We start from the raw sequence: 144,179 nt of genomic DNA, 5'->3' as shown, positions 1-144,179 counted from the left end.
TCCAGTTCCTCGTTGTTAGGGGATCTGTTATATTACCTATTTTTTTATTTTTATTTTTATTAATTACACTTTATTCACTTTGTATCCCCCCATAAGCCCCTCCCTTCTCCCTTCCCGATCCTACTCTCACACCCCCTTCTTCACACATGCCCTTCCCCAAGTCCACTGATAAGGGAGGTCCTCCTCTCCTTCTTTCTGATCTTAGTCTATCAGATCTCATCATGAGTGGCTGCATTGTCATCTTCTGTGGCCTGGTTAGGCTGCTCCCCCCCTCAGGGGGAGGTGATCAAAGAGCAGGCCAATGAGATTATGTCAGAGGCAGTCCCTCTTCCCATTACTATGTAATCCACATGGACACTAACCTGCCGTGGGCTACATTTGTGCAGGGGTTCTAGGTTATCTCCATGAATGGTACTTGGTTGGAGTATGAGTCTTTGGGAAGACCCCTGTGTTCAAATTTCTGGTTCTGTTGCTCTCCTTGTGGAGTTCCTGTCCTCTCCAGACCTTACTATTTCCCACTTCTTACATAAGATTCCATGCCACTGCCCAACAGTTGGTCATAAGTCTCAGCATCTGCTTTGATAGTCTGCAGGGCAGAGCCTTTCGTGGTGGGTTTCTAGCTTGTTTCCTGTTTTCTTCTTCTTTTGATGTCCTTCCTCTTTGCCTTTTGGGATGGGGATTGAGCATTTTAGTCAGGGTCCTCTCTCTTGATTGGTTTCCTTAGATGTACAGATTTTAGTAGGTTTATCCTATATTATATGTCTATATGAGTGAGTATATACCATGTATGTCTTTCTGCTTCTGGGATAGCTCACTCAGGATGATCCTTTCCACCATTTACCTGCAAATTTCATGATTTCCTTATTTTTCATTGCTGAGTAATAGTCCATTGTGTAGGTGTACCACAATTTCTGCATCCATTCTTCAGTTGAGGGGCATCTGGGCTGTTTCCAGCTTCTGGCTATTACAAATAAAGCTGCTACAAACACGGTTGAGCAAATGTCCTTATTGTGTACTTGAGCCTGTCTTGGATATATGCCTAGGAGTGGTATGACTGGATCTTGAGGAAGCAAATAGATCCATACTTATCACCCTGCACAAAACTAAAGTCCAAGTGGATCAAGACCTCAACATAAAACCAGACACATTAAATTGGTTAGAAGAAAAAGTGGGAAAGATCCTAGAACTTATTGGTACAGGAGACACCTTCCTGAACAGAACACCAACAACACAGGCTCTAAGAGCAACAATCAATAAACGGGACCTCATGAAACTGAAAAGCTTCTGTAAAGCAAAGGACACTGTCATCAAAACAAAACGATTGCCTACAGATTGGGAAAGAATCTTCACCAACCCTTTATCTGACAGAGGGCTAATATCCAGTATATATAAAGAACTAAAGAAGCTGAAAAGCAGCAAACCAAGTAATCCAATTAAAAAATCGAGTACAGAGCTAAACAGAATTCTCGATAGAGGAATATATAGAATGGCAGAGAAACACTTAAAGAAATGCTCAACGTCATTAGCCACCAGGGAGATGCAAATCAAAACGACCCTGAGATTTCACCTTACACCCATCAGAATGGCCAAGATGAAAAACTCAAGTGACAACACATGCTGGAGAGGCTGTGGAGAAAGGGGAACTTTCCTCCACTGCTGGTGGGAATGTAAACTTGTACGACCACTCTGAAAATCAATTTGGTGCTTTCTCAGACAACTAGATTACCTGTTTTTAATAGCAACATTCTCACTTTTAGTACCCCTCTTCTGTCTTAGTTCACAGCTACCACACATTGGATAATAGATAAATAACAAAGTTTCTCTCAGTTCTGGAGACTGGGGAGTTCAAGGTGAAGGTGCTGAGAGATTTTGGTGGGTGTACAGGCAGGCATCACTTCCTGGTTCACAGAAGTGACTTTTTACTGGGTCCTCTGTCCTGCTGTAGTGGAAGGGGAGGAAGTTCTCCAGTCTTTTAAAAATTTCAAATTTTTGATTGGCATGTACTAATTGCACATAATAATCAGATTCAGTGTGATATTTCAATACATGCTTACACTAGGTACTGATTAAATTCAGCCTTTTTTATCCGCTTCCCCTCTCTCAACCTCTAGTAATCACTATTCTACATTCAGATTTATTTTTAGCCTTCACATGAGAGAACACATGCACTATTTATCTTGGTGTGTCTAGATTATTTCACTTAATAGGATGTCTACCACTTCCATACATTTTGCTGTAAATTACAGGGCTTTATTCTTCATGGATGAATAATATTCCTCCCTGTGTATGTATGTGTACGTCCACGTGCATATGTGTATGAAATTTCCCTTGTTAGTTCATCCATGGACTTGCACTTATGTTAATTCCATATCTTACCTCCTGTTAATAGTGCCACATTAACTATGGAAATGTTGGTGTCTCCTTGGTAACTGCCTTTGATATCCACAAACTGTGGCGAGCACATTATCATGTAATAGCTACTGTGAATTTTGGGAGGAGCCTCCATATTGATCATTATAATGGTTGTACTTACTTGCATTCATGCTAATGATAGGAGAGGCTGAGTGGTCTTTTTCATAGGGACATGTAACCCCTTCGTAAGGGCTTTTATGGCCTGACCACCTCTCAGAGGACCCAGCCACCAATACAGTTACTCCATGGGCTAGGATGTCAACTTAGGGTATGAGGAGGGACAAATAGTCAATATGTAGCATACACTGTGGGTCTCATTATGCAAGGTCGAAGACTCTTCCAGGAGATAGCAGAGGAACATCCTTCATCCTTTAAGCAACTCACTTACCTAGTAGTAAGCTTCCTTCCTATGGATGAAATGATGCTCTGTGGGCTCTAGCTATGCACACAATGATAGGAGAAGGGCCAGGAAGCTTGAAGGGGTCAAGCAATATGACATGTTCCCTAAAAACTTGGCTGGAGGGGGTAAAGTCAAGGCTCTACTTAAATAGAATTTTTGAAGCTATGTGACCTTCGGAAAGACAGTCTGGTTGTCTGAGAGTGCTTGACCCTGAGTTCTGGCAGAAGCTTGCTGGAGAAAGAACCAGAAAATTCTGATAAGGCAGAGGGCCTAAGGATGGGACAGAAGCCCCTGACTGAGGAATAACATAACATATACTGAGACCATCGTGGAAGAAGGCCAGGCTACTTAATTCTCTGCTTCATGTGGAACCCCCCCCCGGATTAATACTATCCCCAGAAGTCGTGACATGGGGATTGTATCTATCTCAATCTCTTGTTCCCTGAGAAGCATTTGAGTGAGAGAAACTTGTGTGGTCAGTGATCTTAGAAAGTTTTGGTAGGAGGTGAGGATGGAGGGAAGACAGAAAGGTGGGACATTCTGTCAAGCTAGTAACCATTTTGGATGAATTACAGTGCAATGTAGCCAGACTTTTGGCTATTTATTAGGTTTGATTATTATTTATTATCTTTTCAACGTCTCTATGCCACCCTTATCGCTTCCAAATTCCCAACACTAGATAGGGGAGAAAGAAGGATAGAGGGGCAAACAGGGTATCAATATCGTTAGATTGCTTCCTGCTGATTAGAGGCATATGGTTAGTTCCTTGGGGGCAAGTTTGCTCTCTGTTGTCGGGATATCTCCAAGCAGCAACCAGGAACCCAGCAACCAACACCAACGGCAGCAGGAGCAACCAGCACCATGCAGCAGTGGCAGGAATGGCAGCAGGGGGAGCAGCAGCCACTGCTTCTCTTGAGGCTCTACCACCTGTATACCCTCTGAAGAGTCCCTCAAATTCCAAATGGAACCTACCCTCAGTTGGCAAGATCAGGCTCCTGCTAGAACACAAGGCAAATCCTCGTCAGCTGCTGTAGACAATACGAAGCAGTTCCACATCCCATACCTGGGATTAAAACAAAAACACGTTCACATAACATTTCTATGTTAAAAGAAAAAGAAAAAAACAAAAAAAACAAAAAACAAAATTCTCACTATAATCCAACAGTAAGGACTGAAAGAATGGTTACAGAATTCATGACTTACAGTTATCTCACTCATGGGACAAGGAGACTGAGGGGTGCTACTGAGTTCCCCACGTGTCTAGCCTCCCAGATGGGTAGGCACACAGGTTTTTGGCCACAGAAGTCCTGAGGAATATAGTTACAGGCTTTGCCATCTTTGAATTTAGACCCTGTGCTCTGGCAAGGAGTGGCAGGTGTGTGTAGTCTTGCTCCAAAACCCTTTGGTGTACTTCTAAGTCTTGTCCATTTGCTATTTATTCACCTCTGCCTTAGGCTGTTGATTCCATGTCAATGACACTTCCATTAACTTCTCTCCATGACATTCAAAGTTCTTTGTTGCAAGGTAGTGAAACATGGGGGTTGACATGCCAAACCCAATATGGACTTTGTTGGAAGCATGGTGTTCTTACTACTGGCCTGTATGACTGGAGGAAGGTCCTCTACTTCATTCCCATGTGCCTCCATTAACACATCTGAAATAGAGACACTAAAGAGCCCAGTGTTGTAAGAGTGCAATGAAATTAATGAGAAATACTTCAACCGGTGCTGAGTGCTTGGCAGTTATGAGATAAGTGGTAGCTTACATTGTTCTTCCTGGTTTGGGTTGTGTTCCTACTAGGGGACTTCCTAGGCAGTTCTCATCAGCAAGGCTCACCTGCAGCCAGCCATGGCAGCCTCCATGTTTTGATACATTCATATATTCTAATTGCTTCCCTGAGTTCCAGTGAATTTTTCATCCCCAGAGGCTTTCAGCCACATGGGCTGCATAAGAGCTCCTGCCCCTTAGCGTATGGACATGCCATAGGCCCTGTGGAAGGTTCTTGCCCACACATTCATCCTCTTTTCCGTCTTCAGTCATTTCCCCAGGCAAGTCTTCCTTCCCTGAGCTTCCAGTTTGAGCTTTTGTTCTGTCAATTCCCCTCATACACACCCCATACACTCCCTCCCTCTCCTCCGACACCACCTCTAGGCACTTCTAGGAATCCTCCTATGGTTAGTTAGCTAACTGGACATATGATTTCCATTTGTTTAATTGTAAACTGGGAACTGAGTTTGTCTTACCATTTGTGACTGATACAGTGAATTGTCTTATGTGACATGTGGACTGAGTTGGTGAACCCAGCAAGCCTTGGGGGCTGAATCAAGTGGTCATTTCTGGAGTCAATGGAGTAAGTAAGTGTTTCGTGTTTTGTTGGCTGCACTCAGCACAGACAGTGCGGTTAATAGTCAAGGACAGTGGCTGCTTGACCATGCAGGAGTCTTAGCCAGTACAGAGCCTACATCAGCAGCCCAATCCCACAATGTGGTCTGAAGGAATCAGTTGTACAGTACAGCTGAAGATTCTGTAATTTATACCTTTTGACTCCGATAGCTTAAGTGGATGGCACTCTTCACAGCTAGCTGGCCACTGACTCTTTTTGTTATTTTGTCTTTTTTTTTTTTCCAGAGCTGAGGACTGAACCCAAGGCCTTGCACATGCTAGGCAAGCACTCTACCACTGAGCTAAATCCCCAACCCTGGCCACTGAGTCTCACACTGACTGCCCCTGCCTCCCTCGGAAGGAAGTTCGTGCCTAGTACATGGTTGGTACTCAATACAAATAAGAAAATGATATAAAGGATCAAAGTGGTATTTGCCTACAAAATGAAGATTGTCCTCTAGCCACTTTTCAGAACGTTCAAGGCCTCCATGTAAGTCCTCTGGTCCTTTAGCTCTGCTCCGCTCTAACCATAACCCTTGACAGGTGTTGGTATTTACCTGAATGACAACTTGCTTTATTTATTCAAGTTAAGGTGTGGGGTTCCTTGGCCTTTTCAGACCTGAATTAGCTGCAGGCATGCCTGTCCTCACTTTGAGAAATGTAAAGTAGAATCTCCCATTCAGATGTGACTGATTCCCAGGATTGCCCGGTATTGCTAACAAGGCTCCCCACTTCTCCCTCCTCACTACCCCAGTAGCTGACTTCATCAGCATGATGGTTCATTCATGCATCAACGTGACTAGAGGTGAGACTTGTGATTTCTGAGCATGTCTGTAAGGATGCTGCTGTGGGAAAAGAATCGATGGACTGAGTATAACAGTGGGTCCTCCCTAAAGTGGGTGGGCACCATTTCATTCACTGAGGGCTTGAAGAATACAAACAAACAAACAAACAAACAAAAAAACAGGTGAATGGTGGATTTGAACTCCCTCTGCCTGACTGTTGAGATGGTTCTTGCCATCAATGTTCCTGGTTCTTGGGGGAGCCTACACATATACTGAAGCCTGTAGCACCTTCCCTCCAACTCTTAGGCCTTTGAACTACCACCACTGATTTTCTTGAGTCTTCAGCTTGCAAATGGTAGAATATCTCAACCCATATAATCCCATGGGCCAATACTTTATCAGAAAGATTTTTATAATCTATCAATCATCTATCTATGTACTTATTTATTATCACTCTACCTACTGCTTGCAAATCTGTCTATCTATCTATCTATCTATCTATCTATCTATCTATCATTTATTTTACATTATTTATCTTCCTATCAGTCTGTCTGTTATCTATCTCTTATTAGATTTGTTTCTCTGGAAACACCCAACTAACACAATCCAGAAAAGAATATGGTCAACTAGATATCAAGCCTCCATCTGGACCTCTGAATGGCCAAATATCTTGCCCATCTCTGCCATAAGAGGGGCCTGGCTGGGAATTTCCATAAAGCTGTCCGTGGATGTTAGCTTTCAGAGCTATACACAGCCATCAAACTCTAAGAGTGCCAATGCCGGCACTCTCCACCTGAGGCCCACTTGTGTGGGAAGCCAGCACTGGGATGAAATCCACTCAAGAAGATGCAGATGCTGTCTTGGCCTTGAGTTGTACTACTTTCCCTGGGCACATTCACATTATTGTGTACTGTGTGTCGCTTGGCAAGGCCCATCAAATAAATGCCCTTGGGGAAATACCTTGATTGACACAAGCAAAAGGATCCTCCCCCCATTTATAAAATAGAACAGATTGTCCTGTCGTACCCCAGGGAGGTATACAGCAGACTGTGCTATGTCAGAAGATGACAGGTGTACTGGTTGGCATTGCTCAGCTTTGGCAAGGCACCCTGGTACACACAGGAAAATGAAGCAGACTCAGTTTCCTTCCTTCCTTCCTTCTTTCCTTCCTTCCTTCCTTCTTTTTTTTCTTCATATGTGTGAATGTGTTATGATTTATGTGTAGGTGCCTGTATGCATGCACAAAGGCTGGAGAAGGGCATCAAGAATTTTCCTCTCTAACACTCTGCCTCACGCTTTTGATGCGGGGTCTCTTTGAACCTCCTGTTTTTCTGTTACTTTCACACCCAGCATGCCCCAGTGATCCTCTTGTCTCTGCCTTCCAACTTGCTGGGGTCCCAGGGGTGCATGAGATAACATTTGGCTTATTATCTGGGTCCTGGGATCAGAACTCAGGTCTTCAATGTGGTGCAGCAAGAGCTCCTGCTAACTAATGACCTGTCTCTCCAGCCCCAGAGTTGTCGCTCTAATACTTTTTAGTGTTCAGTCCATTAATTAGATCAGGGTTATATGAGAAGTTATGCAAGCTTTGTGATGCCTATCATTGTCTTCAAGGAATGTCAAGGGTAATATTAGAAAACCAGACTCCAGGTATATCTTAGGTTTTGGATCCAAGACCAAAGTGGAGTGGGAATGCTGTTTACCATGTGTTGAGGTGGTAGGTTAAGTTCTGTCCTGTTTTTGTTTGTTTGTTTGTTTTTAACTTGACACAAGCTAAGGTTATCTAGGAAGAGAAACCTCAGTTGAGAAAATTCCTTAACAAAATTGTTTCTTGGCCAATCTATAGGGTATTTTCTTGGTTAATGATTGATGTGAGAAGGGTCAACTCACGGTGGGTGATTTCACCCCTGGCCAGGTGGTTCTGAGATAGATGAAAAAGCAGGATGAGCAATCCAGGGGGAAACATGCCAGTGAGCAGCACTCCTTTATGGCCTCTGCATTGTTTTCTGCCTGAAGGCTCCTGCCCCAACTTTGCTAAGCAATGGAGTATATGAGTTGTAAGATGAAATAAACTCCCCCACCCCCAGTTTTTTTTTTTTTTTTTTTTTTTTTTTTTTTTTTTTTTTTTTTGCTCATGGTGTTTATCACAGCAATAGAAATTCTATCTAAGGCAGGTTCTATTAGAGAAACTCATTTGGGGCTCATTATGGTGGTTGGAGAAGGGCACACCCTCTGGAAATGCCAAGAGAAATGATTCATAGGGCACTGTACCCAGCATTTTCCATCTATTTGACAAAGGCTTGCAGGGCTTCAGAAATCTTAGTATGTAATCAGGAAGGCTGGGTCAGCCCCAGCCTCTGATGGATGGTGAGCTCTCCTTCCAGGCCCAGTCCTGACTCATTCTGTAGACAGTAGAGTCACCAGCTCACTAAAGTACTCTCAGCCTTTTCCTACAGCCTTTGCAGGCACAAAGTCCTCTCAGAGCATGTATCTGGGCACCTGGTAAGGATGGCCTGCTGCTCCATTCTGGCCTCAAGATGCCACTAGCCCTTTCTGTTCAGGTCTCAGAGCTCTTGATACATCTACTAGATAGTCTTTCTGGAGCATGGGCCAGGGCTGGGCCCCTCCCCAGATTTCTTTTATCTTTCCAAGGACAGAGTAAGCTGGCTCCAGTCCTCAGCCCCAGGCTGTCTTTCTGCTCCTACTGAATGCTTCTGAATCCTGATGATGCCTGACTGCCATTTTGTTGTCACCTCAATTCTGTGACCTATCAGAATTTTTCTCATGGGGGTGGGAGTTGCTACTTTGGGTACAAGTCTTAATCAGCCTGGTCTCACCTTCCTAGGGGCCCTTGGCCACCTGTGCCCTCTCCAACACTGAACCATTTGGACTGCAGCAATGGAGAATTCTGAAGACCTGGCTTACAGGTGGTTCCAGAAGCTGGCCCCACCAGTCCATGTGACTGCCATAGTCCTTTCTTGTGAGGAAGCTCTTGTGTAATGAGTATGTTGGGAGACCTGTTCGTGGCCCATTTAGGACATGTCACATCAGCTGGAGACTGCTCTGAATCTTGTGAATCATCAAAGCAGACATTATTGTTTAAATTGCTCCCTTCCTCCCTACCTTTCTTCTTTCCTTCCTTCCTTAAGATAGGGTCTCACTATGTAGTCCTGGCTAGCCTGGAACATAGAGAGATATGCTTGCCTCTGTCTCCCAAGTGTTAGGATTACAGGTGTGTGTGTCACTAAAACTTTCTGAGTTTTTAAAATTGTACTTTGGCCAGCAATGTTGGATTAATGGGGTTTGAGTTCTCAATGAATAGTGTTCTGGGCTTTGTACACAGAACTCAGTGGCCTTACCTGGTCCTATGATACCTACTTTCCTTCCCTATGGTACCATTTCTGAGGTTAAGGTGCCACCATTTATATTTGATGAATTATTTTAATATGTTAGTCCACGTGTCTCCTCTTCCTTCTTTCCTCCTCTTCTTTGTTCCCTCCTCCTCTTCCCCATAATTCCTGCTCCTCTTCCTTCCTCCTTCCTACCCTTTCCCTTTTCCTTCTCTTCCTTACCCTTTCATTTTTACCTCCTCCTTCTCTTCCTTTCTCTCTTCCTCTTCCTTTTTAAGGGAGTCAATGACACCTTATGACTGAGGAAATCAGGCTTAACTACCAAGGGAACAATTGAATATTTAAATGGCTTTCATTTCTAATATTTTGGTCCCTCCCAAGCTCCCTGATGTAGGGTCATGGAAGTCCTCCTTTTAAAGGAAGACATCTCATTTCTGGACCCTTACTTTCCTTACTAGAGGGTAGCATTGTTTTTGCCAGGAGCACCACATTTCTTTTGTGTTAAGATTCCTTTATACATTAGATGCTCAGTAAATCTGTGATTAATGGATTCATAATGAGGTGTGAATGCCCCTGACCTAAATAGGGGCGTGGCTGGGTTTAGCAGACATTTTTAGAGTACCTGCCCCTGACCCAGATTGTTGAATATAGGCAGCCAACCATGGGACAGAGTATCATAACCCTAAAAGAAATTTATGAGTTGCTCAATGCATGTGAATGGATTTGGTGCTCAGATTTAGGGGAAGAAGCCACTCAGGAAACTTCTGCCACAAGATAATAGAGACATAAGAGGATGGGTGTAACTATGTCCCTTGAGAACTACAACTGGGATTGGCGCACTGTCCTACTTACTTTTCTTCATGGGCCAAAAGAGATTGAATATTTAATTCCAAAATAAAAGGGTCGGGAAATGGACTTTGCCTCTTAAGGGGGAGAGCTATGAAGTCTTATTTCAAAGACTATGGCTAAAGGAAGGAGTGAAGCCTGGGGGCCGATAACGAAATCTGTCTGTATTCACCTGCTTTTTGTTGTTATAATGGCCTACTAAGACAGGCCAGCTTTACAAACAAAGAAGGTTTACTTATCTCAGAGTTCTGGAAGTTCAAGGGCACAGTACTAGCATCAGATTGGCTGTGGTGAAGATCTTATGGTATCATGGTGGGAGTAGGTAAGGGAGGAGAAGACCACTTTGGTTTTTTTTTTTGTTTTGTTTTGTTTTGTTTTGTTTTTGTTTTTGTTTTTTTAAGACAGGGTCTCTCCACAGAGCCCCAGCTGTCCTACTACTCACTAAGTGGACCAGGCTGGCCTTGAACTCAAGAGATCTGCCTGCCTCTGCCTCCCAGAGTGCTGGGATTAAAGGCCTGTGACACCTCACCCAGCAAAAAGCCTAAAACAGAAAGCCATAGAACCATTCAGAGGTTGCTAGACTTCTAGCACTCACCCTTGTGAGAGAGCTCAAGGGTCCCAGGAAAGCCACCTTAGCCCCTTTGAAAACCAGTGCATCCAATGACTTTAGCACTTCCCACTTGGGTCCACCTCTTAATGGTTCCATCACCCCCACATTGCTACAGAGGAGACAATGATTCTAACACTTGAAACCTTGTGGGTATCTAAAAATGTGTACAGAACATGGAGCTCTTCCATGAAGCAATGCTTTTATTTACTATTGCCTAGCTCACTGTCCCAAGAATGAACCTGAGAATGGTGCTAGCACCAAGGGAAGGGGAACACAACATATGTGGCTCAGTTCCCCTGTACAGTGTTTGTTACTGGGGCAGCCTTAGAATTAGAACCCCAGCTCCCAGGCCCAGGACAATTCCAATGCATCCGGTTGCCTTGCCTCTACAAGTTCATCACACGCTGAGGCAGCTTGTCAAATGCAGACAAGTCCTGTGGCTATTTTTTTTTCCTGCTGACTTTTCACCAGGGGTATGCCAGCCAAACAGAGCTGGTGTCACGGGCTTGACGGGTGTCAAACCTTGTGAGTGAAGAACGTCCCCGTTATCCTGTCTCCCGCATCCCCCAAACACTTATCTCATTATTGAAGCAGGGGGAGCAGGGGAGCTAGGAGGGGAGGCGTGCATCTCACGAGTGTTTATTCTCTTCAGGAGCGAGGCTTTCTCCTAATTAGTAGGTGATTCTGCGAGATGGAGCCCAGGTGGGGAATGAACATGGGGTCTGGAGTGGTGCTCCAGCCGTCCCTGATTACCCAAATCCCCAGCTGGGGTGAGGACCCCTCATGTGGGGTGGGAAAGCGGGGGAATATTAGTTTCCGATACAACGAGAGACAAGAGAATAATTCTACGAGGCCGTGTAGAACAAGCAGAGAGAGAAAAGCTCTTTGAGTGCAACAAGGAGCGGGGTTTTAAAATTTCATTTGCACAGCGGCAGGTCTTGCCAATTGGATCTTTTCCAGAAAGCAATCTGCTAAGTCTGACAGTCGGAAGAAATGCCGGGCTGCTGAGCGAGGAGAGGCTGGGTTTTTTTTTAAGGGTTTATTTTTCATCCAGGTCCTTTGTGAGCAATGGCTTTTTTTTTTTTTATTCCATTTTAAAAGAAAAAGACACGCAGCGATCCTCTTTGTGAGGCGGGAAAGGGCTTCCCTGACCATCTGGGCCTCAGAGGGACTCGGGAAGAGGCGGCCTTTTGTGTTGGGGCATTCAATGCCCGTGCGACCGCCGTTTATCTTTGCTGCCACTCACACCAGGCTGGCCTCGCTGCCGGCTGGCCCGGGGCACATGAAGCAGCTTGGAGCAGTCCTCTAGGTCCTTATCTGTGTCACGGACAGGAGGTCGGGGGCTGGGGAGGGGGAGCTCTCTGGGCCCACCCAGAGGTCCATTGTGTTGGCTGCTCAGAGTGACAGATCAGCTAGGCAGACAACTCTGCCCAGCCCTATTCTTCAGAGCACAGCGGCTAGCTCTCTCTCTCTCTCTCTCTCTCTCTCTCTCTCAACTTGAATCCATTCCTCTTCTGCCAGTAGAACTAGAGGCTTTAGGGTAAATATGAATTCCGGGCCAAGGCCAGCTATTAGGAGAGCATTTTTACACATGTACACACAAACAAACACACTCCTACCCCTGCCTGTCAGCCAGACTCCAAAGCCTGAGCAAGCTTTTTATAGAAATGCTGAGGTGACGAGGCTGGCTTGCAGTGGTGGGGTCCTTGCCCAAACAAGCACTAGGGTTGATATTTTTGGCTTCAGAACATTGCACTCTGGCAATTCTGGCCAAGGGAACAGGCCAAGGTCATTGCTCTAGCCCCCAAGAGCACAGAAGGATGTTCTGTGGGCAGGGAGGGTATGTTAGCCATAAAGGGGGCTGGGAGCTACTTAGAGGTTCATTTGGAGGCTTGCTTTTACAGACTAAGGTACACACTGTCACATATGTCATTTCGTCTTCTCAACAAGCCTGAGATAGAGGCAGGATGTGCATCCATCCCATTTCCTTGATGGGTAAACTGAGGCAGAGAGGAGTCTTGCCAGTCTGATTGTTCCCATAGGAAAACCTGAAGCAAGAGTGAAGTACACTTTATTTCTACTCCAGTCCACAGAATTTCAGGCACATGTCCTTGTTCAGAGCTATTTATGAGGTCAAAATGTGACTGCTTAAAACAAAAATGACCAATGGGTGGAGGTCACCACACCTTGTTGAGATGGTTTAAACTGCTTTTGTACCCTGGTAATGATGGCCCATTGGGCCTTCACAGGTGCATGCGGTCAAGCTGGGTGGAGAACACTGCTGCTAGCATTGGACTATATATAGAGAGAAACAATTGGCCGGTGGGGGGGGGGAAGACTTCACCTTTTCTTTTTGAGTGGGATAATGCTATAGCAGTAAGAGGTAACGATGGGATAGTGGGAGAGTAGAGGGGCAGTCAACACCAGAACCCTGCCCGGACTCTTGGTTTTGTGAGCATGGGTCTTAGAAGACCTAGCCATCCAATCCAGTCGCTATGAGAGACACAGCACACAGCCCTCTGTCCAAAGCTTTTGGCTCTGGACAGGTAGCCAACTGGTGGCTGTCCTACACACCGAAGAATCAAGCACTCTGAGTCAGCAGTGGTCTGGAGCCTAGTTCAGGAAGGGCTTTTGGGACTGGGGTTTGCATCACTAGTCCTACCGGTGTCTGTAGTGTTGAAATGCTTCTCCATCATTGCCCCCAGTACCTATGTCCTCCAACTGGTCTGCCTGAAACAACTAGAAAACTGAAAGTCCCCACTCCTATAGAATGGCCACAGTCCAGGCTGTCCCCGTTGTTAAATATTTTGAATGTCACCACTGTGGAGTCCCGTGGCTCTCTCCCACAACCAGTGTGGGCTTTTGTTCCCACCCATCCAAGGCCTCTGAGCTCAGAAATGCCAACCTCTCAGCGAATTCGGGTTAAGCCGGCCTGGCTGCGTTCTGTGAGCTGCGCGCCACTGGGAGGATAATAGCATCTCCCAGGATGTTAGGAAAGCAGCCCCTGTTGATTTTCCAGCCCTTGAATAGCAGCTTCGTGGCAAACGTTTCTGATTTGTGCCGCGGCTCTCCCCTAGCCCCGGCCCCCGAGAGGCCGGTGTAATGCTTCTTTTCATGTGGCAGGATCGGATATGACCAGCGTGGGTTCTGTCAGATATTACAAGTGGTTATTACCCAGGCAGCCCAGCTGCCGTGCGGGGCTCGGCCCTCGCTTGGGGTCTGTCGAGGCGCGGCTGTCTGAATTTCTTCATCTCCAAGATCTGAATCCAATCTAGTCGCTGGGAGCCTGTTTGTGTAGCAGTGGGGAGGGGGGAGGTGAGAGAGATGGGGTGGCCCACGTGAGGTCGCTCATCCAGGAGGCTTTGCTCGTTAATGAAATCTATGATGTGTTGTCTGGGAGAGTCCCCCTCCCCTTGGCTGACCCTGAACAGCTGATGGGGACATAGGAGGGTGTCGGGATGCCAAATGGTGACAGTTTGGATCTGCACCAACAGGGACAGGGTGTTTTCCACCCTGATTGCCTCCGGTTCAAATGAGAATGGGCTTATTTGAGTCAGGTGGATCTGCGGAACAAAGAGAGAGAGAGAAACACAGAGAGAGAACCTTCATAGCAGCACGTGTGTGTGTGTGTGTGTGTGTGTGTGTGTGTGTGTGTGTGTTTGTTGGACCATCATCTGTGAATCCACAGTTATAGAATTCACAGAGCTGCGTGGGTTTTAAAGCTTTATTTGAATCCAGATGCTCTCTAGACAGGCCAATTATTTCTTCCCTGGGGAATGCAGGCCCAGGGCACTGTGCCCCACCCCTCCTAAGGGGGTGTGTGGAGTGGAGCTTTGTAGGGTGAAGGGTAGAGAAGAGTATTTCTCTGGCTTGTTGCTCGTCATCCTGTGTGTGTGTCGGGGGCAGTGGGGAGTGTCCCTTATACAGTGGCATGTTGAAGCCTAGGATAGGAATGTATGGTTTTTCTATTTTCTGGGTGAGAAAGAACTAGGGAGGGCATTTCAAAATATAAGGTTCCCCACTGTCTTGCTGTCTCAAAGCTTCTTCAGGGGCAGGTGGCATGCTTTGAAGAAAGGATTTGGTAGGATATGGCCCTCCCTTGTTGCCACACCTTTTTGTGTCATCCTTTAAGACCCTCACAAGAATGTGAGGGGGCAGCAAGTGGGCTGCGGTGGGGGTGGGGGCTGGCGGCGGGAAGGCTTTCTCAACAAGGTGCATCTTAGGGCTTGGATTTATTTCAAGTGAGAATAGGTGGCTTTCCCCCTGGCTTAGCACCAGCACCATACAAACATCAAACAGTGTGCTGATAAGTTGATCAATTCCAATAAACATCAAACCAAGGTGGCCACATCCTGAACACAGTGTCACTGGCCTTGGAGGCAACTAGAGGCAACTAGACCAGGAAGGGTGAGGGGACATGGAGGAAGGTTTTGGGGGGTGCCCTTTCTTTGTGCTGGGGTGTGGAGGAGATGGTTGTTCTCCAGTCTTGGGTCCTAGTATAGCCTGATCTGTCCTATAGCAGTGCAAAGCATTTGGGTGGGAAGGGAGGTGAAGGGGGATTTGTTTACTTTCTGCATGCTGCGAGTCTTAGGGCTTCAGGAAAATTCAGATGAGCAAGTGCCCCACCCCATGCTGTTAGGATGCCTTTGCTGGCTACAATTCACTGCTTTTCTTCCAGCCTCATTTTTCATTCATTCATCTGGGATTAATCACACCCTGTGACCAATACAGAAGGGGAAGAACAGGGCACCGTCCTTGCCTCCAAGGACATAGAGGAAATGGGGGCATATGCTAAGGGTAGTGAGAGCCCATTCACAAAGCTGGCTCTAAGTGGCCTGGTCAGCTGAGGGAAAGGACGCTCTCCGATGGGGGATGGGAGGTGCAAGTGGATGGGGGAGGTGCATCAGAAGCCGACTTTGGCACTAGGCCTTGAAGAATAAGGATTTCACAGTGGAAAATGACATTCCAGGCGTTAAGCATGAAGGAACCGTTCCGCAATGAAGAAGGGAGAGCTGCTCTAATTATAACTGACACGCTGATTTAAACATTTATTCACTCCAGCCACACAAATACACACGTGCACATACACTCGCAGCACAAACAGCAGGGAGGGGGTGTTCCGGGGGCCCCCACTTTGAGTTACAGCTGCAGTCAGTCTATTGGAGAAGACCTTTTTTTTTTTTTTTTCTGACTGAGTATAACATCCGATGTGACACAGTTGTCTACCATACCACACATTCCAATGATCTGTGTGATCTGTGGCCAAGGACTGGTAACTATGCCTCTTGCCTTGTTCCAAGCTGGGGTCCCAGGAAGAAAGCACTGGTTGGAAATTGGCAAGAGGAAGAGTATAGAATTCCCTACTATGAGGTGACTGCATGAGGATGGATGGATAGATTGCTCCAAAAGGTTGCAGAGCAGAGTACCCCTGCTGAGTTGTTCTAGGATTGAAGGACCCTTATATTCCAGCACTGATTCTGTGCTATAAGCTTACTGTCAGTGGGTATGGATGTGATCAGGTGAAAGCAACTACCCTTTGCAATCCCAAGAAGGAGCTCAGCTGAGCATCTTCAGCACTTGCCACCAGCAGCTAGGAAATGGCAATGGGGGTCTGGGAGGTGCTGCAGAGGGTCTACTGTGGTGTGGTTGCTAAGAATCTGCTTCTTGGGGCTGGAGAGATGGCTCAGTGGTTCGAAGTGCCTGTTGCTCTTCTGGAGGACTCAAGTTTAATTCCAAACAACCAACATTGGCTGGCTCACAAGTGCCTATAACTCTAGCTCCAGGGGGATTCAATGCATGGACACCTGTACACACAAACACATACCAACACACACATACACACAATTTAAAAAGAAATCTTAAAAAAACAAACAAACTAGCTGCTTTAAAAGAACTTAAAAAGAACCAGCTGCTTTAGGTCAAGGTCTCTGGACAGAAAAGGGAGCACCCATACTGGTTTTCTAGGTTTCAGCAAATGGGACATGATGGCACATGGCACTGCCTTGGGTCTGTGAAGTATTTCTGTCTCTCTTGAGTAATTCCCAATGATACACAGACAGGTATCAGTGTTCATTGTATCCCTGACTGCTTTTTCTTTCTTTCTTCAAACTCAGGGACTTGTACATATTAGGGAAGCACAGCACTCTACCATTGAGCTATATCCCCAGACCTTGGGCTTTTGTTTTATTTTATATTTTGAAACAGAGTCTCTTTACAAAGCCCAGAATGGCCTTGAACTCATGATCCTCCTGTCTCTACTTCTTGAGTACTGCGATTACAGATGTGTGCAATCATACCCAGCTGTCCTTGGATTTGAATCAATTTTTTCATATTCTGCATTGATTGTTCTGACTGAGTCTAGGCAGAGAAAAGGCACTGGACATACCACACACTCAGTTCTTCTTCTGAATTCTTTAAGATAGGCTGGTTAGGAATTACCACCCTCATTTTATACTTATGAAAACTGGAGATGAAAGGCATTAAATGACTTACATATGGTACACAGGTAACTCTGTGGGGAACCTGAACCCTACAAACAACAAAATCCTTTTATTAAAATTACATAAAATAATAATCAACCCTTAGGCTACAAGATAATAGTTCCCAACTTGTTAGATAAGATTATTGTTTCTGGATTCCTATCTGAGCGAATGATAGATACACCCATAGCTTTTTTTTCATGGGTTAGAGTTAGAGGGTTTTTTGTTTTGTTTTGTTCTGTTTTCAGCTTGACACAGGCTAGGGTCAACTGGGAAGAAGGAACATCAATTGAGAAAATGCCTACCTCCATCAGATTGGCCTACAGGTACATCTGTGGGGGCATTTTCTTAGTTGCCATGCAAGGGCACAGTTCTCTGTGGGTGCTATCATTCCTGGACAGGTGGTCCTGGGTTGTATAAGAAAGCAGCGTCAGAAAGTCAAGGGGAACAAACCAGTAAGCAGTTTTCCTCTCTGGTCTCTGCTTCAGTTCCTGTCTCCAAGTTCCTACTTCTTCCCCTTCCTTCTTATGGTCAGTGTTTTGTCACAGCAACAGAAAAAGAACTGGGGCACCAGGCACCTGCCCCCCCAACACACACACACACACACACACACACACACACACACACACACACACAGAGTGTCAGATAACTTTATTACCCTGTCCATGCTGGACTTGACTACAAGACACTATTTAGCCAATGGAATGTATATGTGATGCAAACAGAGTCTTTCTATGTGCTGCTTTGTATGATCTGACTGGACCTTTTATGCTCCAGCAATTGCCCTGTGCAGCACTTGCTTTGCATAGTTGTCTGGATGAGATGAGTTTCATGGATCTGAACCAAATTTACAGTCTAGCGCTGAATCCAGCTGAGCTTGGCTGAAATCAGCTAAATTGCAGCTGACCTGCCGATCTGTGAGTGAGAAAGCCAAATGTTTTATGTTGGGGGCTACTGAGAGTTGAAAGTTTGTTTATTACTCAGGAGTATCACAGTGAGAACTGACTAATACATTAACCCTGTTTGTCCTCTAGAATAGAATTTTAAAATATACTTGTTCTCATGTACAAGTCCCAGAGACCCTGCCTGAACCTGTCTGGGCTTTGGCCCAGGCAGCAGTATTATTTCCACTCCCCAGAGGATTGTAGGGTCTAGCAAGTGTTGAGAACTCTGAGTTAAAACATGCCTATAAGTATTAATCAGGGTGAAGCCTTCACAAAATTATAAACTCTTTAATACACACCAGTGCCCATTCCTTTTTTCTTTAGACTCTTTTTTTCTCCCCATTGTCCTTTATACCTCCGTGTGAATTCAGATAAAGGAGTTTCATCCCCTGGGGTTATCTGCAATTCAAACATCATCTCTACACTGTGGAATAAAAAGCCTTATCCCATTAAAAGATTTGTGGGGGGAAACTGGCAGCAGAACTTTTTGTTGGAGTGGGGGCAGACAAGTTATTTCATAGTCCACCCAAATCAGGGAGCCAGATTTACTGGAAGCATGGTAAGGCATGGGATGGAATGAGGTGGGAGAGCTGAGGGCTTCGAGGGACACAGAAGGTTGGATTCTTCATGAGCCATACAATGCACAGAACTGGGTAGGATCTAGCTGTGGTGGTGTGGGAGTCCTGTGTGTATATTCTCTGAGTATTCCATGGGAATATTACTGCTCTGGGCAATTGCAAGGTGCCTGCTATCCCATATCCACAGACCATCTGGTGGGTCACAAAACCAGTCCACAGCAAACTGAGGAACCCCCTCCCCTCACCACTCTCTGGCCCGAAGTCTTCTTCTAGCTGTTCCTCTTGACTCCCCCTCCCCCCGTGGTTCCTTGGGACCCAGTCAACCATCCTTTTATCCTCTAACCCCAATTACTCTGTCAGGCAACAGAGTATCAGAGATTCTCTACAACTGAGCCGGAACCTTTACCTCACAAAACCCCCTTTTCATTCTGGCTTTAGGGAGGACAGCATGGGCCTGGCAGCTCTCCATTTTTCATCCTTACACACAGAAGGCCTATTTCATGTTGTTTGGTGGGATATCATGCCTCAGTGGTGACTCCACTAAGTACTTCCAAAGGGAGCCTAAGTGAGTCTCTTGTCCTTCTCTAAATAAAGAAGGGTGAAAACCTAAGGCATACTACTACTACTATTACCTTGATTCCCCACGGTTCAAATGTCACAGGAGATAGCCCAATGTTCACAGTATTTAGGAATGCAGTCTCCAGTGCTGATTCTGCTATGTATCATATGTTTTCTTTTTCTCGGGATAAATGCCTATGGTGGCACTTTGGAATGGTGCTGTGATGTGCCTACCAGTCCTTTGTAGTGTAGGACAAGCTGACACAGGCCCTGAATGTGGTGCCAGGCCTTCAACAGGTAGCATTTTCAGGGACTGACTCTGAGATAGAAACTCTAAAACCCTTTCTGGAACAGCTCTTATCTAATGACCATTACTCGATGGCCATTTCAGCCCAATGGGCATCAACTCTGAAAGGTCTAAAATGACCCTTCTGACTCAGAGCCCAGCCCTTTGATTGAAATGCCTCCCCCTGAAACTCCTTTCCTAGCAGCATCTGAGATCCTCCTTTTGGTGACTTTAAAATAAACTCACACCTTCCTTGCTTTCTCTTTATTGCCTATCTTGTTCCAAGGGGGATATTGTCTATTCTCAGCTAAAGGAGGTCACTGTGTCCTTGACAGCCAGGGATTTGTCACTGAGCTCCAATGCACTCCAATCCTGCTTGACATTTGAGACAACAGTTCATGGAACTGTGGCCACAAGGTTCACTGGAACCAGCAGGAAATGGCCCTAATTTTTAGCAATCATCACTTCATGTGGTTCAATTCTGTTGCTTGTCATTAGAAGGATAGCCTGGGTAATGCTGAAGAAAATTAATTCTCTCTCTCTCTCTCTCTCTCTCTCTCTCTCTCTCTCTCTCTCTCTCTTTCTCTGTGTGTGTGTATGTGTGCACATGCAGGTGTGTGTCAGGTATGTACATACATGAGTGGAGGGAAGCTATATGATGACCTTGAGTCTCATTCTGCAGTTTTCAACCTTGGTTTTCATTGTTGTTGTTACTGGCCTGGTGCTCCCTGATGTGGGTAAGCTATCTGGCCAGCAAAGCCTGGGGCTTTACCTTTCTCTTCCCCAGCTCTAACATTACAGGTATATGTCGCTATGCCACCTGTCTCCTCTCCAGCTCTAAGAGTGGAAGTGTGTGACATCACACCTGGCCTTTTAAAAAAAAATATGGGTTAAATTAAGGATTTCGTGCTTATAAGGCAAGCATTTTACAGCCTGAGCTATCTCCCTAGTCCTGAGGAGAATTAATTCTTCTTAATGGGAGGTCTCAAAAATGACTAAATAACACATTTGAAACCACCTGACAATAAAGGCAATAATCGCTACAGCAAAAACAATTGGGTATCATTTATTTTAAATTTACTGTCTACCTTCTTTTGTCATTGAACTTAGAGTATGGGTTATTGGTAAATGGAAAAATTTCCTGATTTGAGCTTTGCTTCTTATCTCATCATCTGTAAGAAGAGCATAGTGATGGTCAGAAGCATGATGCAGGTTGGAGTACCAAGAAGGAGCAAAAGAGACTGTGGGGGGGGGAGGGTTGCCAAATTCTATTAATTTTAAGACCCCCATAGATGCTTGCTAATCTATCTATCTATCTATCTATCTATCTATCTATCTATCTATCTCTATCTATCTATTCACTTTGCATCCTGATATTAGCCCCCTCTTTCTTCTCTTCCTGGTACCATCATCCCTCTCTCTTCCCCCATCTCCACTCTCCTATTCATCAGAAATGGGAATCCTTCCCCACCCCACCAACCCACCTGAGTGTATCAAGTAGCATGGACTGATTTGTGGGTTTCATTCTTCCCTATATCTAGTAATAGCATCTGGATTATCACTGAAGAAACAAGCTTCCATCCATTTCAGGCCATGAAGTATTTGAGTAGATGACTATACAACTTATATCTGGGGAGAACACAAGGTTTCAACCATCAGTAGAGACTAAGCCCAGTGATTTGTTCACAGGTCTAGCACAAGACACAAACCTGGCTAGTGGGCACCAATTCCAGGCTGGTGACTGGAACTACTTGGGCAAGGAAGCTTTTGTAAATGTGTGTGTTTGGGTGTTTGTTTTTTTTTTTTTTTTTTTTTTTTTTGAGATAGGATTTCTCTGTGTAGCCTTGGCCATCCTGGAACTTACCTCTGTAGACCAGGCTGGCCTCACACTCACAGAGATCTGCCTGTATCTGTCTCCCCAGTGTAGAAGGTCTTTTTCTGTACTATCTCAAGGACAGAGTGCTGAGCTCTCACTGGGGCTACCACTTCAGAGGAGCCTTCCTGACAATGGAGTCAACACAGAAAAGGCAAGCCAGTAAGTGGAAGAAAGACAAGAGAAAGGAGGAATATTAATGAGACCATATCTGTACCTAGACTCAACTATTCCTGTAATCTACTATCTTTGAGCTTTTAAGCCATATGAACCAACCATCTCTCCCTTTTGAGGTAGTCTGAGTTAGGGTTTTGTGACTCAGAAGCTTTTTTATCATCTGGTGTGTGATGTAGAGTGGTTAGCCTCTCCAGGAAAGGGCATGTGAGGAGATGGTAATGGATTAACCCGAGCTTCTTGAATTAGATATCCCAGGAGGTTGATGCTGAGTGAATGACTGACTGAGAAGGCCTTGAGAGTCTGGGCTAGTCCTCTGGGCTAGCCTGTTACCTTGGTGCCCTCAGTGAATCATAACTCTTAGAACTCCTTATGGACTTCCTTAAGACCATGATTGTGCAGGTTCATGTGTGTGCCTGTCACAGGAACTACAAGGAGTGTTGTGTATCTAGAACACACTAGGGTTTCCTTCTCTTCTAGTGCTGCTCCATTTTGGTATATAGTAGCCATGTTGTTTATGAGGCTAAGATAACCATGTGTGTGTGTGTGGGGGGGCTCACATAGACAAGAACCTCAACCCCTACATTCAGAGCCAGTGTTACCATGAGCGAGGCCACCATGGTTGTCATAGCCACAGTCAGGCCTCCACATGACTTCAGTTGTGTGTGACCTCAGCTATCAAGCCAGTCCATACCATCCCTGAGAGAAATGGCCTGTAAACATTGCATGGTTTGTTCGGTGACAAGAGCTAACTAGGTGTTACCAAGAGGGTGAATGAGGACAATTGACCTACTAGTTCCACTGGGCTTGTTGACCTGCCTCACCCAAAAAGGCTAATGGTCAGTAGAAGGGATTCTGAATTGTATATTCAGTAAAGTGCGCTTGGGCTGTATCAGTTGCTATGTTTGCAGAGAAAGTTCAAGAAGACTGGTGAGACTCCACAGAAGTCAGCATTGTCCTTCAGGATTTTGTTTCTCTGCTTTTCAGGACTCAACAGCTTGTGGCCATCCAGGGAGGAAGTGAAATGTGGTGGTCCTTCATCATAGACACAAGCAGAGGGTGTAATGGAAGTTTTGGTTTCTTTAAAAACTCAGTTATGTATGTAAATATGTTTTTGTTCAAATCCCAAGTGTGTAATATTAGTTTGGGCTTTAGTATGTCCACAGCTGATAATTGTCTCGTGAGGGACATGGTCATTGCCAGCTGGTAATGGCCTGCCTCATGTGGCACAGAGAGGGGTGTGGTCTAGGGCTCTGAGGATATAAATATGAGAGCCTAGGGGCATGCAGTGAAGATGTGTGGAGGGTTGGCAGTTTGGAGAGACGGATGGTGTGGTGGCTTGGAGAGAAACGTTTCAACACAGTGGCTTGGAGGAGACTGCTTGCTGCTTTTGCTGTGATGGAAAATTGGTATAGTCCTAAAAGAACCCATAGACCCAAGTAGCTGGGAGAAGTAAAGAGGTCTGTACCTCCTCTTCCCACTAACCTTCTCTCTCCTGCCTAGGGTTGGGGGATTGGATGAGAGAGGCTTTAAGAAACCCCAATAAAATAGAGCTTAAAAATGAGCTCTACAAAGAGGTGGGAGGGAGCCATAGGAAAAACATGGATTCTAGACAGGATCCTTCTCAAAGGCCAAGTAGGAGAGACTGGATTTAAAGAGATTTTCAGTCTTTTAAAATCGTTTTCCCATTTTGCAGGTGAATTCTAAATGAACGAATAACCAAGAAGAGCCCACAAAGCGGGCTGGAAGGCCTCTGCCTGGATGCTTTTGAGAATGGAACCATGTCTTCTGGGTTTTTTATGTGTGCTAACGAGAGATTTTCACAAAGTTATTAACGAGGTAGTTGACTAGTGGGAGGGTGCGTGCCGGATGACAGCTGTCAAAGGCTGGATCTCCTCTTCTGCTTTACTGAGGTAGGGTCATTTTTGTTCCTGCTCCTACAGTTCATACTGCAGGCTAGCTGGCCCTCGGACTCGCAGCAGATTTTCCAGTCTGCACCTCCTGCCTTGTTGTAGGACTTTTGGGTTACAGTTGTGCTCCTCCACACTTGGTTTTAAATGACAAAAACATGGGTTCTCGGATGGTTCTAGGGATCAAACAGGTTGCCAGGCTTGTGTGTTGCAAGGACTTATGCCCACCAAGCCATCTTGCTAACCCAGAGCTTTCAGTGTTTATTGGGTGCCAACATTGTGCTGGGTGCTCCCTCCCATTCCTTCCTCATTTTGATTCGTATCAGCAAAGACCATAATAATCACATGAGTACTTGGGTTGGGTCTCTGCAGAAACATATTCTGAGTCAAGGCCTGAACACACACAGTAAATGAAAGTGTTGGCCTCAGAAAGTGCCAGTAAGAAAGTGGTGGCGGAAAAAGTGGAGAAGGGAGAGGAGGCAGGTCATTTTTGTAGACAACTGGGACTTACTCTTACTGGGACATGATAGGAAAGAAGAGGGAAGAAGCATCAGGGTTTCCTACCCCTGTTTTAAAGGAGGCCGAGCTGTCTAGAATGCTCCTTAGACTCTGAACTCTTTCCTCCTTCACCTCTTTTCTAACCCAGGGAAAGTAGAGGTTGCTTTCACAGCTGGAGAGAGCCTGAGGGTTTCTAGCAGGTTCTTCCAGTAAGAAGTTGGCAGCTTACAAAGGAACAGCCAGCAAGCACAAGTGTATGCAGCCAGCAATGGCGGCCTCTGCTACAGTAAGCACTTGGTGGGGGTCATCTCAATGGTAAGTGGTAGAGCTGCAGTTTGAACCCAGTGGCTTGCCTCTAAGTGTGTGCCTTTGACCCTGGTGCTCCTCTACATCACTGCTGGTGGAAAAGAGCAGACAGACAGAGCTCCTTTTCTGATGACCCATTTAAAATTGTGTTAACATAATTATTCATTCAAACACGGACAAAGCCACAGCTTGCATACCTTGAAAGGACAGAAGCCCAGAGTCTGTAAAATAAATACATCCTGACATGACCTGGGAAGCTGCTTTAGAAGAATACTCCCTGCAGATGCTGCCTGCTGCTTGTAAGCTGGCACTGCTGCCCTGGCTCTGCCCCGGCTTGGTACTGCTGTCCTGGCTGTGCCCTGGCTCAGTTGGACAGCATCCCCCAGGACAGACCCATCTGAGGGGAATGAGACCAGAGGTTCAGGGCAGTTTCTCACCTTGCCAAGTATGGTAAGTAGCTCCATGGTAGAAGCCTTTAGTGGGCTGCAGTGGTGAGTTCTTCTCTGGCTTGAGAGATGGTCAGCCACTGTGTAAGGAGAGCAGGGGAAAGGGACTTTGTGTTTTGCTAGAAACCCTGAGGACCTCTGGGAAGGTGAGCTGTGTGGAGGCAAAGATTAATCTGGTTTCCTTGAGAGAGTCTTTTCATCTGGCCCTCAGGCTATCATGATACTAAAACTGCCTTCAAGTGTTCAGCCCCTCGTGGTCTGTGGTGGAGAGCTTGAGTGAGGCACTAGGACTCATGAGCAGCCACAGAACTTCAATGTGGGCAAGACTGCTGGAAAACTGAAGCCTGGCCTTTATTCCCTCAGTTGGAAACTGAGGCTCTATTGTCTAGTGTACACAATATTGGAAATTCCAAATTGATATATAGCTCAGGTGATACAGTGCTTGCCTAGCATGCAGGAAGTCTTGGGTTTGATTGCCAGTGCCACAGAAACCAGGCATGGTTGTACATGCCTGTGATTCCAGCACTTAGGAGGTGGAGGCAAAAGGATCAGAAGTTCAAGGTTATCCTTGGCTACATATGAGGTTTGAGGCTGGCCTGGGTTACATGAGACCTCATCTCAATGAACACTTCTAGATAATTCTATGTAAACTTGACACAAAGTAGAGTGAGTTATTTTGGAAGAGGGAACCTCAGCTGAGGAAATAACCTCAGTAGATTGGCCTGTAGAGAAGACTATGGTGAATGATGTGGATTAGTGGTTGATATGGGAGGGCCCAACCCACTGTGGGTGGCTCCATCCCAGGGGTGGTGGTGTGGGTTCTATTAAAATGGGGCTGAGTAAGCCATGAGGAGCAAGCCAGTAAGCAGCATGCCTCCACCTCCATGGCCTCTGCATCAGCTCCTGCCTCCAGGTTCCTGCCCTGACTTCTTTTGATGATGATCTCTGATGTGGAAATAAACCTTTTCCTTCTCAAGCTGCTTGGGTCAGTGTTTTATCACAGCAATAGAAACCCTAACATAAAACTAGTGACACGTGGGCTGGTCGAGCAGAAACTGTGGTAGCTTCTCTCTCCTCTTCACTACTGTCAGCTTGGTCTCTCCTTCCTTCTCTGTCTCCCTGCTTTTTTTCTTTCCACCTTCCCTTTCCTTCCTTTTCCTTTTTCTCTCCTTCCTCCTTTTTTGCCTATCCTCCCCCCCCCACCCCTGTCCTGAGTGGAAGCCACCAGTTTCCTCACTACTGCATTTTGAGTAGGGAGGAGCAATGTCACCCAGGGCTCTGGCAACATGTGTTCTTTGAAGCAAGCTCATCAATGTGATGAAGAAATAGAAATAGAGAGCAGATCTAATCTATTGGCCTGTTTTTCTAATTACCAGATTGATTTACCAGAGAAATCTCCCCAGGAATTTGACTTCTTGGCAAGGTCTTTGCAAGCTCTAAATTTGTTCTCTAAAACAAGCCCCCATGAAATCCATACAGATTTGGGGGAACTGGGGTCCTCTAATCAGGGCCCAGAGCTTATTTGTTTTCTAATGGAATCTGAATAGAATTTAACGCACAGCCATTCCGCGCGGAGCGCATTCATAATTTTAATTAACAAATTAGGATCTATTTTGCTCCCCTTTGAACGGCAGTCATGTGGGCCTGCTTCCTTTTCGGCCAATTTAGTCAACTCGGATGATTTTAATTACAACAGTCACGAGCACCAGAAATTCCTGCGTCTGACAGATTCGCGACCTGGTCCATTGACTCTCATTTAAAAGCAAGTTCCCTATGAACAGAGATCTCCAAGGGGGCTGGTGGGTGTCGGGAGAGGGGGCTGGGCTCTATGCCCTGGGGCACAGACAGAGAAGAGCCTCATTTTCCATTCTGAGACCCATTAGTCATGATTAGGAGGTGGCCAGTTCTGCCTGGCCCCGCCTTCGCAGTGTGAAGAAGCAGCAGAATTGAGTTTTCGTTGCATGGACGTGGAGCCAAGCAGTCCCTCTCCTTGGAAATTTGGCCTGGCTCCCATGCTTCTCAGACACTGACATGCCCAGAAATCCCCAGGGGTCTTGTTAACAGGCACATTCGAATTTAGTATGCTTCTGAGTTGAGGGTGAGGCCTGAGGTTCCTGCTTGCAACCAGCATGCCAGTGCTGTCTGTCTTCAGATCACACTTTGAGTAGCAAGGATTTATCTGGTTTATGTATTTCCAAAAGGTTTCAGAACCTAAAGGGAGCCTAGTTACTTGAAACACTCTCCCATGGTCAGTGGCAGCAGGGGATGGAGACCCTGCTCCATGGTACTGCTTATAATCCAAAGAACTTGTTCCTTTGATTCTATAGGGACTGTTGCTGCAGAAAAGAATTTCCGGACGAGCTAGTACACAGCAGAGTTGCCATTTATTTGGAGTTTAAATTTCTTTCTTTGTGTGCACCCAAGTACTATGTATGGCACATATGTGGTGGTCAGAGGATGGCTTGCAAGACTCAGTTCTTTCCTTCCAACCACGTAGGTCCCACGGAGTGAACTTAGGTCATTAAGTTTGGCTGCAAGCACCCTTCTGTGTAGTTCACAAGTCCAATGCACTAGCCCACTCCTAGGTTGCTTAGCCACCTGTGATTTCATCACTGGTCGCTGCCACCAGGGGCCTGGGATAAAAGGACCCCTGCCTCTTACTTCTATCTCCCTCTCTTCTCTCTTGCACTCTCCCTGCCTCATTTTCTCTCCACCCCCACAGAATAAAACTCTTTCCTATAAGGTCAGTTGTATGCATAGCATTTTAAAATAATCCCTAACACCTTTACCTGCCAGGCCATCTTGCCAGCTCAACTGAGAGGTTTTTATACGGATTTTAAGCACCAGAGATAGGAGAATGAGAAACAATAGGAAGAAAGTAAGAGACAGCTGTGCAAGAGTCTGAGAGTTTCAAAAACACAATTATGGGTCTTCATAGTAGCTAGATAGAATGTACTGATGGTTTCAGAACCTTGGCTTTCACTGTGGCACCTGAGGTGCTGAAGGAGAGGCCTAATAAATTCTCCTTTCCTACCTAAGGGATGCATCTGAGCTTGTGAGGCCTCTGCACCTTGGCTGACCAATACACAAGCCTAGGCACAAAAGGCCCATTAGAGCGTGTGTAGAGCTGGGACTCCAGGTGAAGTCAGGGACTTGGGAGAGTGAAGGTTGATGGTATCAGCAAACTGAATTGGAGCCTGAGTCCATTCTAGAACCTTCTGTTCTTAGTCTTCTCTTTACTAGCACAGTGCATGCTGAATTAGCAAAGCTGAGAGATCCCAAGCACACACTCTTCCCTGGAGATTGCTATTAAAAAAAATACTGGTCCCAACCCCCCCCCCCCCCACCTGCTGTGCAGATGTCTGGGAAATTTATGATGTGTCAACGGTTTAGCCCCAGCATATAGCTGTCTGATGGCTTACAATTAGAAGAGCTGAGCCCAGTCCCCTTCTATCACATATTCATGGCATTTATGTGGTGTCAGCAAAGTGAGCATGTGCACGTTTAGGGCAAGAAATTTAGAAGTATGATGTCATCACCCCAAGAGAAATGGCCAGGAGAATACAAAAGAATAACAGCAGTCCAGATGAAGTGACAATCCCAAGTTTACATCTCTGTGGATTCAAACAAGCTTATGGATCATAAGCATTTTTATAATGTTTTAAGAGACTAGTTTTTTTTTTTTTTTTTTTTTTTAACATGATATGTTTGGTGACCTCAAGGACTGTTGGTGAATTTGGGGATGTGAGAATAGTATGGTGGCTATATTAAGCAGAGAGATTTTTATCTTTCCAGACTTATATTGAAATACTTATAGAGGAAGTCAGTTGATGCCTGGGTTTTGCTTCAGAATTGTATAGGAGCAGAAGTCAGTGAGCGTTTGAAAGATTGGTCATCACTGACAATCGTTAAGAGTTCTGTAATGGGTTCATGGGAGTTTGCATTTGGTTGGAGCACATCCCCAAAGTTTCCCATGTTGGAAGCTTGATCCCCAGTGTAGCAATATGGGAGGCAATGGAGCTTTTAAGAGGTAAGACTTAGTAGAAAGTAAGTAGGTCATAGGGGATAAGACGTTGCTCCCAAAAGAAAAGAGTAATTCTCAGGGATCCTAGTCAGTTTTCTGGAGAAGGTTGAAAGACAAGCCCTATATCTTTTTAAATTCCTACCTCATTATTCAATATGTTTTTAATATAACTCTCTTATGAGGCTGTCTGTCACTAGGTAATGGACAGGGTCCAGAAGGTGCTGATTTCGTGTTTGTTGACCTCCATCACTGTGACTTTAATAAATCTCTCTTCATTAAAGGTTACCCAGCCTCCAGCAGTTTGTTATACCAGGAGAAGAAATGGATATGCCATCTCATATCCCCTTCACATTAGGTTGAGAAAGAAGGAAAAAAAAATGACAAGAGCAAGAAGAGCCCATCTGACCATATCTTTGCAATGCATTCTGTAGGAAATGAATATAAATTCATTGTTTTCTTTTGGTTGTTGTTCTTGTTTTTGAGATGGGTCATGATACATAGCCCAAGCTGTTTTTAAACTCAAAATCCTTCTACCTTAGCCTCCCATGTTCTATGATTGTAGGCATATATCATCACAACCAGCCTTGTGTTGCTGTTTCTTCTTATTCCCTGGAAGGAAGGTATAGGGAGCACCCCCCCCCCCCCAATCTCACAAGAAAGTTACAAGAATTTGCAACATGTGTACAAGACTAAGAGATCATTTCCTGTGGTTAAATAAGCAGTAAGCAATTGTTGTGAGAAAGGAGACTCTATAGTGGAGCTACCTTCAAGTTGGGTAGAGTATTCCAAGGATGAAGTCTTCATGAGCCATTACACATGCTCGGGTGGGCTTTTAGGTGATTCAGTTGCCTGGTTCATTGGAACTCCTATAAGTAACTCCCTGTCCATGTTTCCATAGGTAACCTCAATAAACTCATTGGCTTAGTAAGCTAAACATGTGTCAAATTATCTTTTTGGTCATCTTGCGATCTTATCTATCTGGTTGAAATAGACACTTGTTTCTATGTCCCCATGAAAAATCATTGCAACACCCAGTGAGATTTTCATTTGGAAGAGCGTATGAGAGTTTGCTACTTCAGTCTTTCTAGGGAGAAAACTTTAAATTATTTCTTATGTCCTTATGACTTATGTCTTCTCTCTGTATCTGTCTCTATCTGTCTGGTTTAGTAAGGTCTTGGGGAACACTGTACTGAATTGTTTGATCCCTATCCTCACCCATAGTGGGCATACCAGCTACTGCAAGCAGACTGGGATCCTGATTTTGAGAGTGTTCCTGATGAGATTCTGAGTTGAGAAAGTGGGCTGGACTATGTCCATCAGAACCAAAGCTGACTAAGGTGAAAAGTATTTTGCTTCTAAATGAGTTTGTACAAAGAATGGTGGAGATGGGGATAATCATGTGACCAGGTGAAGTAGAACTGGTTGAGGTAGGAGATGGATGGCAGGTGTCAGTAATAATTGCTCAGGATCACGAAGGTTCTTAACAGTGTTGAGAGCAAAAACAAACCTTGTTATGCTTTAGTTTATAATAGTTAAATAAATCCCATAGCTGGTCTACTACTTTATAGGACAGATATCTTGAAGTAGGTGTCAATATCATTCCCATTTTTCAGCTGAGAAAGCTTTGCCTTAAAGAATTTAATTAAGAGTGAGCAAGATGGTTCAGCAGAGAAAAGACGCTTGGTGACCTAATTTTGCCTTCTGGGACCCATATGGTGAAAAGAGAGAATGGACTTTTGAAAGTTGTCCTTGAACCTACACATGGATGCTATGATTCTCTCACCCCCACATATACACACACTAAAACAAACAAAGAAATGTAAAAAAAAAATAAAAGAGAGAGAGAGGTAGAGAGAGAGAGAGAGAGAGAGTTTAATCAGTGTGTCCTATTTTGCTCCACTCCTGGTAAGGGATGACACCAAGGCCTAGGCAATGTCAGGACTTCCGTAAGACTCTGGCTGAATGCATAAGAATTGTAAGATGGAATTGGGTGAATAAAAGGAACAGAAAATAATGAATAATCTCTTTGCATGTCGTTGTCCTTGGACTTGTTAGGATTGTAGATTGCATTCTATTAATTTAGGAGCATTTACAATCCCATGAAGTCAAGTACTAGAGGTTGCAAGGATTTCTATGTGAACCTGCTGAGCCTCAAATCGTGGCAACCTTCACTTCAAATTCGCCTTACTCAATTTCTCTTGTGCCAAGGATTATTTTGGAAGTTGGGGACTTTCTCTGAGGTGTGTTGACAAAGACTTTTGCTTAGGCCTTTTGCTCTGTCCACTGATGCTTGGAATCAGATTAGCTTGACTCCCTTAAAAGGTTGTTTAGTTTTAGCCATGAATGCTAGGCCAAAATTGACCTATAAACAGTTCTAGATGGAGAGATGCGAAACTAACTGAGAAGCAATAAAAAGTTAAAAAACAACAAACAATTCCACCTATTTATGTTTATGTTACCAGGGGACAAACAAACAAACAATGCGGGACCAGGTGCATGATGTGACATTCACCAAGATTACACAAAATGTTAAAAACACAAACAAACAAACAAACACAAAAATTCCACATATAAGTATATGCTGTCAGGGGATATTCAGAATAGCAGACTGACTTATAATGCCCTCAAACTTGGAGAACTCCAAATACCAAATGACATGTAGACACAGAAACAAACTGGAATATTACACAGCAACAAGCAGGGAAGAATATAACTGAATTTCTTGGAAAAATGTTTAAAAAGGAAACTGGAGATGGAAGAAAACATGATATTTTCCATTTATGTGAGGTTCTCATAAAATACAAAATTTATCTACAGTGATAAGAATCTAAGCTATGGTTCCCTTTAGGGACTAACTGATTGGGAATGAGCACAAGGGAGGTTTTTTAACTGCTGGTCTTAATTCTTACATTCCCAGAATACTTTAGTTTTATCTTTTTTTGTTGGGGGGGGGAGAGGGGGAGAATATTTCAGTTCCTTCTCCAACAGCTCAAGCCTTTGCACTCAAACAAAAGCATCCATCCATTTGAGATCATTTAAGCAGAAAGAGGTGTATTAAAGTATATTACATGGCTAATGAACCCTAGGGAGGGCCAAACATCTGGTATTGGTTGCTTCAGAGTCAGGGCAGTGTAGCCGGGATAATAGCAGGGAACAAACTGGAACCTTCTGAGTCTCCTCCTCCTCTTCTTCCTCCTCCTCTTTCTCTTCAGCTTTTTAAGACCTGGTTTCTCTGTGTAGCCCTGGCTGTCCTGAACACACTTTGTAGACTAGGCTGGCCTTGAACTCAGAGATGCACCTGCCCCTGCCTCCCTGATTGCTGGGATTACAGGCGTGCATTACCACCATCTGGCTTCTGTTCCCACGCCCCTCTTTTTAGAAGACTTCTGTCTCTTGTGGGTCTGGAGCTGCACAAAGTTCAGAGCCCAATCCAGATCTTACAGTGTGATAGATTGCTGAAACTAAGGTCATGTGCCCAACCTCTTATTACAGAGGATCCTGGGAACTGAAATCTGTAGATTTCAGGCTCTGGAATAAAGGAAGGCAAGCTGAAAGTCTGTCTGAACCACTATGCCCCACTTTTGCTTCTGATTTTCAATGGAATTTGGGTAGTGGACATCAGGGAAGTGGTACTTTAAAAGTCTTTGTCCCTGAAGAAGTATCTGGATACCTGTCCTCCAACCCCCAGAGGACAACAAAGCATTTATATCAAAAATGTCATTGTTCTTTTGAAAGCTCTTAACTAGGCACAAGGGAAGAAACAGTCAGTCGCTGCTACTGGGAATAAACACTCAGTCATCCTCAAACAGGAAACAGAGGGTTGCCGTGAGCTTGTCTTCTGCACAAGCACACAGGCCCCACTGCGTGGTACACTACACATGCCTGACACCAACAGAAGCAGTGGAAGCTGTGCAGACATTACAGGAGAGAGCTGGGAGCTGCTGGCTAGATGCCAGAAGCAAACAGTCACACTGTGTGTCCATGACAGCTAAGTTCACAAATGCCAGTCTCAAATCTGAGTTCCAAACACCCTTCCATTGCTTGACTTACCTGAGAAGCAAAGGGTCTGAAAATAGAACTCAGTGGTAGAGTGCTTACCTCACAATGCTCAGGATCTGGTTCAGGCCCCAGTACTGGACAAAGCTCCGTGTACTCCCTCACTGGGTGTCAAGTAAGTGTTAAAGCTACAGAAGTTCCCTTGCATCTTCCTCACCTTCATCTGCATACCTGTTTGGTGAGTCTTTTCCTTTTATTTTCTTTAAAAATTCCATTTATTGTCATTGTGGGAGGATGGGTGATGTGTGTGGGTATGAAGGTGGAGGTCAGGTACAACTTTGTGGCTTTGTAGCATTTGCCTCCATCTGCTCAGCCATCTTACAGGCCCATTTGAGGGGTTGAGATTTTTTTTTAACATTTAGCCTGAAGAACTCTCTCCCATGCCCTGAGGCTGCCCTCAGCTGGCCCATGGTTTCAGAGGAGCCTAAAAATCACTGATTCCAAAAACACAGTAGAACCATCAGCTAAATTTCACTCACAAGAGAGAAATAAGAGTAACTCCCAGGATACCTCAGGGGATTTCTACAAATGTGTTCTGCTGTTTCCTGAAAAGTCCGGAGTGTTTGTGACTTAGAAACTATATTAGATAATTGTAGCTGACTTTTCACTAATGCAGCAAGGTGGCTATATTTTTTTCTTTGTTGTTTTCATGCTTCTTTGGGGTTGGACAGTACTTGTGTGGGAGAAGTGTTGGGCCATGACTTGTAGAATAGGAACTGAATTGGGGGCGGAGGACCTCCTGGGACCAAGAGAGGAATCCCCATTCACATCTAAGTGGAGGCTTGGTTTGAAGGAGAGAACATTGTGGGAAAGGCCAGCCAGGTGGCAAAGACTAGAGATTGTGTGGTTGAACACCGCAGGAAACACGGTGACCTCATCAAGTAACTGTAAAGAAAAACGCTTTGGAGGTCTTCAAGGATACAGGTGATGTAAAAATAAAGGAAGCATGGTACTCTACTTCAGGGAAGTCATGGAGTAGAGAACTTGTATGTTAGTGAGGTTCCTATTGCTGTGATAAAATACTAACCAAAACCAATTTGGGGAGGTAAAGGTTTATGTCAGCTTACAGTCCATCCATCATGAAAGGAAGTTAAAGCAAAACTCAAGGTAGGAATGTGGAAGTAGGAACTGAATCAGAGGACATGGAGAAATGCTACATTATAGGCTTGCTCTCAATGACTTTCTGAGCTTGCTTTCCTGTATAACCCATGACCACTTGCCCAGGGCTGGCATGACCTTTAGTGGGCTGGGCCCCACACATCAATCATTAATAAAAAAAAAATTGTTAACAGGTCAATCTGATAGAGGTATTTTCTTAGGTATTTTATGAAACACCCTCATAAAAGCTACACGGCTTGCAGTTACAGGGTAGGGTCCATCCTACGTGTGGGCAGAAGTTTGAGGAAGCTCGTCGCACTGCATCTCACATCAAGGCAAGCGTGATGAGTGTTTGCGACTCCCTTGTTTCCTCCCTTCTATGTGCTGCAGGACCCCGGCTCAGAAAATGGTGCTGCCCTTATTTAATATGGGTCTTCCTACCTCAATTAATCTAATCTAGATAATCCTTCACAAGCATGCCCGGAGGCTCTTGCTTCCAGGTGACTTTGGATTCTGTCAAGTTGAAAATCAATCAATATACTCTTAGAGAGATATGAGGTTTTTTTTTTTTTTTTTTTTTTTTTTTTGTTGTTGTAAGAAACTGAACAACAAACTAAAATCTGGCTAAAATAATGAAAACACCAAGGAAGAAGTTTGATTACTTGGTTGGCTAATACAGCTCTTTAGTCAAGTCATAAAAAAAAAAATAGAAGAATTTTCTACCTTTCCATATCTTACCTGGTGTGGTAGTTTGAATGAGAAAGGCTCCCAGAGGCTCATATACTTGAATGTTTGATCCCTAATTGGTGAAACAGTTTTGGAAGGATTAGGAGTGTGGCCTTGTTGGGGAGAAATGTGTCGCTTGGAGTCAAGTTTGAGCTTTCTTTTCTTTTCTTCTTTTTCTTCCTTTCTTTCTTATTTTTTTCTTTCTCTTTTTTTAAGACAGGGTTTCTATGTGTAGCCTTGACTGTCCTGAAACTCACTTTGTGGACCAGGCTGGCCTCAAACTGAGAACTCCACTTGCCTCTGTCTCCCAAGTGCTGGTATTAAAGGAGTGTGCCATCCAAACCCCTCAACTCCCAACCCCCGCCCCGGTTAACTTTGAGCTTTTCAAAGCCCCACACTGGCCCAGTCTTATTTCTTCCTACTTCAGGAGGATCAGGATATAAGCTCTTGGTTAGTGCTTCAGCACCATGCCTGCCTGCCTGCCTGCTCCTAAAATTATTATGATCAAGCACAAAACCTCTGAAACTATAAGCAAGTCTCCAAATTAAATCCTTTTCCTTTTTTTTTTCTCTATAAACTGCCTTGGTCATGGTGTCTCTTCACGGCAATAGAATAGTAACTAATATACCTACTAATATACCTAATAGTAACTAATACCTAGTATTGGCATTTAAACTTCAACTTGTTTCCTTATGGTGACAAAGTGGTTAGCATAGCTCCAGTTATCATTCCTTCACCCAATCTAAAGCAGAGCATAAGCAAAAGTTTCTTTCTTCTTAAATCAGGAAGGCTTATTTTCCCAGGCTCTTCTTTCTCAGGTTCTGCAAGGTTATATGCCCTGATCTAGCCACAAGGGAGCTTTTTATAAGGGGGAAAGTAAAAATCTAGTAGTTTTAGCTTTTTAGAGGAGATGAAATAAGAAAGAGGTGGGAGGAGGAGGCAGAGGCAACCAACGGCATCTTCTAGAGCTGCTGTTCTGTCAGCAAAAACTTCCCAGAGGTATAAGAAAAGTCCAACTCACTCTTGGTTGTTGTTACTGTTTTGAGACAGGGTCTCAAATAGCCCAGGCTGACCTTGAATCCACTGTTTAGTATCTTGTCATCCTGCATCTGCCTTCCTGGTGCTGGTTCAGTTCACTTTTCACATCACAATACAGGCTCAGCATAGAGAGAACATCCACAGTGTCGATTTGTTTGCTGAAGCTCATGGCTTGCTGAACGCTCTGATGAGCTTCCCCCTTTAATCTTCTCTCCTTCGAAATGAAGATCTTCAAGGATGCCAACTCACACATCCCATTGTGGGGGCAAACTTTAGAGTACAGTGCCTGTTATGGCTTTGTTTTCCCTGTCTGGATCCCAAATGGCAACTAGCCCATCTTCTGTTGTCCTTTCTCTTGCCCTTACCATTTCCTAGCCTTTTCTTTCTAATTCTATTTCGGACTGACAAGTCTAGTAATCATGCCTTTTAGATATCTCTACTGAATCCATGCAGTGATCTCAGTCTTAGGAACCTGACAAGTGCTGTTCATGGTAATGCTCTGGCCAGAGCAGCATCAAAACTTCTCTTCTGCTTTCTTCTCTTCTGTTCTCTTTCTCCTCCCTCTTCCTCCCTTTTCCCCTCGATGATGGAGATAACTGTTGAGCTAACTGATATTTTAAAAAAATTTAAATATGGAACAATATGAAACTTACAGAAAAGTTACCTAAACAGTGAGTGTGTGTGTTTTCATATACATGTAAATCATTAAGCTCCAACAACGGTAACTTTTTTAGAGTCCTGTTTTCTTTTTTCTTCTTAACTTTTTGTTGATTCTTTGTGAGTTTCACATGAGCGGTTCCGGTTCCGCTCATCTCTCTTCCCCCATATTCCACCTTCACTCTTGCAACCTCCCTTTAAAATAAAACACACACACACACACACACACACACACACACACACACACACCCCAAAATAAAAAAGCAAAGCATAGAAAACATCTCAATCTCATCATGGAAGCTATGCTATGTCACAGTGTTTCCCATAGTGTAGCCCGCTGTCCACACATCTTCACTTCCAAATGTTCATTGCAGTGAACCATTGGTCTGGTTCAAGATTTCTCTGGATTCTGTGACACCATCAACATTGGATCCTCATCAGGACTTCTCCCGGTTATCCTGTTGTTGCCCTGTGTCATGGAGGTCCTGCAGCTTTGGATCAGCAGGCCTAATCCTTTCACACATCCTAATTGTTTGCAGATGATATAGATTTTGGGGCGGGCCAACTCAGAGCTGAATCTGAGCCTGGTGTGCTGGCTTCCCCTTATATGCACTCCCCCAATCGCTGCAGCCTTCTAGGGGCTGGGTCAGCTTTCCCACTCTCAATTCTGGCTTGCCCATGCCTTCCCTATCAGACCCAGCTCCACTGGATTACCCAAGTGAGGTGCAAAACCCACTTTCCTGAGTGCTCCAGTCAGCAAGGGCCAGGGCCAGGGCCAGTTCACCTGCTCTCACGACCCTGGGGTCACCTCTCTTGACTGCTGCAGATGGTGAGGCTTGGGAGGGAGAGCATCACTCCCACACCCATGCCACCTTATGGCAGAGCCATCTCTCCAGCACTCTCACACCAAGGACTGGCTCACCTGCACCCCTACCACAAGGGTCACTTCTGCTATGCTGTCTAGGTGAGGTGCAGGGCCTGCTCTCCCAAGTGCTGTAGCTGGTGAGGGGCGGAGCTAGCTCTCCTGAACTCATGACCCTTTGAGCTGCTTCCCTGACTGCCAGAGTCAGCTCTCTCACACTCATATCCGGCTCATCCCCATCCCCACCACCAGGGCCAGCTCCACTGTGCAGTGAGGAGTGGGGCCAGTTCTCTACAGCTCCTAGACATCCACATGGTTTATGACGGCTGCCTGAGCCCAGGACATCCCTATGTTTTTCAGTGGGAACATGAGCCACAGATGTGAACATTGTCCCCTGCTACTGCACAGCCATGGACTCATACATGGCCCTAAGTGACGGCACAGGCTGGGACCTCACCATGGCCCCAGATGGCTGGGCTGGCCACTCACAACAGGTTATTCCTCTCCACCCTCGAGTCCCCAGTTCCCTTTCTCTTTATAATGTTCAAGCTGCTCCCCTTCTCTTTCTCTCCCATCTGACCACCACATACTTCTATTTTCTGGTGGCTCCTGCTGCAGGCTGGCCATTTGGCTGGTGGGCCCCTGGGTGAGATCCTCTATCTGTGCTGTGTGGTCTGGTGTGGTGGCAAATGGTTACCTATGGCCAGCTTGTGACGTGGGGTGGAGGGCAGGTCTGTGGATGGCAGGATCGAACACGGGTCTCTGTCTTCCTCCTCCTTGCTGCACTGCCTGGATTTGATTGGATTTGGTTTCTATGTGTCTCAGGCATAAGATGGCTTTGGCCTCCAGGTCAGGCATCAAGCTAGGACATAGGACTGCCATCGGCTCTGACCCTGACGGATATAAGAACACCACCACCAAGGTGTCTCTTTGCTAATTGCAAGGGGCCTGAGTCCTGTTTTCTTTCTGCATGCATGAACTCACTCCACCTACCTATGCTTGCTATTGTTGCTATAGGTTGAAACCAAAAGTGGTTCTAATTTCAGATTTGTGAATTTTGTTACATTTGTATCTGTATAATGTGATATCCTCTGGAGGGGACCCAAATCTAAATGCAATATTCAAAATTGCTTCTATATACCTTATATACATAGTCTAACTCTAACCCTCACCCTAACCTTAACTGGGAATTGTATACAATATTTTTTGTGCTCTCATTTCTGAGACCAGGTATTATGTAGTCCAGGCTGGCCTCATATTCACTATGTAGCAAAGATGACACTGAACTTTGGACCCTCCTGAATGCTATGACTACAGGCATCCACTACCAAGCCCTGTATGTGGTGCTGGGAATGGAATCTAGGATCTTTTGCATGTTAGGCAATCTTGATGCCAACTGAGCCTCAAACCCAGCCTTGCCCCTGCCTTTTGACTCTGAATGTCACAGGAGGCCTAGGTGTGGGAATTCCACTTGTTCTCTTGAGTTTAGGATGAAAGGGGTTTCAGGCTTTGGATGTTTGGTACGATTCTGATTGTTCCCATGTAGCAGAACTTTAGATACTCTTTGAAATTGCAGTCAACATGACATTTGAATTCTAAATGCTTTTGCTCTGACCTCTTATGAGCATGCACATTCTTCTAGGTATCCACAGTACAGTGACAAAGTGCAGCAACTCTGACATTGATTTAATACTGTCACCGACTATCCAGACCTTATTGAATATCACCATTTGCCCCAATCATATGCTTTAGAATATCATTAGTCTTTTGATGCAGGCTCCAAACCAGGATCCTTCATTGAATTTAATCAGAGGCCTTTCAAAGCCACGACTGGGGTCGGGGTCTATGTTCTAAGAGCCAAGCATTCCAGAAAATTCACCCCTCGGGTAATTAGTCCCCCTTTAAGTTGACAGCCACAAAAGACTTTCAACTTTTCAAAAACTTTTGTCTCTGCTTTCATCCCCCTTGATCCTTACATCAGCCCTGGGAGGGAAGTAGGGCACAGGTCAACATCTCCATTTTATGGATGAGGAAACAGAGATGCTCAGGGTCACTCAGCAGGCTCAAGCTGGGAGATGTGTCACAGCTCCTGGCTTTGCCTAAATCCCTGGCCCTTTCCTGCAGTCTCCAGCAGAAGAGCGGTCAAGAGCTCAGCTGGACCTCCTGCCTGCAGCTGAAAACACCTCTTGTCTTCCACATGGCAGGTGTCTCTATGGAGCCAGAGATGAGGTAAGCATCCTTTCTCACCCAGGATTGTTCCATAGTATACTGGCTTCTCCAGCTTTGCTATGGCTGCCCCATGCAGAACCCTTTGGGTATTACCACCCCCACGTCCAGTGTGTCCTTCCTGGAAGGAGGCCCTGACTTACATACTGAGCTAGCTCCTACTATCCTCAAGTGAGCTCATTGTGACACGTGTTCTAAGCGTAACCTTGTACTAGTGCCAGACTAGGAATTGGGATGTGTATGTATGTGTGCGTGTAGACATGCATGTGTGTATGTGTGTGGAGAAATGAGATTGACGTTAGGTATCTTCCTCAACCTCTTTCCGTGATACTCTTTGAGGCAGGGTCTATTACTGAAACTGGAAGTCATCATTTTGGTTAGGTGTACTGACTAATAAGCCTGAGATTTGCCTGTCTTTGTTCCTAGCACTGGGGTTACAGGCATGTACCTCCACACTAACAGGGCATGCATTCTGGAACAACAGCAGGCAACAAAGCAGAAAAAGTATAAAACATTTCTGAAACAGTGCTTGTTAAAGAATTGGTGATTCTTTATAATTTTAAGCCATATTTTTTCATTTCCTAATACTTTTGAACATACAATAAACAAGAATTACTATAAAAAATTACCACAAAATAAGCCCCAATTCTTCATTTTTTAATGTAAGAAACTAATGTATAACCACATTATAAAATCAATACATAAGTTCTCATATGCTTACTCTAAGTTTTTTATACTTATTGCAAAGTGATAAGAAACAAGGACTGGAGAGATTGCTTAGTTGTTAAAGTGACAATCATGCAAACAGGAGGACCTGAGTTCAGTCCCTAAAGCCCATGTAAATGGCAGGTGTGGAAGTACAAGCCTGTAATCCCAGTGGCTATATTATGAGATTTGTGGCCTTTTAGAAAGAGGGTTAGAGAGCACAACCAGCTCCCTTCCTGTGTCTGACCACAAGATACTGTCTACCAATTATGATATAGTTCCCTATATGCCCAGCAGATTCTGGTGTCATGATCCTAGGCTCTGCAGACTCCAGCAATATGACCTACACAAATCTCTACTCCTTTTACTGTTATTTTAAAAATTATTTTAAAAAATAATCTGTCCTCAGGTATTTTGTTACAGTGACAGAAAGCCAAGGAAAACAATTGCTTCTCTTTGTTTCCCTATTTTACTTCTCTAAGACCGTGCTTTCCTGGGGTATCCTCTTCACACTGGAATTCTTATCCCAGTCTGCTTCTGGAGAGAACCCAACGTGATATACTGACTTCATTTTTCCATTGATTCTAGAATCCTGTTATACCATGTGATTCTTGGGTATGCTTTTGAAATGACACACCTAGGGGTGCTAGATATAGCTCTTTTGATAGAGTACTAGTCTTAAGGTCTTAGTTACTGTTCTATTGCTGTAAAGAGACACCATGACCAAGGCAACTTGTAAAAGAAAACATTTAACTGGGTGTTTTTTTTACAGAAGATGAGTTCATGAGCAAAAAACATGTTGGGGAGCATGCCAGCAGTCTGGTAGGCATAACATTGGAGCATTAGCTGAGAACTTCCATGTTGAGACAACAACCAGGAGGTGGAGAGTTAGTGAGTGGGCCTGGCATGGGCTTTTGAAACCGCAAAGCCCAGCTCTAGTGACACAGCTCTTCCTAATTCTTCCCAAATAGTTCCACCAACTGGGACCAAACATTCAAACATATGAGTCTATGGGGACCATTCTCATTCAAACCACCACACCTAGCAAAGATAAAACTCTGAGTTCAATCCCCAGCACTACATGAACACAGACAGGCATGCCTGTAATGCCAGCACTCAGAAGGTTGATGTAGGAGGATTGGGAAATTTGGCTAATTTTCAGGTCAGACTGAGCCACAAGACAAAAAACTCAACCAGAGCTTTTAAAAAATCACCCAAACTTTGTACACAGAAGTCTATTTAAAAATACTTCAAGACTTTAAGAACATTTGGAGCATTCAAGAGGCATTTAAAAATTCTACCCATGTCTTAATTCATTAAAAAAATAATTATGCATGAGGCCTCCTGAGACGTGATCACCTATACCTGTGTATGTTTTAATTTCACAAGAGCATGGAATTGTCCTCTGCCTCCCCCCTTTTCTCTGCCTCACCCCCATAAAGGCTCAAAGGTTGCTCAAAGGCTTTGAGTCTGCCTTCTTAGCCCCAGAGGTCCCAGGAAATCCTAGGAGACAGCAGCGCTGTGAAGCAGGATCATATTCATTCTCAGAGTCTTCCAAATACATTGGATTTCAAAGGAGCTGAGCGCAAATCAAAGTAAAGAGTCTTGGCTTTGCTCCCTGTCTGCTGTTTGTATATTTTACATTATGCATAGGCGGGAGGGGGGGCATGGTGGAGCCCTGCTGGTTATAACCACAATCAATCAATCCCAACCTATTTTCAGTACCTGCCAGCCATTGGGACAACTTCCAGAACTATCAGAGTCTCCTTTTCATTATTTAAAGACTGGTTGGGAGGACGCAAAAAATACTTAATGAAAGGGTCAGGCTGACCAAGTGACAAGGCAGCTTAGGGCTGGAGGCCCAGGCTGCCTTAAAGGCACTAGCATATTGAAAACCGTGCTGTCAGCTGGGCCTCTGGGCATTATTTTCACTCCACGAGTCAGGTAGGGCACTGTTGGGCAGCACTTAGCTCTAGTCTAATGTATTCGAGGCACCACATGGGCCAAGGAGACGGTTCATTCAGCTTCCCCACTACCTTTGAAATCTCCGAGCTTTGCTGGGAGCCAAGCTTCCCGCTCCAGGGGGGAGAGTGGCTCACGGCAACAACCGTGCTTCCGCAGACAGGCTGTGCTCAGCAGCAGAGTTAGGCAACAGTACTCGAAAGCAAAGCTTGCATCATCATGCTCCTATAAACAATGCAAGTGGGGCACCCTGCTTTTTTCTTTGACCAGGTGAGTACTGTTCAGTACTGCACCAGATGCCTCCAGGCTGGGGTGAGAGCTGAAATCTGGCCAGTTACACTTGTATTTCAGATAAATAAATAAATAAGTTTGTAAATATAAGTATGTCCCCAGTAATGCATGGAAATTCTCTCTCTCTCTCTCTCTCTCTCTCTCTCTCTCTCTCTCTCTCACACACACACACACACACACACAAACATACACCTGAAATTCAAATTCAAATCTATCTGTCTGTCTCCCCCCCCATCTATCTATCTATCTTGGGCAGGGGCAGCACTGAAGACAGAACCCAGGGCCTCATGTGTGCCAGCAAGTGCTTTCCCATGGATTGAACCACCAATTTTGCCCGAAGTTCACATGTAATTAGCCACCCAGGAATTTGGTTGCTTGTTCCTGAAGCCTGCCCAGGATTATCAGTTCTATTTCTAAATACCACCTTTTGACTGGAGTTTTATTTTTTGGTCCTGTTCTTGATTTGCTCTTTGCCTCCTTGGCCTGTTCTAGGGTGATAGGAGCACATTGCCATGATTGGCTTCTACTTAGGGGCAAAAGATCTGAACTTGGGTCATCTTACTTGTGTAGCTGGTACTTTATCTGATGAGACATAACCCCAGCACCATTCTTGGACAAATTAAATAAAAAAACAACACCGACAACCCCAATAGGTTTCTTTTACAGCTGGTTTTGAGATCTATTGGACTAAAAAAGTTCTGTACCTGAATGGAAAGCCACAGGGTGCCTGCAAAGAAGGGGTGGTGTGACAGTGCTAGAAATAGTCAGTGCATTCAGTTAAATGGGCACCATCACTTTAAATTCTTGTGTGCCTGCCTGCATTCCAGAAGGTAATGAAGGCAGCTGGTCTGGTTCAGAGCTTTCTGAGGGTGGCTCTTCACCTCACGTGTGTATCAAGAGCACCTGCAGGCTGAGTGCAAATGCAGGTGGCTGGCCCTCCAGCAGATCCGTCAGAAGAAGCCTAATAATGTGCATTTCTAGTAGGTTCCCCGATGAGGAGGCTGATGCACACTTGGGGTGTCCGTGATGCAGATCAGTAAGTGTGAACCGACAGTCTCCCTTTAGCCATGAATCTGAAATTACCTTCCAGCAATCACGATAGAAATGTACTGAATAGAAAACTCTAGAAGCCAACCATTCATCAATTTTACATTTAATTTGGTCGTAATTCAGCACTACTTACAGTTTTCGGCATTCCCAGAATATCTTGGCGCATGTCTGCCTGGGGAAACAGTGGACCCTTCTCATGTCAGTTGTAGCCAGAGCTGAGCTGATAGTCTAGAGAATGAGGTCGACATTCACTCATCCGTTCCCCTTTGGTTTAGCTCTACTAAAATGTTACTTAAGGTTGAGGTTTTTATGCGACTGTGCTATGTAACAAACCACCTCCCAGGCTGCCATGCCTTACTACTGCAAACACTATTCTATTTCACAACTCACAGATCTAAAGGTTGGGTAAATTTTAAGATAGGCGAGACTTGAGTTCAGGCTTCAGTTTGGATTCATATTTGCCCCACATAGATTCAATCGAAGACCAGTGCATGAGGAAATTGCAATGAATGTTTGGGTTATGATCTTATAATCAAAGACAGAAACCTCACTAGAGCTGGCAGATACTCAAAGCTTTAACTTCTAACTGACATGCTGCCATTTTCACCCACATTTTCACTTTCTAGCCAAAGCAATTCTCAAGGCCAAATTCAAAGTCAGGAGATGAGTTCTTGACCCGCCTTAGGTTAACAGGTGTATGTTGCCATAGTTGGCTTCTACACAGGGGCTAGGAAATTTTTTGAAGAATGCCTGGGGCTAGAGAGATGGTTCATCAGATAAAGTGCCTGCTCCACAAGTATAATGACCTGAGTAATATTCTGAAGACATGAGACAGTGTCAGAGACAAGAAGTGTAAGGCCTCACACGAAGCTCTGAATACCTCTAGAGGGAGGAGAGGGTTCTCTGTTTCTGATAAACAGATCACCACCAGAGGCAGAGGTGCAAAGATCCCTGGAGGTACTAGCAATGAGACATAGATCTGACAGGCAGCAGGGGCTGGTAACGGAAACAGGCTCACGGCTGGGTATACATGGCAATGTCCTCATAGCTTGTATGCACACCTATACCATACAGCCAAGGTGCTTAGAACTGGGCTCAGGCTGCATTTTTAGAAATCAGGCCTGGGGATGAAGAGGGGGGCCAGAGGTGAACTGGACCACATCTGCAGAGCAAGGCGTGGAGCTGGGGTAAATTTGTTCTAAAAGTCCAAAATATGTAGTCCAAAGCAGAGAGAACAGACTTTTTAAGCTGCTGCTGCTGCTGCTGTTGTTGTTATTATTATTATTATTATTATTATTATTATTATTAGTGTGTGTGAGAGAGAGACAGAGGCACACACATGAATACACACACACACAGAAACAAGGTTCTCTCAGTGAACCTAGAGCTTGTTCTCCGGGCTAGCCTGGTGAACTAGTGCTGGTGCTGGGGTTACAGTCATGTGCTAACCCTGGCTCATTACGAGGGTGTCACATATCTGAACTCAGGTTCCCATGCTTGAAGCAGCAGCACTTTAACCTACTGAGCCATATCCCCAGTCCTGAGACCTGTTTTTTGTTTGTTTGTTTTTAATTACAAGGCTAGCAAACACAACTAGATACAAAAAGAAATTCGAGTGAATCTCTGGAGAGTTGTGGACACCTCTCATCTGAGGAGGAGGAGGACCTTCATTCAACAATGATCCATCTGCACTGAACTTCAGGTGACAAAGACACATTTGAAAAGGCATCAAGTTTCAGGACAGGAGAAGGGAAGTGTATCTGAGCAACTTTCTCAGGAGGGAGGCTAGCCATCACAGGCATAGTGGGTGAGAAGGAGTTTGTTAGCAGATGAGGGAGTTTGTTAGCAGCTGGTGGAAAAAGAAATGGAAAGAATTAGTGTGACACCCCAAGCGGCAGTCAGCATCCTCTGTTTTCCATAAAGTTCATGTGAGTTCTTATCTTTTTCCCCAGCCCCTTACTTAACAGCAGGCCCCGCCTCTACTTCTTGGCATCCTGCCCAGTACTCCAGGCTGCCCTGCTGCCCACAGCTGTCTTTGTATTTCCGGGTCACTGACATTTTATTGCCTGTGAGTTTCAAGGATATTTTCCCCCCTCAAGTAATTACCACCGAAATTATGTGGTTTGATCCTGCATTGATTAAACAAAACAAACAAACAAAGAACTCCCAAGCAGTCTAAACTAGTGAGCTGTCTAGGGACTAGCACCCAGAACAACTACCTCAGTGCAAAGGATATACTGTCTGCAGCGTTCTGCCTCTTCAACTGCTCCCTTCTCTTGTTTGGCTGAGCTGTACTACCGGGACATTTCTTGTGGGGCTAGTCCTCGAGCTCCCAAGGACACGCATTTAGGATGGGAGGAAAAGCCAGTTCTGAGGCCTAAGGAGTTAACCTGGCTAAGAGGCTGATAATGTGTTCAGCTTAGGCCAGGCCCAGACAGCCTTGCAGCTTGGGGGATGCAGCTTCAAGGAAGGATTTTGCTAGTAGCTGAGAGGCTTAGGCTTGATCTTATAGGGAATGATGACCATAAATACCCTTAGAAATGGCATCTTACCCAGTGTACTCCTACTTGCTTAGTTTCTCTGGGTGTGCAGATTTTAGCATGATTATCCTATATTATATGTCGAATATCCACTTATAGTGAGTATATACCATTTGTGTCTTTCTGCTTCTGGGATACCTCACTAGTACCCACCATTTGCCTGCAAATTTCACGATTTCTTTGTTTTTAATTGCTAAGTAGTATTCCATTATGTAAATGTACCACAATTTCTGTATCCATTCCTCTGTTGAGGGATATCTGGGTTGTTTCCAGGTTCTGGCAATTACGGATAAAGCTGCTATGAACATGGTTGAGCAAATATCCTTGTTGTGTATTTGAGTATATTTTGGCTGTATGCCTAGGAGTGGTATAGCTTGATCTTGAGGAAGCACTATTCCTAATTGTATGAGAAAGTGCCAGACTGATTTTCAAAGTCGTTGTACAAGTTTACATTCCCACCAGCAGTGGAGGAGGGTTCCCCTTTTCCACAACCTCTCCAGCATGTGTTGTCACTAGAGTTTTTGATCTTGGCTATTCTGATGGGTGTAAGGTGAAATCCCAGCATCATTTTGATTTGCATTTCCCTGATGACTAAGGGTGTTGAGTATTTCTTTAAGTGTTTCTCTGCCATTCTATATTTCTCTATTGAGAACTCTTTGTTTAGCTCTGTACCCATTTTTTAACTGGATTACTTGATTTGTTGCTGTTTAACTTCTTGAGTTCTTTATATATTCTGGATATTAGCCCTCTGTCAGATATAGGGTTGGTGAAGATCCTTTCCCAATCTATAGGCTGTCATTTTGTTCTGATGACAGTATCCTTTGCTTTATAGACCTTCAGTTTTTCTGTAAAAATCTTTTACAGAAGATTTTCAGTTTCATGAGGTCCCATTTATTGATTGTTGATCTTAGAGCCTGTGCTGTTGGTATTCTGCTCAGGTAGTTGTCTCCTATGCCAATGAGTTCAAGGCTCTTTCCCACTTTTTCTTCTAGCAGGTTTAGTGGGTCTGGTTTTATGTTGAGGTCTTTGATCCACTTGGACTTTAGTTTTGTGCAGGGTAATAAGTATGGATCTATTTGTATTTTTCAACATGTAGATATCCAGGTAGAGCAGCACCATTTGTTGAAGATGCTATCTTTTTTTCTATTGTATGGTTTTGGCATCTTTGTCTTTAGGTGTGTAGGTTTATTTCTGGGTCTTCTATTCGATTCCATTGATCCACCAGTCTGTGTCTATGCCAGTACCATGCAGGTTTTATTGCTGTTGCTCTATAGTACAGCTTGAAATCAGGAATGGAGATACCTCCAGAAGATCTTTTATTGTACAGGATTGTTTTAGCTATTCTGGATTTGTTGTTATTCCATATGAAGTTGAGAATTTTTTTTCAGGTTCTATGAAGAATTATGCCGGTAATTTGATGGGCATTGCATTGAATCTGTAGAGTGCTTTTGGTAAGATGGCCATTTTAACTGTTAATCCCGCCAAGCCAGGAGCACGGGAGATCTTTCCATCTTCTGATTTTCTTTCTTCCATTTCTTTCTTCATAGACTTGAAGTTTTTTTTCGTACAAGTTTTTTATTTGCTTTGTTAGAGTTATACCAAGGTACTTTATGTCCTTTGTGATTGTTGTGAAGGGTGTTGTTTCCTTAATTTCTTTCTCAGCCTACTTGTCGTTTGTATACAGGAAGACTATTGACTCTTTTCAGTTAATTTTGTATCCAGCCACTTTGCTGAAGGCATTTATCAGCTCTAGGACTTCCCTGGTTGAATTTTGGGGGTCACTCATGTCTACTATCATATCATCTGCAAAGAGTGATACTTTGACTTCTTCCTTTCTGATTTGAATCCTGTTGATCTCCTTTAATTGTGTTGTTGCTCTAGCAAAGACTTCAAAATCTATGTTGAAGAGATAAGAAGAGAGTGGGCACCCTTGCCTTGTCCCTAATTTAAGTTTCTCTCCATTTGATATGATGTTGGCTATAGGCTTTCTGTATGTTGCCTTTACTATGTTTAGGTAAGTGCCTTGTATCCCTGATCTCTCCAGGACTTTAAATGCAAAAGAGTGTTGGATTTTATCAAATGCTTTTTCAGCATCTAAGGAGATTATCATGTGCTTTTTTATTTTTCTTTCAGTTTGTTTATATGGTGGATTACATTGATGGATTTCTGTATATTGAACCACCTCTGCATGCCTGGGATGTGATCATGGTGGATGATATCTTTGATGCGTTCTTGGATTTGGTATTTTTGTTGAGTATTTTTACATCAATGTTCCTAAGGGAGATTGGCCTGAAATTCTCTTTCTTTGTTTGGTGTTTTTGAGGTTTAGCTATCAAGCTGACTGTGGCTTCATAGTTTGAGTTTGGTAATGTTCTTTTGGTTCCTCTTTTGTGGAATAGTTTGAAGAGAATTGGTGTTAGCTCTTCTTTGAAAGTCTGGTAGAATTCTGCGCTGAAATCATCTGGCCCTGGCTTTTTTTGGATGGGAGACTTTTGATGACAGCTTCTATTTCCTTAGGGGATATAGAACTATTTAATTGATTTACCTGGTCTTGATTCAGCTTTGGTAAGTGGAATCGATCAAGAATATTGTCCTTTTCATTTAGATTTTCAAATTTTGTGGCATATAGGCTTTTGAAATAAGACCTAACGATTGTGTGGATTTCCTCAGTGTCTGTTATTATGTCCCTGTTTTCATTTCTGATTTTGTTGATTTGGATAGTGTCTCTCTTCCTTTTAGTTATTTTGACTAAGGGTTTGTCTATCTTGTTGATTTTCTTAAAGAACCAGCTCTTGGTTTCATTGATTCTTTGAACTCTTCCTTTTGTTTCTAGTTTATTGATTGCAACCCTGAGCTAGATTATTTTCAGCTGTCTACTCCTCTTAGGTGTGTCTGATTCTTTCATTTTTCTAGGGCTTAATAGGAGCGCTATTAAGTTGCTTGAATGAGATGTTTTGAATTTTTTTTTGAACGCACTTAGTGCTATGAACTTTCTTCTTAACACTGCTTTCATTGTGTCCCATAAATCTGGGTATGTTGCACTTTCATTTTCATTGAATTCTAGTCTTTAATTTTTTTTTTAATTTTTTCTCTGACCCATTGAGTATCGAGTTATTCAGTTTCCATGTGTGTGTAGGCTTTTTGCTTTTTCTGTTGTTGAGGTCCAGCTTTAGTCCATGGTGGTCTGATAGGATACAAGGGATTATTTCAATCTTCTTGTTCTGTTGAGGGTTTCTTTGTGCCCAATTATATGGTCTATTTTGGAGAAGGTTCTATGAGGTGCTGAGAAGAAGTAAAGTTCTTTTGTGTTTGGGTGGAAGGTTCTGTTGTGGATGCCTGTTAGGTCCATTTCATTCATGACATCTGTTAGAGTCATTGTTTCTTTGTTCAGTTTCCTTTTTGTTGACCTGTCCTTTGTTGAGAGTGTGGTGTTGAAGTCTCCCACTATTAATCTGTAGGGATATATGTGTAGTTTAAGTTTTATTAATGTTTCTTTTACAAATGTGGGTGCCATTGTATTTGGAGCATAGATGTTCAGAATTGTAATGTCTTTTTGGTGGAATTTTCCTTGATGTGTATGAAGTGACCTTCCCCATATGTTTTCATTAATTTTGGTTGAAAGTCTATTTCATTTGATATTAGGATGCCTCCTCCTGCTTGCTTCTTGGGTATGTTTGCTTAGAAAACTATCTTCCAGCCCTTTACTCTTAGGTACTGTCTATCTTTTTGACTTAGGTGTGTTTCTTGTATGCAACAGTTTGTTGGGGCTTGTTTAGGCATCCATTCTTTTAGTCTGTGTCTTTTTATTGGAGAATTGAGTTCATTGACGTTGAGAGATATTAATGACCAGTGCTATTAGATTCTTTTATTTTGATATTGGCTGTGGTAATGTGTGTGCTTGGCTACTTTTAGTTTTGCTGTAGTGAGGTAATTTATTTCCTGTGTTTTGCTGAATGTAGTTAGCTTTCTTGGGTTGTATTTTTCCTTCTAGTATGTTTTGTAAGGCTGGATTTGTGGGTAGATTTAAATTTGTTTTTGTTGTTGAATATCTTGTTTCTCTATCTATGATGATTGAGAGTTTTGCTGGGTATAGTAGCCTGGGCTGACATCTGTGTTCTCTTAGGATCTGCATGATATCTGTCCAGTCCCTCCTGGCTTTCATAGTCTCTGTTGAGAACTCTGGTATGATTCTCATGGGTTTGCCATTATGTTCCTTGGCCTTTTTACCTTGCAGTTTTTAGTATTTTTTGTTTGTTCTGTATACTTACTGTTTTGATTATTATGTGGTGGGAGGATTTTCTTTTCTGGTCTAATTTATTAGGGTTCTGTAGGCATCTTTTTTTATTTTTTTATTTTTTTTTATTTTTTCCCTTTTTTTAAATTTTTCATCAATTATACTTTATTCATTCTGCATCCCCCCATAAGCCCCTCCCTCCTCCCCTCCCAATCCCACCCTCCCTCCTCCCTCTGCTTGCATGCCACTCCCCAAGTCCACTAATAGGGGAGGGTCTCCTCTCCTTTCTGATCTTAGTCTGTCAGTTCACATCAAAAGTGGCTGCATTGTCCTCTACTATGGCCTGGTAAGGCTGCTCCCCCCCAGGGGGAGGTGATCAAAGAGTAGGCCAATCAGATTATGTCAGAGGCAGTCCCTCTTCACATTACTATGTAACCCAATTGGACTCTGAACTGCCATGGGCTACATCTGTGCAGGGGTTCTGGGTTATCTCCGTGAATAGTCCTTGGTTGGAGTATGAGTCTCTGGGAAGTTCCCTATGTTCAAATTTTCTTGTTCTGTTGCTCTCCTTGTGGAGACCCTGTCCTCTCCAGCTCTTACTATTTCCCAGTTCTTACCTAAAATTCCATTCACTCTGCCCAACAGTTGCCCATCAGGCTCAGCATCTGCTTTGATAGTCTGAAGGGCAGAGGCTTTCAGAGGCCTTCTGTGGTAGGTTCCTAGGTTGTTTCCTGTTTTCTTCTTCTTCTGATGTCCATCCTCTTTGCCTTTCCGGATGGGGATTGGACATTTTAGTTAGGGTCCTCTCTCTTGCTTAGTTTCTTTAGATGCACAGGTTTTAGTGGGTTTGTCCTATGTTGTATGTCTATATGAGTGAGTATATACCATGTGTGTCTTTTTGCTTCTGGGACAACTCACTCAGGATGATCCTTTCCAGATCCCACCATTTACCTGCGAATTTCATGATTTCCTTATTTTTCATTGCTGAGTAATATTCCATTGTGTAGATGTACCACAATTTCTGCATCCATTCTTCAGTTGAGGGGCATCTGGGTTGTTTCCAGCTTCTGGCTATTACAAATAAAGCTGCTACAAACATGGTTGAGCAAATGTCCTTTTTGTGTACTTGAGCCTCTTTTGGATATATGCCCAGTAGTTATATATATATATTAGGGTTCTGTAGGCATCTTGTTTGCTTATAGCCCTCTCCTTTAAATTGGGGAAATTTTCTTTTATGGTTTTGTTTAAAATATTTTCTGAGCCGTGAAGATGGGAATCTTCTTTTTCCTCTATTCCTATTAGTCTTAGGTTTTGTCTTTTCATGTTGTCTTGGGTTTCTTGGATGGTTTGTGTCAGGAAATTTTTAGGTTTAACATTTTCTTTGAATGATACACCAATTTCTTCTGTTGTATCTTCCACACCTGAGATTCTTTCTTCCATCTCTTGTAGTCTGTTGGTTATGCTTATCTCTGTAGTTCCTATTTTTTTCCCTAAGTTCTTCCTTTCTATGATTTCCTCCATTAGTGTTTTCTTTAATTTTTCCAATTCTAACTTCAGATATTGAACCATTTTGTTGATTTCCTTCATCTGTCTGACTGTATTTTCCTGATTTTCCTTCAGTTCCTTCACCTATTTGTTTAAATATTCCTGTTTCTTTTATTTCTTTCAGTGATTTAATTATTTCCTCTCTGAAGGCCACACACTGTTTGGCTGCATCTTCCTGTATTTCTTTATGGATAGCCATAACCTTTTTGACTTTATCTTCCTCTATTTTTTTATGGATGGCCCCAATCTGTGCGACTCTATCTTTCTCTATTTCTTTACATATGGCCATAATCTGTTTATTTTTATCTTCCTCTCTTTCTTTATGCATTTTGTTTGTTTCTTCCATTATCATTTTCATAAGCATAGATGATTGGTCGTCTTCTTGAATTTCACTTATGATAAGGTGTCCAGGGCTACTTGCCCCTGGATAACTGGGTTCTGGAGATGCCATATTGCTTTGACTTTTCTTGGTTGTGCTTTTATGCTGGCCTCTACTCATCTGGCTGTCTCAGGTGTTTGCTGTTAGTTTCTGGTGCCTCCTGGAATCCTGGGGTGGGGAGAATCCCCTTGGCAAGGTGATGGTTGTTTCTGAAGGAGGTCTGCTCAGCTTTTTGGGTATGATCACTGAATGGCCAGTGCTTCTCAGGAATTGCCACAGCTCACCTCATGTGTATGGACCTGTGTGGTAACTGTCATCACTGGTAGTCAGGGTGGCTCTCCTCTTACCAGGAGAAGTCCTGGAGACAGCTGCCCTGCTGCTGGGTTACTTGCTCTGAATTTAGTGAGCTGCTGCTGCTCTTTTCACTGTGTTTTCTGGGAACAGTCCTCTTGAAGAATCAGGGAGCCCTGTGGATTGGTCACTTTAGCTAGGGAGACAGGTTGCACTATTGAGCAGTGTCTGGAGATCCTGTGGATCCCAGACTTCTGTAGGTCTGAGGTTAGAGCTCTGTGCTCCAATACCCAAGTGGCAATCAGTTGCAGGTGAGTACAGCAGTGATGCGTGTGGCAGTAGGCTAGAGCCTGGAGCCTTCGGGAACGCAGAGACTTTTCCGGGTATTAGCTGGGTGTCCTGAGGTTGTTCCTGATATTTTCCCTACTGTGGGGTTTCCTCCGGACAGGGAGACCAAGTTTGTGATGTTTTGGGGTCCTCAGTTCAGTCTGGGATGGTGAGTAGAACACACAGGCACAGGTGTGTGGCTCCGTTTTGGTGACTGGGTGCTTGCAGGAATCAAGGAACTTTTTCCGAGAACTTTTCGGGACTGCTGTTCAGGTGGGTGTCCTGAGATTAGACCTGATGTTTCTTTTACTGTGGGGTTTCTTCCCAACAGGGAAACCCAGTCTCTGGTGCTTTGGGGCCCACAGTTTTGCCTGGATGGTGCCTCGGTCACTCAGGTGTGTCTCTGGACTGGTGACCAAGTACTTGCCAGAGCCTTTTCCAGGGATTGTCTGGGTGACCTGAGGTCTTTCTGGATTGCTTCCTTCACCGTGGGGTTTTCTCTTGACTGGAAAACCCAGTCTCTGGTGTTGTGGGGCCCACAGTTTAGTCTGGTATTGTGATCAGAGCATGCAGGTGTGTGGGTCTGGGCTGGCGACCAAGCTCCTGCAGGGGCAGGGAATTCTTCTGGGGTTTATCTGTGTGACCTGAGATTGGACCAGATTGCTTCCCACATGGTGGGGTTCTTCTCACCTGGGAAACACAATCACTCATGTTTTAGGGCCCAGAGATCTGTCTGTTGGTCACTGTGTAGTCACTGCTGTCCTGCTCTTTTGACATAGTGTCCTCTTGGGGCTGCATCTTCTCTCTCTTTTTTTCTTAATGCAGGGGTTACAACATTTATCTTCTAAAATGCCAGGCCAGGAATGAGGAATCTGGTTTCACAACAATGGAGGTGGGGAGAAAGGGGGACACTAGGGAGATGATCCAGTAATGTGTCTTCTGTGCAGGCTTGAGGACTTTAGTTCTATCCCCAGCATCAATGTGAAAAGGTGGCCATGGTGACAAACACCTGTGACCTCAGTGCTAGGGAGGTGGTAACAAGAAACTCCTCATTATGACCTAGTTGATGAGTGCCAGATTCTAGGGAGAGATCTTGCTCATAAAATAAGGAGGATGGCTTCTGAGGAATGATACCTGATAGTGACTTCTCTCTCTCTCTCTCTCTCTCTCTCTCTCTCTCTCTCTCGCACACACACACACACACACAACCCTACACTCAAACACATATATCCCCCCATACTCACATACACACACATACACGCTCTTATACACCTTTTTCTTTGTATAATGATATCCTAGGTTTTATGGTATTATGCATGCATGAGGAGAGTCTCCCCTTTCCATCAAGATGAATCTTCATGCCCACTCAGCTTTAAGCCCCATGCCTGTCTTTTCCACACCTTTGATAGAGATATGGGTATAAGAAACAGTTCACGTTCTCCTTCATACTGCCGTACCAGACCCACAAAATGAAAGGAAATAATTTATGGTAACTGAGATCTTCTCCCAGCGGCAGAGAGTAATAGGGGAACATTGGGCTTGTAAAAAGCTGTTGAATGAGACAGCCACATCCCAAAGGTTGTCACAGCCTTTCTGCTTCAGCAGGGAAGGCTGTTTTCCTTCAATTTGCAAAATCAAGAGAAAGCATATTTTAATATAGAAGCTTTCCAGTTTTAGGTATTGGTGCTATTGTGTGACGATGCCTCCACCCAAACTCACACCCCAACATTTAATTGTCCTTCGATGATGTGAAGAGGGTGGCAGCCAAACACATATGTTGGTAGAACTGGGAGGTGGGCAATGTGGGATGTGTTATGATTTGGCTAGGAAAATGCCTGCTAAGCCTCATGTGTTACAGGTTTGTCTCATGCTCTCTTTCTCTCTCCCACCACTCTCACCCACTGTGTGTGTACATGTGTGTATATGCTCACCCATGCAGTTATCTTCCTTAGTTGCTTTTCCATATTATTATTATCATCATTATTATTTGAAGGCAGATCTCTTGCTGAAGCTCAAACTAATTTCAATAACACTGGCTGGCCAGCAAGCCCCAGAGACATGCCTTTCTCCACACCCTAGTGCTGAGGTTAAAGATGTGTACTACAGTGTCTGTCTTTTATGTGGGCCCATTCAACCTAAACTCAGGTCAGCAAGGTTGCATGGAAAGTACTTTACCCACTGTACCATCTCCTTAGCCTCATCTTGTTTTTTTGCAACAAGGTCTCTCTCACTGGGTTCTGGGGCTCAACAATTAGGCTAAGCTGACTGGCCAGTGAGTTCCAGGGATCTAGTTATAATTTCCTCCCCCCAAATGAGATCATAAACATGCACGTGGGTTCCTGGTGATAGAACTCACATTTTTATGCTTGGTCTAAAAGCCGCTTACTGATTGAGCTATCTCACCAACTGGCAAGCTTGGTTCCTGATGCAATAGTGTTCAGAAGTGATTGGATCTAAAGGATGCTAACTTCATGAATAGATTGACCCATTTATGTATTCAAAGGTTAATGTGCTAATAGGTGTGTTCTAGTTGGTGGAAGTGGGCTATTGAAGTGTATCCTGGATGAGTATATCTTTTCACATGTCTCATCTTTCTCTTCTCTTGTCCTGCTTCCCAACTGACATAAGGTGAGCATCTCACTCCCACAGTGATATTATGCATCACCTCAATCTCAGAGCCACAACACCAGCTGAATAGGAACTAAAAGCCTCTAACACTGTTAGCCTAAATAAAGCCTTCCTCCATGAAACTGTTTATGTCAGGTATTTTTGCCACAGTGGCAAAATGTGATTAACTCATAAGATCTTGAAGGTAGAGTTCTTGAGTAATCGTGATGGCATTGGTGGCTTTATGACAAGAGGAAGAGGAACCTTAATTGGCATGCTTGTTTTGTCCTGCCATTGATGCCTCTACCATGTCAAGACAGCACAAAAGCCCTCAGATGTTAAGACCATGATCTTTGACTTTTTGGCCTCCAGAATCACAAACCAGATGTACTTCTATTTTTTTAATACTTTTTATGATCTCATTTATTCAGTTATAGCAAGAAAAATAGACTGAGACAATTGGCTGCCAACACACATTTATTTTGCAGTACTGTGGAGACCAGGCATGCACCGTGGGCTTGTATTTTGTATGCTTCTCACCCCACCTTCACTAGGTATAATGCTTTTAGATGTCAGGGTATCAACTTTTCCTAAGAGTAATATCTTCAAGATAGTCATGTCCATATGTTAGGCTTGTATTGAGGGGCAGGAAGTGTTTGAGGGTCACAACTATGACAGTTCTGTGATAATGAAAGGGGTTAGAGAGCCTAGGCATCTGGTTAGGTTCTGCTCTGGTAAGTTTTTTTGTCAGCCTGACATAAGCTGGAGTTATATGGGAAGAGGAACCTTAACTGAGACAATGACTCCATCAGACTGGCCTCTAGGCAAGTCTGGAGGAACATTTTCTTAATTAATGATTGATGTGGGAGGGCCCAGCTCACTGTGGCAGGCAGGTGGTCCTGGGTTGTATAAGAAAACAGACTAAGTAAGCCATAGGAGTAAGCCAGTTAGCATTTCTTCATGGACTCTTCCTCAGTGCCTGCCTTCCCATTCTTGCTTTGAATTCCTGCCTTCACATTCCTGCCCCGACTTTTCTTTCACTATGGACTGTAAGATGTACAGTAAAATAAACTCTTTCCCCTCCAAGTGGTCTTTGGTCATAGTGTTCATCACAGCAATAGAAACCCTAAGAACAGGATCTGTTCTTTTCCTTGCAGCAATATTTAAAACACTGAAGTTTAGGTGAGTCAAGAGACTAACTTCTATGTCACTGTTGTTTGTCTGTGTGTGCCACTGGTATCCCTGAAGAACAAGCAGGAACTAAGGGATTTCTGAAGGAGGAAACAGCTATTATAAAAAGGCTGATGTAAAAGGGCTGATAGTGAAGGCATCAGGGACCTAGTTTCCCCTTCAAGACTCATGATAGCCTAACTTTCTTCTGCTAGGTCTCACCTCTTCAGGTTTTCATGAATTCCCACTTGTGCTATAGGCCATCCTTTACCACATTGAAGATCCAGATGACAGCGCTGATTCTTGCCCATGTACCTCTATAGATTGTAACCAGAGCATCTCTGGCCCCAATAGACAGAGGTAGAAAAGGTGACAGAGATCTCTGTGAGCACACATCTGTTCTTTGGACAGTTAGAGGTCCACAAGCATCATATATAACCTTGCACAGATCTGGGAGTGCTTTCTCATGAGTGCCCAATTAATTTCTCAACAGCTCTAATCTTGATCAGCTTTACCCTAGTGCTTCATCAGATACTAGCTCCATGCTACTTCACCCCTTAATACATGCTTATCATCTGGGACTCAGAACTCAAGCAGAAATCATCAACCCATCATCTATGAAATCTGGAGGCCACTGAGGCGAGCCACTCATATGTCTCAGATGCTTCTCCTTGCTTTTACAAGGATCAGCCTTGTTTAGAACTGCCTCCATCCTGACCTCCATCTGGGACTTTCCAGCCTTAGGTATCCTTGCTGGAAATTCTCAGCCCATAAAGAAAGGGAAAGTGATGAAGCTACTCTAGCTAACTGAGGCAGATGGGAGATTGGCGGCCACACTTGAGAACCCAACGGCTACAGTCCATGCTGGCCAGAAAGTGAGAGTGGCAGGCTGCATCACCCTCCCCCAACTCTAGATCAGCATATAACTCATGGCTTCAAGCAGCTGCTGCTCCTATCTCTTCCCCACCCTGATAGAACAGCACACCCATCATAGTATTTATAGAACTAGTAAATAAAGAATAAAATAGCAAGTGAAAGTAGGTTTTGATTGCCTACGTGTTGGTAAAACCCAGCTGGAATAATTAGATTCACGCATGGAAAGCTGCCTCCCAAGCAGGGTTTTTTTGTAGTGTGCCGAAACGGAATCCCTCCAGCCGCAGAGAGAAATTTCTGCTTCTCTCGTTTGGTTCCAAGACTAAGAATTAAAATCTAAAACGAGATTCCAAGAGAACTAATTATTTACTCCTTCGAAATACACCAGCTAGCCGTTTTCCAATCTCACAGACAAAGCTGCTGAATGAAGAGAGGGATAATGTCCCCTTTGGCATCTGGTCTCTTTCCAGGAGGGAGGTGCCTCCTTACCCAGTTGGAGAAAAGGGACCTTGGCACACCTTGGGACATAGCCCCAGGGCACAGCAAGCCTGTGTGTTTAGGCAAAATTGAGCACCAAGTGAATTTGATTTCTGGTCCTAGTATCAAGGTGCTGTGACTAATTTTATATTCTCTCTCTGTGTGTGTTTTCTTTTTAGGGATGAAAACTGTAAATTTCCTTACCAAAACTGCCCACATCCTCTAATAAGGGATTCCCTTTCCTATGATACCAGCTCCCTTTGCCAGCTCCCTTTGACAATGGCCTTCACTAGTCTGTCACCGAAGCTGCTCCTTAAGGGAACTGCTGAGTGAAGCCAGCTTACAGAAGGGGTTCTGCTTCAGATACTGGATTCATGGACACTGACTTGCTCTTCCTGGCTTTCTAGAGACGTTTTCCCTGCATGTGACGTCCCATCCCCCTACAAGCCCCAGTGTGGCAACACAAAGCACTAGTTTGGAAATTTCTTTGGTTTTGGTATCTTTGATGGAATGATGGAACAAAAGCTACGGCAATTAAGATCTGTGCTTTGGGGAGTTGATCTCATGAGGCAAACTCCCAGAAAACATCCTTTTATTGTTCTTGACAGTTTTTCTCTTTCTGAGATTCTTAAATATATGCACTGAAGATGAGGGGATTCCCAACTATTCACATTTTGTGCAAATTAGTCCAATAAAATTGCATATTTTAGGACAACTTTTTGTATGTAGCTGTACTAGAAAAGTATGGCTTAGTGTGAGAAGATTCCTGCAATATTTTACTTTGGAAAATGAAGACTGGAATGAAGCCACATTAAGAGGAGGATGAGAGTTGAGAAATGGATAAGTAAATGCCCAAAGACCAATGTTGTTTCCTATTACATTAGATAGTTTCCTCAATTCTTCTTCCACCATCTTCTACCATTCAGGTGGCTCTGGTGCAGACTTTGGTGATTTGTCTACAGAGAATGACCACAATTTTAAACATCATTCTCATGGGAGGAATTTATTCTTAGTTCTGAAATACTTGTCTTTTCTTTTCAGTTAGTAAGTTAACCTGTGAAAAAAAGATTGACACCCAAAAAGGCAAAAACAGAACCATGTGTGTGGCAGTGCAAAGAGCATGTGGTCTTCTGAGAGTAGGATGTGTGTGTGTGCACAGATTAGGGAAGGCTCTTAGTAAAATAGGTATAGGAAGACAAGTTTAATTGATCACAGCAGGGGCTTTGTTGTTGTGGTTCTTTCAAACTCCCAACCACCTCTTATTTTCACCTCTATCCTGTAGGGGCTTTCTGAGATTTGATTCCAGAATTATCCCAAACCCTGTTTGCTGCCAAAGTTACTGGTGGCTATGTTGGTTATTCCCTATGGGAGACTTCTGTGAAAGTCTCGATCTAATGCCTGCCAAGATACCAGCAATGGAAAGGATGCAGCAGGAATGGTGAGGGTAGAGTTCTGTGCTGGCAATGGTGTTAGGACTGAGGGGATGGATGGCAGGTCAAGGAGGAAAGAAGTGGTGTCACCCACCACTTTGAGCCATAGTTGCCTAGTAGAAGTGCTGATGATCACTTATCAGTTTTGAGAATGCAGGAGGCATGAAGGCAATAGCTGCATTTGGTAAAACATTTGCCCTGCAAACATGAGGACAGGGCTTCAATTCTTGGAACCCATGGTAAGAAGAAGAGTATGTGGTGGTCTGTAATCGTAGTGCTGGGGGAGGAGGTGGGTATGGATGGGTCCCTGGGAAGTTCTGGCCAGCTGGCTTCACTCTGTTCAGTTTGAACTTGGCCAGCAAGAAACCCCATCTACACTAAAGCAAAGCAAAGCAAAGCAAAACAAAACAGGTAGACAGATAGTGACTGAGAAACACCATGACACCTGAGGCTGTACACATCTTTACATGCACCTGCACACACATGAATAAGCACAATATTGCAACAGCATGCAAAATTCCATACGTGCATGTTTGCAGGTTGGAATAGAGGGCACTTCTATCTCCAATGAATGCTCAAAAGTGTCCCCCCCACACAGAGAAAAGCAATAGTACAGAGGACAATTTGGACCTTGAGGTAAATGTGATTTATTAGAGGGGATACTCTGAAATGGAGTATTAGTTAACTTCCTTCTCCCTAAGACAAAATACCCTAAAGAAGGAACTTAAGGAAGGAAAGGGTTCTTTTGGCTCACTGTTCATGGGATACAGTCTTTCATGTTTGGGAAGGCATGGTTACTGGGGTGGCAGGCAAGTGTGTCTTGTTCACCTCTTTTCAAATCAGAAAACTGTCATCAGAACCAGATATAACCTTCAAGGCCCCCTTCTCTGTACCTTACTTTTGCCAGCTAGTCCCCATGTTCCATAGGTTCCATAACCTTCCAAAACAGTAGCACAAGCTGGGACCAAGTGTTCAAGGTCATGAGCCTGTGGGGGACATTTCCCATTCAGACAGTTAATTATGGTGTGTGGTAAAATGATTACAGCAGCCCCAATAGGCAAGATTTGCTGCATAGGGGTGGGAATGGAGGCACCCAACCTCAGGAAAGTAAGGCTCAGTTTTCACTCATATTCTCACAGGAGCTGGCGAACTAGAAGGAATGTTCTCATCAACCCCACCCTGAATCCAGGTTAAGAAAGCCTTTGTCTCTGTAGGACTTGCTAGCCTGTCTGACCTGGTCCAGAAGTGCTCGAGTTTCATTGGCTTAAACAACAGGGCCACTAGTCACAAAACAAGCAAGGACATCTGATCCAGATATGGCCAAAGAGAGAATAAGAATATTTGTGAGAGGTCCTCATGACTACTGCTGTGATGTAAAACAGAACAAAACAAAACAAAAAAACATTTTTGGAAAGAAAGCCATAAAATGTTCAGCTTATCCACTTTAAAAAGTAAGACCAAGAGACATGAAGCTGTATTCAACAAATATAATACATAATAAAAAGAATTCCATTACTATATTATGGACAATTAAGATGGAGAAAGTAAGAGTGAGGAAGCAAATGTTGGGGCTTTTGTAGGGCAGAGGCAAAGCCACATGTCACAACTAAGTCAATGTTTTCCACAAAGCGAACTCTATAGCTCATCCTACTCCCCAGGCTGCTATCATAAGAGACCAACTCCTCAAGATAGAGCTGGAAATGCATCCAGTTTCCCAGCACCCCATTTTTTTCTGGTGCTATTCTAGTAAACAGCAAGGCTCCAACACACTGCACTGGGCTCCTCATAGGCCCCTCCCTCTCCTATGCACTTCTTGGGGACAATTTAATCCAGTTCATTTGAGAGCATTTGAAGGCCAGGCATGTCTGACAAAAACCCCTTCCTGCCAGACTCCAGGGTTCCTGTCATGCTTGAAGCACACACACGCTGAAGATAGTTCTAGGGTGTCAAAGCACAAAGGAGATTGCCTTCCCTAATGCTAGGACTCAGTGCACGCATTGAAACGACTGCATGAATATGCTAAGCACACATTTTTAGAATAGAAAAGACTCACTGGTCTCTCTGTATGTCTGCATGCTTTAAAAATACCAACTAGCTCCAATAGCTGTGTGCCTTTCTCTGCCTCTGCTCTTTCTTCTGGGATGTGGGGTTAAAGCTGTGCTTGATCCTCAGAAAGCCATGCTGACATGGCTGCCATTTTGAGGTGGCTTGCATGTCCCACTTCCTGCTCAATATGGAAAGGTGGAGCAGTGGGCTGCTTCTGTGGGCTGCTCTCCCATGTTCCTGTAAGAGGTGTGTCTCTCTGGCTAGACTATGGATCATGCTGGGAGAGAGTCATGAACAAAAGGAGGAACCTTGGGAATGACATAGAGCTAGACTGTCTTTTGTGTACTGGACCAGTTTGGGTCCTTCCATTGTGCCTTTGCCTGGGTTAGATAGTGGTGAATTTTGCCCTTCAAAATCCCCTTCAAACTACCCCAAGACTAGTGGTTCTTCTGGCCTAGGCTTTACAGGTCTTCATGAGGCTTGCTCACCCACAGCTGGTTTGATGGTCAGAGAATTTCCTGTGGTGTGATGGTTACTGTTGGCCACTGGCTTGACTAGATTTGAGAAATGTTAGGAAACTGGTAGAGCACTTCTAAGGTATGTCTATACGGTAGGTTTCCAGAGAAGGCTGGCTTGGAGGTCAGCAGACTAAATTCAGAAGCTCTCTCTTGAATGTGGTCCATCGTCCAATAGCTGTGGTCCAGGAGGAATAAAATGTGAAAGAAAGGAGAAACTGCCCTCAGTAGGAAGCTCTATTCTCTCTGAGTCTCCTTGGTTCGAAGCGACCATTGCCTGGTACTTGGAGACTTGACTCTCCAGGAAGCTTCCAGGCATTCAGCCTCTAGCTAAGTTCATTTCATTGGTCTCCCTTGCTTCAAGGTTTCCAGTTTCCTGGCCCGAGCCAAGAAAGTTTCTGATTCCCTGAGCTCTTCAAGCTGTAGACAACCTCTGAGGAAGTACCCAACCTCTCTTAGGCATGTTCAAGCTTTGGACATTGTGGCTGTCCATCGTCATCTACAAAGTTTAGAGTTGAGGAGTTACAAAAAGCAGTTTCAGTAACAAGAATCTCAAAAATTTGTAAGTCAGTTTATGATTCTGTGTTGGGTCACATGCAACTGGCTGGCCCATGGCTGGGATGTGTGTAAGCCAATCTAATAAACTGATGTCTCCATTCCTTTGGTTCTATCCCTCTAGTGAAGTTTAGCTGATAAATGTGGTATTGCATTCTCCTCTAGGCTGGACTGGGCTGGTCCACATGGTCATCTTAGGGTTCCAAGAGAGACAAATTAGGTCACACTGCAAGGGTGAGAAAATGGTGATGGCCTGTGTTCATTTGCATTTGGTCATTTCTAAAGCCATTTTTACCAGACCACTTCTCTGTGCATTTTTCCTTGATATTTCTTTCCACCCTCCTATCCAGGGTGCATAGCCATCAGGGGCCCAGTGTGTTCCATCATCCTGTGAGAAATTTAGGATGCTATTACCAACTGGCAAAAGGAACCGATTTGGAGGTAAGATTTGGCAATATAAGATGGAGGAAGAGTCCAGGGTTACTGAAATTAAACAAGACAGTTTTCTTTTTCAAGTCAAATATGCAGTGTAAGAGCCTTGTTGAAATCATCAGGGACCAAATTACCCACAATCCATCAATTTACCTCCACCACCAAAAGACTCCTTTGTCCTCACAATCTACAATGTAGGTTGCTATAGCTCCAGTCATCACTTCCTTCTCCAACTGGTAACATGGGGAGGGAGTAACCCCTTTCTTAAAGAAGAACTTCTATGTTCTGAAATCAATTCTGATTTAAGAATGACTGATTTCTCAGCTAGACTCCTGAGTATAGGATATGCCTCCAAAAACCAGGTAGGTGAGAAATCAGGAATTAAGGGTGAGGTGGCTCAGAAAAAAAAAAAAAAGAAAAAAAAAGCTAGACACATAAATTCTTCAAAGAAGTCTTCTGTGATGGAGGGAGGGAAGCAGGATGGATTTTGTGTGTCTGGTGGGGGACATTGTGCAGAAATATGTTTCTCCAAAAAAGCTTATATGACTGGAAAATTACAAGGCATCTTTGTGTACTTCTCAGTTGCTTAATCATCACATGAGCGATGGATTCCGATTCATTTTATATAGCTAGGTCGGTCAGAGCAAAGGTAGTCTCTTTTGCAGCTGCCAGGCGGTTGTCATTTTCATGGGATGTATTAGCCTCCTGGACAATGCTCTGGGGGAACCCAAGGATTGGCTCACCTACTCAGTCCTAGCATTGGGTGTCATTTAAATTTCTTTACAGTTTCAGTTGAGGTAGGCCAACTGTGTAGTTGAAGGTCATGAAGCTTAAGCGTACAGCTTGATAGCTTCTTACAGAGAACATACCTATACAACCACTGCTCCTCTAACACATCCAGGTTTACTCCTGCCCTCTCCTATCCATACCTACCCCTGGATGTAAATGGGACTTTGATGTCTATTACCATCCAGCCAATGGGCTTTTTATTACCAGCTTGCTGCTGCCCAGATTATTCTGGATGGAACCTGTGTTCATTGCATCTGCTCTCAGCACAGATGCTCTGGATCAGCCTCCTTCCCTCAGTTAACAGCAGCCAGTCAGGAGAACAGAGAAGCAAGGGGCCTGTGCTCAGGACACTGCCACATTTCTGAATGAGGATTATGACAGTTAAAAAAAAAACTGTTTATGCTGAGGTTGAATATTGCTTCAGTCCCCTGGAACCTAGTTCAGATGCCCTTTGTCATCTGTTTGGCCAAGACCTACCATACCCTGGTTATAGAATGGCAGTAAGCAGACACACACAGGTTTGAATATCTCCTCTTTCCTCTCATGTAGCCCTTCTTTTTCAGGTCCTGGTCCCTCTTTCAATGCCTCTCCATGGTCCAAAGCGATATGGATGCTTTTTGTTTGTGTTCTCCTTCTTTATCATAATCCTGCCCACTCAAGTTCTCCCACTGGGCACTTGGACACTTTGACATAGTCTCTGTAGTTGTTGATGCATGGGCAGTATATGGAGATGAACTTAAGTTATAGTGATTTTAGGTGTTATTGCTCAATATAAAGTCCCCAAGGAAGAAGCAGCCACCTCACCCAGCAGTGTATTGGAAAGGGGAATTCTAGGGCTCCTCCTGCATGAACCTGTTTGTCATTACTACAGAAGTAGCCAAACAGGCTAACTTTCTAAAGGCTTTTGTATGACTCACAGTTTCGGAGGCTCAATGGAATCACATCAGCTAAACTTGGCTGGTGAAGTTGCTCTTAAGAGTACCATTTTATAAACATGTGAGGACTAGATCATGTGACAAAGCAGGAAGCCAGTGAACTCCTAGGGTCCCACTATTCCTTCCTAAGACAACCCTCAGTGACTTCTCACTAATTTCTAATTCTTAAAGGTTCCTAGCATCTGCCATCATTTTCACCTTGACTACTAAGCTTGTTGGGTATGAACTTTGTGGGGGAGGGGGCACACATTCAACCATATCCAAACCATAGCATGGCCTCACACTGCTAAATAGAAATCTACACTTACACACATGGCTGTCTGTAATGTGTGAACAGTGATGCTGAAAGCTCTTCTGGGTTTCAGTGGCTCCTCATGTCTGCTCACTCATTCCCTGGAGAAGATAAGGTGTTCTTAGACTGAGGAGGCTGGTGGTTGCAACTTCCTGCCTGTCACTGTCTGTCTGTGGTTTTAGGGGCTTTCCTTTCCTTACTAGTGCCCCACAGTTGGTTGCTTCTCCACAATGGAATCTCTCCATTTTATGCAAATTCAGCACCAGTGGAATTAGCAACAAACCTGGTTTGAATGGCAGATGTGATGAGGCAGCATCATTATCCTGCTTCCTATGACCAGTCTTGAGTCTTAGCACAAAAATATCACTTCCAGAGTTGGTCCTCTCCTTCCATTTTGTAGGCTCTAGGTTTCAATGTGGTCAGGCTTGGAAGCAAGTGCCTTAACCCAGTGAAGCACCTTGCTGGTCCTTCCACATTACTTTTTTTTTTTTTTTTTTTAAGCCACAGGTCTCTCTCTCTAAGCCTAGAACTTCCCATTTTTGTCTAGACTGGCTGGCCACCCAGACCCAGGCATCCTCCCATCTCCGTCTGCTCAGTGCAGGGATTATGGTTGATGCACCTGGCTTTCTTTGTGGGCACTAGCAACAGACCCCAGGAAGCCATGCCTGTTCCACAAGTGCTTTACCGATTGAGCCATCTCCCCAACCACTCTTCAAGTCTTACCTTTCTAACATCCAAAGACTTAATTGTGACCTTTCTCTAGCCTGAAGTTTGTCAGGTGCAGGACATGAGTTTTGATCATCTCCTTGTCTAGTAGGTAATTTTTTTCTCTTTTAGCTCAAAGTTATTAAAGTCAATTACAAAGCTAATACTTGTTTGGAAAAACAAACAAACAAACAAAAAACAACAACAAAAAAACAACTCCAGCCTATGGAGCGAGACCACGTCTTGCTGTTCACCAGTCACTGCTTGGCAGCTGTACTTTTCCGTTCTTTATTCTTGTCTTCCCCACTTAAGAATTGTGGGCAGGGAACCACTATGTTGTAGTCACAAGCCACATGCTTTGCTTGACAACAGACTGCCCCAGTGACGTTCGTTTCTTAAGATTCCAGTGGAGCAGAGCATTTCTGTCACTCAGTGAAACCCCAGCTGTGGCAACACCATGACTCTGTACATGAACTTACAGGTTTTTGGTGAGGCCAGCATAAAGAAACCAACTGCACACTTGAAAATGACAAGCCACCATGGTACTGGTTTATGTCATTGCTATGCTATATTTTTGACAGTTCCTTTATATTTTTTAGAAGACTTATTTATTTTTATTGGTATGTGTAGATATTTTGTCTGCGTGTGTGTGTGTGTGTGTGTGTGTGTGTGTGTGATGTGTATGCCTGGTGCCCTTAGAAGCCAGGAAGAGGGCATCCGAACTTCTGGAGCTGGAGTTACAGATGGTTCTAAGCCACCAAGTAGGTTCTGGGAAATGCAGAAAATGCTCTTAACCGGCCATTTCTAGCCTTGATTGGTAGTATAGACTCTGTGATGATGATCCTGCCCAGCCATACATTTCTCTAATTTCTCTGATCCACAGTTAAGCAGTGTACTACTGCAGTTACATTTGGCAGATGCTGTTAGTACTTGGCTGGCATCCCTGGAGGCTGACAGTTTCAGTGTGCCTCTAAACTACTAGGGCCTGCAACCATTGTTTTTCATAAAGAGAGGGAAGGCCTGAAGTTCCAAGAGGCTCAGGAGCCACCGTACCATGACCCTGACTCCTTTGCACTTGTCTGGCTTTCTTAGAGACATTGCCTTAAGGAGTCCAGAAGCATCAAGCACCCGTTACTCACCATGGTAACTAGATGCCAAGTACACCTTTCATCTAGCACATTTCCTGCCCTGTATCCCTGTCACACAGCCCTCCATTCCTATTTGCCCCCCTCCTGTGTTCCCTCTGCGGTCAAGCCTTTATGCTCTTTGCTCATCTCTCTGTTTCTGCTGACACAGAGACCATCAAAACGTATTTTCATGAATGTGTATGCATTTGATTTGATGCATTCATTGTGTGTGACCATAGATGTGCTGGCCCATGTATGTGTGAGTAAAGACCAGAGGTTGGTGCCAGGTGTCTTCCTCTCTCTCTCTCTCTCCACCTTATAGTTTTGCTACTGTTGTAGCTGTTTGTTTGTTTGTTTGTTTGTTTGAGACAGGGTTGCTCACTGAACCTGGTAATCATTGATTGGCTGGGCTGACCAGCCAGTGAGGCCCTGGGATCCTCCTGTCTTCCAGCACCCCAAGTGTTGGTTAGTGACAATAGCTCCATACTTGGCTTTTTATGTGGGTTCTGGGAATCTGAACACAGGTCCTTGCTCTGCGCAGAAGACAGTTTCCCCACTGAGCCAATTTCCACAGTCCCTCACTACTTTCATAAAGGACCACATGTGCCACAAGTTGCATGTGTCCTGTTTCCTCTAATTTCTCCCCTCTCGTTGTCCTATTAGTGGTTAATTATGGTGCTGTGAAGTTTGGGGTGCAGCAGATGATGTATGGCAAGACCTTTGGCACAAAATAAAAAGACTGGCAAAGGAAGAGTTTCAGGATACAAATAAGTACCGGGCAGGGAAAATAGCTCATGGATGGTGTGTGTTTTCCAGCTGTGATATTTAAGGTGTTGATAGATTTCAGGTGTTCTGCTGACAGTCCCTGCAGTTTTCTTCCTTGGATTTGGGCTTCACCATACCATATCAGTGTTTTGAGAATTCAAGACAAGAGCTGCTGAGAATGACCAACTTCTCCAGTGTACCCTGCACACAGTTTTCCAGGACACAGGGTATTCAATGGTTTAACTGGGAGAGTCTTAAATAAACTGAGATTCTTGGTCAACTCAGTGACCAAGAATCTACCTTTGGCAGATTCTGTTTCCAGAGTGCCCCTACCCCCTAAGAGTACCATATTTAGGTCTTCCTTCCCCTTGCTTCCATGAATTACCTTTGACTCTAAATACACACACCTGCATTTTCACAATTGTCCCTCAGGTTGTCATTGCCCCGCGTTTTCTGTAAGTGTGTCCCTTAATGCCAGAAACACTCTGAGAACTGGAGGTCAGGTGAAGTCAGCTCTGTGTTAACAGCAAGGCCTCTGCTTATGTGAACTAAAAGTGTCTGTGGCCTTGCTAGAAAAAAGGATCTCACCGGGACCATGATCAGTTAGATAGGTACTCACACTACCAGAAACAGCATTATGAGCCACAAGACAAGAGCTCCTTCCCAGCTCCAAACATGTCTAGAATGGAATCGTCTAGTCCTCAGTACGTTTAAGTATAAGCCAGATGTCAAGGGAGAGGATTTCTATGTTTTTCCCCCTATTTCTTTTCCTTTGATAAGGTATCATGCATCCCAGGCTGGCCTCAAACTCACTGTCCAGGATTCCTGGTCTTCCTACCTCTACCTGCTGAGGACTGCATCATAAGTGTGTCATGCTACACCCAGCAAAGGGAACCTGTGTTCCTCTGCCTGCTTTATTTATTTATTTATTTATTTATTTATTTATTTATTGTCATCTTGTGGCTTTCTTTCTTCTTTTTCCAGCTCTTATTGTAGGGGATGCCCAGTCTCTATCCTGGGGATGAAATCCCACATCTATCTGTCTGCAAATACTGAATTTGTCTTATCTTCACTCAAGGTGGGGATAGGTGGAAGAGGGAGCTGAGCAATGTAGTACATATTCCTGGGATACAAGCCTAGTACTAGCCAGACTTGAAGCATCACTGTTGGCATTGGTTTGAGTTCTCTGTAACAGACTCCCAGGCAAGGATTTAATAGCAAGCATTTTATTTGGGAAATGGCTCCAGGAAGCACATATCCACAAGGCGGGAAAGTCAATAACAGCCATCTCTCCAAGACTGAGGAACTCTGAGAGATGGGTGAAACACACAGTTAAGATACCCATTCATCAGTGGGGGGCTGCTTCTGGGGCCTTTAACTCTCACAAACTTCTGCCTGGAGCTGTATCCCGGCCCAGGGTCTTCCTGTGGTCTTGCTATGCACCAGTCACCTTTAAGTGCAGGGGAGTGCTCGTGTATTTTATCACTCCTGTCTCTGTTTCATTGGTGTCATTGCATGCCTATTGTGACTCATGTCACTTTGAGTTCTGTTCCTATCGCTGGGAAGCCCAAGAAATCTGACTAGCATATCTTCTCTGGCTGCTGTGCCCCTTTCATAAGCTCCTGGTCACTTTGCCCTTGGCTCTAATAGCCTTTTTTTTTTTTTTCTTAAAGTAGAAATTGCCTTACTCAAGGCAGAGAGAAGGCTTAAGTCACTAGGGTAGCAATAGCACTCCAGGCCAAGTGCACCTATCTCAACAGCACTATCAGGTGAACACTGAGATTGAATGTGCTAAATGGTTGATGTTCAGAGAACTCAAGCAACTTTCTCAAAGTCACAAGGCTGGAAGAGAACAGAGCCAAACACTGGGCTGAGACCTGGGTAAACTTGAAGACTTGCTTCTTGCTGCTTATACACTCCAAGCCTGCTATCTTCAAGTGTGGCTCATCAGCTGTCATTTGAGTCCTTAGGTGCCTTCTGCCCCCTGCCCCCTCCCGGACACCCCTGCCCCAAACTATTCCTCCATCTCTCACCAAATAAAACTACTTGGCATTGCCTCTTAGGTCTTTTGTCCTGTCTGTGTTAAGTCCTCTCCAGTCCCTGACTCATTTAATCTTCTTAATGAATTCCTTTTCATATAAAGACTCTTTTCTACCCTTATGGCTTGGTCCATCTGCATTTTGAACACTGTGGGGCTTGTTACCACCACATGTTACAGATCAGAAAGCTGAGACCCAGGGAGGCAGCATTAGGCCACACAGCTGCTGTTGGCAGAACCCCACTTGGAATCCAAGTTCATCTGCCCATCTTGGACATCTCCCTCAATTCACTGTTTACCAACATGCTTAATGATTCAACCCGCTGTCTAGGTTCCCGTGAACAGGAGCATATGAGACTTCACTTGAGGGTCCGGTTATGGTTGCTGTCATTGTAAGACATCTGGCAGAGGAGTCTCAGTCTCCCCAGATGTATTTCTGCAAAAGACTAATAAGACAGTCCTTAGAAGCCTGGGGTATAAGGAAGCGCTAGCTCCATCTTCCAGGCTCCCAGAGAGGATTAGGCCCCAATGTAGACCCCCTTCTCCAGGAGCTGGGCATAGCTTGCACTGGGGCTTAACATGACAGCAGTGTCATAGAGTGCTTACAAAGTCTGCAGAGGGAAGGCTCGGCTAGGGCCTCAGGGGCCAGGAAAATGCAAGCCCTGCTCAATGGTCGCCCAGCAACGCCGCATGCAAACATTTGCTGACAGGAAGAGGAGAGTGGCTTTAAAGCTGCCTGACAGGGAGGTGACTGGGCAGCAGGGAGAGACAGAGGTAGACAGTGTGTAATTGCCAAGCCGGAAGGCTGGCCTGTGGCCAGTGCACTGAATTTAACCACCCATGTCACTGCCCTCTACATCCAAGGAGGATACAGCCTGTGGCCATATTTCCAGGCCCAGTGCCCTGTTAGGCACTGGGCTGGGTTGACACTGTGAGGACATAGTGAGGTCAACTTTCAGCTTGGCTTCTCCCTGAGGGACCCAAACAGCTCTGGTTCTAGGGTGCCTCTTGGACCTGGGCCACCCTTCTTTCATCTGTACATTGTCCCCAGACTTCAGCCAGTTCATGACTCTAGAGCCAGCCTTGAGGGAAGAAATAGGGCCCACAAGGTGTCTTTTGGCAATGGTAACCTTGAACTGTTTAGCTTATGTTAGAAGAAAAGAGTTTGTGGCTTCTAGGTCAGTTTAGGGCATCTAGAAGTGGCTTCCCTTGGAAGCTTAAAGACTCTCTTCCAAGCTCTTTCTCCTGCAGCTTCCATTCAACCCTAAATTAGCCCCAAAGCCTCTTCAAACATGCCCCCATGGCTGTACAGTGGGAGCCAAGAAAGACCTGGAAGCAGGGATAAGCAAGGCGAAATTGTTCTCATGAAGGCAGAAAGGCTGCCCTTCCTCTGGCCTATAGAAGGTCACTGGATGGGGCGCTGTGAAATCAGATAGCAGTCTCATAATTTCCAAGAAACAATTATTCCCAAGAAAGCATATTGAAGCTTTTAAAGGTAAACTAAACTGCTGTTTAAAAGAAGCTCCGAGGACAGGCAGGAACAGTGGCAACTGTCGGTGGCTTCCTCAGGAGCTCCCCATCATTATCCATGGCTCCTGGAGCTGAAGGCTGCATTCCAGCAAGCTCCCTGTTTTTCAAGGCATCAACATTGACATCTGCAGACAACTTCTGCCCAGGCCCACCAGCAGGGAATACCATGGGTTCTCCATAAGCAGTTCATTCCCTGTGGCAACACATGTGCCTCTGTGTGTACACCCCCATGTGAGTTCGAGACTGTGGATGTGACTATGCTGTGTGTGTGTGTGTGCAAGTACATGTGCGTATGTGTGAGCCTTATGTTGCTAGAGAAAATGGCATCTGGGGAGGATTCTCTAAGGAATTGTCTGAGAACAGAGACGATTCCTCTTCCTTTTCTCATGCCAGTATGTATGCACGGGTTGTGTATGGCATGCCATGGCTCCTTCCCTCCTTTGACTTTCTCCCTTCATTAGCCTCCCTTTTCTTTTTCTTCAGGATGTTAAACAGGTCTCTTCTCCAGGAAAATCTGGAATTTTGCTGACGTGAAATGTGACTTTTTGGAGTTATATAAGCCAGGGTCCCCAGTCCTTTTCAGGACAGGAAGCCCACCAATTGCCTTATTTGGAGGATCTGAGCCATATGGGTTTGGAAAACCTTACCTCTATTGCAAGTCTCCTTCTGTTCTTTGCCTCTGCCCCTCAGTGATGGCTTTAGTGAACTATTTTGACTTCCTCTGAGAACTTTGGGTCTGTTTTTGTTTTGATTTGTTTTTGTTTTGCTATATTTCTTACTTCATCCCCATGCAGGTGTACATATCCTGTTCTCAGTCTTCTATCTTTCTTCTCTCTGTACCTTCAGGACCCTGGATTCCACAGATCTGGCCTCAGCCTGTAGTCACTTTCAGTGCAGATGAGTAAAATCAAGGTTCCCTTCACCCACATGGCCCTCCGTTTCTGTCACCATCCGTTCTGTCAGTGCTGAGAATCATTGGAAACCTTCATCATCTACTTCAAAATTTCCAGAATTATACCAGCTTATTTCTGTGCCAGCCTATGCCCCGACTCTCATTTTGATCCTCCTGGCATATCACCCACCCTAGGACTTTCTAAGGGACTTCAAAGAACAGTAGCCTTGTCCCAGCCTCTACCTCTACCAGGCTCTTGACCTTTTAAAATTAGTGGTAGTGATTCTGGGGGAAAAAACCCCAGGGCCTTGGACATGCTACACAAATGGTCTATCACTGAGGTACATGCCTAACCCAGTTCTTGACCTTTGATCCCTCCTGCACACAGCCTACTGGAGGACTCTTCTGCTGTGTGCTGACCTAACCTCTGGGTCTTTATCTGGTCATTTTCTCCCTGACTAAAATTGGCCTAAATGAGCTAAGAGACTCAGAAGCACAGTTTCTCATTTTGAAAAAAAAAATGATAGTCATGAGTCAGACACAAGTACTATGGGATGGATTTGCCTCTAGCCCTGAGTCCTCAGTGAAGGAGCTTCTGTTTGTGTGTTTGCTCATTTGGCATCCACACTGCAACTCCGCCGTTCTCTTTTTGGAAAAAAAAACAAAACAGAACAAAACAAGACAAGTACCTCTTTATCTGGTGTGACTTAAATGAAGTCAGTCAAGTTTTGAGGTTTCTCGAGTGGGCCAGGTCCAAGAAGGTACTAATGGTCCTGGGGAATTTTTTGGAACTTCTAGGGAAAATTGTCTGTTCTGTCATGGATGCTCTGCTAATAAAATGTAAGTGTGAAATTTCTGATGGCTGCCTTGTTGCCACAGGCGGTAGGTGCCCAGGTTAACCTAGTCCTGAAGTCAACTACATGTTTTTGTTTTTGCTATTGGTTAGTAACAGGTAATTATACATAAATGAATTCCTTGAAAATCTAAGCTAGGAGCTACAGAGATGATGGCTCATTTGGTAAAGGCACTTGCTGTCATGCTTGATAACTTGAGTTCTATTTCTAAGCTCTATGCTGAAGGAGAGAATGCAGTCCTGCTTGGTAGAAGGAAAGAATCAACTTTCAAACATTGTCCTATGACTTCCATATGGGTGCCCTGGTAGTCCTTCCTTCCTTCCTTCCTTCCTTCCTTCCTTCCTTCCTTCCTTCCTTCCTTCCTTTTTTCCTCCCTTCCTCCCTTCCTTCCTTCCTTCCCTTCCCTTCCCTTTCCTTCCTTCCTTCCTTCCTTCCTTCCTTCCTTCCTTCCTTCCTTCCTTCCTTTTCTTTCCCTCCTTCCCTCCCTCCCCCTCTCTCAATAAACAAATAGACATTAAAAAAATTAAAAGTTTAAGCCAAGGATGGGGAGCCAGCTCAATGGATAAAGTTTTTATTGTGCAAACATGAGGACCTGAATTCAATCCCATCACCCATATAACATGATGGCTTGGTGGTAGCACATGATGGTAATTCCAGTGCTTGGAAAATCCCTGGAGCTTGCTAACCAGCCAAGCTAGCATATTCAATGAATTCTCTTGAGACTCTGTCTCATAAAATAAGGTGGAGAGCAATTGAAGAAGATTATTGATGCCTACCTGTCCTCCACATGCACTTGCATACTCATTTTTTACACATGAATACACACACACACACACACACACAATTTGAGTTGCATTTCTCTACCTGTTCAAAGCTGGGGGCCATTATTTCTTGAAACCCCTGTCCTCCACTGTCTTTTGGCATTTAGCATTGTTACATTATTTTGTTTTCTATGGGGCAATACTCATATCCAAAGACACTGATCTCTTTACTGAGTAGTCCTTGCAGGTCAGGGACTCAGGTCATTATTGCTACTGATGGAGTCTTCAATGGTCTCCCATCACGTCTTCCAGGTCCCAGCCCCTGGGCACAGTTACCAGGTACCAGAGGCTTCATGCATTGCCAGTGAGAATCCAGCCATCACACACACACACACACACACACACACACACACACACACACACACACACGTGATATGGGAATTATCAGCATGACCAGTTCACAAAACTGGATAAATCAAGGCACAGAAAATCATTTGACAGAAGTAGAACAGGGAACTGATTTTAGAGACAAGATTAGACTCCAGGAACGTTAGTTCTTACTTATTCTGCCCTGCTGTCATTTAAATGCATCACTGATACATCGTTTGTTTTCCAGGCCAGAATATTTTGGATTCCTATGTCAGACCAGTATAGCAGTATCATGGCTGCCCTCCAGATTTATATCAGACTTCGCATTGGCCCATGCTTGAAACAGCTAGTGAGCAAAAGTTATTTCTTGCCTTTCCCAGCTGTTCTGGAAAGAATCCTAGCCCTGCCCCGGAATCCTGTCTGTGCCATGCAGCACCACCTCACCTTGGAAGCCATGCTATGAAGTGACTTCCCATCCCATAACCAAATGCTCTGCCTTACCATCTCTGCAACTCACTGGAGAGCCTGTACTTGCTGGCCTGGATGGCCAAACAATTTGCATTACTGGACTGGAGAAGCTGTCGTTAGGGCTACCCTTGGGATGCAGCAAATTGTCCCTGGGCCCACACTTAGGTGCCTGCTTAATTTTGCAGAACACTGTAGCCAGAACATTCTGCATTGAAATTGATTCTGCAGAGTTACAGACTTAGAGGGAGTATTCCATGAGGGAATACTCTTCTCTCTAACACTCTAACACACCGCTGTTTATAGGGCTTCAACCAATACGACAGCCTTATCTGGATTATCACTCCCATTGTGTGGGTGAGAATGCCAAGGCCCAGGGAGACTCCTCGTTAGTGAGGATAAGATTGAGGCACACAGCTGTGCTCCCTGGCCTGGGGTGAATAGTTTGCCCTATCTACATCACAAAAAATCAGCCTGTTCATTTCCCAGTCGGACGCTGGCCACTTTCTATGTGCCAGGCACTGTGTCGAATACTCTGAGAGGTAAAGATTATGGTGGAATTTCCTGTCCCAGGAAAACAGTCCAGGTCAATACGGAAGAGCTGTGATGGTGTGAAGAATAGAAGACTTTGAAAACACTGAAGACACAACTGAGGTTTCTCAGTTGGAGAAGAAGATTCTGTGAGAGAAGGTTCTGGAGAAGTGACAGTCAACTGCTTTTTTTCTAGCTTACTTTGTTGTCATCATGTTCATCATTAGTATGTGTGTGTGTGCGCACACATCTACATGTGCATACATATGCATTTGTGTAATGATGTGAGCACTCATGCCACAACACATGTGTGGAGGTCAGAGGACATTGTGGAGTGTTTTCTTCCCTTCTTCCATTATGCAGGTTCTGGACATAGAACTCAGATCTTCAAACTTGCATACCAAACACTGTAACTACTGAGCTACCGGGCTGCCCTTGCCTGCCTTGATGTACAAGCAGGCCAGTTAGTTGAAATAGTGTTATGGCCCCCAGAGATCACAGCCCAAGTTCTCCAGTCTTTCCTGGGATGGGTATGACTGTATTCCTCTGTGGGCTGGGTCTTACACTTACATTTCTTGTTATCCTGATAACAAACTCAGGATCAGTAACATACCCACTTTACAGGCGAGAAAGCTGAGGCCTAGATGTTTCAGAAGCACTAGTTTTAACTCAAAAGAACTTTGAAGGGCCATCTCCACTTTGGAGGTCACAATGGTCACCTCTACCAAGGCCTTGGCTGTGACCATGTTACCACTCAACTTCTCTTGTGCTTGATCTCCCATAACTTCAACTCAAGCATTAACTTTTAGTTTATACGCCACTAAAATTCTCCCCATCAATTTCCATGTCAAACTCTGCCTACTGGAGAACCACAATAATAAAGGCACCAGTGAGAATCCAGCCATCACAAGCACACACACACATACACACACACACACACACACGATATGAGAATTATCAGCATGATAATGTAAGCAAAGAAAACTCCAAAAGGTTCCACATCTGCTGAAAACAGAAAAGCCAAAATTTTCAGGATGTGAGGAGGGTTGACATCAGGATTCTAAGGTTGGAATGTAAGATGCTCAGGTCCCTTTGATCTCATGGTTCTGCACACATGGCTTTCAGTCCCAAAGTAACATCATGGTTCAGGATGGCTGCTTAAATTGCCTATCATAGCTTTGTCTTAGAGGGCAAAAAGGAGGAAGGACCAAAGAAAGATGCATCCATTCCCTTTCAGGATACTTTCCCCAGCTGTTGCTTCTGTTTACATCCTATTGGTCAGAACTGGTCAGAAAACCAAGCCCAGCAGCAAACTAAGGTTGAAAGAGATCTTTACTTGAGGAGAGGAACATGTTCCTGGTCAAAAAGAGGGTTTTTATGGTTAAGGGGGAAACAAATGGATGTTTGCTTTAAATAGTCGGCTCTAAGTGTATGTTGCTGTGATAAATAATCTTCACTCTCAAGCTGGCTGGATTTAGAGTCACCTAGGGAATAGAGAGGCACACTGTGGGTATGTCTGTAAAAGATTACCAGAGGTTAACTGCATTGCAAAGGCCCATGCTGAATGTGTGAGGTACCATGTCACAGTCTGGGGTAAGAACAATTCCCTTCCTCTGTTTCCTGGCTGCCATGGTATGAGATGTTCCACTCCACCATGTCCTCTTTGCTATGATGAATTGATACCTCTGAAACCATGAGCCAAAATAAGCCCATCTTTCTTTAAATTGATTCTGCCAGGTACCTTCACAGCAATGAGAAAATTAGCTAACATATCCCAACTTTACCCAGGCAGTGTGGCCTTCCAGGGATGGCCAAGGTTGCTTGTGGAGTGGTTGGCACTTGGGTGCTGCTACTCATCTTTGAAGACTGTCTTTCGTCTCCATTCCTCCACTGGAGCCAGAAAGGCCAGCCTATCTTTACTTCAAGTGTATTTGGGGATTTTTTCCTCTAAGCTCAAACAAACCCAGCCTGTCTTCTTCCAGGAACTCTTAGGGAAAGGATGATTTCTCCACTTTCTCTTTCTTTTTGATCATGTGGTTCCTTCACTTTCTCCCAAGGTAGAGAGAAATAATTAACAAAGAATTAACTGTTATTGGCTTTTAACATGCACACACACACACGCACATACACACACACACACACACACACACACACACACACACTCAGAGAGAGAGAGAGAGAGAGAGAGAGCACTGCCATGACTGCAGGAATATGGGATGATGGAGACAGTTTACCATCCAGCAGTGCTTGAAACTGGGGGGGGGGTATTCTGGTTTTATTCCTGCTCAGGCCTCTTTGTCTATTTCCAGCCCTTTCTTCACACCTGGTAGGAGAGGCACCATGATCCTTGACTGTGAAGCTATGATAAGTGGCTCCCCTCCAAGTGTATGTATATTGTCAAGTTCACCCTCTGCCCCAACCTTTTTGCTGAGGCAGTGGAAATGGCGTTTGGGGAGTGCTGACAGCATAATTGCACAAAGGAGAGGAAGCACAGAGTGAAGGGTTCTGTGCTCCCTAAAACTCTGAAAGCAAAGCTTGTCTAACTGTGGACACAAATATACACAAATCACCTAGGGGGAAAGGGTCACCCTGCATGTGCAGCTTTAGGCCTAAGGACCACACTTTGAGGAGTGAGGATTTACAGTCATTTTTCATATTCATGTTTCCCTTTAATCCTCCCAGTGGCCCTGTTTTACAGATGAGGGAATTGAAGATTGCAGATGCCAAGTAACTCAAGTGAGGTCCCTGGCCAACCAGCGGCTTTCTGTTTAGTATGTAGAGCCAAGTGAGCTAGAGAGAACATTTCCTCATGTGGGGTCTGGGGAAGATGGATCAGGCTCAGAGGGTCAGAGAACGCCTAGGATGTGTCCTGGATGAGAGCCCAGAGGCCTTGTTTTTCAAGTACTACGAAGCCGAGACACACAGAGGAAAGAAATGGCTTGGGGGAGCCTAAGACAGGACAGGATTTAAAAAGGGAGTTGAATATATCATCTCTGAGGCTGGGCCAAGCTGGCCTTTGTTACCAAGCCATGTGCCTGGAATGTCTCAACCTGGTCAGCAGTTGTTTTTGGGAAAATGCGTGTACTTTCTGAGATCTGATCTTTGTGTTCTGCCGGTAAATGTCTTGATCCGATTCACAGAGGAGGAGGGGCTACTGTGTACGAGACGAGCAAGCAATAGAGCTGTCATTTTGAGAAGCGCGTCTGCTCTCTGGGTGGATGAGTGAGTGGTGGGGGACTGCTTTGCTCAGTGGTGGACTGTGTGCTCAGAGTCAGGCACTAGATGAAGTGATGTGAAGATGAAACTTTGCACTGGGCAATGAGCTCATTGTGCAATCGTTGTTACTTATATTAATAAATCAAAGGCTCTTGAAATATGATGGGAGAGTTTGGTGTCAAGTATCTCCTCTCCATGGGTCAGCAACATCTGCTGAGAGCCACCAGAGTCAGGAGCCTTGGGGATGTTGTAATTTGTTACACTGCCTAGAATCCATCAGGGAGACTCAAAGTGTATGAACAGGCTCGTAATGAATGGGCTACCTCGGGGTTTCTGCAAAGGGGTCCAAAAGATAACAGTGCAATCCTCTTCGAGAGTTCTTGGCTAAGACTGACAGGATGGTCCATCTGAACAGTCTTTGCGGATAGAGGAGTGAAGCGAGGGTAGGTCTGAATGGGCAAAGATTTGGTTGAGGAAAATTTCCTTAAAATGGGAACTGGGGAAGGCTGAGTGAGCCAAAAACCTATGTTTGAAGCTATGAGTGAAGGAGAGAGGGCACAGAGGGCACCAGGTAGCAGAAGACTCCAGTTCCTTTAGGCAGACCTGCCTTTGCACACTGCCACACCCTGTTATAAGCTGGGTGCATTCAATGAGAGCTACATAGTCTTGACCTAAGAGGCAGCATAGATTTCAGAGCCCTGCATCCGGGGTCCTGGGATCTCACTGTCTTGTCCCCTGGAGTTGGAGGTCCACGAGGCAGATTCTTACAGATGCTAGAGCTTCCAGTATAATTATTTCCCAGTTAAGTTGCCTTCTGGAAGAGGAATAGACATGGAACTTTACAGGCACAAGGACTCAAGCCAATTGCAGTGCCTAGCCTGTAGCTGTCACTCTATAAATATGTGTCAAATGACTTACAACTAAACCAAACCCTAGAAAGCGAATCCAGTGCTAAAGTACTTGTTTTTGTTTTGCTAAATGTACCCTGTCAAATTGAGATTGATTCATCTCTTTCCTAAATATGCCCCTATTGTGACATTAATCTATTTTGGCAATGGACCTCCAGGACCTTCCAATGCCAGCAGTGAATGTCTTGCATGGTGAGTGGCCTGGTAGCCTGGCCTGCTGGGCTCTTGAAGGCTTTCCAGCTGCATGTGGACAGCAGGGCTTTGCTGGATTAGCTCATTCAGGGACAGCCTTGGTCCAGCAGAGCCACCTTGGGGTCAGATTTGCCACGAGACAGGAATCTGAGTAGAGGTTCATTTTGCTTTGGGAAGCATGGCTGTGTGTGTCTTTCATCACTGTGGCTCCCTCCTGTCCCTGCTTCTCTGTTTAACATGTACTATATTTGTCCCCTTGGAGACCTTGTCCACAGAAGCAAACCTACAGCAGACTCCACAGCCATCTGAGGGCAGGGGCTGGCCGAAGCCACAAGCACTTAGAGTTTGGGCTTAACATGAGGGGTAGAAGGAGCAGCAATCCATAGGACTGGCTTCTGAGGCCTTTTGGAACTCCCGAGGTCAGCACTCCAGGGACAGTTCTTGCTCTGCTTCTCCAGGGACTGTGGAGCCATCCCTGATGTGTGTTTTTTTTCTGACAATGCAGGCAGAGGCTCCACATCCATCTTTCCCACACAGGCTTCTGCCTGGAGAGGAAGATAAAGCAGCTTGTTCCTCCCGCACTAATGCATTACTGCCGTGTGGCCTGTGGCAAACAAGGACCAATTATTGAGCGTGGGTGTGGGTGTGAGTATGTGTGTGCACACGTGAGAATTAGGAAGCAGAGCTGAGGCTGAGAAGAGGGAATGAAAGAAAGGTAAATTTCTATCTGACAATTAGACCACAGACAACATTTTAAACAGGACCTGCTAAAGCCAGTAGCCTGGAATCCCAAGACAACAGCAGTAATCAATGGTGGGTAGCATTTTCATAGTTCTTGTAGAGAAAAACCCATCAGGCTTTTCTCTACACTCTTTCCATATATGATGTCATTTAATCCTTACATTGTGTCATGAAGAAAGCCCTCCTACCATCACTGTTTTACAGAGAGGTAAAATGAGGTCACAGCAAAGCCCAGTAACTTGCTTCAGGTAACACACTGTCAGTTTGGTTCCAGGGCTCTCCGCCTACATACACTAGGTTCTGCTGTAACCTTGCTACTCTGCTTCACTTTCTTTGGCTTGAGTGAGTAGAAAATGTGAAAATATGTCCTAAGTAGGAGTGAAGGCTTGAAAATTCCCCCACACTTCTTAGGCCAGGGAGAAACTCAGTCCTCATGTGTGAAAGACAAAGGATCCCCACCTCCCTGACCAACAGCTACCTAAACCCCCTGGGTTGGTGGAGGACATCGTTCTTGGCACCAGAAAGGTTTGGAAATGTTGGACCAGATGATGCTTGGGAATTGCTATGGGGAACAAATTTTGCCTTTGTACTGTTGGCTTGTTCTTTTCTTCCTAGGAGTTAAGTAGCCAAACAATTGTGGTCATGTGTGTTTTCCCTGTGTTCAGGGCTGTGAATGAACTCATGTAGGGTCTGGGAGCTGTGGAGGCTTGGACACCTCTCTCTGATCCCCAGACACCATGCAATGAGAATTGATACTCAATGTGCTGTGCTCTGCAACACTGCAAATGCCTTTTGATGATTAAAGAAAGATTGGATTGTTGTGCCTTGTTTTGGCATTACTGTATGTCTTATTGTATTTTTTTTTTTTTTTTTTTTACTGTATTAAGACTCATTAACCTTTGAAAACTGGTTTTGTGGACATGAAAGCTGTACTGGTCCCCTGTTGTTGTGTGACAAATCACCCCACAGTTTAGCAGTCTGAAACAAAACCAGCCATTGTATTAGCTCCCGCCACTTTCTGCATGTCAGAAATTCTGTGGACTCTGCAAGGACTTCTGAAAGAGGCTGGCTGGAAGGGAGCTGGGGCTGGAGAACCTAGGGTGAGGACAGACACTGGCTGAGCATGTCTCTCAGCCCCTCCATGTACCCTTTTAGTATCAACTGTCTGGGGCTTTGTCACAACTTGAGGGCCTCATACAGTGAGACCTAGCCCATTGCAGCTCTGATTCTGAGCAGGTCGCCGAACCAGCCAGCCAAAAGCCATACCATCTTTTATGACCAGATATTGAAAGTTATATAGGGTCACTTTTGCCACAGTTAGACTTTGGGAAGGGAACCCAGACTTTACTTCTCCATTAATAGCCTCAAAGTCACTTCACAGGAAGGGCTAACTCTAGGATATTATATGAAAAATACTGAGCATTAGAGGGGATCCATGACCCAGCTTGTGTCTCTGATAGATACACCTGGGACATTTAGCTGCCTAAGATGAATGCTTCTAGTAGTAGCTGAGTGGAGACTTTCTTGCAACAAAAATCCTGAGAAGTTAAAGCTGAAGGAAGATGGTGAGGGATGAGCTGACTAGGGGTAAGAGGGATGGGGTGGCAGAGGAGTGTAAAAGTAATCATTCAGGAGAAATAGCAAAGCCTCCATTTGCAGAGAGGAACAGTGGTTCAAGGTGAGCGTGAGATTGGAGGGGGAGGGAGGACCAGATGGTTGGGGGTCTAACAGCCTAGGGAAACCTCTGATTCAGATTTGGAGATGAGAAGGGATTAAGAGTAGGAGCAACTTAGTGTTGAGGGCTGCTACTTCTCATGCAAGAAACCCTGGGAAAGGGCTTTGTAAAGGGGGGAGGCCTAGGACCTCCCAGGCATTGTGGCTCAGTGTTGGCATTCTCCAGGCCCCTGCTGCCTGCACCTTAGACAGATGGGAAAAGTTCCTCTTGAGGGGAGTGGACAAGGACTCCAGGATTGGAGGTATAGGGGCTGTGTCCCAAAGCCCTGCTCAGAAGCGCATGGCCCAGAGCCAGGCCTACATGAGAAATTGATTACATGGCCAACTCGACCGCTTAAGGCCTCGGCGAGCAGAGAGCAGCATTCATAAAGTGCCGCCCCCCACGCTGGGCGCCTCGGCGGCCTCTGTTTGAAGGTAAATCCATCCATAAGCCCGCCGTCACTCTGGGCTTAATGTACATGATTTCTGGCATTTACAGCAGCGCAGCTCCAAACGCTGGAAGAAACTCCAGCAGAATAATTTGCTGGGGGATGTAAGCAGAGTGTCGGTTGCTCACGGCACATCTGAACAGCTTCGGCTCCCTGGAAAACAAGTTCCCTGACAGTGTGTACCCCCAGTGGTCCGTCTCTCGTGGTAACCCTGCTGCTAAAGAAGTCTGTTCTCCCATGGGGAGAAAGGCCTTTTGCTTGCTTTGCTCATAGAGGGGGTGTGAGTCTCTGCTTGGCTCCGGAAACAGGAGCATGAGATAGTGGGTCAGGGAGGGTGGGCCTGGGCTATGCCTAGTGTGCTGTGTAGCATGATATAGCACAGATGGCTGGGCTTGGCCTCCAAGGCCCTGAAGATTTCTGGTTAGCCTCAGGCTAAGCCTTCTTTCTCGAGGGCCTGGGGTCTGCAGCCATCCTCAAATCTGGGGGTTTCCTGTTTCTCCAATAGCGTACGCTACCATCTATCTCTGTGTGGCTTTCTCCTCACCATCCTCTGTCTACCCCATATCTTCCCTGCTATTTATTTACCCTGCTTCTGTTTCTCAACTTTTCTCCCTTTCAGTCTCTGTATCTCTTTAACCCTCTTTGGCTCCGTCTCCCCTTGTCTTCCCCTTCTCATTTTGCCTCTGTCTTTCTGTTTCCTACCTTCCTTTCAATTTCTCTATATTTTTTCCAGGACCCCATGGTCGTGCCCAACTTGAGAATGATTCCCAGGCGACATTGGAGTCTTCGAACTTGACTCCTATATATATTGAAGTGCTTTCCTTTCCCTGGCCCAGTATCACCTTGGGCTCCTCTCTATCTCCCCTGCCCTGAAGGTGTTCCCAGCCAGGTAGTTAGTGAGGTCCACAGTGCAGTAAGAATGGGCAGACTCTCCTCATAGCTACACGATTTATTTTTACCAAGGCCTTCTCTCTGGTCTGCTGGCTCATGGCTTGGCTCTCTGTGCAGGTTGGAAACGTACATATGCATACTCCCCAGAAGCCAAGCCTCCAGGGGCTGCTCTGTTGCAGCCCATTTCCCTGCTGCAGGGCTTGTATCTTTTCCTTCTGCCTCTTTTAATGATCCGACTCAAGAGCACTCAGTAGCTGGCTGATACTGGATTTGGATGGGGCAAAATGCTTGTTCTGTTCTTTTCTATAAAATAGGCTTTGAGGGGAGCTTCCCCAGCAAAACATTAGATGAGGGTTCACATGGAGGGGCTTGTTGAAGACAGCATTTCTTCGAGCCTGATCCAGGAGAAAGGGAAACTGGGTAAGCAGGGAGGGAGTCCAGCAAACATATGGTCTCAGGCAGGGAGCTTGGAGGGCAGTGTTAGATGTCACATCATGCCTCTGAGTTATCCAACTCAGGATTTAAAAAATGAAACAAACAAACAAACAAAAACACAGGCTGGTTTTTGTGGGGTCGTAGTAGGGATGGAAAGTCCTGTTTGTGATCAGTTCTCCATTCACGTAGGTATAACAGTTCTGGTATAGTAAAGCATAGGAAGACAGGGGGTGGCTTCATGCCACTGCATAACTCTTTCCTACCTCCTCAAAATTCTCCTCCAAATATGCATGCTATAGTGGACTATTGGTGTATCTGAGAGGGTTGGCATAAAAGAAAGCCTGCCAGAAGTAAACCTGTGTCCATTATCTTGGGACTTTTGTTTCAGGAGTCGGTGTGGTTATTGGTGGAGACGGCTGTGATTAGGCATGTTACCTTCCCACAGTGGCTTAGCTGAGGTTCATGGGGTTTGAGGAATTCTTTGAATAGCTTCTGTAAGACATATTAATGTGGGAGAGCCCTTCTTTCACGGCTACCTGATTTCATTTTTTTGAGTTTGGCATTAGTAACTCCACTTTGATACTGCCAAGGCTCCCCTAGTGCTCCACACCATGGATGCCACCCTATCCAATGGTGAGTCTACCTACCCAAACACAATCCCTACAAATTCTTATAGCCATTATAATGCATTCATCTTGAACTTACATATATGTCAGCTGCAGACCTATAGATGCTTTGTAATTCATTGAATCTTTTCAATCCTATCAAGGAGTTGCCGAGTTTGCCTCTATTTTACAGACACGAAAGATATAGGCAGAGAGAGGTCATGCCTCTCCAAGAACACTTTAAGTAGGTAAGCGCACTTACTCTCTGAGTTGTGGGAACCTGAGTTCTGGTCCCAGCACCCACAAAAAGAGCCACGCTTGACGGGTGCGTATCCTAATACTGTGGGGTAAAAACAAAGGGGGTTACTTGAAGGCTGGCAGGCTTGTTCTAGGTTCATTTGGAGACCCTATCTCAAATGCCTGAAGTGGAGAGTAATAGAGCAGGATTCCATATGCACATATACTTGTGCATAACAGGTGTGCAGACACAGCACCTTTTCCTCCTCTTCCTTTTTTCCCCTCTTCCTTCTTTCTTCTTCCTCTTCCTCTTCCTTTACTCCTCCTTTTTTCTTCTTACCATATTATCCCATGGACCCTCCACTCAGGGTTTCATCTAAACTGATTTGCTACCCAAAGTCTTCAGCACTTAAGAGCTTCCAGGGTTTTAGATGTCTGTGTATATATTTGGTCTTTAACACATCCAGCTGGGCTGCTGGGACTGTGCTGTGGGCACTGCAAGTGTGCTTCGAGGGATCTTTGGGATATCGGCGCCTGATTCTGTGATGTCTCTTGCTCCCTTCCTACCCCTCCAAAGTCAGAAACAATCTAAAAGCTTCAGACACTCTACACATATGGTGGGCAGTGTCCTGATGAGATCCTCCATGTCCCACAGACCACCCTCATTACCACAGTGGCCAGAGCGCTGTGGAACACAGAGAAAGGAAGATAGGATGGATTCTCAAATGGTGCGTGCTCATGAACTGAAAGGATGGAAAAAAACATAGAAGGAAAGGAAAACAAAGCAAAAGAATAGACATGTTATACACTCTGTGTGTGTGTGTGGGTGGGGGGTGTCTTTCTATTGATGGCATGGCACCTGTCCCAAACAGTTCCTGTGAAGTCCTGCAGATTTGAGGGTCATCATGAATTTTACATTTTATAGCAGCCTGGATGATTATAAAAGCCAAATGCAACCTGAAGTGGAAGAGAAGCAGTACATATCCTTGGGGACAGAGACATCTAGCTCTCTGGAGCAACAGTCAGAAGGACATAACAGGAGAGGAGAGGTAAACCTCTATGTTGAGGTCAGGGAACAGTTTTCCCAAGAAATCCTGGCCTCCAGAAGCGTCTTTCTGCACCAGTGCAGCACACTGGCCTTTTCCCATTTCTGTGCATTCCTGCTACCTTTCCTAGCTGCTGAAGCCCAGCCACGGGGCTTTCTGTAGGACAGCTTTCTCTCTCTCTCTCAGGGGACTGCCACAGCTTCTGTTGCCCTGGAGTAACTGAGTCTGAGGACTCCTGCTTCCTTCAGGTTGCAAAGGGCCAGTAACTGCTGCATATGAGGGTGATGGTGTACTCTCATATGGTCCTGATGGTTATACCATTTAGGTTTGACCTCCTCTGTCCCCAGAGTTACCCACTACGGAACTACGCTTAATGTCAGACTTTTGTTCAACCTGGTTGTTCCACCTGTTCAACCTCAGACCTCAGTCCTACTTTTTTTGTCCTTCTGAGGGTTGGAAAGTGCATTTATCAGTGCTGTGGTGGTACATGACTATAATATCAGCAGTCAAGAGGCAGAGAGGCAAAAGAACTGTTGCAAATTCGAAGCCAGCCTGAGCTATATAGTGAGTTTGGGCCAGTCAAGGCTGTATAGCAAGACTCTGTTTCTTAAAACAACCCAGATGCTCCTCAAAGGAGTGATGGATACAGAAATTGTGGTACATTTACACAATGGAATACTACTCAGCAATTAAAAACAAGGAAATCATGAAATTTGCAGGCAAATGGTGGGATCTAGAAAAGATCATTCTGAGTGAGGTATCCCAGAAGCAGAAAGGCACACATGGTATATACTCACTTATAAGTGGATTGTAGACATATAATATAGGATAAACATACTAAAATCTGTACACCTAAAAAAGCTAAGCAAGAAGGAGGACCCTGGGTAAGATGATCAATTCTCATTCAGAAAGGCAAATGAGATGGACATTGGAAGAGGGCAAAAACAAGGAACACAGCAGGAATTAGACTTAGTGCCTCAAACATGCTAAGTGTGCTATCGCTTAACTGTATTGCTTGCACAACTGTGCTCCCTAAGGTGGCCATGTTGATCAATGATCTTCTTTTTGCTTCTCACCTTCTATTAATTTTTTTTCTTTTTTGAAATAAAGTCTCGATATTTAGCACTAGCTAGCCTGGAACTTGCTATGTAGACCAAGCTGGCCACATGCTCAGAGATCTATCTGTCTCTGCCCAAGGGCCGAGACTAAAGGTGTGTTCCAGCATACTCTGCCATGCTCTTTTTAAGACAGTCTCATGCTACCTGGACTGGCATCAAACTTGAGCTGAAGCGGAAGGTAGTCTTGAAAGTCTGATCCTCTTGACTCTATCTCCAAATTGCTAAGATTACAGGTACACACTACTATGTCTGATGTGTATCATGCTGGAGACTGAACCCAGGGCTTTGCAGATGCCAGGCAAACACTATGCCCACTGAGTTACATCCCCAGCCCTTCCTTGGGTCTCTTGTTGTCTTAGTTTGGGTTTCTATTGCTATGATGAAACACCAGGACCAAAATCAAGTTGGGGAGGAAAGGGTTTATTTGTTTTACGATTCCACATCACACTGCTTATCATTGAATGAAGCCAGGACAGGAACTCACACAAGGCAGGGGCCTGGAGCAGGAGCTAATACAGAGGCCATGGAGGGGTGCTGCTTATTGGCTTGGTCCTATTGCTTACTTAGTCTGCGTTCTTATAGAATCCAGGACCACCAGCCCAGGCATGGCACCACCTACAATAAGGCTGAACCTTCCCCTATCAATCACGAATTGAGAAAATGCTGTGCAGCTGGATCTTATGGAAGCATTTTCTCAATTTGAGGATCCCTCCTTTCAGATAACTCTAGCTTGTGTCAAGTTGACATAAACTTTCCAGAACACCCGTTAAAATTATTCTAATTAATTTATTATTATTACTTACAATTTTAAACAGTCTCCGATAGTTTCGTATGTTCATATAATGAATTTTAGTCATTTTCACCTCCCATCTACCATCATCCCCCTCCCACTGGGCAACTTTTTCTCAACTATTTCCCCTCCTACTTTCATGCCTTCCTTTTGTGTGTAGCCCACCAGTTGAATGATAATCTCTTGCCAAACATGGGTGGAAGGTTGTTAATAGCAGCAAGGGCAACTTCTCAGCAGTTGTTCTACTGAAGAAAACAACAGTGCCTCCCCTAGTGACTGTTATTTGCCAGGGTTCCCTCAGGGAGCTATGGGGCCTCACAGGCCACTCTCTCATCCAGGATGAAACGTTGATGGCCCCAATCTTGTGCAGATAACCACCGCTTTGGTGAGTTCATTAGTATAACTGCTGAGTACAGAAGATATCTTCTTGCTGCACTTCTGATCTTCTGGCTTTTACATTGCACCCGCCCTTTCCCCACTGATGTCCTCTGAGCCTTGGAAGTAGTGATTCTGTTGTCCTGTTTAGGTTCAAGAACTCCACCATCACTTCTTCACAGCACTTTTGCTAGTTACAGGTTTTTGCAGTTATCCCCAGCTGCTACAGCAAGGAGCATCTCTGATGAAGGCTGAGCATAAAACTATTCTATGGATACAAACATTGGTATTTAGAAGGGAGTTTTACAATATGCTCATTTAGGAAACCATAATAGTAGGTGTCCTCACTAAGATCTTATAGTTTCCCCAGCCATGGGTCCTTGACAAGTTTTTAAAACCAATGTGAGTTCCCTCCTGTGGAGTGAGCCTCAAACCCAATCACAAATCAACCAGTTACCCAGTTAATGGTCATGCCACTAATTGCACTAGCAGGCTTATCTTATTGTAGATCATAGGATTCACAATTGGGTAAGACTGTTGATGATTTAGCAGCCAGCACAGCACCTTTTGGCACTATGAAGGCTGTGTAATAGAGATGTAGTAGAAACTGTGCTTTCAGTTCAGCTACAGTTTTATTACTCTATGTCCTATGGTTAAAGTTTGAGGTACCTTTGGCAAGAGAGTCCTACCACTAAGTTATGGTGGACAAGCAAGAGCAATAGCAATGAACTCTATTGCTTGGAGCCAGGGGGGCTCCAGGGACTCTCTGGCCAATAAGTCTTAAAGAAATATCCCACACCTGGAAAACATCACTTAGATATCCCACACATTAGGATTCTCATTTTGTAGCCAGAGCTTCTGGGAGAACGTATCCATCCATGTAAGCTACCTCTATTCAATTTTTTTTTCTTTTTTTCTGGATTTTCTATACAGTTTCTCTGTGTGGCCCTGGCTGTCCTAGAACTTGCTCTATAGACTAGGCTGGCCTCTAACTCAGAGATCTGGCTGCCTCTGCTACAGAAGTGCTGGGTTTAAGAGAGTGTGCCATCACACTGGTTTAAAATCATTTTTTTTGCCTCCTTCTATTCTTTCTATTTTTTAAAATTTTTACTAATTACAATTTATTCACTTTGTATCTCCCCTGTAGCTCCCTCCTTCCTCTTCTCCCAATCCTACCCATCCTCCTCCTTCTCCACCCATGCCCCTCCCCCAGTCCACTGATAGGGGAGGTCTTCCTCCCCTTCCTTCTGATCCTAGTCTATCAGTTCTCATCAGGAGTGGCTGCGTTGTCTTCCTTTGTGTCCTGGTAAGGGTGCTCCCCCATCAGAGGGAGGTGATCAAAGAGCAGGCCAATCAGTTCATGTCAGAGGCAGCCCCTATTCCCATTACTAAGGAACCCACTTGGACACTGAACTGCCATGGGCTACATCTGAGCAGGGGTTCTAGGTTATCTCCATGAATGGTTCTTGGTTGGAGTATCAGTCTCAGAAAAGATCCCTGGGCTCAGATTCTTTGGTTCTCTTGCTCTCCTTGTGGAGCTCCTGTCCTCTCCAGGTCTTACTATTTCCCACTTCTTTTATAAGATTCCCTGCACTCTGCCCAAGGGTTGGCCATAAGTCTCAGCATCTCCTTTGATACCCTGCAGGGTAGAGCCTTTCAGAGGCCCTCTGTGATGGGATCCACTCCTGTTCCTCATTTTCTTCTTCTGACGTTCATCCTCTTTGCCTTTCTGAATGGGAAATCATTTTTTAATTTATATTTTAAATAATCTTATGAAATAGTAAGTTTCTATAGGGCTCTTTCATATATTCTTACTTTTACTTACTTCCTCTTCTTCCTCTTCTGTCTGTCTGCCTTCTTAGACTTTTCTACACACAGTATTCTCCTTCTCTATTTTCTTATCCAATGTATTCTACCATCGCTTTACTCTAATAGTCACCCTTTATCTCATCTTTTTAATGGGTATATTGAGATGTGTACCTGAGTCTAGCCTGATGGGGCTTCTGAAGCCTCTGCTTTCATCAGTAAACATATTTTCCTTCCACTTGAGGGAAAGGAGGTCAAGCAAGTGGACAGTTGTAATGGAAGGAACAGGCTGCAAAGAATCAGTTTTTGCCACAGGCATTGATGAATGGACTATGTAGTTGTGGGCATCTCAGTGAAGGAGGGATGTTGAAAAGTGGAATTCTCCTGTTTGTACTGGAAATACTTGGAGAAGGTATAGTCTTTCCCCTGAGGCAGCTTCTCTTCACCTTAACTGTTGGTTACAATCTTTCCTAGCCTTTGATCATTGGACTCGCTTTTCAGACTCTTCAGTCTACTGTTTGCCTCTTGAAACATATGGTTGTAAAGTGGAAGAGCCTGCCTAGCTCAGAACTGAAGGGGTGTGTGTGTTTTGATACAGACAGAAAGCAGTGGGCACACCAGTTCTAGTCAGGGCAACTGATGAAACACCATGGCAAAAGTAACTTTGGGAGGAAAGGATTTATTTGGTTTATTCTTCCACATAGCTGTTCATAATTAAAGGAAGTCAGGACAGGAACTCAAACAGGGCAGGAGCCTGGAAGTAGGAGCTCATGCCAAGGCCACAGAGGGATGCCGTCTACTGGCTTGTTCCTTATGGCTTGCTCAGCCTGCTTTCTTATAGAACACATAACTATCACCCAATGAATGGCACTATCTACAATGGGCCATCACCCTGCCCCCATCAGTCACTAATTAAGAAAATTCCTTACAGTCTTTTGCACAGCCCAGTCTTATGGAGGCATTTTCTCATTGAGCCTTTCTCCTCTCCAATGAGTCTAGATTGTGTCAAGTTGACATAAAACCAACAGCACATTAACCATATCCTCCCCTGAAAGACTTGCTTGTGCCTAGTTGTTATACACAGAACCTAGAGCTATCTCACATTCCTATAGTTTTGTGTGTGTGTGTGTGTATGTCCCGATTGTGCCAGTGGAGGCCAGATACCTGTGTCTTCCTCAGTTGCTCTCATACTTATTGAGACAGAACCTCTCACTGAAACAGGAGCTCCCTAATGTGGTTAAACTGGCTGGCTAGCAAGCTTGAGCTATCTCTGCCTATTAGTCTACTACCATTCCTGGCTTTTCATATGGGTGATGTGGATCTGAACTCAGGTCCTAACTCTTGCACATTTCTCACTGAGTCATATCTTTTGACCACTTCTGCAGCATTTCAAAACATGTCCCATTCTTAACTGACTTACTGACGTTCTTTTAATTTTTTTAGTTAAAAAAAAACTGTATGTGTGTGGGAGGGAGGGAGGGAGGGAGAGACAGGTGGAGAAGAATACCACAGCGAGTGTGGTCTGTGTGTTTGGGGAGGAGTACTAGGATTACAGATGCACACTGTGACATCTGCTTTTTTACATGGGTCCCAGGGAGTGAACTCAGAAGCCAGGCTTGTATGGCTTGAGCTTGTATCTATTGTATAGGCTCCCCAGCCCACCACTGGCCTTCTGTGAGTCTTTCTTCTAGTTATAGTAAGTATCCCTGTCAACTCACCTTCTGTTCAGGACTCTGTCCTAGCTGCTTTGTGGGGATTATATTACCGGATAGGATCCCAGGTCCTCTGGTTCTCAGTTGGTTGTGATCAATGAGAAGCACCCGCGGGAGTTTAGAGGGAGGGATCGGGATGAATTTGGGTATCTGACCCATCTCAGACCTCTTTCTAACTCATAACATTGACAGTGTTTGTGCAACAGACCTGGCAGAAAGGAAGATGTTCTAAAGAGACCTTTGTGATTCTCGATCTGATTATCAGACTATGGAAACAGTAGACCCCAAAGAAATAGGAATTTCTCCAGGAATGTCATTCCAGGAAGAGGGGAAGGCACCACACAGAGCGGGGTGGGGGGGATGGGGGGAGGGAGACTCATCTCCCAGAAAAATATTTCACACAGTTCTAACAAATTGTCAAAAGGCCTTATAGGATGAAGCTGAAGCTCAGACAATGAATGATGGGCCAATGGTGGGCGGGGTCACACCTTGGCTGGGACTGCTTAGATGTGCAAATCCTTGCCCTTCTATTTAAACTTTGATCTCACTTAAGAACCCCAAAGACTGACTTGGGGGGGTTTCCCTGGTAGATCTCTTCGTCCCTCTTCTGAATGTGACCACATTGAATAAATCTTTTATTGCTTTCCACTTTTAATTTGGTTCCTTTAATCAGCTTAGTGAGGACAGGTGGCCAGAAATGACTTGGGGCACAGGCTATGACACCCCAAGTTCAAAAACAGTAGTACCATTTCTGTATGTACAGCCACAGCTCCTGTCCGGTGGCCGTTTCTCATAATTGCCTTGCTGAATGGTGGCAAAGCTGCTTGCTCCCAGCGCTGGTTCAGGGCAGAGCTTGTTCAAAGTCCCTGGATGCTTCACCATGCCTTGTTGCATTCTGCAACACGACCCCCACCTTTGTAAACAGCCTGTCCTTAGAGCCACTTCAGTTAAATTTTCAGAGTATGTGAATGGCCCCTGCTGGGTCCCAGACACGTGCAATTTAATTTTCTTGACTTAGCTCATCATGCAAGTTCGGCAAAAGATTTTTCAGGCTTAATTTTTCATCCATCTTAATAGCTTTTCTTTCCGGCTTTGTCTTACCTGGAAACTTGCTGAACAAACTTTTCTTAATGTCTAAAGCCAGCCAAGTCTACATTGCTCCCTGCTGCTAAACAGGAGAGGGGATTTGAAAAGCCCATACTCTAAGCTGGGATCACATTGCCTGAGTCTAATGTCTACCTTCTCCACTCAGGAACTGTTCTGGGAAAGCAAGCTAGGGAAGTATTCACTTGGAGGGAAGGGAGCAGGTAGAATCAATCTAGAAAAAAAAAACATTTATGTTACAGTGATAACCTGTCCCATTGTATATGTTCATCTGGGTCGCTGGGTTCAAAGATGGAGTCTGGCTTGTCACTGCAAAGTTCCCTGAAGACTGGCCATCGGCGGAGATGGATACTTGTAGAAAACACTGCCGACGCTCACTGATAGCCACATGGCTAGCACTCATTTGCCAGCCTCCGCTGCATCATGTGCTTCCATGTGACTGAATTCTGGCCAGTGGAATGTGGGTGGAGATGATACCCGGTGTTTCTACACCTCACTTGCAGAAACTTTGTCCATCAAAAGTAGAAGACAGCAGTGTCATATGATGCAGAGACTCTTGTGTAGTCACAACCTCGTAGAAACCAGGCCCTTCTTGCTGGTGAACATTTTGTGAGGGTGTAAACATGGAACTTCATTGCTTAAGACACTAGATGTTAGGTTTAGAATAGTTAGTCCACCCTGATTAATACAAGAGTGGGTACCTGGAGTAGGTATGAAACCCACATAAGCATACAGTTCTTCAAACAGCTATGACTCAGCAAATTATAGTAATAGTTGTTGGGTTGAGGTGGAAGCTGAGAAATCATACTTCAGAGACAGAAGTTTAAAATGCAAGCTTTATTTTCTGTGCAAGGAGGGAGGTGGCCAGTTTGGGATCTGAAGAGTGTCCCTAAAGGGAGATTGTACATCTTTGTACAACATTTTTAAAGGATGGGAACAGGAGAGGGGTGGGCTATTGCATTCATAAATAATATTTTGGCACAAAGGGTTGAGCAAGGATGTAAAAGTGGGAGAATGAGCTTTCCCAGGTCACCTGGTTTCTGGACCCCCGACTCAGCTTTTTGCAGTCAAGTGCCCTCTTGAACTTTGGCCTGGAATTTAGAATGATAGGGGAACAAAGGCATGGGCAAGCTTTAAGGCAGGACAGGCAACACATTTACAACCTGTGTGCCTCAGTTTAGATAACGGATAATGGCAACTTCCTTCTTTACATCCTTGGCTGGTTAACAGACAAACCTGAAACACCTGAAGAAACAAGATAGGAGTTGGTTTCTGGAGTTTGGGAATACGAACTCAGTTTTGACTTGGCTGGCAAGATGCAACTTGTTCCTAAAAGGCTAAATCCAGGAAACTGTCTCCTAACACTGACTAGCCCATTCTGACATTTTATATAATGGTAAGCTGTGAGCTCTTAAAAACTGCTTGCTTAGATAGTGTATACACACACACACACAACTTCTCTCATATCCACCAGGTACCTCACTCTGATTTAGCAACTAAAAATAAAAAGATGTAAAATTTGTTTTGCCTGATTTGTGTATATCTTTACTGATCCTTCCACCCTCCTTTCCTTCTCCCCTTTTCTTCCTTTGTCATTAGTTCTTTCCCTTACTTGCTCCTTCTCCTTCCCTCCTTTCTTTCCTTTTTCCTCTCTCCCTTCTCTACCACTTTTCTTTTTCTTTTGCCAGGAGTTTATTTTTTTAATGTCTCTCTAATAGTCAACTTAAATTTCCTTGTATAAACATCTTCAACTTTATGGTTCCATAATTCTTGAAAAATCTGCTTTTCCCTATTTTCTTTTTCTTTTTTTTTGTTTTTTTTAGGAAACAAGACATTTATTCTCTTTTAGCAAATTTGGCTTCCACAAATGTAGAATAATATGGACTTCTCCACCACTTCACAGAAAATGCCAGAACTTTATGAAAATTTAACTCCATTCACTCCCTCCTACTGTAATAACTTACATTTACCCAGCTATGTGCCAGTGTTCTCAACACTGTATACTTAGTGATACAATGAATATGCACCCCAGTCTGCTAATTTATCAGCCCCATTCTGGGACTAGGGGATGGCTTGGCTGCTCAACTGTTTGCCTCAAAAGCAGGACAACCTGAATTCCATCCCCAGAACCCATGTAAAATTGTTAGGCAGGGTGGCCTACCCATATAATCCCAGCCATAATGTGGTAGAGACAGGAGACTCTCTGAGGCTCACAGCCCAGCCAATATTGCCTCATTGGTGAACTCCAGATCCTGTAAGAGACCTTGTTTCAAAGGAGGTAGATTGTGCTCCAGATGATGACACCTGAGATTGTTTTCTGCCCCACCGTCCATGTGCTCACACAACCACACCCACGGGAACATGTGCACATAATAAATTAAGAATATTATACTCATTTTGGAGCTTGGGAAAAGTGATACACAGGGAGGCCTTCTTCAAGGACTTCTTAACTTGTGTGAAGCACAGCTTAGATTTTAACCCAGCATTCTGCCGGCAGTGGCCACCCATGGCTGTGTCAGCTACTGCTGATATCTAGTCTGTATTTGGCTTGGTCTGACAGCGTTCTGTCTCCTTTTTTCACACAATCATCTGTACTGTGCCCTCTCCAGCAGTATCCCAGTGAATGCAGATAAGGTTCTGCAACTCTGCAAGATTCCATGACTACCCAGGGGCCTCAGGCCCCTGGGCAATTTAAGCCAAGTACACCACTACCAGAGGGATGAAGGGGTGGGAAGATGTCCATGGCAATTTTGTCTCTGCTCAGCCCTGATACCCTGGAGCCTGGAAAAGCCACCTTATTGGACACCCACTCAATTGCTACCTGGTAACTTCCCTTGGATCACTTGGGGGGGGGGCAAAGGAGAGGCAACACGCCTGCAATGTAATTAACACTATAACAACTTGTTTCCCCCTTGGAGAATTACACCATTAGCTGCTTCAATTGTGCATGAAATATAAATTACATTACTCGGAGGCATCATGTTGGAGCAGACGCGATGCTAAGTGACGAGGCTCTCCAGGGTGCATCTCCCTCCCCAGCCAGCGGGTCAGAAGGAACATGGCCCCGGAGGCTGAGTGCCAGCCCATCAGCCTGTCATCTCTCTGGCTGTTCCAGCCTAGAAAACCCACTGTGGAGAATTGTTTCTGGGCCACATTGAGCATCCCAGCACTTTCCCCACTTGCTCACTGGTTGATAATTTCAGACTTTCCTTTTCTCTTCCTTAGTTCCCTAACACAAACAGAAAACAGGAGGTCTTTTCTTGTTTGATGGTATGTGCATGTGTGTGCATGCTTGCTTGTATCCTCATGTGCATGTCTGTGTAGGAACCAATTATATTGATTTATTAGTTTTTAGAATTATTATTGTTGTTGTTGTTGCCTGTGTTCATGGTGTATGAGTGTGGACATATGTGCCACAGCATGCATATAAAGGTTAGAGGACAACTCCGTGGAGTCAGTTCTCTTCTTCCACCTTTGTATCAGTTCCTGAAATGAAACTCAGGTCATTGGGTTTAGTAGGACATGCTTTTACGTTCTGAGCCATCTCTCCTCCTCATGTATGCATATTTTAAGAGGAATCAGTCCAGAGGCTTAAATACTTGCCAGAGTAGTGTAAAAAGAATGGGCTGATTCACCTGAGAATGGATGGAAGTAGTCCTTCACCATTGGGAAGTGACTCTCTGGTGTTTTTTTTTTTTTTTTTTTTTTTTTTTTTGAGTCTGTAGAAAATACTGCCAGCTCTACCCTGGCCTCCCCACCCCCACCAGGCTCACTGATTTCTACACCAGCTCTCTGGGCATGATTATTAGCCAGTTTGTGAGCCATGCTGAGTATGAGTTGGTTTGGGAGGGTGCTGAGATGAGATGTCTGGTTTGGGTCCATCATCCATCTTGAAGGACTATGAAGGAACTTTCCAAACTCTGGTGTCCTGAGGAAGTATCATTGGTTTCTCAGTGACATTGTCTAATTTGTGTCTATCTCCATTCTGGAAGAGGAAGTGACACCAAGGACAATCAGCAGTGACCACCAATGTGACTTTTATGAAGCTGCTTTCCTTTAATCCGGGGCTTCGTTGGGTCCCTTTTCTGAAACCCTGGCTCCTGGTCCCATGAGAATACTGGAGAAGACTGCTCTTGGGTTCTGTTAGCAGCTGCTAAGAAGGCTTGGAGCCAACTCCTCTCGCCAGAGCCCATGTTAACGGGCAGGCAGGAAGTTTGGAAAGCAAGCCTGAAGCTGCAGGAGAAATTTGGAAAAATATCGTGCAATTACCCTAATGACAGCTGTACAAATCACACAACCGCTCCTCAAATCTCCTGCCTGCAAGCAGAGCCAAAACCCACATATGGATTCAAGGAGACCTGCGGAGGGCTGCAGGGTGGGGGAGGGAGAGCCAGACTCCAGGGCCTCTGCTTCTGCTGGGAAGGAGGGGTTTGCACCCCACAAGCCCTCTCCAGCTCTGTCCTGGTCAGAGCAGACCCTTTCCATGGAAGTTCTTCCATCTGTCTATCATTTCTCTTCTTAGCTTCCTCCCTCCCTTTCTCTTGAAGCCACTCCTAGCCCAGAGACACTGAACAGAGGCTTACAAGATAGGGGTATAGCTGCGGGCTGTTATTGTCCTGGCCTGGGAAACCTCCTCCATTCTGTAAATCCAAATATTTTCTTAGCCAAGATCACGGCTTGGATTGGGCCTGTCTTTCTGCCTTGCCCCCTTTCTCAAGGAGCCCTCTGTCCTCACACAGCCTGTGCACAGTCAGCATTAACAGGATTACCATTTCATGGACCTAGCTACTGTGAGAAATCCAGACATGCTGGATGGGAACAGAATGTTGTCCATCCTGGCTGTGCCACAGACCTACAGTTCATTTCTAACCATAGCAGGGGGTGGGGACAGATTGCTCATCAACTGTCTAAGTACAAAGGCAAGGGATCTAGGCAGGACCATTATACAGAATGGCAAACTGAGGCTTGAGAGGCACAGAGATACTCACTAGCTGTTTCCTTGGGCATTTACGACAGGCTCTGGATTCCTCACTGGTGGAGTAAAGTGGAGTAGCTTGTCCTTCTTGGCCTGCTGGTCCTGACCTGAGGTTATGGAAAAATAGGAGACAGACAGTGCTTTGCAGTGTGGGTCTAAAGGAGTCAGAGTTACAGAGAACAAATCCTGTGGCAAAGTGGGGTGGGGAGTGGGAAGGGCTTCTGGGGAATCCTGGAACAGCTTACTGCAAAGGAAAGACTAGAGGAGGAAAGCCCCCACTGTAACCTCACAAGAAAGCCTGTTTCTTTCCCAAAGATTAGGTCAGCTGGAAGGATGTTAAAGGCCAGTCGTCTATTGAGGATTTTGAAATGAACTATTTTCTCAGGATGCAGGACCTTCTAATGGAAATCATGACAGCAAGGGCTACTGTTTTGGGAAAAGTTACTCAGTGGCAGACTTGTGACCAAATGCTTGATGCCCATGTTCTCCTAAGCAGAAAGGGTACTAGTTATAACTATGGCCTCTGTAGCTGGACTGCCTCAGGCTCTAATTAGAAGACCAGGCTCTAATTAGAAGTCATAGGACCTCCTTGTGCCTCCTGCTTTGTCTGGAGAATGGGGGTTCCAATGGTTTTCTCCTCAAATGATTAGAGGGGGTTGGGAGGATTATCATGTGTGAATGGCATGGAAAGGGGGTGATATTCAAAGAGTGTGTAGTGACCAGAGCCATTATCACTCCCATGGGTCATTAGAAATGTGGTATCTCAGCCCCTCCCCCACATCCTGTATATTTAATAGACCCCTTGGGGCTCAAATGCATGTTGGACAGTAAGAGTCCCAGGACCATGGGAGATAGTCTCTGCTCTTTGGCTGTGATTAGTGTGATTATTTATTATCCCATGTGATCCCGAAGGGGCTTAGAGACAGTCAAAAGCAAGACTTGGTTCCTACAGCCAGGTTTCTGGGCAGGGAATGTCAGTTTGAAATCTGTTGAGGTGGCTAGTGTCAAAACTTTAGTGTTTTGTGCTGAAGTCCACAGCCCTGGGAAAACTAAGGTGGTTAATCACTGTCAGTGTTGGTGACTTCTTGGCTCTGGTATTCTTGCTACTAAGTGACACACCATTTTCACCAATTGCATTGTAAAACTGGTTAAGGGGCTGCACAATGTGGCCCAGTTGATAGAGCACTTAGCTAGTATGAACAAAACCTTAGATTCTATCCCCAGCGGGGTATATAAACCCATGTGGTCATGCATCATGGTTGCAATTCTAAGAGGATACAGGAGGGTCAGAAGCTCAAGGTCATCTTCCACTATTCAGGGAGTTTGAGGAGAGCTGAGCATACTTGAGACTGTCTCAAGACCAAAAAAACTGTGGTTATGTCGCTTGGCAATTACAAAGTACAATTTGATAGGCTCACAGGTACTGTAACTGACACCACTAAGCGTTCCTGAAGTTCTTAAGGGAGACTCTATACTAATGAGCACTCCTCTCTCTGCCATCCACTCATCCTTGGCAACCATGAATCAACCATCTATAGAACTGCCTATGCTGGACATTTTACATAAAAGGAATCATTAATGACTTTCACTTTATGTCACATTTTGCTTTATTTATTACTGTGTACTTAGGGAGCAGGGTGCACGTGGCAGGATGCGTATGTGGAAGCCTGAGAACAATTTTGTAGATTGGATTCTCTCCTTTCACCACCTGGGCATTTAGGCTGTCATGAGCAACAGTATTGGAAGTACTTGCTTTCAATTTTTGAGGTGTCTGTGTGTGTGTGTGGGGGGGTGCTGTTGGACTCTGTGGTAATTGAACCTTTAACCTGATGAGGAACAAATGGGAGTTTTAATCCTACACCCTATCAGCATGGAAAAGGCCCTTAAGGTCCAGAAAGAATCCATTTTCTTGGCTCTGGCTCTTGGGTTAAGCTGGTGTTCATGCCCACGGGGGCTCTGCCCAGGCTTCTGAACCTCTATTTTACTTCTTCCTGTACTTACCTACAGAAACATTGTAGGATGAGGCAGCTCTGTTCTGTCACTCAGTCATACTGAAGAAAATCAAAGTGGACAAGCCACACAGGGAGTCTGCAATTGTGTTGAGGTTGCTGAGTGTGGGGTCTTGTCTAGGTGAGTTAAAAGACAGAGCAGGCAGGGCGTGGAGGAGGGGAGAGAGAGCCCCTTTCCACATCCAATCTTGGTGAAAGAGGAGTAAGGTCACAGCCAAGGGGTGAGAGTCTGTTTGCTTTTAAGGAGGCAAAGAGGGACCCCTTGGTAGGGCAAGTACCAAAACGGCAATGCTGAAACCTTCCATGGGTCTTACAGCTGGTGGGTGCCGGAAACTGGGGGTGTGTTATCATTCAGAGGCTAATGAAAAACCTGCGTCACTACTGATACTATCTACAGCCCCCACCATGGAACAACTCTAGAGGAAGGCCGATATGCCAGTGTGAGGGTGGACCCAAGAACCTGACCCAGGCTACAGTAGTGATCAATGATCCCACATCCCCCAGTTGTGGGAGGGGAATTGATTTTTTCAGGTTAGAAGCTTGGCAGGAGCTAAACAACTGAAAAGAGAGAGGAGGAGGTGGAGTGGGAGGGAAATGTGGCAAATGGGGGTGAAGGGAGGTGGACCAGGTGAACAGTCAGATGCTACCACCTTGGTTGCTGTCTGGCGAGCTGGAAGAGCAGAGGGCAGAGGGCAGAAAGCCAGCTTCAAAGGGCTCTCTGCTCCTGTTCACACTCCTAAGCCAGCTGCACAGGAATATTCTTCCTGTCTCCACACAAACACTAGAGCCTTCACCTCCATTGTGCACCGAAGCCCAAAGTGGGGCCCTTATCTGCCTACGCCTCCCACCAACCTGTCCCTGTTGCCATGGAAACTATCTCCGGGGTAAGGTGATCTCTCTCTACTTGCAACCTCCCTGCTTTCAGCACCAAGCAATCAACCCCCCCCCCAACTCCATCTCCAAGGGGGAGGTCCTACGGGAGGGTAAGGAAGGAGAGAAATTAAACACAGGAAAAAGAACAACAGCTATGAAAAATGAGCAAAGAGAAGGGGGTGATGTAATTCCGGCCGTTGATCAATTCCCTTTGTCCCTCTGGTGACCATACCCTTTCTGTACTAAACTCCTGGAGGCAGAAGCAGCAATTCTTGGGGGGATTTTTCAGGGCTTCTTGATGGACCTGGGATAGTTTTTCTAGCCACAGAGACCTGCTAAGATATAAAAAAATGAGAACTTTTACCATCCATGCCCCAACCTCAGAAGGAAGGTCACAGGAATAACAGATCAGCCTAGTTGTGGGTAATTAGAGACAGGCTGGAGTTTACATGGCAGACTAAGCAAGGTCAGAGCTGGGTTGACCACTGAGGATTTATTTACTATGGCAGATATCATGCTGCATAAACGGCAGAAACAATAGTTTCTGCCCTGCGTGCTCCTCCAGTAACTTGTTTCACCCGATGCAAAGATGGAGCCAGTGTCTCCCCCTCCCTCGTTTAATGTAAGTGAGACTTAAGGCTGTATCTCACTCTTGTATGTGAGACCAACGCTACTAGATGAGGCACATCCCCAGCCCTTCTTTCCAGATTTTATACCTAGTGGCACTATGCTAGAGTACAGCATTAGAACACAGGTGGAAATTATGCTATATAACCTCTGAAGCTAGATACAAAAGGGCAGGCAAAACAATTTCCACCTGGCTCACACTCAGGACATGGTTCCTGGGCTCCAGTTGCCATGCTATGAAAAGCCCAGACTACATAGGGAACCCATTCTGTTTCTGACATGTGTTCTGGACAGAAGTCTCTACTGAATTTTGGCCAAAAGCCAGCTTCAGCAACCTGACAAGCCAGTGGAGGAACTGTCATGAGGACTGCAGCTTCTGAATGAAACCTCAGGAATGCCACCTACTCTTGAAAAGCAGGTCCTAGAACCATAGGAGATGGTCATGGTAACTTATGCCTATCCTGCCAGGCACAAAGCCTGGGTTGGGAATGTCATTCATCTGGTAGAGTGTTTGCTTCATGTACATGAGTCCCTGGGCTTGATCTCGAGTACTGCATAAAATCTGATGTAGTGTCCCACACCTGCGATTTCAGCAATTAGGAAGATAGGCAAGCAGACGGGAAATATAAGGTCATCCTTGATACCTATCATGTCAAGGCCAGTCTGGGCTAAAAAAGACCCCCATATCAAACAAAATGAAACAACCCCCCAAACAATTAGCAACACAAAACAAAATGCATAAAGAAACAGAGGACAAAAGAAAAACCAGATTGAAGTTGGACATTAGAAATTACTATTTTATTTTATGTGTTGTTTTAAAATTTTCTTTGATTTTTCTGATGCTTGAATTTAAAACTTTATGAAGGAGATGGGCAAACTCTCTACTAACGAACTAGAGCCTGGGCCCTAGACACAGGAAATTAGACATGGTTTTTCTATGACAAGATTTGCCTAACAAGCTCACTTTGCCTCTCAACTTGCCAGCTTCTAAATTCACAGAAGTAGGGGACTGTAAGTTCCTCACGAGCTATCTGAATGTTGCTTTTACACTGGTCACCATAGCCCTAATCAGTCACTACTCTGTCAAATGCTGTGAAGGACCTAAGTGAAAATTATGATCCAGGTGGTGATTTTTTGTTCCAAAAGAAACAGATGTGGATTTGACTCTGGGCACCCCTCCTTATGTATGTATGTCAGTTATAACTGGGTCAGGGAAATGACTCATCTCTCTCTCTCTCTCTCTCTCTCTCTCTCTCTTGTGGCTGCCTGCACGTTCTTCTAATACCCCTTCCCACTTGTGACACACTACCCAGTGTTCCACTCTGACTGGTTTATCACTTTCTGCTCATCAACTTCTTTCAAGTTGAACGTGTCAGTGGATCTCAAGCTTAAGTGTGCATTGGAATCACCTAGAATATTGGTTAAAACAATTCCTGGACTTCAGCCTCAGAGAAGAATTTCTAATTACACTCTCAGTCTCTCTTTGCCTGTCTCTGTCCCTCTCTATGTGTGTTGTATGTGTATATGTGTCTATATGTGTGTGTGTGTGTGTGTGTGTGTGTGTGTGCATATGGGTGCACAGAAGCCAAGAGGTTGGATCCTGGCCTGTGGCAGAACAAATACTAAACACAGAGATAACTTACAAACAGAGAGGATTTCATTGGCATGTGGCTTTGGATATTACACTCCATATCTGAGTGGTGTCCTTTGCTTTGGGCCTGTGGTGAGGTAGCACATCGAGGCTGGAGCACACAATGGAACAAAGCTTCTTACCTTATGGCCATGATGCAAAAAGGAAGAGGGGACCATTTCCTCATCAAGAGTATACTTGCCATAGTCTAGAGCCTTTCCCCTAGGCCTTTACTCTTATATTGTACCACCTCCCAGTGGTGTCTCCTTGGGGACTCAGCTTCCAACAAATGAGCCTCTATTGAAAATTTAAGAATCAAACTATATAAGCATGTATGGGTAGCCCCAGCTTCAGGATGCTAAGGCAAGATTATAAGTTCAAGGACTTCTTGGGACACAGTCCCAGTTCAAGGCCAGCCTGGACAACTTAGCTACTATTAGAGCTACTCTTGGCCTTTGTCTGAAATGTTTGTCTTTGTGGTATGTGACAGTTAGTACAGAGACACATAGCTGATCAGAGTGATGAGAATAAGGGACTTTTGAGTGATCAGCCATAAATGGGACATTTATATCACCCCCACCAGGGCTCAGGGAACATTGAGGAAGAAGAATCAAAAAGAATGAAAAAGCTGGAGGAAAATGGGGAGTGTTGTGGGACACGGTCTTAATGTTGTCTTCCATGTATGACATGGCTGTTGCATCCCTGGCCTTCTAGATGGTGTGATTACTCTCAAAAGCCCTGTGCAGTATCAGGCCCATTAACAGTTCATCATGGAGTAAGGAGGGGTTCACATGACTCCGTCCCCCTCAGAGGACTTATAAACAATTAATATTTGCTGGGGGAGGGAGAGAGATTTTCTTCAGAGGTACAGCCAGTGCTAAGATACCCATGCTTTTTAAAATAACCCTTCACCTGTGCTTCTGTAAGTGACCCTAATTAAGTCACACACAACAAAACATGGAAATAGAAGGAGGGATAGTTGGGAAGATGAAAGGAATCAGCGGAAGTGGGAAGCAGACAAGAGAGGGCAGTTGGGGTAATATGATCAAAATACATTATATGCTCCTTTTAAAAACATTATAATGAAACCCACTATATAATACAGACTAAAAAAAAAAACCATGAAAGTAAAAAGAGAGCTGGATTGTATGATAGAGTGCTTGCCTGGTATAAATGAGGCCCTAGGTTCTATCCCAGTACCACACACAGATAGACCCAAACTACAGCACAGCCATAAATGTTTATAAATGCCTTTCTAATTCCCCTCCTCTCCAGCTTCTCCTTCTTCCATCCTAGTTTGAGTTTCCAGTAGCTCTGACTTGGACCGTTGCCATAGCTTCACTACTAGTTTGCTTTCCTGCTGTCTCCTTCATTTACACAGTTATCAGATTTCTGACTTGGAGGTTAGATCTCTTAATCCCCATCCCCCCCTTCCAGAGACATTTTAATGCCTCCCCTTCACTAGCGAAGACACCAGAGGCATCCTACCATATGATCTCTTCGCCATTTGGGTGGGCATTTACTCCAGGAGTGCCTTTACTCTTGGCAGCTGGTTTCTTGGGGGCCAGATTCATTTCACCTGAACCACAGAATGGGGACAGCCTTAAGTGTCTGAGGCAACTCTAATTCAGGGACTGACATGTGGAGATACTGCAGGCAGTCTATCATCTCCCTTGCTCCTATCCAGACATTTCTGAGGTGAGACTTTTAGAGGTCCGGAGATTCCCTGCAGATCAAGCAAAAATACACCCTCTGAGAGTTGTGGCTTAGTACTGTCCTATGGTTTGACTTTGGCACTTCCCTACATCTTTGCTGGCTTTTCCTGGTGATCCTTCTTAAATAAAAACCTTTCCCCCAAGAATCCTTATTTGCCTCTGTGGACCTTGACCTAAGAAAAGTACTTATAGGATGACAGGAGAAATCCTTACCTTGGAAGCCAAGGCCATTTGAAATTGGTCTCAGCGGTGTTTGTGGATGTCACTCTGCTGAGCCTTACCTGACACTACAGCCACATCAAGGACTTGAGCTTCAGGGAAATGCCACACAGTCTCAGCCTCCTGTAGGTCAAAGGGGGAGGGGTGTTACTCATTTAAGGAATGTCAATCCAACCTATCCTTCAAAGTTCAGCAAATATAGGAAACCTTTTGACGTTCCCCTTTCTGCTGCTATCACCTCTGTGCCTTCTGTCCTTGCATTTTATACTTTTCCCTGGCCCTATACTTCCTGATTCATGCATACAAGTCTGTTCCCCACATTCCAGTGTGAACTCCTGCAAACATGACTGTGCCTTCTTAGTGTCTGTGTTCTTGATGCCATGCAGAAGCTATTAGAAGGTGCTTGGCATGAGAGGAACTGCGTTGCCTCAGATGGGCTGAAATGTCAACTCCAAGCCCCCCAAAATGTGACTTCATGTAGATAAATCATTATTGTGAATGCCATCATATGACAACAAGGGTATTAGGATGGTCTCTAATACAATATGGCTGATGTCCTTACAGAAATGAGAAATTTGGGCCCCCAAAGTTCACATATCATAAGTATCCACATGTGAATATGAAGGCGGAGATTGGGATGATGTTTCTTTGAGCCAAAGAACAGCAGAGGTGGCCAGAAAGCTGTCACAGGTTAGAAGAGAAGCAGTGAACAGATGCGCTGCATGGACCTGAGGAGGAAGCAACCCTGTAGACCCCTTGAAATCACATTTCTAGTCTACAGAGCTGTGCATTTCCTGAGACAAGATTTCTCTGTGTAGCCTTGGCTCTCTCAGATTCACTTTTGTAGACCAGGCTGGCCTTGAACTCATAGAGATCTGCCTGCCTATGTCTCCGAAAGTGCTAGGATTAAAGGTGTGTGCTACCATGCCCGGCTACTGGGTACTTACATAGAAGTCACTGCTCTAGGGTCCATACAAATACTAACCTCTTTAATGCTTCCAGCATTGCTATGAAACTACATCATGGTCATTTTATTTCTCATAGGAAACTGAGACACACAGAGAGGTTGAGTAACTTGTCTAGAGCTTGAAAGCCTCACCACTACGTTGTGCTGAATTAAACTCAGGTTCTCAGAATTAGCAGCCAGAGGCAGAAAGGGACATAGAGAGAGCAAAGTTGCAAAGCTAGGTGGCTGGGGAGGGTTAGAAATAGAACCCCCTCCCACCTTTTTTGCCTCATTCGTCCTCATCCAGTACCCTCTCTCCAAACCAGAAGAGATGAGCCTTGAAAGCATCCCATGATAAATACTCACATTTGAGAGTCATTGCCACTAGCCTGGGTACCAGCCAGTAAAAACGGGGCGGATAGTTGTTGTCAGGGAGACCTGGCTCCTGGGGGAGGATGCTCTGGCGCTGGTTATGGGCTAACAGTGGTTGTGTAAATTCTCATTCTCCGGGAGTGTACTTTCATGACTGATGGTCACAGGTAGAATTGCTTGGGCTTTAGATTTGTGGACCTGATGCCCATAAACCACATTTTCATATAGAATACATGTCTGAGGAGAAGCGGACATGTTTTAATCTCATGAGTTACTGCACTGCCTCCCTCTAAAACCTCTGAGGCCACCTCCAATGAGGGAAGAGGATGCTGGGGTAAGGGAAGCCCCAAGCACTTTCCAGCCTCCCTGTGACAGCCCTCCAGATGAGCTTTTATTTACTCCCTAGGAAGGGAGGAGTTCTAATCTTTTGTTAAGGGCCCTTGCTGCCTCAGAGTGGTAAGACGAGGAGGCATGTGCAAACTCATTTTTCCCTCTTCAGTCACGATTCCCAATAGCTGTTGACAGCTGAGTGGCTCAGCAATGGGTTTGGCTGCAAAGGATGGTGGTGGTAGCAATGAGAGAGAGAGAGAGAGAGAGAGAAAGAGAGAGAGAATTGGAGAGAGAATATCTGGGCTTCTTCACAGTCAAGTGAACTCTACACACCAGGTCTTTTTATTTTTTTCTTTTTTTTTCAGGTCTTTTTAAATGTTGGGCTTAATTGGGGTTGGTTAGGTGGAAGGAAAGAACATGTGCTTGATAGAAAAATGTTAGAGCTTGCCTTTGATGGATGGAACCTGCTGGCTAACAGAACATGCCAATCACAAACAAGCAGAGGTCGTGGAGGGGGAGGGCTCTATGAAGGCTGTGATGAGTGAGTTGGGGCAGATGCTGGATGGAGGCTCACACATGGTGGGCTGAGAATTGGGTAGGAACTAGAGGGCATCTGGCATAGACACACACAATCTGAGGCTCTGGCATTCTTGGAGGAAGACTTAAAGCCAAGGTATAAGAGGGGATGGTAGAGGCCAGGCCTGAGGCTTGAGGCATGGTGTATTGAAAGTGACAAGGAGTACACCACTGGGAACCTAGGTTCAGTTTTCTTTGGAGTAGGAGCAATGAAAGGCCAGATACAGGGAAAAAGACCCTGAGGATATGCACTCCGAAGACTAGTATTTACTGTTATTATTAGGGGGACTTTGGTGGTGGCTCTCAGTGCTCAGCCTCCTGGGTCATTGCATTTTACATCTTCTCTGTATGCTCTAGGACTCTTTGGCTCCATCTTTTCTGTCTGCCTTACCTCTTCACCAGTGTCATAGTACTGACTGCCATTTCTGTGATATCCTAGACTGCAGAGTCTAAGGGCTACCTGACCTCTCTACTTAAACATGAGCCAGACCTTATACTCAGCCTCCTTGTTCCAGCTTGTTCCACCCACAGCCTTCCGAGTCTCATGTTTGGCAGCTCCATTCTTCCGCTGTTCAGGTCCAAAACCTAACATTCATCCTCCTCCACTTTTTTTTTTTTTTTTTATCTCATCTATCCTGGCTGCAAACTTTTCTTGCAATACCTAAAAACACACATTCAGCCTCTGGTCACTTTCCACCCATCATGTTGTTGTGGCCCTAGTTCTGTCACCATCTGCTCAAGCCTAGAATCTAGTCTACTACAACGGTGTCTCTTTACTGTATGGAGACAGGGTTCTACTCTGAAGCTCAGATTGACCCAAGACCCACAGTCCTGCTGGGATTGCCTGTGTGTATCACCATACTCCATGCAATAGAGCTTCTTCTTTCCCTCCTTCCTTCCTCCTTTTTTTCTTCCCTACCCTTTTTTCCTCCTTCCTTCCTTCCTTCCTTCCTTTTTTCTTTCCTTCTGATAATATGGAGCGAATCCAAGGTCTAAGGCATGCTAGGCAAATGCTCTACCACTGAACTATATCCCAGGCCCCCTTTTCACTTTTATTTGAGACAGGGACTCACTATATTGTCCAGGCTGGCATTGAACTCCTAGACAGGCTTTGAACTTGCAGTTCTCTTATTGCAGATTGTCAAGTAGATGGTATGAATAGACCTGCTTGTCGGATCCAAGGAGCAGACCCCTTGTTCTTAAGCAGGCAACTAAAGAGCTCTTTTAGACCATGACTCACATAACATCATTGGACTCTTTGCTGCCTTTTTGTGGCCCTAACTCATCCCAAAGACAGACAGGGCCATCACTGTGATGCACACACACACTTGTAACAATCTTTCCTATCACCCCCTTGGGTACCAGTCACCATAGCTTCCCTGTGGTTTTCACAGCACACCAAGCCTTCGCCTCTAGATGAGGCCAGGCACACACTTACCTAGGAGCCCTTTCCCAGGCTCTTCTCTCTCTCAACTCTTCTTTTGGGCTTGACTCTAAAGTCACCTTCATGTGACACTTTTTCTGACCTATTAAAAATTGCATCTTTGTCATACTTCCCAACCTTCCCTGTCCACCTCACCTAGGCCACCTGCCTGGCCACCTGGATTATTGTTGTTCTTAGTACTTTACAGATTTGTATATTTTCCTCCCCACTTAAATGTAAGTTTCATGAAGGCAAGAAATTGGCATGTCTGGTTCAATACTGAATCTTCATACATAGAAGAGTGCATGGAAAAACAAACAAACAAAGAAAAAGGTCTGGAACAAAGTGAACACAGCAAATTAGTTTTTGTTCTTGGATACTATTCTATGCCCTTACTAATCAGTATATTTTCTCTCTCTTTCCTCTTTTTCGTCTTCCTTTTTTTTTTTCTTACCTAGCTCTCTCCCCTCCTCTTTCCTTCATTTCTTAACTAAATAATGTTGACTGTGCCTTCATTTCCTATAATACCTTTTAGGTTTAAACACCCTTTTCCACACAATATCTCATATGATTTGGCAGCAGCAGACCTCTGATGCCCAGTGAGCAAGTCTTTCCCATCCTTCTGTAACTGAGGGGTCAGCCCAAGGTAAAAAAAAAGCAGGTATTCGGAATGAGCCACAGTCGACTCTTTGGACTCAGATGCTCACCTGCTTACCTGCAGCTGTGGCCCATGCTTCCCAGTCCAACTGCCGCTAGCTTTTCACGTCTAGCACTGCCTGGGCATGCTCAGTGAAGCACATGGAAGTACAAGAGAGTTCATGGCCTTAGGGAAACCTTGAATTACAGAAAATGAGCAAGTGGTAGAAGCAATGTTAATGACGCCTCCAACCCCCACCCCTGTTAAATTCTTTTTTATTTATTTATTTTTTGTTCTCTCTCTCTCTCTCTCTCTCTCTCTCTCTCTCTCTCTCTGTGTGTGTGTGTGTGTGTGTGTATGGTATACATGTGCATGGCTATGTATGTGCTATAGTATGTGAATGGAGATCAGGAAACAACTTATAGGACTCAATTCCGTCATCTCATGTGGGTTCTGCAGGTGTGACTGATACTTCATGAGTCATCTTGTCAGCCTCCACCTGAGATTCTTTGAGGCTCTATCGTGACGAGATTTGGAGTCAGGCCTTTTGATAGTGATTAAATGATGTTGTAAGATGAGATCACTGTCAGGAGAGGAGGCTGAGCCCAATTCCAAGGTCTGTTCCACATGATTTCTGGGCAGCTCCCTTCAGGGATTAAGACCCAGGTTCTTACAGGTACAGTCTCCTCCGTCTGGTGCCTGTTCCCCTGTCATATGTCTGATGTTGGCTTTTCTACTCTCTCCACCTCCCTTCTCCTGGGGGCACCTCTCAGTCAAGCCACTGGCAAAAGTCACTTCTCAAGTTGTCTTCCAGGAGCCCCTAAACTGGAAAAGCAGATCTCTAGGCCTTTCTGCCGATAGGGAGACCCTTCTGTGACCCTGGACAGGGTTTGTCAGCTTTTAGATACACATACAAGATGCCTGTTGACATTTGAATTTTAGGTAGAGATGTTTTAGTATATATTCAAGCAATATTTGAGGCATACTTATATTAAAAAGATTCATTGTTTATCTGAAGTTCACATTTTTTTCTTCTGGAAACCTGAACCAGGGCTGTAAACAAGGGTTCACTAATTAGGGAACTGGAAATGATTACAGAGGCCTGGATTCTGTATGGCTCTGGGTAGAATAAGACAGATCTGGGACTCTTTAACCTTTAACATACCTAATCTGGGACTGGTTTGCCTCTTCACTCCCCATCCCCATCCCCATCCCCATCCTACCCTTTTGAGCACATTATATAGCCTGAGTGTGTTCTAGGTGATGGGGGAGAGACATGGCCTAAGGAGGCTAAGGGGGCTGAGAATGATTTTAGGGTCTGTCCCCTGAGGTAGAAATTCTACTAGCCATTGAAGGAAAGGCAGCAGTATTGGTGAAAGCTATGGCATGGCTGGAGGAAGCCCTTGGCCTTGGGGACTGCTTGTCATCACAGAATCAGTAGCTGAAAATGGAAAAGTTTAGTCACACTCCTTTCTTTGGCTGCCATCTGTATAATAAGGGTGAAATTATGCTTTTAGGGCATCACAGTGAACCTCATTCTGGTCACTTCCCCTAGAGGTCTGGGGGCTTTCCTGGCTGAGGCAGATCCAGGACTGTGTGCATTCTGAATGCTGTGTTGTTTGCATTTGGATGGCTTTCCCCTAGCTGGGCTGCCTTGTTGGGCCTCAGTGGGAGAGGCTGTGCTCAGTCCTGATGCAGCTTGATGTTCTGGGGGTGGGTTGGTAGGGGAATCTCCCCTTTTCTTAGGAGAAAGGGAGGAGGGGAAGGAGGAAAGAGGGTGGAGCTAGGAGGAGAGAAGGGAGGGGCTGGGATAGGGATGTAAAGTGAATAATAATAATAGTAATAATAATAATAATCTGTAAAACAAGAACAAATCAAACCCAAATTTAGTAAGTGGCAAGAAATACTAAGAAATCAAAGCAGAAATTAATGAAATAAAAACAATGAAAAAAAGAACATCATAGATATTAGTACACTGAATACACTAAGAACTCCATCAGGTAGCTAGAAACCCATGTTCCAGATTAGGAAATTGAGGTACACTGTCACTTGTCTCAGAAGTGGAAGTTCTAGCATCCAGACCCAGGTAGTGTAATGCAAGGTTGGCTTATCTCAGATCCTGTAGCACAGCCCTCAGAATTCTTTTCTGGGGCTGAGACACTGGTTCCCGGTACAAGAAAAAAAATCTTAGAGCCATGAATTACTGATTTTAATGGACAAAGCACAAGGTTACTATGCAGCTAGAGTTCACAGGTAATCCATTCTTCCTATTGTAACTTGGGCACTAGTGTCCTAATAGTCTTCTATGCCCTAAATAGAGCAACCTTGGAAGGGATGTTGTGGAGGGGCCAGGAGAGTCTTGCTTATCCTGGGGGCACCTCCTCCTAGTTGTCTTTAGACTCTGGACTCATTCCCTGTCTTCACTGTAGCCTCTAACTAGCAGGCCATGAGTTTCTCACTCAGCCTGAAAACACAGCCTGGCACCATTAAAAAAACAAACAAACAAACAACAACAACAACAACAAAACAAGCCTGTGGAAGAGGCAAGAAGGTAACCACAAGCGAAGAAGCAGAAATTACAGGTGGGAACAAACCTAACAGTACTATAAGCCAAGGCCAGGAAAGGTAGTCAGTGTCTTATTGGGGCTGACAGCTGGGCCAATGTGCTTGTACTTGTCTTTTAACAATGCCTGGGTACTTTTGATGAGAGTTGACTTGGAATGTCAGGTAGGGCAGAGAAAGTACCATTTGCTCAACGTGACTTCCTGTTAAAAGTATCCAGAGTGAAGTTCTGACTTGTTGGGAGTGCTTCTGGGTACTTGCATCTGGCCTCTGCTTGTTCTTGCTTCAAGCCCTAGAGCATAAGCTAATTAAGGGGAGACATTAGGAAAAGGACAGGTTGGGTCTCTCTGCAGCTAAAGCTCTTGGAATTGTGCTCTTCCTCTTTAGCAGGTTTGGGCTGATTTCCAACTACCAATGTGTGCATTTATTTGATGATTTTCTAGAAACCCTCTCCATGTAGAGGAGAGAATCATCTACTCAATCAATAGCTAATACACACTGGCATAGAGGAGACCCAGCTCTGAGTGGAAGATAACTTGGAGTACGCATTCTGTACCAATGCTAGTCAAAGTAAGGTCCCCAGACCCACCACATGCTATGGCATATTGATTATTTTTACGTTTCAAGATTAGTCCACAGGGGAAAGTCAACATGTAGAAATTATTTCTCCTAGCAATTTTACATGATGGTGTCATCTTAGCTTTATTTGTGTGAAAGTACCCATTTGTGGCGGATTGATAACACTGGCCAACTAGGTCCTTCACCCTGATATATTGTGAAGCGCTGTTCCTGCTGAGACTATGCTCTTGTTTCCCACAGTGACAGCTAGCTTAATGACACAACCTGTATTGGTGTGTGTGTGTGTGTGTGTGTGTGTGTGTGTTTTGCTTATGCCAAAGAAACGTGAATGCATTCATTTGTTTCTGTTTGACTGCTAGGGCAGGTCAGATTCAGACTCCCTCCCCTGCATAAAGCTGTCCATGATGCCATCTGCTGCCTGGGGCATGTCACTGGTGGCTCTTCTAGTTTTGCCACCAGGGATTAAGTAGCCCATTAAAGATGATAGAGTCATCTGCCCCCTCTGCATGCATTTCATGCTGCTGCCATGATCTAAGGTCACGAAGTCACTGCCCTTCACCTCCTTTGCTTCATTAGAGTCCCACAGACTGGCTAGAGCTGATGACAGAGTCACTTTTGGGCAGCGGGAAGCCAAGACTTGCCAATATTCTGGCTAATATTGAGCATTTCCCTATCCTGTGCCTCCAAGAAAATCTCTTACAGGGACATAGAAGCTACAAAGTAATGGTCCAAAGCATTCATTTACAGGCCAATCAAGACAGCCAGGCAAACCTGTACTTTTTCTAATACCACTTTTACATGCGCACGGAATGCTTTTGTTCAGATTTGAAGCATGTGGGTGCACTGTTTTATGCCTGGCCTTCCTGTCTCCATTGGTAAATCTTGCTCTGTAGAATCCTTGATTGCTTGTGTGATTGTCTTTATTTTCTGCAGTTTGCTATCTGCCTGCTCAGCCTAAAGGAGGCTCCCACCAATACATTGTTTCTCTTTCTCTTCTTCTTCTCTCTCACTTCCTCTCTCTTTCACCTAAGACAGTACATCTTGAAATCTAATATTTCTTTCCCCTAAATTGTGACAAATTTACTTTTAGGGGTGCTTCTGTGCCAGATTAGACATCCCAATTGGTGGCCAGGCCTCTGGGTCTGGTGCCTGTCCTACTTAAGGGGGTACTGGTTGGGGAAAGTAGGGTCCCTCAAATCCCCTTTTCTCCTACTTTGTAAATAATGGGATCTTCAGCCCAGGCTGAACTCAGCATGTCAGTTGCATACCCATGTGACTAGAGGCCTGTGAAATCCTGGAGACAATAAATAAATAGTTTGTAAGATCTGTGCTATTGTGAAAAATATGTGAGAGAAACAATCAAAATGAAAAGAAAGTTTTATTTCTGCTCACAATTTTAGTCTAAGGTTGGCTCTATCTGTTACCTTGGGCCTGAGCTGGGGGAGAGCATCATGGTGACGGCAAGCATGTGGCAGAGGTTTGTTTACTTCATGGTGGTCAGGAAAGACAGAGAGATGGGTGGTCGAAGAGAGGAAGGGAGTGTGAAAGCAGGGATACACTATCCTTCAAGGAGCCAGGCATGATGGCCTATGCCTTTCACCTCAGTATTCAGGAAGCAGAGGCAGGAAGATCTCTGAGTTAGAGGCCAGCCTGGTGTATACACAGTGAGCGCAAGTCAGGGCTGCATAGTAAGACCTTGTCTTAAACAAACAAGAAAACAAACAAACATATACACGTAAACAAAGATATCTTCTAGGGCTTGCCTCAAGTGACCCTACTTCCTGTAGCTAAGCCCCATCAAGCTAAAGTTTCTAGCACCTCCCGAAACAGTATCATCAGATGGTATCTCCTCAAACCAGGAGCCAGAGGAAACCCTTCTTTAAGTTGTATCTCTGAAGTATTTTTTTTTTTTTTGTAACAATGAGAAAAGTAGCTAACACAATACCCAAAAACATCTGGTCCCCTTTGCCACTGTGTGGTCTTACCTGCATGTGCTCCTGCTGTGCTGATACCATTCACTAGGAGGCCCTCAGCCAAGATAAGTAGATGAGGCTGCCAATAGCGAGCTTTTAACCTCTGAAGCTGTGAGCTAAATCAATCTATTCACGAGGTACCCAGCTTCAGTTCATAAAAAAAAAATATTTATTTAATGTGTGTACACACACATACATGCAGTGGCATGTGTTGGGAGGACAGAGGACAACTTTCCAGAATCATTTTGCTCCTTTTACCTTGTTGAGCCAGGATCTCTCTTGTTATTTCTGCTGTGTTGTGTACTGTGGGCTAGCTGGCCCTCTATTCTGGAGAATGTGCCTTGTCTATGCTTTTTACCTCCCTGCAGGAGTGTTTGTTTATTTGTTTGTTTGTTCGTTTATACTGGTTCTGGAGATGGAACCTAGACTCGTAGAGCTTGTGCCTTTCCTGCTAAGCCATTTTCATGGCACGGCCTCAGGTCTTTTGTCATAATGACCAAAAAGAACTAATACCACAGCCTGTCTATTTCAGCACCATTTTTGATACTTTGTGAGACTCTGCTGGTTAAGGTAAAAGTCTGACATTTTCAGATACTCTTTGAGCTTGGTCTATACCAGTGTACTTCCTTTCTCAGTGGGGTACCCTCTCTACCTAAACCCTAAAACCTCTAAGGAGCATCTCATACCCCTTCGGAGAAGATTATAAGCCTGATCCTTTCCTCATAAGAAACCTGCTCAACAAGCACCTGAAGATTATTGGAAATACTCTATCCTATGCTAAGGAGATCTTAGCTTTCAGCAAATGACCTTCAGTTGTACCTGAAGTTCTCCCACCCACAGGATAAATAAGTACTGTGTTCTTTTTCTTGAGATAGGACTGTGCTATTGCATGTAAATGAGTTACTGTATCACTACATGTAAATCAAGTATCCCTAGCACCTCTAGCCCCATAGAATCAAACACATTCACCCTCAAAACTCTTTCCATGGCCCAAGGTTTATAAATAACAGATTTCACATGAAATAAATATGCTGTGAGATACTATCAGCTTTCCACCATGGCTGCCCAAGATTTGTTATTTATTCTGGGGGTGGAAGGGATACCCTCTTCCCTAGAAATTTGATGCTGAGTTCCCAGTAGCACCACCAGGGAAGCACCTACCAGGCCTGGATCTGCCTTCCTACCCTCTGGGCCTGAGCCTTCCCAGGCCTGTGTTTTGGCTGCAAGCTGAGCAGGCCGGGGCTTTTCCCTACATCCCTGCCATTAACACAATGGCTTAGCCAAAAGGCTATAACACTTTGATATCGTCTGATATCAACAATCTTATTTAAAAGAGCTAATTGTAACACCCAGTGGAAAACTCATTTCCACCTCCCTGAGTGAGACCAGGAACCTCACCCTAAAGTACTCTAACCATTCCTGAGAGAAACCAGAATCTTGGATCTCAAGGTCCCAGTGTTCTTCGTACCCCAGACTACTGCTGGAGGAAGAATGACACTACTTCTTAAAAATCTACATCCCCTCAGGAGGCAGAGGCAGGCAAATCGCTGTGAGTTCGAGGTCAGCCTGGATTACAATGTGCAGCTAAGACAGCCAGTACTACACAGAGAAACCCTGTCTTAAAAAACAATACAATCCACATCCCCAGAAGGCAGATAAGATCAGCTAAGTCCTCAGGGTGATTTGAAGGACCCTGCATCTTACAAAATTCAGTATGCCCTCAACATGAAAATACCACCTTACACCCAGCTTTGGAAGCATCCACTCTACTGGAACTGATCTTCCTTTTCTTTTGACCCTGAATATGAGTCAGCAAATGAATGGCCCTTTAATATGGAGATTGCTTATAGGTTCCAGGCAACAACCAATAACAGTTAAGGTTAAGTAATAGAAGGAAAGGGAGCTGGTTCTCCATTGAGCTTGGAGACATTTAAACTCATTTGGTTTCTTTCTTAAACACTACCTTTAATATGTCTGAACTGTTTAGTGGGAAGGTCCTGGCGAGAGGCTTTCTGGTTCTGGAATAGAATCCTAGTTCAGAAGGACCAGGTCAGATAATTGACCCAAGGGGACTTTTTGGCTCTAATTTTTCCATGTTGGCTTTAAGTGTTCCTTGTTGCTAACTTTCCCAGGACTTTTCTGGCCTTTTTAATTTGTCCCTTCCCCATCTCCACCCCAGGTTCTCCTAGCTGTACAGGGAAAGGAGCCAATAAACAAATTCACACTCAGGTGTTGAGGAATGATAACAGCTAATCCCTTCCAAGGGCAGTTGCTCTGGAGAGGGGAAGGGTGTTTCCGATTTTACTCAGAAGGAAGACATCTCTTGGAAGAAGGTTACACTTTGGCCCCAGAACAGGAGCCATTTACAGGCAAAGATACCCAGGGAATCTTTACATCAGTGGCCTCTTCAACATGCTTTTCATCAGACTTCCGTACCTTTCTATCCATGGAAGCTCCATGAGGGAATAGAGAATTTTATTGGTGTGTTCTCAGAGGGTGACAAGAAGTAAGCCACATGTAAGCATCTGCTGAATGAATGAATGAATAAGTGACTCTCCTCCTCAAGATTCTGACTCCAGTCTCTAGCAAGACCTGCTTGGCACCTCCCCCTCCTCCTGGCCTGCTTTGGATTGAGCTAAAAAGTGATTTTTCATACATGCCGCCCTCATTATAACATCATTCCTCAGAGCGCAGCTCTCTGACCACCCTGAAGACCTGTATTTAATGTGATGAAAGGTGATTTAATGGAGTTGAGGAGAGCAAAGCAGAAAGCGGATAACATTTCAGAAAAGCAGAGCTGGCTGTCCCTCTGAGGGGAAGGGCCAATGTAGGTTTAAAAAAAATGGTGGTGAGATGGGAAGTCCAACGCCTTCCTCAGAAGAGCCTGGAGTAGGCAGGTGGTTTGGTCAGCAGGGTAGGAAGGCCAAAAGGAGAGCCTGATAAGCAGAAGGGCCTCCCTACTTGCTTTCCTGCTTGCCTGCCTGTCTGCTTCCCTGCCGCAGATAACTAACTTACCATTTATTTACTTTGGAGCTGATTATGTACCGGGTTGAGGCAGGCGGGGAGATTTTATTGACATTTGGTCTCCCTTCACACATTTTTGCGACAGCCAGACATCAGGGACTGAGCTGCAGGATATTAAAGGATTTGGAAAAGTTATCAAGGAGTGGGACATATTTATCAAAGCCACAGTGATATTAGAAAGCTGGGCTGCTGCTACACCTGGGCCTGTTACTTGATTAAAAAAATAATAATGATTCATCCTCTGGCTGGCTTTTGCACCTGGGTGAATGCTGAATGGTGTATAGGACCACCCTTGGCCAGGGATTTGCACATAAAGAGCCTCTTTGGGTCTAGCAGACAATTGAGGGTGTCAGATCACACCCATAGCTGGTATGAGTGTTTATACTCAAGCCTATGGATGTGTAGTGGGGTTGTGATTCTAGACAAGGTGTGTTACCACCGCCATCTTAGTTGACATAATAATCTTCAAATATACTTCTCAACATTAAGCTATTTTTCAAATAATTTTTATATTATTATTTTGTGCATGTGAAAGAGAGAGAGAGAGAATGTGATACCACATGTATGGAAATCAGAGGGCAACTTTGTGAATTGTCTCCATCTACCTTTACATGAGTTCTAGGGATCAAACTCAAGTCCTCATGCTTACATAGTAAGTGTCTTTACCTGGGAAGCCGTATTACCCACCCAGAGTTATTTATTCATTTATTTATTTTAAAGATACTGTCTTCTCCTGTAGCCTCTTGCCATCCTCCTGCCATCTTCCTGCCTTAGTCCCCAAAGTTCTGGGATTACAAACACACACCACATACCATGATACCCAGTTCCTCAGCCTTAGTCATTTCTGAAAGAGGGCCATGGATGGTTGAATGACTAAAGGGCTGAGGTACAAGGGACCTGATGAAGGAGACATTTTTAGTGAATAGCAATTATGTAATACAGAATGTCTCCATCTTGTAACACCAGTGAGCATGAATATACCACAGGTCACCTCTATTTAGCTTTTCCCCCAAATTTTCCACATGAATTATTAAGTGTATGACTATTTCAATATGTCTGTCTTTTTTAAAAAAATTGCTAGATGAACTTAAAGCAGAAAGATGAAGTGCTTGCATTGCAAAACAAACAAACAAACAAACAAAACAAACAAAAAACGATCCCCACCTGCTCATTTATCTGAAAAGGGAAGTCTTGAGGGTATTCACTCAGGTGAAAATATTATTAATAGCAAGAAATGACCAATGGCCACAGGATCCATGGAGTTAATCTGGGGTTTGCCATCTGATTCCAATCCATCAGGCCCAGTTATAAATCACTTATATGTCTGGGTGATAAAAAGCAAATATAAATTTTCAAAAAATTTAACCTTGCATGGTATATAAAGAGAATGCATAATATTCTTGGGCATAAATATGTCTCAAGAGAAACTCATTGTGTAACTCAGAATGTATAATGGATGCATTAAGACAGATTTTTTCCCCTTAGCAAGTAGAAGCCAGGAATTCTGCAGTGGACTGTGCTTTCTACAACCTGGAGGTGAGGCCTTATCTCCAAGTATCAGTGCGTGTCTACAATGATGGACTCTAGTTGAGGAAGAAGAAATCTGGTAGAAGTTAGATGATGAGAGACCTGAGAGTTCACCAGGTATCTGGGGGAAACTTGGCCACATAGTCTGATTTCAGTGGCCTCTAGTTTGTGCATCTGGGCAAAGAGAAGGCTGGTACAGAAACTAATGATGCCTTAAGGTAATTGTCTTTTTTTCCTCAATCTGACACAAGCTAGAATGATCTAGGAAGAGGAACTTTAGCTGAGAAAAATATACCCATCAGATTGGTTTGTGGGCAAGTCTGTGGAGACATTTCTCTTGATTGGTCATTGGTATGGGAGGGCCCAGTTCACTGTGTGTAGGGGGGTACCACCTCTGAGCAGGTGGTCCTGGGTGGCATAAGAAAGCCAACTAGGTGAGACATGAGGAATAAGCTAGTAAACAGCACTCCTCCTCTGTCTCCACTTCAGTTTCTGCCTTGCCTTTACTCCCCTTCATGAGGGATGACAGCTGTAAGCTGAAAGGAACCTTTTCCTCATACACACTGCTTTTGGTCATGGTACTTAGCAAAGAAACAGAAAGAAAACTAAACAGAATAGACAGCAGAAGTGGTGGAAGAGAGGGAACAAGATGGGAGCCTACTATAGAGGGTCCTCTGAAAGGCTTCACCCCACAGGGGATCAAAGCAGATGCTGAGACTCACTGCCAAACTTTAGGCAGAGCACAGAGAGTCTTATGGAAGAAGTGGGGCATAGAAGGACACAGAAGGGACAGGAGCCCAGCAAGGAGACCAACAAAGCTAAATAATCTGAGCCCAGAGACTGATGCACCAACCAAGGACCATGCATGGAGAGTACCTAGACACCCTGTTTAGATGTAGCCCATGGGCAGCTCAGTCTCCTTGTGGGGATCTGAGTAAGTGAAGCAGGAGCTGCCACTATGATGAACTCAGTTGACTGCTCTTTGATCACTTGCCCCTGGTGATCCCGCCTTAACAGGCTACAGAGGAAGAGGATCCACGCAGTCCTGATGAGACTTGATAAGCTATGGGCATATGGCAATAGTGGAGAACTCCCCCTTTCAGTGGACTAGTGGAAGGGGATGGGAGTAAGAGGGAAGAAGGGTGGGAATGGGGGGATTTGAGGGAGGGGGCTTCAATTGGGGTGAATAAATTGTATAAATGAATAAATTATAAAAAAGAAAGAAGTTGAAAAAAAAGAAAGTGAACTAAACAATGCTTTTTAAGACTTTTCTTCTGACCTTCAAGTATAACAACAGCCATGATTCCAACCTAGAGGACATCAACCCTGTGACCCAGGATTACTAGTATTTTGGGGGAGCTGATGGAAGGTGAGCAGTTAGACCTAACCAAGCCCCTCTTTCAAATGGGGGTGCATGTTTGAGCTTGAGAAAACATAGCTGAAAACATAGCACAGAAGAACATAAGAAGGAAGGTGGCTATGAGTTCACTTGTTTGTTAATTTTTTCATACATTGCTCTGAGGCGTTCCTCTGTAAGATCTTTGGGACATCTACTCCCTGGAAGACACATCTTTACATACCCAGTCTATACAGTCACTTACTTACTGCATCACAAACAGATAAGAGGTTGGACCTGAATTCCCCAGGATGTGTGGCTCATTGTGAAGGCTGGTGTGGCAGTGAGCAGACATCTCTCTGCATTCATTAATCTGCGTCTAAAACAGCAAGCTCCTTTGGAGCAGTGGCTCACTTGAGAGTCAGAGACAACAAATGCTGGACTGCATCAGCTCTAAGTCTCTACTTTGGCTGGAAGGTTCTAGATGATGTTTCACATCTTACATCTCCTCTCTGGAAATCCAAGGAGTGGGGAAGATTAAGAATTCGGGTTCTGGGGTCTAAAGCTGCTGGGGGTTTGGGCCTCTGGTCCAGTGGGTCAGGAGTGTATGGGTCAATGAAAGTAAATTTTGGTCCCCTTTTCTGTCATGTGGGTGTGTGGCCATAGGCTTTAACACCATAAAACAACAGCAAATTCAGAAACAGAGCACAGAGCAAGTAATCCTCATAGCCCAAAGAAGAGGGAAAGAATCCTCCAGGAATAGAATGGGGACTAGAAGCCAGCCTCTAGTACCTTTATTCTGTCCTGCTCTGTACTCACGCAAAGCAACATCAAAAGGTGTCCTCTCATTAACCCTTTGTGTCTTCTTTGTTCCGGATTTAGAGCACCCACACTGGGGTTATTTTTAGAGGCTGAGAGGAGTCAGAAGTCACCCCTGTTCACAGAGAGCCCAGCTGCCATCTTCAAAGGTAGGCCCAGTTCCGCCCTTTGCAGGACATTCCAGGAAACTGGGCTCAGCAGATGGAAAACACAAAGGCTAGAGATCTTTACTTTCTCTCTGATGTTTACTTTATCCCTCCCCTACTCCACCCCCATGACCCGAGAAATTTAAAACACATACACACACACAAACGCACATAGGCATGCATGCACACACTCTTTCATATTTTCATATTTTTCATATTTTCTCTGCAAAGTGGGGAGGACTCAGCAGCCATATCTGCCATATCTGTGAAACCTGTGTAGCCTATTCTCCCTCCCACCATGTATTGTCTTTCCAAATTCTTTCTAGCACACTGAATCCACAGCAAGAAAGCCAGACCAAGGTGAGGCCTGGAGCAGCCCTCTCAAACTGTGGGTACCCATCACCAGACAACCGCAGTCACAGCATTTCCTCCTTTCTGTGTCTACACAATTCTGCTTTTGTGTTGTCAAATGAGGAAGCCCAGGCTTTCTGAGATCTACTCCTCCCCACTCCACAGAGACAATGCCAAGGCCTGGAAAGTTGAAAGACTTTTGTGAAGTCACCAAGCATGACAGTACCGTTGTGTCATTTTGACCCCTGCAAGGCTCTTGGTCATTCCAAGTTGCTATAGATTTGCTATAGAGTAGAATCTTAAAAGTCCAAATGTCTGTGTGTTGAAAGCTTAGTCTCCAGCCAGGCTTGGTACTACTGAGAGGCAGGAGAACTTTTAGGGGGTAGGGCCTGGAAGAAGAAAGTTAGTTCACTGAAGAAATGCCCTTGAAGGTAATACTGGGACTCCCTTCTCTGTCATACAATCCTGTCATGTTTTCACAGGCACTGAAACATCAGAGCCAACTCATCCTGTACTGTGCTGGCATCAGGTACTCAAAGGTGTGTGTGTGTGTGTGTGTGTGTGTGCTCACACATCTGTCTTTCACACTGATGACCTCAGAAGTCAAAGAATATTTGGGGTAGGGGTTGTCCTGTTGCAATATGGATATGTCAGTTTCAATATATCTAAGAAGGTGCTGAAATCCATTCAGTTCTACACATTATGAGTAATGCTTGCAAAATATATTTGTTAGGAGTGTTTTTGATGCTAAATGGCAGAAACCAGCTTAAGCTGCTATAGAATTTATGATTCATGTAACTAAAAATAATTGAGCAGAAATGTAAGGTGTAGGCAAAAGATGATCCAGTAGTACAAACCATGCTACTGAAGACTTGGTTGTTCTTCATTTTTCTTCTTTTCACAATGGTATGGCTTGCTGCCCCCGCTTGTTCCAAGTCCTCCCTCCTAAGATAACAAAACACACCCCAACACCAGATCTTAGGCATCTTCATACTGAGCTATACAGAGGTATCCTCAGATTGTTTATTATTATTATTTCTTTAAAAGAAAAGGTGTGTTCCAAGATGGCCTGGAACTCACTATACAGACCTAGCTGGCCCTGAACTCACAGAGATCCACCTGCATCTGCCGTCTGAGTGCTGGCATGTGTCACTTCACATGGCTTTTAGAATATTCTTAGTATCACCTATTATGTATTAGTGATGATATCAATGAAAGACAAATGCCATGTTTTCCCTTCTATGCCGAATTTAGATTAAAAAAAAAAAACCCACTATGACATGAAAGTAGATGGGAAACTCTAGGTTAATGAGGAAGACTAATTAATGGGATGGTAATAAGGAAAAGATATGGCAATGGGGTGAATATGAGTAAATATGTGATACGCACATGTGAAAGTGTCATAATGTGGGCCATTATTGTGTGTGTTCATTAGAAATATGAGTGGACATCAAATAAGCAATGGTATGGGCAGAGAGACCCATGAAGACAATGTCCAGACACCAGACACCTGGCTTGACCAGGGTGACAATGGTCTTATATCTTTCCTTTCATTCATATTTTATTCCGTATCTCTAGCTCCCCCTGCCTCTAAACACATAAAGACAAAGAAAAGTCACAGCTGCTGGAACTGGCTGTCCTAAGTCCCTTGCTGTGGTCAGTATGGAGTTGATATGTTAATACCCCCTCAAACTTCCCACCATGGAGGTGGGAGAAACTTTCCTGTTGCTGTGATAAGACACCATGACCATGGCAACTTACAGGAGAAAGTCGACCTGGAGGATATTTTCAGAGGGTTAGAGTCCCTGACCAGCATGGCAGGGAGCATGGTGGCAGGTGGGCAGAAGCTGAGCACATACATCTGGAAACTCATCCATGAGGTGGAGAGAAACTGAATGGTATGTCTTGGGATCTCAAAGTTCTCTCTACTGTCACATCTCCTACAACAAAGCCACACCTACTAACTCTTCCCAAACAGTTCCATCAACATGGGATCAGTTATTCAAACACATGGGCCTATGGGGACCATTCTCTCTTTATTTTTTTTTATAATTTTTTTATGTGTATTTGTGTTTTGCCTGCATGTGTCTGTGTGAGGGAGTTGGATTCCCTGGAACTGGAGTTACAGAAAGTTGTGAGCTGCCACTGGGGGCTGGAAATTGAACCCAGGTCCTCTGGAAGAGCAACCAGTACTCTTAACACCTGAGCCATCTCTCTGGCCCCTTGGGGCCATTTTCACCCTAAACATCACACACTCCCACAAACATTTCATCTGTGGAGATGAGGCAGTATCATAAGTCTCCACCTTTCTCTGTGGGTATATAAGCAATTACCATTGGCTAAGGGGGCAGAGTTCACAGCGTCCTGCCTCTCCCTAGGCACCTATAAGCAGTTAATGGATGCTGAAGGAGGGAGAGAAATTGTCTTCAGTGGGGCAGCCATTGGTAATATGCCTATGCTCTTATAAATAACTCCTCACCTGTGCTTTTGTAAGCAACATTAATCAAATTAATTGGGTCAGAAATTACATGAAAGTAGAAGGTGGACTAGTTAGGGAAAAGAAGAAGATTAGCAGGGAGGGACAGGGACAAGAGAGACAACGCAGGGTGAATATGTTCAAAATGCATTATGTATGTGTATGAAATGTCATAATGAAACCGACCATCATTCATATTTAATATATACTGACAAACTTTTTTTAAAAAGGGAGGAACCCAGAGAAACAATGCTGTCCCAGAGTTCTTGTTATGGGTCCTTGAAGCAGCTGTGCACCCCATCTTCCCACTCCAGAGCTGAGAGAAGTGTTCATGCTGAAAGTGGACACGTGCTCATCTTCAGTGGCAGAGACTCATTTCCATGGTGACATGTTTGCAGGAGAAAGACACATTTGAAAAGAGATTAGGTGTTTATGAGAATCTATCTCTAGGCCTCTTCAGAGGAGACCATGGGGACAAGAGGTGACAGAGCAGCAGTTAGGGCCTGGTCCCATGGGTCCTCATGAAGCTGGGGGCTGCTGAACCATTTTTTAGAACAGCAAGATGAGTTTGAGGGTATCCTTGGGAGGACTGTGTAGTGCTTCCAGCCCATTTCTCATTAATGCTGGAGACCTTTCTGATGCAATCCACTCTATTGCTGCTCTGCCAGTCCTTAGCTAGGGTAATGGTATATTCCCATCTCAGCCTATATGGAAGCCCATTTGTATATGGAAATATGAGTTAAGAATTGTTTGAATGAAAAACTCAGCTCCTTAAGTCTCATGAGTCACATTCCAAGTGTTCAGCAAGGCTAGGTACCAGTAGCCACTCTATCAGTGGGTATTTCTTGGGCATATTCATGGCTATAGAAAGTTCTGTAGAACATGGCCTGGGGTAATAAGTAAGCCAGCAAATTTCTTGCAAGCATGTACCCATCTATAATGTGGGATGTGCTGGTGCATGCTTCTAATCCCAGCACTGGTAGAGTGGAGACAGAAGGATTTCTGGAGCTAGCTAGTCAACCAGTGTAACCTACTAGGTAAACTCCAAATCCCGGTGAGAGACCATATGTTAAACCAAGGTGATAGTCCCTAAAGAACAGCACCCAAGGTTGACCTACAGCCTCCACATATGCATGCACACGTGTATCCAGGCACTTGAATGTACACGTGCAGCCCTCCTGCAGATGAAAACTCCATGAGAAAGAACTGTCTAACACTGAACTTGAATCTCTATGATCATGAGCCCAAATCAACCTTCATTCATTTCATAAGAAACCTGTGATGGGTGTCATTATAGTAACACATAGCTGAGTAATAGAAACCTAAAGGTCACCTCCTCCATGAGTGAGTCACTCTATTTCTGGGCCCCTATGACACCCACTGCACTAGTAAGGTCGTATTGTATACTCTAGAATATACATAGTCGCATGTCTTACAGTCTGTCCCATACAACAGCCATGTCTTTTGATGGGAATGACTGTAATTTTAGTCAACTCGGTGTCTTCAAATCTTCTCACAAACCTGGCAAGCTGTGGAGGCTCATTAAAGGTCTATATCACTCTGAGGTTCAGAGTCCACTCTCCTAATGCTGTGGCTACGTGTCTTTGCCCAGGTGATTTGTTATCGAGGAGCTACAGCCCTGACATGGTTAAAAGTTGAGGGCCTGTACCTGGTGAGATTATTGTGACATGCAATTCAGACTATGCAGGCCACAGACTGAAACTTCTTCAGTGTGATGATGTGAGAAAAAGCAGAGCACAAGTATGTTTCCATTGCTTAAAGGCTGTATGACCCTGAATGACAATATACCTAAAAGCTCGAGGCTTCACTCCCATCTGTACTGAGGAAATGTGGACAGTTAGGGTGTCTATGATACTGGGAGCAAGGCTGTCACATGGTCTCCTGAAGCTGAGGCTGGTGGTCCTGAGACAGTCCTGGGCAGGGATTTGGAATTGGAACTCCTGCAGTATGAGGCAGCCTGCTTCTGCAAGTCCCTGTACTCAGTGCACCTGGGTGATAGTGGCAAGCATAATTCATCCCTACTCCCAGCTAATGGCTGGTGATATTTTGAAGATGGTTGCCTGGCTGTGGTTTTGTCAACAACAGGGAGATTTGAAAAAGCCAGGTAGACACCTGGATCCAAGGCAATACAAGAAAGAATGGTGCACAGCCCCCTGAGAGGGACAGAAAACCACATGATGGAGATCTGAGTGCTTAGCGGTCCCCTGAGGTGGTTGGAGGGGCTCATGTGTCCTAGCTGTTGGGACATGTTGAGATGGTGTGCCAGTTTACCACAAATAGAGGTGTTTCACAGGAACTTGGAGTTTAAAATTCCACAGGCCTGGAATCAATATTCTATGTTCATGTTAGAATTCAGGTTGTGCAGAGAGGGAGGACTCAGCTCTCAGAATTCTTGGGTGAAATACACCACATATCTCAGGGATTAAGAGGATTTCCATGCTTATAAATCATACCCAGTGATGGCTGGATCTTGAGCATGGAGGGGGGTGAGGGAGGCTGGGGGAAAGGCAGAGAAGCTCAGTCCCTGTCCCCAGATGCTTCATCCCAGCCTTTCCCTGAGGCCAGCAGGCCACACTGAGTGGAGGACCTGTGTGGTGTGTCTGATGGATGCAATGCAGTAAGCCTGCCAGGACTACTTGAGTTGGCTGAGGCAACCCTTGACAGGGAGGACTGGGCCAGAACCACAAACAGCTGGGGCTCTTCCTGACACTAACATTAGCTACTGCATCGTTTAAAAAAGGAGGAGGGGAACTATGCTGCAGAATATATACTCCTTATGGCTCGTTACTTGCATGCTTGTTTCTTTCTGTTTCGTGGAAAATTTGAGAGAATGACTTTGAATGTATCAGGCACTTCTGGGCTGACCCCCCACCCCACTCTCACATCCTCATCCCCCACTCATCCCCACCCCTGTTCAGTCTACTGCTCCTTCCTCAGACCTCCTTGCTATCTACTCCATCCCCACTCACTACTTTCCTTTGAGGACAGAAGCTTGTCACAAGTCCTTAGAGGCTGGCAGGATGTGCTGGCCTTCCTTCCTTCCCTCCCTCCCTCCCTTTCATCCATCCTTTTTTCCTTCCTTCCTTCCTTCCTTCCTTCCTTCCTTCCTTCCTTCCTTCTTTCCTTCCTTCCTCCCTTCTTTGAGACAAGATCTCATGTAACCCAGACTGGCTTCAAAGTCACTATGTAGCCAAGGATGACTTTGAACTTCTAATCCTCTTGCCTCCCAAGTACTGGTGTTATAGATTGCCACATGCCTGCCTTATGTCTTGATAGAGAGGATGAACATAGGGCTTTTTGTATACTAGGCAAGCATTCTACTAATTGTGGCACATCCTCAGCCCCAAAATGCATTTTCTTTGTTGTCTTGTTCCCTAGAGGTATAACCTCTAGTTGTTATTGCATGGGACTGAGGAGTCTCCACAGGCATGAGGGAAAGGGGCAACATTGAAGGAGATGCTGACTGGGGTCTTCCCAGCTCTGCTAACCTGGGTGTGAACTGTGGTAGCCAGGTTCAAAAGTGTGCCGGCTCTCTGACTGGCTGGCTTAACTTCCAGTGCCAGCAGGCCACAGGCTAATGCAAAGCAGACCCTAGCTCAGCAGGCCTGCCTGCCCCTTCTTGGCAGCATAGATTAAAACCTAATGGCATGTCATAGCCTGATGGCAAAGTTATGACAAAAACAAAATTCTCAGGGCTGAGCTGAGGCAGCAGACTGTATCTGCTTTTGTGTTATAAAATAACATAACTGGAAGACCCCCACATTTTCAAAGAGCCAGGCCTGGTGCCAAAGTTCCAGGCCACCATACTCTGACCATTTCTTTTTTCCTTCTCCCTTCAAGTACCTGAGTCTAAGGACAAGCCTTTGATGACACAATATTTATCACTACACTGCTTACAGATTCTTAACAGGAAGATGTTCTCTGACTGCTTCCTGTGCGCACATGCTCAGGAGCACACACACATCCTCTTTGACAATGAGCACCAAATTCCCAGACCCGTCTTTATCATAGAAGGAAGATGAAGGGTCTCACCTGTGGCACTGCTGGGCTCCCTCAGCCACTCACAAAATCATATTTAATTGCATCTGAGACATGTTTTGAAACAATGTCAGAAGCAGAGGATCAGTGATAGTTGCTTGAGCGACACTCTGTCACATGAGCCTAATCACCTCAGAAGAGTTTCTGAAGCGTTGATTGGTGGTTTATCATGTTTTCCTCACTCCCTCTACTTCCTGTAATATTTGTTGAGCATACACTAAACTGAGGCCCAAGAGAGGCCCTAGAGAAAGTTCTATAAGCAAAACAGATATGTTTGTCACATTTCTGGCCACATGTCCTCAAACTCCACTCTCCTCAAGAGGAAACCCCCAATTTTCAGTTAGGTGCATTGAGCTCCAAAATGACAATGGTCAGTTATATTATCTCTTGCTGCTGGGTGTAACTATGAGACAATGTATAGCTTATTAGAAGGAGTATAGTCTAGAAGCTTCTAAAAGCTGTTAGCAAAGGGAATGAAGTCCACCATTCTCCTGCTTGAGGATTAGAATGTGGACATGATGGCTGGAGCTTGAGCAGCTATATAAAATCATGAGGTAAAAGTCATAAATACAATATGATAGATGGGCCAGATGGAAAAGAAGCTGAAATTGTAGAAAATAAATACAAACCTAAGACTGCACTCAGTACTCCCTTGCCTAAGGAGATATTCAAGAGAAATGAAAGTCTGTATCTACACAGATGTTCATAACAGCCTTTTTCTATTTTTTTCTGAACTGTAGGTTTATTTTTGCTCATAATAAAACAACAAAGAAGGACTGTGTACATTTATCTTTGCTCACAATTAAACAACAAGGAAGGACTAGAAGGGATAAAAAGTATAACTACAACCTGAGTACCATGGAGGAACAAGAGAGTGGAGAATTGTAACCAGATGTGGAGTGTGAGAGGGCTGGGCACAGCTTGGAATGTCCTTTTCCACTGCCTCCTGCTTCTCTCAGATTCCCATCTGGATATTTTCTTGTTAAAATAGCGATGCCACTTGAGGTTTTGACCTTGGCCATTCTGATGGGTGTAAGGTGAAATCTCAAGGTTGTTTTGATTTGCATTTCCCTGATGGCTAATGGCTAATGAGCATTTCTTTAAGTGTTTCTCTGCCACTTGATATTCCTCTATCAAGAATTCTCTGTTTAGCTCTGTTCCCCATTTTTTAAATTGGATTACTTGATTTGTTGCTTTTCAACTTCTTTAGTTCTTTATAGTTACTGGATATTGGCCCTCTGTCACATAAAGGGTTGGTGAAGATTCTTTCCCAGTCTGTAGGCTGTCGTTTTGTTTTGAGGACCATGTCCTTTGTTCTACAGAAGCTTTTCAGTTTCATGAGGTCGCATTTATTGATTGTTGATCTTAGAGCCTGTGCTGTTGGTGTTCTGTTCAGGAAGTTGTCTCCTGTACCAATGAGTTCTAGAGTCTTCCCTACTTTTTCTTCTAACCAATTTAATGTGTCTAGTTTTATTTTGAGGTCTTTGATCCACTTGGACTTTAGTTTTGTGCAGCGTGATAAGTATTGATCTATTTGCATTTTTCTACATGTAGACATCCAGTTGGACCAGCACCATTTGTTGAAGATACTATCTGCTGCACAGATGTGTCCCATGGCAGTTCAGTGTCCAAGTGGTTTCCATAGTAATGGGAACAGGGACTGCCTCTGACATGAACTGATTGGCCTGCTCTTTGATCACCTCCCCCCGAGGGGGGAGCAACCCTACCAGACCACAGAGGAAGACAGTGCAGCCACTCCTGATGAGACCTAACAGACTAGGATCAGAAGGAAGAAAAAGAACCCTCTCCTACCAGTGGACTTGGGGAGGGGAGTGTGTGGAGAAGGGGAAGGAAGGGAGGGGTTGGGAGGGGAGGAGGGAGGGAACTAGAGGGGGGATACAAAGTAAATAACGTATAATGAAAAATAATAAAATATAATGGAATAAAAGAGCGCATAACAGCCTTTTTCATCATTGCTCTAAGTTTCAAACAAGGGAAATGACTATCCATCAACAGGTGTTCTACTTTGGCTCTGGAATGTTCCCCAGTTAATGGTACTAATGAAAGGTGTGTGATGTGCTAGGAACTCTGGAGCTGGACTCAGTGGAAGTGTGTCACCAAGAGTATGCCTTCAAGGGGTATCTTTCATTCCTCTTATCTCCTCTACTTCCTTTCCTCCCTCCTTCCCTCCCTCTCTCCCTCTCTTCCCTCCCTCCCTTTCTCCCTCCCTTCCTCCTCTCTCATTCCTTCCCTCCCTCCATTCCTCCCCCTGCTATGTGGTAAGCTTACTATGCTCTTTTGTCATTCTGTCTCACCAGAAGCCTAAAAGCAATGGAGCTGAACTCTTAGAACCTGTGGGCCAAAGTAACCTTTCCTCCTTTATGTTATTTGTTCCAGGTATTTGTCACAGCCACAGAAAGCTGACTAACACAAGAGATGAACAAACAAACTGGGCTGTATTCGCAGAGTGCAATGCTACTCAATACTGGGAAAGCAAATTACTGATACAAATCACAAATAATGGTCTCTGAGGTGTTAAGCTATGTGAAAGAAAACTGTTGGCATGGTGTTCTAAAGCAGAACAAACCACTCCACTGTGTGCTAATGATAGCAGGGAGAACCTTGGCTGCTTTTCAGGGGTTGTGGTGAGCTGAAAGGAGCTCAGGGACACTTTCTGAGATAAAGGAAATGTCTTAGATTTTGGTGCATACCTTTTTTAAAAAACATGACAACTTGTGTGTTTTTGCCCTATACAAGTCACTCAGTAGCGATGGCAATGATCTTGACAATCAGAAAACCATGGTGTCTGTTGATTCTGTAAAGCTTCCCATCCTTAAAACCGTGAGCTGTCCACCTCTCATCTTCGACCAGGCTTCTGTGACATTTCTTATCACTCTTTGCTAATCCTACTTTGACAATATGACACTTTCCCTGCTGTGTGGCCGACTTCTCTCTCTGATCCAAGTATTGATGGCTATGAGGAGTCAGGACCCAGGCAGGCTCAAAAGTGGGCCTGGTTGGAGGGCCACAGTTAAGAAGTTTCTCCCTCGTCCATGTTCTAGGGCTTGACAGCTCAAACACTGGGAAACTCAGAACTCCCCCACCACACATACACACACATCCCTAGGACCTGGTTTTGTGCCTCTCTCCTCTCACTCTCTACTCTTAGCAGTCTGCTTGGCAGTCAGGGTCCTACCTTGTGTAGTTCACTCTGGTACTAGGACTATTCTTAGCACACTGCCAATCCCCGGGAGGCTCTGAGGATGCAGGAGGCTGAGTAACAGCTGCATCGCGGCCATTACTGATGCCATTATCATCATCATTATTGCGGGGATGCGGCTTTTGTGGTGTGCCAATCAGAGGAGGTTTGGGGGCCTTTTTCTGTAATTGGAAGAATCAGTCCAGGGTGTGTGTGGGTTTCCATTCAGAGTGTATTTGCTCTGGGGAAGCATATTTTCTTGTGTTTCTGTGGGGGCAGGCATTTCAAGGTAGGTCCAGTGGCAGCTGCCTGTTCCACCAAGCAGTCCTGTCACCAGCAACCACAAATTCTACACTTAAGAGATTCATTCTTTGGACTTTACATTTTTCCCTCTGCAGTTATAGCTCAAGGCTCCTGCTTTCTTTCTTGAAATTGTGTGTTTTGTTTTGTTTTCCTTTTAAAAGAAAGAAGTGGAATATATTAAAGAGCCTTGTGAGAGGGCATTTGCATGGAGGCAAGTGCATAGAGAACAGGGAGGTAGGTAAAGTCAATGAACACCAAACAACACCAAGGAAGGGGAATGCTTCATATGCTTTCTGAGTGCAGACACATTTTCTAAGGGCAGCCCACTTAGCATGTGTGTGTGTGTGTTCATGTGTGTGTCATGCATGCATTTGTGTGCACATGTGTACAGAGGCTATACATTAATGCTGGGTGTCTTCCTCAGTCACTCTCCACATTATTTTTCAAGACAGGGTCTCTCCCTGACCCTGGAGTTCACTGATTCATCCAGGCTGGCTGGCCAATAAACCGCAGGGATCTTATTTTTTCCACCTCTTCAGCATGGAGACTAGAGATATACCACCATCCCCAGCCTTTTATATGGATGCTAGAGACCCAAACACAGGTTGGTGTGTTATGAAGCAAGCACTTTGCTAACTCAGCCATCTCCACAGCCCTAGTAGCTTTTCTTTTGGGAGCTTCATTTCAAAAATACTTGGTGCTTACCTCGTACCGGGCAGATAATGTTGCAAGAGCTTTTCAAATCTTGCCTCAGTCAAGTGTCACAACCATAGCATGAAGTGATGCTTTTGTTTCTAACCTGACTATCCCTTTAAAGGCCTGTGTGTCAAAGGCTTGGTCCCCAGCCTGAAGAACTCTTGGAAGGTGATGGAACCTTTGAAAGGTGGGACCTTGTAGAAAGTCTTTGGGTACATTTAGGATGTGTATTCAAAGAAGGCATGGACCCTGGTCTTTTCCCTTTATTTTTTCACTTCATGGTTGACAAGATAATAAATGGGTTTCCTCTATCATATGCTTCCACCATTATGCTTCCCCAATGAAGACCCCATGGCAACAGGGGCAAGTGACCATGTATAGAACCTTCTAAAACTGGGAAGCAAAAATTAACTTTTACACTTTTAAAATTCATTTTCTTAGGTATGTTGTCACTGTAATGGAAAACTGACTACCACATATGGCCTACTGGTTTTTAGCACAAGATACAGGAGGAAATTGACGCATGAGAGATCAAGTAACTTGCTCGAGCTTACTAGGTTGTAAGCAACAGGACCAGGACATTAGGTCATGATACTTCTTTGCTGAGGCTGTGACCATAGCAACTTTGATAGACCATGAAAGAACAGGCTATTCTCCACAAGGAGAGGAACAGAACAAAAAAATCAGGGCCCAAGGCTCTTTTCTGAGACTGATAGTCCAACCAATCAGTCTCATGGAGATAACCTAGAATGCACAGATGTAGCCTATGGCAGCTCAGTCTCTAAGTAGGTACCCTAGTAAGGGGAACAGGGGCTGTCTCTGACATGAACTCAGTGGCTGGCTCTTTGATCACCTCACCCTGAAGTGAACTGGGGTAGGGGCATGGGAGGAGCAAAGGGATGGAGGGCAGGATTGGTAGGGGGTGAAGGAGGGGGCTACAGCTGGGATACAAAGTGAATAAATTGTAATAAAAAATAAATCAAAAAATCAAAAGGAGCAGGCTATTGCTTTGTTGTTACTGGAAGATCAAAATAGCCTGAATAAGTTACTTTTTACTCATTATTTCCTTCCACTAGAAAAACACACTATTGTAACAATTTTTCATAATGATATCTTTTCATTTGAATGATGTACTCATACGTTCTTGGCATTTTATTTCTCAGCCAAGATATTTTCCCAAAGGAATAAATGTGGTGTCTACACATCTTAAACATGTCTGAAAGTGAAACCTAAGGACAACATATTGGGTGGTCTTCCTTGCTTAGAAACCCCTGTTTCTAGGGAACAACACTTTGGACATCAGAGAGATGCTCCTGAGAGTCAGACTGAGGATACTGACAGTTACTACTGGCTATCAACTTGACAGGTGTGGATCTAGAATCCTCTAGGAGACATGCCTTTGTATGTCTGTGAGGAATTTTCTAGATTGGGTTTATTGATGTGGGAAGACCAGCTCCAAATGTAGTTGTCACCACTTTGTGGGCTGGGATAATGGGCTGTATAAGGAGAGAGCAAGCTGTGTCCCAGCATTTATCTTTCTTCTTCCTGACAGTGAATGCGATGTGACCAGCTGCCTTATGTTCCTGCTGTTATGCCTTCCCTGTCATGATGGACTGTACCCTCAAACTGTGAGCCCCAACATAACCTTCCTTAAATTTATCTTCATAGGTATTTTATCTAAGCCACAAGAAAAGTTACTTAGGATCTTTCTATTGCAATATGGAGCAGTGAGGTGGTTTGAAAATAATCAACTTGGAGATGCGCCCAAGTTGCAGGTAAAGAAAGGAACCTTGAGGAGCACAGAGGACAAATGGTGCAGTGTCTTGCACAGAAGAAGAGCCAGTGTGTTTGTTGCCATGGCTGTGAGACTCTAGAAGTTGTCCCTACTTCTCTGGTACTCCTACAAACCTAGGCAATTAGGAGCTTGCTCAGGCAGAATGGAGTGAGATTTGGAGGACAGCACCTGGACTCTTTTCCCCTCAGAAATAAAAACCACATGTGTGACTAAGGGGAAGCAGACGGATCCAGGGTATGTGGCTTCCTCACACACACACACACCTGAGAAGAATCAAGATCTTCCCTGAATGTTGCTCTTGCCTCTATGTCCTTATACTAATGAATCTGGTGTGATGTTTCACTGTTTGTAGAGGCCTAGGGAAAGAATGGTCCTGTTTTCTTCTAAGACAGGAGGAAAGAGGACCAGGCCTCCCATTGGCTTGGATGAGACAAGATAGAAACAAATGGACACAAAATACTGGAAGGTGCCAGTAAAAGGCTACATTCTCAACTGCAAACAGACTGGTGCTCCAGGCTCTAAAGAATCCATGACTTCTTGCCCCTGTAGCCTTCTGCTCTGGGACTGCTAGGATCCACCAGTATCTGACCTGAAAGTCAAATCATTGTTCAGGTTCAGGGATCAGTCCAGGCAGCTGTCCCACTGGAGCCTTCTTCAAAATGCCACTGCCCATCTCCAGCCATGCCAGTTTATGCTTGAGTGCCAAAGTTTCCTAGAGGAGAAATGCACCCCCAACACTGTTCCTTGTTGAGATTCCCTTGTGTAATGCCTCCACTGTGTGTTGACATTCTGAGTGCAGGAAACTTTCTCTTTTTTTATACCAGTTCCATTGCCTATTTCGCCATGTGATTCCCTGGTAGCCTGGGTCTGCCTTGTCTCCCGATGAGGGAGCTCTCTTTTTGACTAACTTGGGTGCGTGGGTGTCTGTATCTGCTTCCTTACATATTCCAACACTGTATGTGTTCTACCCTCTGTGATAACCAACTCAACCTCTGAGATTATCATCATTTCTAGTCACATGATCCAGACACCTGCAGTTTAGAGAGATTAGGTCACTTGCTTATGATCTACAGTAAATTATCTTGAAGTGGGTTCTATGGAATGCTACTGGCATGGTGGAAAGAATGTCAGAAAACCTTACATTCAAAAACCCAACATGGGATTCAGAATGGGCATGTGTGAATGAAAGCCTTTGAGTCCTGTTTCAGTCATAAGATGGTACCTTAAGTATATCAACTCTTTTTAACTTTTTAAAAATTTTTATTTCGTTTTTGGTGCTTGAGTAGAACTGAGAGCCTCACACATGTGAATGTTTTAGTACTCCCAGCTCTTCACCATTTTTTTCCATATGCCATTTTCTCAATGTATTTAACTGTAGAACAGTTTCCTTATGCAATGGATTAAATCATCATACAACAATAACCTGCTTCCTCATTTTAAATCTTCTTGGGAAGGGTAAACTTTGTCCATTGATGAAAATCTTGGCACATAACATGCTTCTACTGATAAATTCTACTGATAACAGTGTGTCAGTTTCAAAACTAGACCAAAGAGACACTACACAATACCCTTCATTCTGTTGTGCTTTTCTGTCTTCAACAAGAAGAACACACACGGGGGGGGGGGCTGCTGTGTTTCTGTCTAGGGCCCTAGAATAAGACACAGGGAGCAGGACACACCTATTCAATTTGCAGATGCATGAGTGAAAGAATGCAAATCATTGCATGCTACTGGGTTTTGAGTTTGTTTCACAGCAAAATTATTAGTGGTAATAGTCAACTGATGCTACTCTTATTTATTCTTGGTGTGTGTGTGTATGTTTGCATGCCACAGCCTCTGTGTGAAGGTGACAGGGCAATTTTTAGGAGTTGATTCTCTCCTTCCATCTTTTGAGGCAGGGTCTCTTACTGTGCTGACTTCTTAGGACTAGCTGACCTTCAAGCTTGTGGAAAATCCTTCTGTCTCTACCTCTCATCTTGCTGTAGTAGTGTTGGTATTAAACACACATGTTATCACATCTGTTTGTTTTACATGGGTCCCAAGGATGGAACTCAAGCCATCAAGGCTTACAAAATAGGTTCTTTTTACCCATTGAGCCATCTTATCAGCCCAGCTATTCCTACTTTCAATGTAACAGAATCAGGGAACATGATGGAAACTTCATTAAGAAACACTGAGTCACTGTCATAATGAATTTGCACTCAAGTCTTCCAATTCTGAAGCCTCTTTGTGCATCAACGATGTTTGAGGATTTCTTATGGCAAGGAGAAACACAAAGATGGGGCAGGAAAGAGTTGGGCACGTCCAGGCTGAAATTCAGCCCTGTGACAAGGACACTGGAGGCAGGAAATATATTCCTGTAGCTGTCCCTTATCCCAGCCAAGTCCTTAGAGGTACTGATGGCAAGGTTATATTCTCAGATGCTGTTGGGACTGCTTTAAGTTTCTTTTTTCTTATCCCTGCAAAAGCCACTTTTTTTTTCCAGGGTCCTTGTCAATAGTCTAAATTCATACCAGTTTTTCTGAGTTGGTATAAAATACAGAACTGATGGTACAGAAAGACATCACATAGCCTACAACACTTTGGACCATATCAACAGATCATTTGTAGCCTCAAATGCAGAAATATTTCATTAAATCCTTGCAGTACCCTCCCCCCCCCCCACCAAAAAAAAAAGTTGACATGCCCTTCCATCTTTGGGAGACCTGGCAGAATGTTCACCACATCAGGGACTATGGAGACACATGAGCTAAATTCTAGAGACAGCAGGTTAATCTTCATTCTCGGAATTCTTGAACACTCTAGGCCATGGAGGGGCTGGAGTACACGACTGTATATGTCTGGTGCAGGTCCTGTCTCAGTAGACAGGCCTGCCAGGGAGGATCCCAGTGCTGAGAGAGCTGCAGAAATCTCATGGTTCTTCTCAGGCTGTGAGAGAACTGTCTCTATAAAGGTGTTGTGTTAAGTTTTCCTGAAGAGCTGGGTACAAATGTCTTCTCACAGCAGATTAGGGCACTGAAAACAGAGCAAAATAACAATCACACTGAAGTTCAACTTGGCCAATCAATGAGTTTATTGGGCTTGCTTACAGAATATGGGTGGAAGGGTTCCTTCCAGGAGCATGGGTGACCCTAAGACAGCAGCATTGCTACAAAGTCTCACCCTTTCACATATGACAACCTCATCAAAGCTGAGTCTCCCTTCTTCGTAACTTTACACTTCTTATATATTCCACTAATTCACTTGCAGCTAGGGAGAGGCAAGAGGGAGCAGTGGCTGGAATCCCAATAGCTCCATTACCTGTACTACAGACCTAGATACTTCTGTATTGTTTTGTTCAATTAGTTGTCATGGCTACCAGTCCAATGCATCTCTACTCCAAAATGGCTTTGAGGTGGTCATGTTAAGCTCAGAGGAAAGAGCTGTAGTACAAGAAAGAAGCATTGTGGAGCTCCTTGCCCTGGCAAATAGTGGCTAAGGGATGCCCTCACAGTCAGCCTGGCATGGTGGAAACAAAAAATGGTCTTGATTTGTTATCTACAGGGCAAAGTTCCACCCAGTGAAGAAGTTGATTGCTTCATGAGCAAATGAACTCCAAAATGCAACTCTAAGCCAAATGGCTGTACGCCCTGGGATTCAGACCTGGCATATGATTGAAAGTAAAAAAATGCTTAATTAGCAAATCAAATCTTTTGTTTCACACTGTATTTGTAAGTTGGTTACTTTTCCTTAGCTGTGACCAAAATACTTCAGGGAAGAACTTAAAAGGGGAATGATTTTTGTGTAGCTCAGAGTTTCTGAGTGCTCGGTGGGTGCATGCTTGCTTGGCCTTAGAGTTTGGCCATAGCAGTGTGTGGAGGAATGGTGTCTTTACTTCGTGGTAGACAGGAAGGGGGTAGAGGAACAGGACATGGAGAGCAAAAGGCAGAGGGAGAGAACTGCAGAGGTGGGGGATGGGGAAGAAAGAAGGTGCAGAGAATATAGCATGAATAGAGAGAGATGGGGAGGGGAAAGAAAAATACATGAGAGAAATCAACCTGGTAGCCAGGAATAACTTTCAAAGTTACATCCCCAGTGACTCACTTCCTCCAGTTTGGATCCACCTCCTAAAGTTTCTAGTACCTTCTGAAACATTGCCATCATCTGGAGATCAAGTGTGTTCAATATACAAGCCTGTAGGGACATTTCGGGTACACACCATAACAGACAGTAAGGCAAAAGAGGCTAGTTCAGCCATGGAAAATTCAAAAACTTAGCTGTGAAGGCAGAGCCTGTTGAGGCTCATGGAACAGCTCTACAGAACAGTGTCCCTCAGCTAAGGATCCTTGAGCTTGCCAATATCTGACTCCATAACAGAGCACAACTCTGGGTACCCAGGATACACAGTGCTAAGGAGGCATCCCTATCAAGGTGGGAACAGTCAGAGTCAGCCCTTCAGTGTGATTGCTACTCTAAATTTTCTCCCTGGGTAGCTCATAGCTTCACCAGGTCCAGTCTTAGCAGAGGCTCTAGCCATTGGCCCTGTCCTTGGGAGTTGAGCTTTGTATCTTGACTCTGCCACTGATTAGCTTGATCATTGTGAGTGGGTTCCTTAGCTCTTTATGCTCCATTTCTCCTGTCTGTAAAGTGAGATGCAGTTTTAGTCTCAAGGAGGAAGACATGAAGACAACACCACAGAATACAAAGCACTCACTGTTACTTGTTTTGATACTTACTATTATTTTGAAATAAGGTCTGGTGATGTAGCCCAGGCTGACCTGAAACTCTTGATCTTCTGTCTCTGCCTCTTGAGTGCTGAGATTTCAGGCATCTATCTGTCTCCATTCCCGGCTAGGGGTGTCATATCCATGAGAGAAACCTTAAGGGCAGTGTGGTAGATGTTGTGATGTGCCTCCTGGGTTCTCTTGCAGCACCAGAGGACGACAAAAAGGCCACAGCTGCTGCATGTCCCCTGAATGGCTTGCCACTGCTGAGAGCAGTTATCTCATAGAAATCTGCTCCCTTCCTGGGTCAGCCTGCTTCCAAAGATTAGACAGCCATGGATACAAAGTCCTTGCCATTTACTTCAACTTGGGCAACTCAGAAGGACCATCTCATCTTGGAAGCCCCTATCTGTTCACTAAGGCTTCTGGGTGGAAGACAGTCTCAGAAGGTAGGTACAGCCAAAATACCTTCTCTACCCATATCTGCTCTCCTTCGTTCCTTGACAGACTTCCTCTGCAGGCTTCCTGCATGCCAGCTATTAACTCATCTTGGGGGCAGGGATCCTACTTCTGAAGGATGCATATTGGGCTAATCACCCCTTCCTGTCCTATATTAAAAAAGATCTTTTGGGTTGTAAGAAAAGGACGCTAGACAGCATAATCCTAGGAAAGTGGAGCAATGGGAATCACAAAGAGACCACCAGGTTCCTTTTCTCATCTTTTCACTTTTCACTCAGACATCCTTTGATGTGGTGGGATTGGCTATCCAGAGCCCCTCAACCTTACACCTTAAACCGCAGGCCACTTGAGAAAACCAGCTCATTTCTAACGATTGGATAGTCTGGGTTGAGGGGAATCTTAGGTTAGATACTGTCCTGGATCAGTTAGTAGAACCCAGTCACAACGGTAGACAGTAAAGATGACTCCCATGGGTAGTTTTCAAAGGAAGAAAGGGAAGGGTTTGGCAGATAAAGAAGAAGGCATCCATTTGTCATATCTTTTGGTTGACCAGCATCTGAACAACATACTATAAATCAAGTGTGAGGTGCCACTTTGAGCAGGTGAAAATGCCAAGCATTTATGGTAGTGCATGCTGTAAATGCCTGCCATTCACCACCTTGAATATGCCAATGTGAGTATATATAGCCTCCAGATAACAAAGGTAGGACATGCTGGGATGTTGGGATATATCTACAATTATGACATGTTCATAACTCTGGGGCCTCTATTTTATTGGTGTACCCTATTTCCTGGATACCCCCTTCCTACTGGTACTTTCTTGAACCACTTCCTGTGTAAATTCTTTGTACTTAAAGCTGTACCCTGGGCTCCTCTACCTCCCCACCAGGAAATCAAACAGGTCTATGTCCTAGTGGTCAGGCTATATGGGTGTGACTTAGGCCCAGATAGATTTGAATGTAGTAAGAGGAACAAAAATTTTCTTTGAAGGCATCCATAATGATGGGAACAACCAGTTTGCCACACAAATCAGTAAAAAAGGGAGCCAAATGTTTGTCTTGTTGAAAATATTTGCTTATTTTTTCTGTCTTATTCCTGGTCTTGACAAAATTACCATCACTAAGTGCCAATGTCTCCGATTATATATGGAAGTTGACAGTACCAGCCGAACTCTTCAGGTCAGCTGCCCTTGGGTCCTACCTGCTTTCCAAGGATAGGTCATCATTTGGCCTGTGTGAGTCACTGACCATCACTCCAAGGATTTGTTGAATATTCCAGTGAAGTCCAACTTTATTCCAAACTCCAAGATCTTTCAGAGAATATAGCTGCCCATCTTATTGGCTTCTGGGCAAAGAATGTGATCCTCAAATGTTCTGTCATCCAGGCTGGTGGAGGAAAGTCTCTGTTGAACTGGCTGAGCCAGTGAGTCACTCTCAGAGTGGCTAGGATATCAGGTGTCTGAAACTGCCTGTCTGATATTCTGCTTCTTCCATAGATTCACTAACATGCCACTTCAGAGGACAGGCGGTATACATTTTGGGTTGTGGGACCACTAGGATTTTCCTAGATATCAACCCTTTGTGTCTCTAGGAATCAAGGCTGTTTGAATCTAAGAGAGCAGCACTAACATACATCTGTCGCTCTGCCTGATTCATGGTGAGCTCATGATTTCAGGACAAGATGGTAGTGAATGTGGGAAAATCAGGGAAGGGATCATCAGTAAAGTCTGTCTGAATAGACACTGTCCAAGAAGAGTAGGGACAAGGACATTAAATGTTATTATTTAAGTTACCACAAATACTCTTTAGTGTAAAGGAATGGAGGGGGAAAATAAAGACAAAAAATATTTGCTTATTTTTCTGCCTTAACAAAATGAACATTTCGAAGTGTCAGTATCTCTGCTTATATATAGAATATACCTTAGGCTTCAATAGAGTAGGACAAGTAGAATAGGCTAAGTTTATGACTTCTGACAGTGATACAGCCTTCATTCATGGCCCCCAGGTCAGCCCTCTCTTCCATGAAGAGACGAGCTCTCTCTGTGCTCATCCCTAGTGAAGAGGGTTAGTATGAGCAAGAAGACAAGTTCCCTGGCTGCAGCTAGAAAGGCCTTCTCTGGCAGAAACTCCATTTGCGTGCAGACACCATCTTCTCTTGTTCATATTTGCATTGAACAGGCCATTTTCTATGCTGACATTTTGCATCTAGTTAAATGCCAGCAAATCCAGAGAGATGCGGTTTTGACCTGTAGTCTGCCCTTTTGGACAAGCGCCTGATGCTATGGTAACTTTCATTCTAATTTCCAATATTTCACTTTTTTTTTTTTTAAACAAAACTGAATGAAATGCTTCGGAGTTCATATTATCACTGTTGAACATTTAATTGAGAAATGTTGTTAAAAAGGCATTTGGCTTAAATGATCTAAGTATGTGCGTAGATATTTATTTTCCTTCAGTAAAGTGGCTTTAAACGATTTTTGTTATTATTAGGGAATTAAAGAAGAATTTGCCTCAAAATGCTAAATGTGGTGTCTTTTTTAAAAGAGCTCACGGTGTTGCTAAATACACGACAGAAAGGGCTGCCTTAATAAAGAACCCAGGGGGATGGCGGAGGGGAGTGATGGTATTTTTCAGGCTCTGGAAGGAAAGAAATGTTCAGCTTCCACTTACTACGTTTAGCTGGAAGGAATATGCAGCATAGATAGGCCTCTGAGGACTGGGCTTTCTAGTCTTCCCAGTGGCTCAGGGATCAAATGAGTCCCAGGTCTGACTGGCCAGCCACCACATGGCTACAAGACTATGGCAGGTACTGACACACTATACATCAGGCAATTCCTCTTCTCCCTGGAGTTCTGGGACTACATCTTCTGGCCATAGCGAAGAGCCAAAGGGCATGAACAGCAGGCCCAAACAGAGTCCTCCACATTTCTATTACTGGGGTTGCAGGGAGTTGATGCAGTTTGCTGGATGTGAGGAAAAGCTAACATTTTACACCAGGAGTGTGTGCCTTGCAGAAATATGGGCTAGGGCATGTACCTAAGTAGGCTAGGAGACCCTGATGCCAGATTTTAAACCTAGCAGACTTCAACTGCCTTTTCTCTGAAAACTTGCTTCTGCTTTGTGTGCCCTTCAGGCCTCTGAACTCCCCGTTTCCTGGCTTGTTACCCTTTTTCTTTTGCTAGCTCTGGAGGCTTCGGTTTTCTGAAACCATGCAATGCCTGATTAAGAAAAGTAGACTAGGAGGGTTGGGAACTAACTTGCCCTAAAGCAGATTCCATTTTTTCAGCATCTTTCATTCTCACAGAAGAAATAGGTTTTCATTAAAACCAGAAAAGGACTTTTTCAAAAGACTGAGTTGTGTTTTGGTTCGCGAAACTTAAGAATTATGATCAAGCCACAGAATCCAGGCTTTGGAAACCCAAGAACAATGTGGAAATTGCCTTTTAAATCTTTTCTCCATTCTCTTTTTTTTTTTTCTTTCTTGATTCTGAGAATTTTCTCCGGTGCTTATGTTCACTTAGCTCCACATTTTTCAGTTCTGTACTTAGCTTTCTCTCTCTCTCTGTCTCTCTGTCTCTGTCTCTGTCTCTCTGTCTCTCTCTCTCTTTCCAATATCTCATGAAGTTCAAACTGGCCTTAAACTTTCTCTGTAGCAGAGGATGAGCTTCAATTTTTGATTCCTTTCCTACTGTCTTCAAAGTATACTGGTATTATAGGCATGTGCCACTGTGATCAGTTATTTTGGTGTTGGGGATATAATCCCTGGCATGGTGTATGTTAGGCAAGCATTTTACACACAGAATACATTCCTAACCCAAGATGTTGTTGTTGTTCTCTTGGGATGCTGAGGGTTGAACTCAAGGCCTTGTGCATGTTATAGAAAAGCTCCACCAGTAAGCTGCAATCCCAGACATTCATTTTCCAACAAACTGTGAGTACACACAAAACATTTGGAATTGTATTCTATGTAGAGAGGGAGAGAGACAGACACACAGACAGAGATACAAAGGAGAGGGAAGAGAGAGACAGAAAAAGATGGAGAGGTGTAACTCAGAGTATCATGTTTGCTAGATGAGTACTTTACCATCCAGCTGAATCACCCAATCCCAAGCTTAGAGATTGGATAATTCCTGTTCTTTCTTTAAGGAATTCAGTAGAGGGAGGAAATTAAAGTGCACAGCAGAATGGAAGTGCTACAGTTGAGATGACTGTATGGCAGTTGGGGAGTTCAGGAAAGGTACAGACCTCAGTGGGTCTCTCATTCACCTGGAAAGAACTCAGGGGAGGTGAGGAAACAGCAACAGTGATGCTCAAGCTGAGACTTCATGATCAACTGTGCTAGTTCTTGTCCTCACAGAAGTAGCTATGAAGGTAGGGGCTAGAAACCGGCAAAAGATAAATGGATGAAGCAGGGGGTGTCTGTCTAATCCCTGCAAAAGCAGAGAGGAAGGATGGAAAAGGCCTCAGCTGAAAAGCATCACTTTGAAAAAGTGCCTTAAGGCTAGTGGAGCCCAGGACAAAAACTGCCCATCAGAGAAGTCATGGGTCAGAGTAGTGGTTAAAGTCTAGGCCACCAATTATACTCAGTCATCAGATGAGAACTGCCTGGGAAGAGGGTGGTCTTAGAGTCTGTTGGATGTCCAAAATATTTTCCAATAAAATGAAGGATGGGAAGTCTGTTCATCATTCTCTCATGGCTGCTGCACTGAATGAAGCTTACCTTGGTGGAGAAGGCAGAGAAAGCTGTTTCCAGTATGAATACAGCAAAAGTATGCATAATTGAAAATTTACAATTTCTTCAATGAACTCTGTTTTGAAGACTGTATTCCACATGCAAAAGAAAGAAACTGGATCTTTGTCTCAAACAACATGGTAGTGGTTGGGGATATGACCCTGACAGTACAGATTTCAAAAACAAAAACCAACTGGAATCTATTCATCAATCCCACTATGGGTACATGTCCAAAATAAGTGGTATCAGGGAGTAGAAGAGATACTTGCTTTCCTATGTTCATTGCAGCACTGTTCATGATAGCCAAGAGGTTGATTGTACCTAACTGTCCATAAGTGGACAAATGATAAAGAAAATGGGATGTGGGGATGGAGAGATGGCTTCATGGCTAGGAGCACTCACTGATATTACAGAGGACATTGGGTTCAATTCCCAACACCCACATGGCAGCTCACAACTGTCTGTAACTCCTCTTTAATTCCACTTCCAGAAGATCTGACACCTTCACACAGACATACATGCTGACAAAGCACCATATGAAATAAAAATAAATAAAAATCATAAAAAAATGGGATGTTTGTACACACATACACACACACACAGAGTGAGAGAGAGAGAGAGCAATTACCCAACATTTTCTAATGTGTCAAAATAACTTAGTGGAAGAATTTCAGAAAGAAAAAAAAATGTTAGATCACAGTTTGAGAGGTTTCAGTCCATGCTGTTTAAATAGCTCACATCATGGCGGTCAGGAAGCAGGGGAAG

This window comes from Meriones unguiculatus, chromosome X (assembly GCF_030254825.1).
Source record: "Meriones unguiculatus strain TT.TT164.6M chromosome X, Bangor_MerUng_6.1, whole genome shotgun sequence".
NCBI classification, from domain to species: Eukaryota; Metazoa; Chordata; class Mammalia; order Rodentia; family Muridae; genus Meriones; species Meriones unguiculatus.
The sequence above is the reverse complement of the archived record's forward strand: the minus strand, read 5'-3'. Positions refer to the sequence as shown.